Below are 144,179 nucleotides of genomic sequence, written 5' to 3'. Positions count from 1 at the left end.
AAACATAGTTCTTGCATCAAACATATCTTTACATGTATTAATTAATTTCTTTTAACATTCTTGATTTCTATAAAAACCTCCCTTTTATTATTACAATCCATCTTTACTTTATTTTATTTTTAATCACATTATCTTCATTTCCTCTCCTGCAAACATATATTTCCTTCCATTTTCCAAGTTTTTAATTTTGTTCTCCATAAATTAAGTTAATTCTCTTTTCTTATTTTTATTCCGGATATGATGTATCAAATTTTTTCTTTTGAGGCTGCGCTTAATCCTTCTTCTATTCCTGCGCCAGCATTTAAATTATTATTATTTCAACTGTAGGAGTTCCATTGTAGATTTCTTTTTTTTTCACCATAATCAAGCTGTCTGCATACAGGAAAGAAAAATCCTCCTCCACAGAGTTCAGTAATTTTTATCTGTGAAGCTCAAAGTTTCCCATAACAAAGGGAAGTTACAAAGTTCCTCTTTATAACAGATGGTGTCTTTCTATAATCCACATTTGCCATTAGTCATGCAAGACTCCATTTTATTTATTATTACATAACCATCCAATTTATTTCTTCTTCTTTTAATTAAAAAAGTATCAAATCTTTTTTTCTTTTTAAAATCAAATTCAAAATTTTAAAGTGTTTAGTCTTTTAACCATATCTCCAGCTTAATTCTCTTAGTTCTGTTCCAGAATTAGTTGTTTCTTGGGTATTTGTCTCTTTAAAGTTGTAGTTTTAAAATTTTTTCCAAAGCCCCTTTCTTGCATAGCCACTGTTTTAGGTTAGGGGTCTTCTAATTATTAGTAATGCTCCAAACGTTGTTACAAGCCTGGGCTGTTGTCACTCACCTGGCTTCAAAGAGCTCTGTTTTTCTCTGCTTTCCTCCAGCACTTTTCTTGCCTGGTTGTTCCAGCTTCGTGGCAGCCACCATGGCTGCCACCCCCCGCTGCCGACTCACAAGGGTTCCCTCTGACTTCCGAGGAACTTGCCTGTTCCTCTCGGTCATCCGAGGTGCCCCTCTTCTTCCCCCGTTCCTGCAAGATGGGTTCGGTCCGAAGACCTATCGGCGGTGGTTCAGCAGCTGGGGTTTTCGCAGGGCTCATCAGAGCCCGCTATTTCTCCGACTGTCTTGCCGTGTCGCCAAACTGGAAGTCCAAGAGGCTGACTCCGTTTGAAGTCTTACAGATTGCTAAATAAAGGCTCATAGTATTAACTACCAGATTATGAAAATACAGTGGAGAAGCAGAGACCAAGAAGATAAATGCCCTGTTCTCCAAAGTATCATCCAAATTATATACCCAACTATAGTGTAATAATAGAATAACATCAGAGACACCAATACAGAAACTGAACAGTACTGGAAGGACATAAGGGAAAAAGGGAACACACATAACACCAGAAGTGGCTGAAAGAGCTAAGAGCAGACCAGAGGTGAAATCTAAAAAATTTCCCTACCGGTTCTGTGGTCATGGCTTAATTGGTGGGCGTGGCTTGGTAGTCAGGTGACTGGGTGGGCATGGCTTGGTGGTCAGGTGACTGGGTGGGCATGGCCAATAATAATAAATAATAAAACTAATAAAAAAGTACACAAAACAATAACAGGTACCAAAAACCAACTTTCACACTTTATAGACAACACAACACAACTGACTCACACAGAATGTAAAAGCAGCTACACTTCACCCAAAATGGACCCTGCAACAAGCAGGAACCTCACACAGCCATAAAAAGCTCAAAAACCAACACACTTTTTCCACACAAAATGCTACAAATGCTACATGTGAGATTTTGTGTGTTTGTGTAGTTAGAGTGAAACACTACAGAAACACACCAAATCTCAGAAAGCTGCACAAATATTTTATTTTATTTTATTTTATTCATATATTTAGATAAAAGCAGCTAAATTTAAAATTTCCTTAACTTTAAATTGCTATGTCTAAAAAAAAAAAAAAAAATCCCCCCAATTAACTATTTTTTTTAAAGCTCCCAAAAACAACAACAAGCCCCAGTTACTTACCAAATTGAAAGCACAAGGCAGGCAGATTGAGTTGCTCACTGATTGGATTGATTTTATCAGCCGAGGGCCCAGGGGAGGGGTGGGGGAGTAGCGGCAATTATTAGAAAAAGTCTTTGTCCGAGGGAGGCCACTGTTCCTCAAATAGCCGGATGTGAGTCACTTTTTATGAAGTGGGGTTGTGGGGTGCAGATGGGTTTGCTGACTACGTACCTGGTTCCCTGCCACGTGGCGGCGACCATGCCTGAGCTACTCGACGTGATTGCCGGGGTGCGGTTGATACCCCCAGACTTATTGTTATGGGGGATTTCAACCTGCCATCCATCGGTGAGACGTCAGAGGTGGCTCGGGAGTTCATGGCTTCCATGACGGCCATGGACCTGACCCAGTTAGTGCAAGGCCCCACTCACACAGGGGGATACACTCTGGACTTGATTTTTATCTCTGGTCAGTGGCTGAATGATCTTGGTAGAGGGGACCTAGACATTAAATCCTTGTCATGGACAGATCATTTGCTCCTTCGCTTAGACTTTCAAGCTGCTTCCCCCCGCTGCAGGGAGATGGAACCGACTAGAAGGTTCCGTCCCAGGTGCCTGATGGATCCCGAAAGGTTCCAGATGGAGCTTGGGCCATTTCCTGAGACTCTGGCACACGACTCGACTGAAGACCTGGTGGCCGCTTGGGATAGTGTGGCCACAGGGGCTTTGGACCGCGTCGTGCCTTTGCGGCCTCTGACCCGATGCCGATCTCAATTGGGTCCTTGGTTCTCCGAGGAGCTGAGAGAGATGAAGTGTCGGAAAAGACGCCTAGAGAGTGTTTGGAGGGCTAGTCAATCCGAATCTGACCGGACACAGGTGAGGTCTTATATCAAGACCTACCTAGTGGTGATAAAAGCGGCAAAATCTAACTATTTTTCCGCTCTTATCACATCTGAAGAGAACTGCCCAGCCGCTCTGTTTGGGTGACCCACTCCCTCCTTCGGGTGGAAGTGCGGGAAGATCCCTTGCAGGGTCGAGCTGATGATTTTGTGCAATTCCTGCATGTTAGTCGCTCAGATTCGGGAAGGCTTGAACTCCGACTGGGTGAGTCCGGGGAGGGAGACGGGGGTAAGTCTTGAGAATATTATCTGGGAAGAGTTTGACCCTGTGGCTCCTGAGGACGTGGACAGGATTCTGGGTAGGCTTAGTGCTGCCACATGTTTATTGGACCCATGTCCCTACTGGTTGGTACTGGCCTCCCGGGAGGTTACACAAGGCTGGCTCCAGGGGATTATAAATGCTTCTTTGAGTGAGGGTGCCTTTCCCACTGCCTTGAAAGAGGTGGTGGTGAGGCCCCTCCTCAAGAAACCATCCCTGGACCCTGCTGTATTAGCAAATTACCGTCCGGTCTCCAATCTTCATTTTGTGGCAAGGGTGTCGAGAGTGTGGTGGCACGACAGCTACCCCGGTACCTGGAGGAAGCTGTCTATCTGGACCCGTACCAGTCAGGCTTCAGGTGGGGGTACAGCACAGAAACGGCATTGGTCGCGTTGGTTGATGATCTCTGGAGGGCTTGGGACAGGGGTTGCTCCTCTGTCCTGGTCCTATTAGATCTCTCAGCGGCTTTTGATACCATCGACCATGGTATCATGCTACAGCGGTTGAAGGGGTTAGGAATTGGAGACACCGTGTTATGGTGGTTCTCCTCCTACCTCTCCGACCACTCGCAGTTTGTGTTGGCAGGGGGGCAGAGGTCGACCTTGAGGCGCCTCGCTTGGAGGGTGCCACAAGGGTCGGTCCTCTCGCCCCTTCTGTTCAACATTTATGTGAAGCTGCTGGGTGAGATCATCTGTGGTTTTGGGGTGAGAGTCCATCAGTATGCTGATGATACCCAGGTGTACATCTCCACCCCAAACCACCCCAATGATGCCGTTGATGTGATGTCCCGCTGCCTGGAGGCCATGCAGGTCTGGATGGGGAGAAATAGGCTCAAGCTCAACCCTTCCAAGACTGAGTGGCTGTGGCTTCCGGCGTCCTGGTATAGTCAGCTGGTGCCATCGCTGACTATTGGGGGTGAATCTTTGCCCCCCACAGAGAGGGCTCGCAATCTGGACTCACGGCTGTCTTTAGAAGAGCATATGATGGCTGTGGCCAGGGGGGCTTTTTATCAGGTTCTCCTGATCCACCAGTTGCATCCCTTTCTGGACCAGGAAGCTTTGCACATGGTCACTCACATCCTCATCACCTCCCGTCTGGATTATTGTAATGCTCTCTACATGGGGCTCCCCTTGAAGAGCACTCGGAGGCTCCAACTGGTCCAGAATGCGGCCGTGCAGGTGGTTATGAGCGCACCTCATTATGCCCATGTAACGCCTCTCCTGCACGAGCTGCACTGGCTCCCAGTGGTCTTCCAGATGCAATTCAAGGTGTTGTTCACCACCTTTAAAGCGCTCCATGGCATAGGACCAGGATATTTACACGACCTTCTGCCACCAATAGCCTCCCACTGACCAGTCCGCTCCCACAGAGAGGGACTCCTTAGGGTACCGTCGGCCAAGTTATGTCAGCTGGTGATACCCAGGAGGAGAGCCTGCTCTGTCAGAGCTCCTGCCCTTTGGAATGAATTGCCCCTGGATATTTGTAACATCTCTGACCTCCGGGTCTTTCTCTGTGCCCTCAAGACCCTACTGTTCCGACAGGCGGGGCTGTCTAACTGAATGATTTTAAATTGGGTTTTAATATAGGGTTTTTAAAATTTGGCCAAAACTATTTAATGATTTTAATTAATTTTAACCATGATATTGTATATTTATGTTTTTAATCATGGCTGTATACCGCCCCGAGTCCTTCGGGAGAAGGGCGGTATATAAATAAAATTATTATTATTATTATTATTATTATTATTATTATTATTATTATTATTATTATTATTGTTGTTGTTGTTGTTGTTGTTGTTGTTGTTGTTGTTGTTGTTGTTTTTCAATGTTTGTCAATGTTTGTCAATGTCTTTCAATGTTTTCCAATGTTTTTCATGTTTTTACCTGTCACAGGTGTGACATGTATATAATATAGGTATATATAAACACGCCCGTAGTCGAATGCAACGTTGTGTCAAAATTTGAAAGCAATCGATGAAGAACTTTTGGAGATGTGTGGTTATGTACAAACAGACGTTTACATTTTTATTTATATAGATTTCTTAATTTAATTTCTGTTTTCCAACCATATATAAAACCTATTCCACACTTTATAATAGTCTGTGTTCTCTTTCTTTGATCTCCATCGTTAATTTATCCATTTTGGCGCATTCAAGGATTTTCTTTATTATTGTTTCTTCCAATAGTGTATTGGTCGACTTTCACATTTGCGCTAGAGTAATTGTGGCCGCCGTTAGAATATTCAATATAATATAATAGAAACTTTTTTTCATTTTTCTATCAATCATTCCTAGGAGGAACATTTCTGCTTTAAAATCTATCTTTTGGAGTATAATCTCTTCCAACCACCCTTTAATTTTATATCAAAATTTCCTCACCTTAGGGCACATCTACCACATGTGATAGTATGTCCCTACTTTGTGACCACATCTCCAACATTGGAGTGATAAATTGGCATACATTTTTGCCAGTCTCGCTGGTGCTAAATGCCACCTATAAAACATTTTATAGCTGTTTTCTTTGTATGATACTTCCATAGTCAATTTATAATTTTTCTCCCACAATTTTTCCTATTTATCCAATTCTATGGTATGTCCAAAATTCCTAGCCCAACTTATCATCATTTCCTTTACTGTTTCTGTGACTTATTTCTAGGATCTTACCCAATAACTCCAAACACAGGATGCAGTTAACTAATTCACTTTATTGTTCAATGTTTCTATTACAGGTATTTGGCTGGAAGTGACCTCTGGACTCCTGGACCATGTCTTAAGTACCTGGGAGGCAGAGCTGAGGTAAGGAGGGGTCAGGGGAGGATCTAGGTGGATGTGGCGTTAACCCTTATCATACCTGGGATGGTTAATGATGGGCATTTATACATAACAAATCCCCCTCTAAATGCCGAACAGTTGGACCTGCTTGTGTGTTTTGTATCCGTACCCCTAATTTAGACATAAGGTAAGCATGTTATTTGCTGGGTAGAGGTTTGGTCAGGATGTCTGCGGCTTGCTCGGCGGTCTCACAATGTACAGCCTTAATAAAACCAATGTTCGTTAATTCTCTGACATGCTTGTGCTTAATGTCTATGTGTCTGGACCTTTGGCCTACTGCTTCTGCCATGGATATGTCTATGGCTGCCTTATTGTCCTCATGTATTACTATCAGGTAGGCCAGTTCGGTCCATATGCTGGTAAGTAGATCGTCAAACCATGTCAGGTTATTGGCTGCTTTGGAGAGGCAGATGTTTTCTGCCTCAGCTGTGGAGGTGGCTACCAGGTTTTGTTTTCCGGTGTACCAGTGTAGTGGGCAGCCGTTGATGAGGAATACGTAGCCGGATGTGCTCTTTCTACTTTTTGTATCGCCTGCCCAGTCAGCGTCTGCATAGGAGGTTAGTATGGGTTCTTTGGACATCTCTGGTTCTAGGTTCAGGCATGCGTCCATGCTGTGTTTTAGATATCTGAGCACACGTTTTACACCCTCCCAGTGATACATCCTTGGATCGCTGACATGTCTGGATAGCAGGTTGACTGCCAGGAGGATGTCTGGTCTAGTCCAATTAGCTATATACAGTAGTGACCCAACAACAGACCTATAGAGGGTATTGTCCTTGAAGGTCTCACTTTCCTCATTCATGTGTTTCAGGAAGTCAATATGTATTGGCGTGTCACATGGCTTGGCTTCCTTCATGTTGCATTTAATTAACAGGTCCAGTATTTTCTCCTTTTGGGAGATCTTGAATCCCTTCTGAGTTCTATCAATCTGGACACCCAGGTATTTGTTCACCTTTCCCAGAGTCTTTAGTGCAAAATGTTTCCCCAACTGGTTGGCAAACTCGTCACAATTTTGTTTACGCTGGCCACAGTACAAAATGTCATCCACGTAGATGAGTACGTACTCTATGGATGTGCCCTCTCTCTTGGTGAAGAAGCATAGGTCGGCGGAGGTGGCTGTGAACCCCATGTCCTTAAGGATCTTTCCTAGGCACTCGTACCACCTCTTACCGGACTGTTTCAACCCATACAGACTTTTGTTCAGCAGCCATGTGTCCTCCCCTTGTGTGTTTCTCCCTGGGGGTGCCCTGACAAAGATCTCTTTATCTAGCTTTGCGTGGAGGTAGGCTGTCTGCACGTCGAACTGGTAAACTTCTAACCCTAGGATTGTGGCTATTACTAGAGTGCTTTTTACACTCTCTGCCCTGACCGTGGGTGAGTACGTGTCAGTGTAGTCCTCTGGGTACCTCTGTGCAAACCCTTGTGCTACTAGCCTAGCTTTGTACAGTTTCTTATTGTCCTCTAGCTCTTTGATTTTGAAAACCCATTTAGTCCCAATGGCTACTTTGTTCTCTGGTACTCTGGATGGGGTATACACGTTCAACTCTCTCAGACTGTTCATCTCTTTATCTATGGCCTCCTCCCATCTGTCCCTTTCCTCTTGTGGTAACTTAAGGATGTCCTCGTAGGAGTTGGGTGTTGTGGTGCCTGTGTGTATTGAGAGTATCTAATCGGCAAATCTCTTAGGTAATTTGTTTCTGTTGTGTCTTATGGGCCTGCTGGGTATTGTTTCTGAGTCGTGCATGTGTTGGGCTTTCCTCTCAGTGAGTGCATCTACTTTTACCTTTAGGATGGGGTGGTTCTCTTTCCATTCTTTGGTGGTTACCCCTTTGTGTTTAGGTTTTTGTTTCTCGTGTGTCTCGCTTTCGGTTGTGTCTGGTTTGTTATTGGTTCTAAAGTTTTCATCAGTTCCTTGCCCGGGCAGTACCTCATTGAGATGTATTCTTGACCAGTTTGTGTTCTCGTGGAACACAGCTGATCTGGACACGACAAATCTGTTGTCTTTGTCGATGAACCTGTAACCTTTGGTTCCAGACTTATACCCCATGAATCTTAGTCTCCTTGACACTTTGTCCCCTTTTCTCCTTAACTGTTTGGGTATGTGTACATCTGTAGTTACCCCAAATATGTGCAGGTGAGCTATCTGGGGCTTCCTATTGTACATGACCTTGTAGGGAGTTTTGTTCACTACGCTTGACCATATTCTGTTCAGTGTGTAATTTGAATATGTGAGTGCCCAGACATGTTGCCCTAGTCCGGCGTCTTCTAAGACGCACCTTACCATTGTTTGTAAAATGCCGTTTTTGTGTTCTGATACTCCGTTCTGGAATGGCGAAAAAGGCGAAGAGGAGAAGTGTAGTATCCCATGCTTCTTTGTCCAATTGGAGAAGTCCCTTGATAGGAACTCTGAGCCCCTATTTGTCATGATTTGTTTTATTTTTACGTTATGTTGAGTTTCTACCCTCTTGTAGAACTCTTTAAATTTTTGGAACACCTCACTTTTGTGATTGAGGGTGTATACAAATCCGTAACGGCTATAGTCATCGACTATGGTTAGGAAGAACCTCTTCTTGTATTTAATAGAGGGTCTCATGGGTCCATGTGAACTAATTGGAATATTGAGTTGGTGGTGCGGGAGGCCTTCTTGGGCCTTGGTTTGGTTTTGATTTTCGAACATTTACACACAGAACACTCCAAATAATTTTTACAGTTCTTTAATGTTAAGCCATTTGAACATTCATTCATCTTTTGTACCGTTGGAAAACTAGCGTGGCCTAATTTTCTGTGCAGTAAGTGGGCACACCCATCTTGAATGGGTTTGCCAATGTGTGGCTTCTCTTTGTGTGTTGTGTCTGTGGTGGGTTTGCCTCCTGCAATGATGAGCGGTCCCTTCTCAGGCTGTCCTCCGCTATCAGCCTGTTGGATAATGTCTCTAAAGAGAGGTGCTCTATGTTGAGACTATCCAGTTGCATGATAAAGTTCTCCCAACTGGGGTCTAGAGAGTTTATGATGATGCTTTTCATGCTATCATCAGAAATGGTTTCCCCCCTTTGTATGAGTTCTGCCCTGGTGGCGTTTAGCTTGAGACACCCCCCCATGGGTGTCCCTGCCTTATGCCTGGCTGAGTAAAATTCCCTGGATATTTTGGTTGTAGTGGCTGCACTCTTGCTGTAAAACAAATTAAATATTTTTTGTAATATCTCTGCCACGGTTAGGTGGCGGCCAAGACTGGGGTAAATGCTGGGTGACAAGCTAGACATTAATAGATAGTAAGCCCTGTGGTGCAAACAGTCAATCTCAAAAGTCCATGGTTTCTTTGGTGGGTCATCAAATAAGTACAACATATTTTCTTTTAGAAAAACAATTTGTAGTTGATGGTTCCACTCCAAAAGATTGGAACCATCTAATTTCAACTTGTGATTGTCAGCAGTAAAAGTTATATTACTTACAGTCTGGTGCTGTCCATGGTTCTTTATGTGAGTGAACTCGCAATATGCTGGGGGAATGCTTTTTGCCAGTCTGAACTGATTTATCTCTATGTTCCTTGTACTTATCTCTATGTTTCTTTCTCTTCCTGTAGGTGGCGACTGGGTATGCGCGATGCTCATTTCGCGCCGGAGGTCGTCTGGTGAGGTGCTCCCTGTTGCTGCTCTCAGGCCTAGGCCTAGGCTTGCCGGTGGCGGGCTGGGCTCGCTCCTGGCGGGCCCGTAGCCCTCCCTGGGCGTCAGATGCCATGGCTGGGCCCCTGCATCTTGGGCGAAAGCTGGAAGAAGGCGAGGAGGCAAGGCAGTCGTAGGTCGAGGATCCCTGGAGCTCGGCGGCGCAGTAGCGGTCATAAGTCGAGGATCTCCTGGATTCGGCGGCGCGGTGGTGGCAGCGGCGGCGGCGGCGGGTCCTGGACGACGCTGGGGAACCTCCGAATGGGTCAGGAAGCTTGGTGGAGGCCGCGTGGTTGGTGAGTCATTGCTTCTTCTCCTCATTCCGCGGCCTAGGGAAGTTGGTGCAGCGGGTAGTGAGTGCGAATCCTGTGGTATTCAGTCCTGCAGGCGGCCGGGTCTTGGGTGTAGTTTTTGGGGTGCGTTGTCCTGTGTGGTGTCTGCAGGGGTGTTGCCAGGGTTCCGGTGGCTACCCTGCTGCTCTTTTGGGGGTGTTGAGCATCGGTTTGTTTCTTTCTGGCTCCTGGGGGCTTGAGTGTTGAGCCGAGTGCTGCAGCCAGGTTTCCAATTGTTTCATCTGCTTCGGGCTCGATGGGTGAGCCCCTGCAGGCTTGTGATCTTGCTTGGGTGCTGTTTTGGGGATCCTCTCCAGCGAAGTTGGGGTTCTCATTGTTTCCCGCCATTCGATTTGAATCTCGGCTTCCCATTGGCTGTTGGCTATTCCAAGATGGCCACCAAGAGCATGGCGCGGAAATGAAATCCTCCACGTCCGGAGCCTCAGCTTGGGGATATCTTCCTCTTGCCGGGCTGGGGATTTCTTCTCTTTGTTGCTGGATGCTCATCGCTGCTCCATTGCTTTCGAGTAGGCTATGGAGTTTCGCGATGAGCTCCTCTTTGCTGGCGGTCGCTTCCATCATCTCCAGGATGGTAGATCTGAATTCTTCATTGCTTGGTGGCTCTGCCCTTTCGCAGTAGTAGGTTTCCTCTCTTGGCCCTTCGTCCCTGGGTTGTGGACTCGGGTTGTAGTCTCCATCATCTTCAGTTGTGGTGGTCCTTGCTGTGACACCTTCGAGAGCCCGCAGTTCTTTCATCTGTTTGATGTAGGCTCTGGTGGCCATTCTTTTCTCTGCCTCTGTCTGGGTTCTTGATTCTGCCATCTCTGTGAGTTGTGGGTAAACCATCCTCTGCTACCAACCTGTGACTTATTTCTAGGATCTTACCCAATAACTCCAAACACAGGATGCAGTTAACTAATTCACTTTATTGTTCAATGTTTCTATTACAGGTATTTGGCTGGAAGTGACCTCTGGACTCCTGGACCATGTCTTAAGTACCTGGGAGGCGGAGCTGAGGTAAGGAGGGGTCAGGGGAGGATCTAGGTGGATGTGGCGTTAACCCTTATCATACCTGGGATGGTTAATGATGGGCATTTATACATAACAGTTTCTTCTTCCAATTTGTATCCTAATAGGTAATTATAGATATTTGTAATAATTTTTCTTCCCGATCCTAATATTAATTTATCTAATTCCAATTGTTTCCTGTTTATGCCAAATTGTTCCTTATCTTTTTTAAACCTAGTTTTGATTTGTAAATATGGCCACCATTCCAAATTTATTCCTTGTTTTTTCAAATCTTGTATTGATTTTTATTCTCCTTTTGTGTCTAATAAATCTGCGTATCTCACAATTTTTTCTAGGTCTGTGGTATTTGGATGTATCATTGCTTCCATTGTAGACAACCAAATTGGGACTTTCATATCATGATTCTTTTTAATCTTTTCCCATACTCTCAGTAGTGCATCCCTTAATTTATGACGTTGAAAATAAGCGTGTGATTTATTTTTCCCATCCCATAAAAAGCCATGCCAACCGAGTTGAAAGTCACGGCCTTCCATCATTAATATTCACTTATTTTTAAGTTGTATCCAATCTTTGAGCCATGTTAGGGATGCCGCTTGATAGTAAAATTCCCATTCTGGTAAACCAAAACCTCCTTTTTTCCTACTATCTTGCAATAATTTGAATTTTATGCACGGTTTTTCCCCTGACCATATGAATTTCAATGTCAATTTATTCAGTTGTTCAAAAAAAATTTTCCTTAATGTTATTGGTACTGTTTGAAATAATAATAAATATAGTAACTTGGGCAATACGTTCATTTTTATCGTTGAAATTCTGCCAATAAATGATATTGGTAATTGAGTCCAGTTATCCAAATCTTTTTGTATTTGTAATAGGAGTGTATCGAAATTGTCCCTCTTTATGGTAGTACACTTTTCTGATAGCCAAATTGCCAAGTATTTAATTTTATTTCTTCTCAAGATTCCCAATTCCTCCTCCAGTTGTTCACTCTGTCTGTTGCTTAAATTCTTAGTCAATATTTTAGTTTTGTCTTTATTCATTTTAAATCCTGCTATTGCGCCAAATTGGTTTATGTCTTATAGTAAAATAGGTCCAGATTCTAAAGGTTCCCCAATAATAAATGCCAGATCATCTGAGAATGCTTGGACCTTATATTCTTGTGGCTTAATTTTTAATCCCTTTATTTCTGAATTATCTCTAATTTGGGACATTAATGTCTCCACAGACAGAATGAACAACAGAGGAGACAGCGGGCAACCCTGCCTTATTCCTTTAGTTATTTCAAAACTTTCTGTTTGTTCCCCATTAATTATTATCTTTGCCCTCTGTATAGTGTATATGGCTCTAATTGTGTCTATAAATTTTTCTCCAAAATTCATTCTTATTAATTGGTTTATCATAAAGTCCCAAAAGCTTTTTGTGCGTCCAAGAAGACCACAGCTACCTGTTTTTCGGGGTGAGCTTCATAATATTCTAATGCATTGATAATAATTCTTGTATTGTTTTTTATATTATCTGTCAGGTAGGAATCCATTTTGGTCTAAATGTATAATTTTGTTCAATATATTTTTAATTCTATCCGCTACTATGGCCATAAATATTTTATAGTCAGCATTTAGCAACGAGACTGGCCAATAATTCTATATCTTCTGTTGTTCACTATTGTTTTTGGGGATGAGAGCTATTAATGATTCCCTCCAGGATTCTGGTATCCTGGCCTTTTTCAGTACTTCATTAAATGTTTCTAATAGCAGCTGTTCTAGCGACTCTTGAAATGTTTTATAAAATTCAGCGGAAATTCCATCTGGGCCTGGAGCCTTATTATTTTTTTTGGTTTTGAATTGCTCTTTGTATCTCCAGTTTCATTATTTCCTCATTTAATATTTCTTTTGTTATAGCTGGTATTCTGAGAAGATTCCTTTTTTGAAGGTATCTTTGAATATTCTCCTCTTCAATTTTTTCTGAACTGTACAGTTTTTGAAAATAGTTTACTGCTATACTTTTCTTTTTTCTTCCTGTAGATGCACCATTCCATCCTCATCCTCTAGCTGCTTTATTAATTTCTTTTCCTTTCCTTTTTTTAATTTATAAACCAACCATCTTCCGGGATTATTGGCATTTTGAAAGTAATTTTGTTTAGTTGCTCTAATTTTTTGTGCTACTTCTTCTTGGGTTATTAATTGTAATTTCTGTTTAATTAACTCTTTTTCTACTTGTTTTGGGGTTCTTTCTGTAATTTAGATTCTGCTTTTTCTAATTTTCCTTGGAGCTCTGCAAGTTGATTCTTTTTTTTCCTATTTTTCCTTATTGTATATGCTATCAATAAAACTCTTATATAAGCTTTTGTTGTATCCCATAAGTTTTGAGTTGTAGTTTCTTCATTCCAATTTTCTTTTAAAAACAGATCTAAATTTTTTTTTTTTTGAGTATTGAATAAAATTCTTCTCTTTCACTATCCTTTGGTTCATGGTCCATCTCCCTCTCCTCCTGACTTCTCATTTCCAACTAATTTTTAATGGATTATGGTCTGCCCAGGAATTGCTTCAATTTCTATTTCCGCAATGTCTTTCCCTGTTTCCATCCATACCATATCTATCCTTGACCATGATTTTTGGGGGTTAGAGAAGAAAGTATATTGCTTTTTTTGTGGGTTAATTTCTCTCCATGTATCTTTTAAGTTAAATTCCTGGGCCAATTCAAAAAATGTGATGGTAATATTTTCCTTTCATGATTTTTCTTTTTTCCAGTTTTGTAGTCTTTTTTTAGGGTCTGCCACCACATTGAAGTCACCTAATATGCACAAGTTACCTACTTCTAATTCTGTTAGTTTTTTGTGTAATTTATTATAGTATTCTCTCTGATGTATTTTGGGTGCATAAAATGACTACTAGTAATATGCTTTTTTGTTTTATTTAGATTTCAATCATTAGTGTCTTCCCTCATTATCTGCAAACATTTGTTTGGGATTTCACTTTTCCTTTATATAAACTGCTATCCCTCTTTTTTTTGTTTCTGCCAATGCTACAAATAATTTCCCTAGTTTAGGGGCTTCCAAAAAACCATTTTTCCCTTTTGGAATGTGCACTTCTTGTAGGCATACTATTTCCATGTTCAATTTTTGGAGTTTAGTAATTGATTGTCTTCATTTTATTGATGCATTCAATCCATTTATGTTGATTGATATCAATTTCACCTCCTCCTCCATTAAATTACTTATTTGTCCTTCCTACTTCCCTCTTTTGTGTTACTGTCCTCTGCTGTCTTGTTTTTACCCCCTCTCTGTATTGGTTTCCAGTCTCTAACTGCTCTTCCAATCCTCGATTTGACTCGTTTTCTTCTTGACTTTTGGATCCTAATTCCTCTCTACTTTCTAATTCTTCTCCAAAGTTTTGTTCACTAAATTCCTGAGCCTTTTCTACCGTATCTATTCTAATATTTTTGTCTTCCCAGGTTATTAACATGCCTGACTTTCAAATAAGTGGAATAAAGTAATAACAGCACAATTTTTCAAAGCAAAATATATCAAATCCCAGTCTCAATTGTCCAAATCCCCAGGACTTATGAACACAGAAAAAAACATGCTCTGGAACCGTTGGATACAGGTTTATTCAAGCCTGAGGCCTGGCACAAATGAGTACATAGCAGTCCATTGCAAAGTCAGTGCTGGAAGCTACCGTCTCCTAGCGCTCTATATAGGTGGGACCACGCCCCTCAGTCCCACCCATACAACCAACATCTGGCATTGGCACCTAGTTTCGTGTTAGCAGTTCATCCGGTGCTTAGACCCCGCCAACCTCCATCCCATGGGCCATAGACCGCTTCCACCCTGCACGCCGTTGATCCAGCATCAGCCAGCTGGGTTCTGGAAGGCCGCCAGTCAACTGTGTAGGCGAGAATGCCGCCATTGCCTCCCTCACTACCACATCTGCTGCAACTGGAGCTAACACCATCCCAGCCAAGCATCTTGTCGCTGCCCGGGCCACTGCTGGATATACCTCCACACGGCTGTTCCTGCCGCCTCACTCTCCAATTCCCCCCTCCCCCAGGTATGGCAAGCCGGTCGAGACTTGACACCCAGCTAAACACAGTGTCTATGCTTTCAACTGCATTGAAATATATATTTTGATCATTAACATTATTTTATAAATGATATTTATATTAGTCTATGTGGCCCAAATACCAGCCCATGGCAACAAAATAGAAAACTGCTTAGGATATTAATTAAAATAACAACAAGAATAACCAGCATTCTCATTTTCAGTAGGATGTCATTTTCAGATTATTCAAATTTAAATATTCCTATTAAGACTCAAAAGCCAAAAAGTCCATTAAACATCACTGTTTTATTATCTTCTGTCTTTTATTTCCTGAGAGGAATGTTTTAAAGTCTTGGTTTTGGATTGGATAACAAGAAAAAGTAAAACCCCAAATTTAAAAAGGTGTTAAATGTAGCACCCTTGTATTATGTGATGTTACAGTATAATCTGATAAGTATGTTAATTTTTTGAATTTCAGCTCTTTTGTTTCACATTCAAATTCTCCTCAATGAAATGAAAGACACTATTTTTAAGGTGGTGAAATACTTTTTTGGATTTAACTATTAATCAACACTCTTCGTTGTTCTGTTTTGTAATGGCATTTTTGGAAAAGATGTGTGCCAGACCTGGTGTCTCAATCTAAATTTAATGCATAAATAAAAGGAACCACGAGCTTTGGGCTTAGGTCCGTATCACTATCCTCAGTCTTCTGTTGCTGCTGGTCAGGAGTTTAGGTTGGATGGGAACCTTGAGTCCAGCCATTATTCTGCACTGGAATTCAAATTTAACGTATCATGACAAGTGCCTTTCCATCCTTTCCTTGCAAATAATCAAGTTACATTACATGCAAACTTTTGTAACTATTTCTAAAATTGTTTTTACTGATTCTTTTTTGACAAGGCTTGTTTGTTACATATTGAATTGAGTATATATTTGGGAAACTTCTACTTATAGTTGGCTGCCAACAAGATCGCCAAGGGAGATGCTAAAGCAGACCAATTGATTGCCACAATGCAATCATTTGACAAGAAACCGTGCCAAGTAGCCTGTGGGCCACAGTCTTGTATTAGGGAAGGGAAGCATAGGTTTGATCTGTTGCTGCTTTTGCACTACCGTATTTTCCGGCGATAAGACGACTGGGCGTATAAGACAACCCCCGAATTTTCCTGTTAAAATATAGAGTTTGGGCTATACTCACCGTATAAGACTACCCCTCTTCCAACGCACACCAAATAAAAATTAAAAAAACATCAACTGGCTCACCCACAATGTAAAAGCAGCTGTGCTAGACCCAAAATGGCCCCTGAAACAAGCAGGAACCTCACACAGCCTCAAAAAGCCCAAAAAAGCAACTTTCACACACAAAATTCCACATACAGCTTTGTGAGATTTTGTGTGTTTGTGTAGTTAGAGTGAAACACTACAAAAACACACTAAATCTCAGAAAGCTGCACAAATATTATTTTATTTTATTTTTATTTTTATATGAAAGCTAAATTTAAAACTTCCTAAACTTTAAATGGCTAGGTCTAAAAAAGAACAACTAAAAAAACCCCCAATTAACTATTTTTTTTTAAAGATCCCAAAGGGGAAAAAAACTTACCCAATAGAACAGGGGTCTCCAACCTTGGCAACTTTAAGACTTGTAGACTTCAACTCCCAGAATTCCTCAGCCAGCTTTGTTTTGCTGGCTGAGGAATTCTGGGAGTTGAAGTCCACAACTCCCTGCCTGCTTGATTGCAGGCAGGGAGTTGCTTGCTGATGGCATGGATTCAGGCAAGCGAAGCAAGGCAAGCGAAGCAAGGCAAGCAGCTAAGGCAGTGGTTCTCAACCTTCCTAATGCCGCGACCCTTTAATATAGTTCCTCATGTTGTGGTGACTCCCAACGATAAAGTTATTCCTAAAACCATCAAAAATATGTGTTTTCCTATGGTCTTAGGCCAGGGGTCCCCAACCTTTTGGCCAAGGACCACCAACTTCATAATTTTAAATTTCGCGGACCACTAATACGAATCCAGTGCGCCGCTTGCTGAAGCACCTGGACTCCCAATGTGGGATGGGATCCTTCAGGCACTCTCCCTCCTCTCTGTCTCTCTCTCTCTCTGTCTCCCACTCTTTCTCATTCTCTCTTTCTCTCTCCCCCCTCTCTCTCCCCCACTCTTTCTCTCTCATTCTCTTTCTCCACCCTCTTTCTCTCTCTCTCTCTCCCACTCTCTCTTTCTCTCTTTCTCTCATCTCATGGGCCAGCCAGTGTCTTGGGGCTGAGAGGAAGTCAAGCATCTCCCTGAGAGACTGAGGGCCGGAAGAAATGTGCGAGCGAAGCATTACTTGAACTTGTGCGTCATGAGCATTCGCCTTGGTATATTTGTGCCAGCCGATGGCCAAGGCAGCCCTCATCTCTCTGCTGAAAGTGCAGCATCAGGATTCTGCCTTGGTGTATTTGTGGTGCAAGGCAGCCTTCGTTTCCTGCTGCTTGGGACTCAGAGCGGTAAATGGTGACTGGTCCGGGGAGCAGCTGGATTTAGCTCTCCATTGCGGACACCAGATCAGCCCCCTGCAAGATCTCATCTTTTGAGGAGCACTCCCTGAAATGGCACTGGAAACTTTGGTCGGGCTCCTCCAGAGACGAGAGCTTGCAGGGGGCCAATCTGGTGTCTGCAATGGAAAGCAAAATCCAGCTTCTTCTCTCTGCTGTAAGTGCGGCATCAGGATTCTGCCTTGGTATATTTGCGATGCAAGGCAGCCTTCGTTTCCTACTGCTTGGGACTTGGAGCGGTAAACAGCATCAGGTTTGGGGAGCAGCCGGATGGTCCCCACCTGACCCCCAGTGATGGCGAGCCCCACCTGTCTGGGGAAGTTGGAGTGTCGGTAATATCGCCCTGGATGCCTGGGTGAAGCTCCGCGCAGCAACCAGCTGGGTCCAGCATTCAGCGGCATGCAGCCTTGACAAGATCAGTACAGCTTTCCATCAATGTTGTCGGTGCTCCCGTAGCGTCATCAGTCAGCGCCGCAACTCAGATTTGGGAAGATTTAGATTCAACTCAGATCTCGTTGAGGCTGCATGCCGCTCAATGCTGGAACCAGCTGGTTGCTGCGCGGAGCTTCACCCAGTCCCAGCTGGGGCTCGCCATCATTGGGGGTCAGCTGGGGAAGTCGGAGCCTCGGTAATATCCCCCTGGATGCCTGGGTGAAGCTCCGTGCAGCAACCAGCTGGTTCCAGCATTGAGCGGCATGCAGCCTTGACGAGATCGGCACAGCTTCCTGTCAATGTTGTTGGCGCTCCCGTAGCGTCATCAGTCAGCGCCAGCAACTCAGATTCGGGAAGCTGTGCCAATCTCATCAAGGCTGCATGCCACTCAATGCTGGAACCAGCTGGTTGCTGCGTGGAGCTTCACCCAGGCATCCAGGGGGATATTACCGATGCTCCGACTTCCCCAGACAGGTGGGGCTCGCCATCACTGGGGGTCAGCTGGGGAAGTCAGAGCATCAGTAATATCTCCCTGGATGCCTGGGATGGCGGGGGAAGCTCCGTGTAGCAACCAGCTGGGTCCAGCATTCAGCGGCATGCAGCCTTGACGAGATCGGCACAGCTTCCCCTCAATGTTGTCAGCGCTCCTGTAGCGTCATTGGTCAGCGCCAGCAACTCAGATTCAGGTACCCGGCGTATAAGACGACCCCCGACTTTTGAGATGATTTTCCTGTGTTAAAAACTCGTCTTATATGCCGGAAAATACGGTACTTGTTTTGTAAATTTCAGGACACAATTTTACATGAATAACACATAAGGGAAGAAATAACAAGTTAGCAGCTTGCTACTCGGATATTATTTTTTCGAACAGAATTCATTGTGGCTTATTTTCAAGAAAAAAACCAATACCACACTAAAGCAAATACAAAATTCTCACTAAAAGAAAACCGTTTTAGATGTTATTTATCTACAATAGGAATAATCCTAATAGTTATCTGAGGCTGCAAAGAAGGAGCTCATGAAGCAATCCACCCTGATTTTAAACAATACCCTTGCTCTTAATCATCCACAGCACTTTTGTCATTGTGGTGACAAAATATATACCCCAAAAAACCACAGAGAAGCTAATCCTGCATCTCCTGACATTACATATAGTTTGGCTATTACACTTATAATAGGGCTTTTAGATGTGTCAGTTCTGTTTTTGCAATGGGAAAGGGAATAATGTTATGACTGTAGTGATGCCTACTATAATGCTTCTTTCTTACTTAAACTCCATAGTGCATAAAGATCAGGTAAATAAAATATAGTGTAAAAAAGAAAGAAAGAATAATTTAATAGATTTACAAAAGTATTGCTTATCTATGCAAAGCTACTGAAATTAGATCAAACTTAGTAGTGAAGAAATAAGATGGCAAACTGCTAACAGAAACTCTCACAAGCTTATTGTCCCCTTTCTATTTGCTGTTTACATGGCAATATAGTCTATATTATTCTAATAGCTGTGAATTGATGAGTGAGAGAAAGAAGAATGAAAGGAAGTAAGACCAAAAACTAAATGAATTCTAGCATTCCTGAAATTCAGGCAAGATAGGCAAAAAGAAGAAATGCCGTGGAACTTGTCCTGGGTAACAAAACGCACCAAGTAGCCAAGCTGTCAAACAACTGAGGGATTCCTGCAGCTACTTATGACACTTGGGGTGCAATCTCAAAACATCTGGAGCTCTACTTAAATACTACTGGGATTGACAAAATCACAATCAGTCAGTGGTGGGATTCAGCCGGATTGGGCCAGTTCAGGAGAACCAGTAGTAAAAATTCTGGCTGGCCCAGTCCCACCCCCACCCCCCCACTTGCCCTGCCCTACCACATCCAGTCACTCCTCATTTCGCCCGCTCACCTGCCATTGTTGCCTGCCTTTGCCCACCATTGCTGCCTGCCTTTTGCCTTGGCCCTGATCTCCCTGGGTGAGTGAGCCTGCAAGCAAGCCCCTGTCTAGTCGACTCCTGAGCCGGCCTAGGCCACTGCCTCGGTGTGGACATGTTGAGGCTTGGCTGCCTTTTGGACCTGGCTCTTACCATCCTACCACCTGCATGCCACCCATCCACTCTCCCTCCGCCTTGGGTCGGGGACATGCCATTCCCTGGCTCAGGCCTTCCCTGGGGCATCCGCCTGCATGCCAGCCACTCAACCTCTGCCTCAGGTCAGGGGATGCGCCAGTCCCTAGCTCAGGCCTTCCCTGGGCCTCACCTGCATGCCACCCACTCATCCTCCACCTCGATCACCTTCTGAAGGACCACCTTCAGGGGAAAGGTCACGGCAAGGCTCGGTCACCTTTTACAAGCAGCCTCCAGCCACTGGTAGTTTTTGGTGCAAGAAGAAGCCTCCAGTGCTGCTTCCGGCTTGGTTCTGGTTGGCAAAGAGGTGGCGGCTGGAGGCTTCTTGAGCCAAAAACTACTGGTGTCTGGAGGCTTCTCGCACTGAAAAAGAGGCAGCAGCTTCAGGCTTCTTGCACCAAAAACTACTGGTGGCTGGAAGCTCCTCATGCCAAAAGAGAGGCCTGAAGTCCCATCGTCGCCATCGCTGCTCTGTTCTTTGTGCTGGCCACGCATGCTCACCCCATTGCCTGCCGGTGCCACTCGCGGCCATACCTGGCCAGGAGAATGGCCTGCTGACAAGCTTCAGGCTGGCACTGCATGGCATCTCTCTGAGCGCTCGAGGTTCGCTGTGCTGCGCCAGATGCTTTCCCAGCAAGAACAGCATTGGAGAGAAGCAGCCGCTGACCTGGAGAGCACATGGAGCTGTTCCATATGCTCTCCAAGTCAGTGGCTGTTTCTCTCCTTCACTGCTCTTGCTGGGAAAGCATCTGGCGCAGCACAGCAAAATTTAGAAATCAGGAGTTGCTTTGGGTCCTGTAAGTCCCATCCAGAAAACACTGTGGGCGGCAGAAAGAAACAGCATTCAATCTGGCTGCTTCTCTCTGCACAGTGCTTTCCAGATGAGACTTAGAGGAAAGCGGCAGTTCATGGCTGCTAAATTTTGCTGTGCTGCACAAGACGCTTTCCAAGAGCCCCGAGGGCCGCCCTCCTGGAGTGTCACTGCTGCCACTCTGGACCTCTCCTTCCACTGCCGCTGCCACCGCCACCCTAAAACTTGCCTTTGGGATGGATCAGTAAGTTCTTGCTTTGATCCCCAGGAAGGGCTCCGTCACTGAGGGCTGTCTGGGGTGCTTTCTCTTGGGCCTCCAACCTTGCATGGGGTGGCAGGAGGAGGAAGTGTGTGGTGGGGAAGGCTGCCTGCAGTTTTTGCAGCCAAAGACTGGATGTCTGCATATGTATGAGATCTTCTGCCTTGAGCAGAAGGTTGAACTATATGACCTCCAAGGTACCCTCTGATTCTAAAGTCTCCAAAATAAGAGACTTTGCTTAAATTGTGTGTCTGTGTGTGTGTGTGTGTGTGAGAGAGAGAGAGAGAGAGAGAGAGAGAGAGAGGAGGGAGGGAGAGATGTGGCTTCTTGGGGGTGCATTTTGGAGAAGATACTCCAAAGAGCATCAAGATAAATGCTAAAAGGGCAATCATTTTGGGATTAAATTCCAAATGAAATTGGGTCTTCAGGGTAAGGAGAGATGAAGAACTTTCAACTGCAGGTTTCTAAAAATCTTATTAAAATGAATGTTTAGAGGCAGCTCTTTAACTCATTATTCTGAAGCAATAGAGATAGGGCCCTAATGAGGGTCTTAGTTATTTAGCTCAGGAATAATGGAATAACAGAGTTGAAAGGAACTTTGGAGGTCTTGTAGTCCAGCGCCCTGCTCAGGCAGGAAAACTGAGGATGCCAAAATCTGAGTGGAGGGCCTGGGAAAGGTGTCAGAATAACAGAATAACACTTAGAACGGACTTTGGGGGACCCTATACCATTTCAGAGAAATGGCTTTTTCTTAAAAACTTCCAGTGATCAAGCACCCAGAATGTCTGGAGACAAGTAGTTCCACTGGTTAATTTTCTCACTGTCAGGAAGTTTCTCCTTAGTTTTAGGTTGCTTCTCTCTTTGTTCAGTTTCCATCTATTGCTTTTTGTTTTGCCTTCTGCTTCTTTGGAAGGGGGCAGCCACAAAGAAGGCTGCCCCCTTCTTTGTGGCAGCCCCTCAAAAGCCTGTTTTGTGTCCTGCCTATCACACTCTTGGACAAAGCATGTGAGCCATTTCCTCCTTTCAGTGGTCCATGAAAGTACATCTATAGTATGTAGATGCAGCTAATAAAGTCGAAAAAAGGTGAACAACATTTTTATAGAACTATAAATACGTTGAGGCTGGGCGTGAAAAGGAGTGGCTGGGAGGGGAGAGACCCAGTCACATGGCCACCAAGCCACGTCCATCAAGCTGTGCCTACAGAACTGGTATAAAAAAATTTGAATCCCACCACTGCAATCAGTCAATTACAAAAGGTGGCTTTATTTGGAACAGCTTACATCCTGCAACGATACCTTTCATACCATCAAACTTTTGGCTATCACTGATATTGTGAATGACTTGAAAGGTGGGTACAAATATCAAATCTAGCCTTAATATCTGGATGAGTGTGCAGCCAAAGATCATAATAATAATGTTGGAAAAATCTAATGGGGTAATGGATTAGTTTTTGATATCCAAATAAGGAGTGATTATTTTTGGTAATTTATTTATTTCATTTTTATCCCATCTTTATTACTTTATAGGTAACTTAAGGCAGCAAATATACCTAATTTAGGCCCTATTTAGGGAGTCCTGCTCCCTTTTGAATCAGGGAGCGGGAGATGACCCTATGCGGGGGCGGGCCGAGTATAGTCATCATCTGCGGGACAAGATCGCTCGAATTAGGGATGGGCTGGACTTCAGCTGCGCAGGGTCGGTGGGGGAGGTGATGGCGGGATTGGTGATTTGGGACAAGTTTGATCCTGTTACTCCCGAGGAAATGGACAGGATCATGGGGAAGCTGAGTACCTCCACATGTTTGTTGGACCCATGTCCCTCCTGGCTCGTTTATTCGGCCCGGGAGGTTACACGTGGCTGGATCCAGGCAGTTATTACGGCTTCCTTGGGTGAGGGGAGTTTCCTGGCTGCCTTGAAGGAAGCGGTGGTGAGACCCCTCCTCAAGAAACCTGGCTTGGATCCAGCTATTTTGAATAACTTTTGTCCTGTCTCCAACCTTCACTTTATTGTGAAGGTTGTTGAGAGTGTGGTGGCACATCAGCTCCCGTTGGCCCTGGATGAAACATTATATCTGGATCCGTACCAGTTGGGTTTCAGGCCTAGGTACAGCATGGAGACGGCATTGGTTGCACTGGTGGATGATCTCTGGAGGGCTCGGGACAGGGCACATTCCTCTGTCCTGGTCCTATTAGATCTCTCGGCGGCTTTTGATACCATCAACCATGGTATCCTGCTGCGGCACCTTGAGGGGTTGGGAGTGGGAGGCACTGTTTTAAGGTAGTTCTCCTCCTACCTCTCTGGGCGCTCGCAAGTGGTATTGGCGGAGGAACAAAGGTCTGCCCCGAGGCCCCTTACGTATAGGGTTCCTCAGGGGTCGGTCCTCTCTCCCCTTCTGTTCAACATTTATATGAAGCCGCTGGGGCAGATCATCCATGGTTTTGGGGTGAAATATCATCAGTATGCTGATGATACCCAACTTTTTATATTCAGCCGAATCAGCCCAGTGAGGCCCTCGACGCGATGTCCTGATGCCTGGAAGCGGTGCGGCTCTGGATGTGGAGGAACAGGCTTCAGCTCAACCCCACCAAGACAGAGTGGCTGTGGGTACCGGCATCCCGGTTCCAAGGGAATATTCCATCGTTGGTTATAGGGGGTGACGGGTTGCCCCCTGTTGATAGGGCGCGCAACTTAGGCGTCCTCCTGGATTCACTTTTGAAGATCATGTTACTTTTTATTTTTATTTTTTTTATTTTATTTATTTATTTTTTTAATTTTGATTTATATGCCGCCCTTCTCCGAAGACACAGGGTGGCTTACAATGTGCTCAGCAATAGCCTTCATCCTTTTGTATATTTATACAAAGTCAGCTTATTGCCCCCACAAACTGGGTCCTCATTTCACCTACCTTAGAAAGGATGGAAGGCTGAGTCAACCTTGAGCCTTGGCGAGATTCGAACCCTGCAGTAATTGCAGGCAGCTGGTCTTAATAAGCTTAATAACAGGGTGCCTTAAACCCCTGTACTACCAAGGCTCTTTTGACTTTTGAAGATCATGTTACGACCGTGACCAGGGGGGCATTTGCCCAGATTCATCTGTTGTGCCCTTACCTGGACCGTGATGCCTCACGCACAGTCATCCATGTGCTCGTCGCCTCCCGGATTGACTACTGCAATGCTCTCTACATGGGGCTGCCAGTGAACACCACTTGGAGGCTTCAGCTGGTGCAGAATGTGGCCGCGCAGGTAGTAATGGGAGTGTCCTGACACTCTCATGTTACACCTCTCCTGCGGGACCTGCATTGGCTACTGGTTGCCCTCCGGGTGAGATTCATGGTGCTGGTAATTACCTATAAAGCCCTACATGGCTTAGGCCCGGGGTATCTGGTGGACCATCTGTGGCCAGTGACAGCTCCCCATCGCCCGGTGCGTTCCCACAGGGAGGGCTTCCTTGGGGTGCCATCGGCCAGACAATGTCGACTGGCGACCCCTAGGGAGCAGGCCTTCTCTGTGGGCACACCTACCTTGTGAAATCAGCTCCCCCTGGAGCTCCGGGTGGCCCCTAACCTTCGCTCTTTCCGCCGTGACCTTAAAACATGGTTATTCCACCTGGCTGGTTTGGACTGAAGGGGTTTTAAAGGGGATTTTAATGGTCTTTTATAATGCTATTGGGTATTTTTAATATTGTTTTTGCTTGTTTTATTGTTGTGAGCCTCCCTGAATCCTTTCGGAGATAGTGGGGGCATACAAGTTTAATAAATAAATAAATAAATAAATAAACAAACAAACAAACAAACAAATAAAGCTTTTTCCTTTTATTTTCTCCACATCAACAGCTCAGTGAGATGGGTTGGGCTGAGAGACAGCAACTGGCCCAGAGTCACCCAGACAGTAATGTTTCATATTTTTAGCGGCGGGGAGGGATTGTAATGTTTAAATGTTAAGAGAAGGCTGAAGGGAAAATAAACTAAATGGAAATGGAAGATATACATTTATGTTATTAGATATTTTGTTAATTTTTACAGGATCTTTGTTGATTAATAAGCAGAAGATTTGTTTATAGAAAATGGGGTGAAGTATAGAATGAAGAAATATCTGGTTGAGTTTTAAGAAAGCAATATGTTATGTACTATTGTAAATTATATTGATAAATAGTTATATTATTAATGTCAATGTAACGAATACAACAAACATGCAAACTATGAATTTTTAAAGAATTGTACCCAGTTCATGTACTGTTCAATGGAGATGAAAAGTATTATAAATAAAATAAATAAAACAGAAAAAAAAAAAGAACACAATATGTTGCTAATGAAGTTTTGGATTTTGTGAGAAACTAAGTGAAATGTAATTTTGATTTTTGGATTTGATTATTAGAATTATATGGAATTTTAGAATTAATATAGACAATAGTTAATTTTAGAATAAGAGTTGGATGTGCTTTTTGTCTATATCTGTACCAAGGACAGCAAGAAGTCATTTTTTCTTTTCTTTCTTTTCCTTTTTTTCCTTCTTTGATACCTTCTTCTTTTTTGTTTTATTCATTCATTTTTCCCATTCTTCCTTGTTTATTTCATATTCATGTTTTTAAAATTTAATAAAATCATGCCATTATGACTTACTATTATAATTTGAAACCAAAAAAGCAGAGCTACTTAAAGTGAAGGTTTGAATTGTGGGAAGTAATTTATCCAAACTCAAATATCTCTGAACAATGATTAGCAGATAAAAGGAGACTCATTGTCATTAATAAAATATTCAGGGATGTAGAACTGCAAGATATTCAGAAAAATTGTGAAAATGGAATATCCAAAACAATAGTAGAATAGTAGGAGGAACCTGGATAACAAGTAGAAATATAAAACTGACCTCCCCGCCCAAGAAATAAAATTAAAAGAGAAAATTATAGGCTATGCACAATTGTAGTTGAAAGGCAAACATTGATGGCATTGAAAATAATTCCCCCACACTATAATGAAGGATGTGAATAAAGCATTTGCAAGGATTAAAATAACAGCTATTGAATAGACCAATCAGCTTGCCTACAATATAACAGTGGTAGTTTCAAAATAATTGGTTATTAAAATTAGGAAACAAGCAAAATCATATTGAATCACAAAAGGGAATATTAGGCTGGAGGCCATGATAAATAAATTAAGATCAGATATGAGTAATTTAAAGAACATGGATGAGAACAAAATTAAAACTGTAAAGATCAAGACAAGACTAATTTTAAAAAATGGCTTGGCACTAGAAAAATTGCAGAAGCTCTGTAAATCATAAAGCAACAAATAACAGCAATAGCTTGACAAATCATCCAATTTTAGCTATTTGAATCAGACCAGAGGCAATTCCATTGAAGTACATGTGGCCACAGACATTCTTAAAAATGGAAAATCAAACAAAAAGGAAACAATCCAGTTTTGAAAAGATCTATGGGAAATCTATAATAAAAATGTTGAATGAATAAAAGAATTTAAAGATGAATTTAGTAAAAAATCAAATGGAAGCATTAATAATAACAGTAGAAATTGTTAAAAATCAGAAGAAAAGGATTTAAAACTGGACATCACTTAGAAACAATGAATTACACGGCTTTTGGCTTAAATGTCTGATTAGTGTCTGATTAATGTCTGATACAGCAAATTATAGCTAAATATCTTAATAAAACATTGCATAAAGGAGACATCATGGTTAATAACTGGAAAAATTCATCTGATTCAAAAAGATCCAGTCAAAGGGACACCAGAGTTTCCTAGAAAATTAGTCAAAAAATGTGAAACTACAGTTCAAGGTTTCTAAATATAAGGCCATGCATTTAGGAAAAAAGAATTCTCTGGCAGATTACAGTAATGAAGGTACAGAGTCAGAAGAACACCAGAAGAAAAGGATTGAGGTGTGCTTATTGCAGAATGACTACAAAATAAGTAAATTGTGACTAGGAAGCTGTGAAAACGAACAAAATTCTGGGATGCATCCCTAGAAGGGATCACCAGCAGGAAAAAAAGAGGTTTTTAAATCTGCTATATAAAACTTTAGTTAGACTCCATTTGTCCTGTTCTGGAGACCTCACTTTAAAAATGTTATCAATACGATTGAGCAAATCCAGAATGGGCAACAAAGGTGGTGCAAGGTGTGAAGGATAAAACGTAACAGAAGAGATTGGAGGAACTGAATATGTACCCCCTGGAGGACAAAAGAGAAAGGGGAGAAATGATTGAAACCTTTAAATATATTAAATATGAATAAGGTCCTAGAAAAGAGTATTTTCAATATTAAGCAACAATCAATAACACAGAAACACACAGAAGGAAAGTTCAAAAGCTAGAAAGTATTTAGAAAGTATCACTTCACAGAAAGTATAGGGGAAACTTGGAACCAATTTCCAGTGGAAGTAGTGGATAAATAACTGAGTTTAAACATGCTTGGGATAAATGCATGTCTATCATCTAACAAAACTTTAAAAAAAATAAAAAAAAATAAAGTAATAAATAAATTAAAAAACAAAAAACAAACAAAAAACTTAAAGGGCAGACTCATCAGACCACTGGGTCTTTCATCTTTTCGGTTTTCTATGTTTCTATATTTCTAAATTACATGCCTGGGTCAGTAAAACATTAGAATGTTTATAGAAAAAAAATAAGCAGTGGAAATCAGAATTGGTGGCAGGTAATGAAAAATATGGGCTTGTCAACATCAAGAGAAGGATAATTCACTATCGCCCATATTATTTGTCATTGCCCTGACCCTACTTTCAGTGATTCTGAATATAAAAAACTATAAGCACACAAGAATGTTAATATAACTTTTGCTCAAAATGTTCATTTTTGATCTGCCTCTTAGAAAGATCTGCAATGTGTTTTGCATTATGTGGGCATTATCCACATCTTCCTTAGTAGACACAAATCATATTATTTTCATTTTTTTCCCTTCCATTTATTTCAACACAGATACTCTCTATAGCAGTGATGGCAAACCTTTTAGAGACCAAGTGCCCAAACTGCAACCCAAAACCCACTTATTTATCACGAAGTGCCAACACAGCAATTTAACCTGAATAATGAGGTTTTAGTTTAGAAAAACAACGCATACGTGATTAATGTGTTTTCTCTGAAAAAAACCCCACAATAACAGAGGTTTCAATGAATCAAACAATTTTTATTGAAAGGTAAATGTTTGCATTTGACATGCTTTTGATTAATGTGACTTTTGCTGTTCTATGCATGCTGATAATTTTTCTAACATTGGCTCATACGTTGTAGGTTTGAGAGCAACACATGAAGCACTCAGGTCATCTGTTAGTCCAGGGGTGTCAAACTCAATTTCAAGGGCCACATCAGATTGTGGTTGACTTCGGGGGGAGGGGGCGTGGTGGCCGTGGCCATGGAGGGCATGGCCAGCTCCCACTGCTGCTGTGCTCTCTCTCCTTGGCCAGGTTGCTCATGGTGTGTGCGGGAGGGCAAAGTGTGTGGGTCAGAGGGAGGCCCATTCCATCTCCTTATGAGGAGACTTAGCTTTGTTACCAAAGCATCCTCAGTGATAGGATGGAAGACCACCAGGAGAGGTCAGGAGGAGGGGACAAGGAGATAGCAAAAGGCAGCAGGGCTGCTGGTGGTCAAGTGCTAAGGCAGGATTTACCTCAGACCCTCCCTCTCTCATTATAATCTCCTTCCTTCCTTCCCTTCTTTTTCCTTCCCTCTTCATTCTTTCTTCTTCCTTCTCCTCTTTCCTTCCTTTTCCTTCCTCACTTCTTCCCCTCTTTTCTTCTTTTTCTTTGTCTTTTCTGTTCCTTATTGCTCAAATGCAAAAGGGGAAACATTTCTCGATGCCTCCTCGCCTTGTGATCATATTCTACTTTTGCTTGTAGTTTGTGGCCACTTAAAAGACTGAGAACAAACCAGGCTCAGTTGATCCCATGCTTGCATTTCATGGGGGCATCCACAGACTACATTACAGCAAAACTGTCAAAATTATGGCTCTGATAGAGCCCTCTGTTTTTTATGTGCAACAGCTTTAGCATTTAAGAACAGAGGTATGTTAGTTGCTTTTCTGTTAATACATAATCCTTAAAAGTGCTTTCCTGTAGGGATCCTGCCATAGTCTAATTCAGACTGGAAATATAGCAAAGGAAACTATTTTTTCCCACTTGCTTTGTCCTGTTTTCCCCACTGGAAATAGCTGTTGGCAACGCACAAGGAGGGGATATTTTCCTAAGAGCTCACAATCCAAGAATACCAATGTGTACATGAGGTATCTCAGAGTGGGGGAGACCATAGGCGGGGCCCTAGTGATAGAATAGGCCTTCAAGGCCTCCCCAACCCACTAAGATACCACATGCTTCTCCCTCTCTTCTTGCCACAAGGACTCACTTATCTTGTAAACATCTGTCTCCTCTCTTCTTTCTCTGTTTTTTTGCCTTTGAGGAAGGAAGAGAGAGTTGGCTGGGAAATGCTTTTTGTGCCGAGAATGGATGCTCCTGGATGCTATAATATCATGCAGATTCAGGCGCCCATCCTCTTTTGCAGAGAGTGGGGGTCCCAGAAACTTTTATTCTTGGCGGGAAATATGTTTGCCGGTCTCCTGATCCCCTCTCCCCCTGCAACTACTTTCCATTTAACTACTGAATGAGACCTCTTTGTCCCATGGAGCTTGCATACAAATGGGGTGAGACAGAGAGAGAGAGAGAGCAAGAGAGCAAGAGAGCAATCTGATTGTGTATGTGTATGTGTGTACGGGAGAGAGAGCAATCTGTACTTCAGCCAGGGCACCCAAACTGCTGGCAATGCTGCAGGCAATACTTGAGCAGCAAGGCGGGGGGGGGGGTGAGTACAAAGCAAGACGAGTGGCTGTGGATCTGCCCTACAATGCCCTATACCGGCTTATGTGAGTGCTCTGCCAGCCAGGCACTGAAATGCCACAACTGCCATCGCAGTGAGACAGAGAGAGAGGAGTGGGCTCTCCAAACTTTTTGTGTGTGTGTCTGTGTGTGTCTGTGTGTGTGTATGAGAGAGAGAGAGAGAGAGAGAGGGAGGGAGAGAGGGAGTGCACAATCCCTGCTTTAGTCAGAGAACTCAAGCTGCTGGCAATGTGCCTCCATTCATGTCCCACCCAGTCTCCTTGGGCTATCAATTGGCACTCTTAGAAAATAAATTATATGAGGTAGATTGTAGCCTAGTGCTTTGTTTAGGCATGTGCTGTTTTGTCTACAAAAAAATAGTAATTATATAGTAAAGTAAGTAAATAGTAAAAAATTTGAGAGTGGAATACAAGTGTGTAGCTGTCAACAACCTCCCCAATTTGCCTTTAGCTATAGAGGTGGTTTGTGTCAGTATAAATATATCCATGATCTGGAATAGGCATAGCAACAGATCAGCCAATGGGGGACTGTTTGGTAACTGAAACATAGTATTTGTTGTCTAGGGCCATAAGAGACAGTTTGGAGCCTGGGTGTGACTTAACTGTTCTGTATATAAGCTTGAGGGCACTAGTTTCTCCCTCATACATTTTGCCTTCTCCATTTTGCTGCTTCCCTTTGCTTGCCTTCTTTTGCTGGCCTCCATTTTGTGCTGTGTTTGTACTTACTATTTCTCTTCTCTATGAACTGGAAAAACCTACAAGGGTATTGTATATTTGCCTTATGTGTTATTATGTATATAAAGAAGTTTTGAATCCTGCTAAATTGTCTGATTGTGTGTGCTACAACAAACTCTGATAGTTTGTAATTGGCTATGTGTCCAAGAGCAATGAATACATAGTCATCCCTCCAAGATAGGTTTTTTATAAAGTTCAGTTATAATTGAAAGAAATAAGAAAACATTAACAATGCTAATGCCATGGAAATTTGTTTGCCTCTTTCCTATATTTTAAAACAGTTTTTAAAAGCTTAATTTCAGTTTTATGGATGAATTAGAAACTGACTCAGGGTTTTAATATTTTTTCACATCCGTTGCTTCATTTTTGTGGTCAAGATGGTCATAATAATTTTATGATTGTATTATAACCATACTGTAAATATTGTGAGAACTATCTTGCTGTAAAATAAAAGTAAATATATAAAGTAAAATAATAAGGTGAATGTGAACTACTGTATTGCGTTGATATTATATATTCAGCATAAACAATTCTTAAATGGAAATTCAGATTCACAAGATGACTGTGTGCCAATACCAAGGTTTGGTCAGTCATGTATGCTGTAACCATTATGTTCAACAAAAGGCACATTAGTCTCATATAGATCATATTATCATCAGAGAAAGATTCTAGTCCACATTTATATGAAATACTGAATTGTTGAAATTAGGACAACTTCTGCCATTTCTTCAGTATAGATAAGTTAATGGGAAGATTAGTTAATTAATGTATCAGCCTCTCATGCGTTTTATAGCACTATGAAAAGGGAATGGATTAATCCTTTATTAAAAAGTGCATAACTTGAATGGCTAAAATCATTTGACAGTTTTTCACATATTAAAGGATTATGTTATCTTGCTTTTATCCACAAAGCTATAAACTCCAAGATAAATACAATGAAAGTACTACATGACTTAGATCCTTAATAAGCCTACGAAATAATTTTATTTAATATTTAGAAATTAAAAGTACTGCTTTATTGAGTTATTAGACCCTTCATAATTGACTATTAAATATTGATAGATACTAATCTACTATATTTTAATATAAAGTTAAAATTAAAAAGTTCTATACTACCCTCATTTATAGTATAACAGTAAGTTATAAGGATATCTTGCATATCATAGTTTCTTACGACACTGACAAATAAATGACCTTTGAATCAATATTTGTATTTGAATCCAAAAATGTCTAGCTTTTTTACATGTCCATCAAACATGATAAAATGTCCCTTTTTGTTCATTTTCCAACATAAATTTGAAGTCCTTTTATTTACCAATGGTACATCATTTTAGAAAAATTGTCTTAAGTTCTTAATATAGTGTATATTTCAATACATTCAACCACATCTTTTCTCATCGATCCATCTCTATATTATATTCTTTGCATCTTGGCATAGAGTCATGCTGGCCACATGATCACAGAAATGTCTTGGGACAATGCTGGCTCCCTCAGCTAAGAAATGGAGATGAGCACCAATCCCTAGAGTCAGACATGACCAGACAGGGGAAATCTTCATATTAAAACCAAAATGTTTAGCCCACTATCATAATGTGGAATGTAACAAATAAAGTAATAAATAAAGTAAAAGCGGGTCCAACTAGATGATCACTGAAGAGCCCTCTTTGTTCTTAATATTGTAAAAGAGAAAATGCTTGTGATTGTATCCAGCATGTAGGCAGGCACATTCCTTTCAAGTAGGATTTCTACTTCAAGGCCTCTCAGTTGTCACAGATAAGGACAGTCTAGGTGATTTACATTTTAAGGTCGGAGAGAGGAGATGACCATATTATGCTTCAGTAATTTCTTAGAAGAATTATAACTGTTTTGCAAAGATAGTAACAAACTCAGTAATTAGGAAATGTCAATTAAAATGACAAATGTATATGACCATATGAATTGCTGACTTCTTTGTTTGAAGCTTTGAGCTGAAAATCATACTTCATTCAAACCTCTTTGGTAGCGATACTAAGGTTTGATCCTTTATTGCAATAAATAAATAAACTGATTCTGTCTGCCCTAAAAGGGATGTTTCTTGAATTCCCTTTTCCACAACAATTTTGGCACCCCAGATGGGACTTTGAGAAGCAGAGATTTTTTTCTTCCTAGGTGAACTGCCCCAGTGAGAGCGGCCTTTCCCACCAGGGATTCGACAGCCGGCACCAAGACTCCTTTGAAGTCAAAAGAATCCTTTGTTGAGAGATTGCCGTATGCTCGCTGGCGAAGCAGATTCAGCCAAGGACCCACAAGAAGGGCAGACCAGACTCAGAAATTTCCACGGATAAAGATCGCTTGGCAGGCAAGTATAAAAGGGGAAATCTGCCTATTTTGGGGGGGCAGAGAAAGGGGGTTTGATCAACCTCCTAGAAGGCGAGGTGGCATCCTAAAGCCTTCAGTAAGGAGTTCGAGTCTCGTGAGGGGAGTATTAAGGGTTAACATTCCCTGTTAATTAAGTATCAGGCAGAGTTTGCTAGGGTCTGTTTGATGAAATCCAAAGGAGAGAGGAGAAAGAAAATCTTTGTGCCAAAGATTTTTTAACCAGGCTGAAAGAAGAAATTGTTTATTGTTCTTCCCACCCGGGGTTTAGCAGGTAATAAAAACATAAAGCCTGTCTAAATGGGAAGGTTCCGATGATTTGAATTGATCAACTTGATGTGATTTGTTTGACAATATTTTGTTGATGTGCATCTATAATGATAGTGTGTAGAATTGAATGTGATTGAATTAATTATGATATGTTTGGCTAGCCAGCAAATTGACTGGGCTTAAAGCTGTGGAAAACGGGCAATGGTTCAGGCCCAAAATCACCATTGTGATTAAAATTGCTGCCTCAATTTTCCGCTGCTTTGAGAGTAAGCTAGTTCATTGAAATAATTTTAATGACTGGTTTGTATGGAGGACGCATTAAATGAAATTTTTTATGTGAAAGTGGGTTATATGAAAGGTCTGATTGCAGTACAAATGTGAATGCCTGTGTGTTGATAAGGTGAGAAATTAGAAAAATACTGAACGTGTTGCTTTGTTGTAAGTATGCTGAATGGAGGAGGGAAGCGAGGCTTGGTTGCGTGCTGTAAAACATTTTTTTCCCTCTTCCCCCTCCCCTTTTTTTCCTTTGGAGGAGAGAAACAGTTCCTTTTAACTTTTTTTCTCCTTTCTCTCACCCCCCCACCTTTCCTCCTCTTTCTGCGAAACCTCTTTCATTAACATATGAAAGCTATGCAGATACATTCTCCTTTCTGCTCTGAATATATTTTGATTTTATTTTTATTTTTTTCTTTTCTGGAAATTTTTGAGGTTTAAAATGCTTAATTAAACTTATATCTGAGATCCTGTTGTTTCGCCAGGCTGGGTTAGCAACATAATTTTAAATTGGATGTTTTAAATTTCTGGGGTTTTAAATTGAGCTGAATCCATTTAATATTTTTAATTATTTTAAATTGGTGTTTGTCTTGTTTTGTTAAAAAAAAATAGGCTGTACACCGCCCTGAGTCCTTCAGGAGAAGGGTGGTATAGAAATAAAATTATTTTTATTCTTATTTTTATTCTATCTCAAAGAAATTATTTTGAAAGATTTTTTGAATCTGACTTGCATTTTCCTGGAGGCAGAGAATTACATTTTGCAGCAAAAGTTACTGCCCTTTTAGGAATTGTTACAGAAATGAGTTAGAAATTACCATATGTAGTAAGAAAGAGTCACTGGCATTTTTGTCTAAAACGTTAGATTCTGCCTCGGCAGTTCAGTTTACAAAGAGATTTAGAAGGACAATAAGATATTGGTGCGGAGAAGGGGTTAATTTTTTATAGATGGGAAGAGAAAGTGGTAGCGGGTAAGAGAAGACATTTAGGTAAGTTGGTTTGCACAGGCTTGTGACAGCGGTAATGTTTTGTAAGAAGAAGGAGTTAGAGAAAGTAGAAGGTATGTGATGTGTTTTTGGAAAGTTATGGATGTTGGAAAGTGGTAAGAAGTAGAAGAGAAGTGGTGTTTTTCGTTGACAGAGATCAGATTAAGTGAACAAAGCATTTGAATACACTTAATCAGTGAAGGGAGTGTTGGAAGATATGAGAAGCTCTATATTAAAAGCACAGGAAAATTCCCCTAAAAAAAAAATAAACAGAAACTCCGGCAAAGTTTCGGCCCCCACCTTTGTCAATGGGCCATTAAAACGCTGGAGCCATCTTATTTTCCACAACAAAAGAAGACAATTACAAGGGCCCACGGCATCCACACAGATGTGGGACACAGGACAAAAAAAAAAAACATACACCCAAACAGAAAAAAGATATCAAGTCAAAGTAATTTAAACACATGAGGAACAAGAGATATTCACTAAAACACAGACATAGCAAGCTGAATAATTATAGGGAACGATTTAAACACCATAAAACAATCACACTCACAACTCAAAGAATTCACATGACAAATCAAAAGAATTCCAAAAGAACGAACAGGCTTCTTTTTCCTCCAAACAGTAGTAGGCTGTTTTAGTAGAAGCCAGAAACTTGCCTTTAAGTTGGTCTGCACAAACTTGGGCTGACTTGGAAGTCAGGATAGCAGTGAAAAAAAAGGGGGGGAATTGAATGTTTACTGTTATAAGGAGAAGTTATGTGATTTGTTGATTGGAACGTTATGGATGTTGTGGGTAGCATAGAAAAGGAAGAAAGAAAGAAAGTTGCTAAGGAAAGAAAGCAGACGGAGATGTTGGCTTTGGCATTTGAAGGGGTCATTTTGAGACCCAGTCAGTGTGCAGTTTGTAAAGAAGTTGGTCATTGGAAGAGGGAGCGTCCCCGTAGAAATATGGAAACCCGAGATGGATCCTACGGGCACAGATCTCAGATGGTGGGAGGAAGTCAGAGAGGTGTATTTTGAGGACGAAACATGAGAGGAAATATGAGAGGAGTTTTCAGAGGAAGACTACGCAGACTTTGGATTGATGAGTAGGCTGATTTTACCAAACTCCTGTATGTAAAATTAATTGAATCTGGACCTTGGAGTTTGAAATGAGAGGGACATGAAAGAGGAAGCCTTGAAAATTTGAAACAAGCTTTAACCAAGGCTCCTTTATTAAGTTTACCAAATTTGGAAACGCCATTCAATCTCTTTGTAAACACACACACACACACACACAATTGAATTGCACAGGGGGTGTTGGCTCAGAAAGTAGGAAATTGACCTTTGGGGAGCCCTCATTGTAAGCACCCCACATCAAGTCAGAACTATCCTTCAGTGGTGGTTATCTGATTTAAGATTCTAAACAAAAATGAAACAATTTTAATGCAGCAGACAGATTTGATTTTAACTACAGATCACAATTTGAATCAAACACAGTTCTTAACCAACACCAGATCAATGGATCACTTTGGATGAGAACATTATGGTGTTGAAATAATTGGTTTACATACAAAAATAAGACCTGATTTGGAGGGACACCCCCTGGAGACAAATTGCCTCGAAATTACACTGCTCAAACCTTTGAATTGTATTCATTAAATTAAGCTCTATGGACAGGGAGCCTGGATAGCTCAGTGGATAAATGCATTGTAATTTAACACCAGCTGTCTGCAATTACTGTAAATTCGAATCTCACCAGGCTCAAGATTGACTCAGCCTTCCATCCTTTCTAAGGTAGGTGAATTGAGGACCCAGTTTGTGGGGGCAATAAGCTGACTTTATGACGGCTATTGCTTAACACATTGTAACCCTTAGTCTCTGGAGATCATTTGGCTAAATATGGGTGGAGTCATTGGGGAATTCAAGCTATTGTAGATGAACTTTTAAACTAAGCTATGGTTGTATTCGGATATCTCCTTTAGTAACATCAATTATAAACAAATGTTTGGTTTGAAAAAAGGTGAATGAACATGCTGTCAGAAAACAACAGATGGGTAAAAGGTACCACCGGCTTTAAGACCATTTCAATGTATTCATGTGGATTTTACAGAATTACCAAAAGTGGGGAGTGTAAAATATTTATTAGTCATAGTGAACCACCTCACAGGGTGGGTTGCAGCTTTTCTCTGCAATAATGCTACAGCAACAGTGGTGTCAAGAGTTTTACCCAACCTAGACAGATTATCATCATATGAACTGTTGTTTGGAGTAGTTTTCACTACAGGAAGTATATGCATTAATTCCCTGGAAACCAGAGACAAAGTATTGAAACAATATGTGTATAACCTGTCCAGATATTTTGAAGTTTTTAGGAAACAAGGACTATTAGCCCAAACACCACCTTTGAAGTTTCCAGTCCACAAATTCCACCACGATGATTGGATGTTGATCCAAGCTGGACGGAAGTTAGACCCCAAGTGAACGGGCCCAATCTCATCAAAAAGGTCCATTGAAGTTGATGGTCCAAAGGATCCAAGGGACTGGTAGGCAGCCACCAGTGGGAATAGCATTCTTCATCATCTGGACTATTTTTGTATTTTTTTCTTTCTTAGGATTCAGTGGTTGCCTATGCTGTTTCCCAACTGAAAAGGACTACAACTGCTCAGATTCCTTTACGCACTCTCCCAGATGTATTGGTTTTGTAATTGTGCTTTTAAGATCTTAGGAGGACGATCCTGGATCCAATGGATGAGACTAATACCAGGTAACAAACAATTGACAGGCCATTGGCGCGGAAGTTTAAGAAGAATACACCCTGCTGAGTTCTACCGGGAACAAACTCTCTATGCACGGTGGTGATCATCAGCCTTGCTGAATCACTCCGGAAGCTGATTCCCAGCGCATAGCGGAAGATTTGTAAAGAGGACAACTGCCTTCACATTGTACATATACATATTATTAGCTGTAATATAACACTTTCTTACACATACTAATGTTATTGGAAGTTTGGGAGTGGGTTTTGTGGGTACTTGTTTTTCTAATCTTGCTAGTAATTTTGTTTTCCATATATAAGGAACGTTTTTGTGGTAGACCTAGGATTTTTCTTGCTACTGCTATATCCCAAACTACACACACCACTAACCCTCTCCCTGACATTGTGAGCTTCACACCACAGTGATTATGTTTTGCTTATGGCTTTGGACATCATTAGCTCTTGCATTCTCAAGTGACCATATAAAGAACATTGATTCCCTAGATGGCCACACTTTAGGTCAAGTTCGCTCCCGCCAAAAATGCATTGTCTATGCACGGGGTCGTTACCTTAGACCTAAGTCAACTCCACCACCTAAGGTTCCTATCTTGACATTCCCAGCTGAGGGGGGAGTAGATAAGGAAAATGGGCCTCTGCAACAATTACATAAAGGAAACTCTATATCACAGATTTTGGAATAAAGTCAAGATCTTGTTAATCAGTATGACCCTACCCTAGGTCAGAAATATTGGTTATGTTTATCTGCTGGCCCTGCATCGTATCATACTGTTCCTGTCAAGCCACAACTCTGGGTTAGAACAAAGGCTACCAGAAATAAACTTTAAGAAGGGAAAGTGGGGTGGATGGAATCTGTCCAAGACCATTTCAACCTCCAGGATTTCCGCTCTGGTTCAACTTAAAGTCCAAATCAGGTTTGTGTATCCTTTTTCCACCTGGAAATACTACTTCTCGATATGTTTTTGAAGGACCAATTCTCAGAGATTAACAGAAGGACCCCTCACTGGAAGTCCCATTGCAACCACTGGCAGGAATGTTTGTGGCAGGGACTTTGGGGTCTGGATTAATGCAAGGAACTACCAAGTGCATGCCTTTTCCATAAATCTTTTTATATGGAAAGGATGCATATTTGTGTTTACCAACAAACTGGACAGGAACATGTAACAAATCAGGTGGGGTCAGAGAAATTGCCAAGGAATTGCAGAATAGGGCATCCAAAATAAGTCAGAGGTTATAAACAACTGACATGTGGTTTTCTTGGTTGCCTGGATCTGGGTGGATTAATATGGCTGTGGCAGGCCTAGCTTTTATTCCTTGTGCAATCCCTATGCTGAAACATCTATCAATAAAGGCAGTAAAGGAGATACAAATTGAAAAGGAACTAGCTCTGACAGAACATTTTCTTAATCAACTTGGTCCCTACCCTGTGGAAGAACCTACAGATTCTGAGGCAGATCCATATGTGGAAATGGAACCGGTGGAAAAATGGAAAGAATCTTCCTAAGACCTAGGAGAGTGGAAGCAATCATATATAATATTTTATATGCCTTTAATTCTTATATTTTGTTAGGATTTTTATATTATAGGGTTGTTTATTGGAACTTTTTATACTCAGTAGTTACACTTATAAGTAGGTTGTGGGAGTTTATGCATAGACAAACTCCCAGAGGGGGGAGTAATGTGGAATGTAACAAATAAAGTAATAAATAAAGTAAAAGCGGGTCCAACTAGATGATCACTGAAGGGCCCTCTTTGTTCTTAATATTGTAAAAGAGAAAATGCTTGTAATTGTATCCAGCATGTAGGCAGGCACATTCCTTTCAAGTAGGATTTCTACTTCAAGGCCTCTCAGTTGTCACAGATAAGGACAGTCTAGGTGATTTACATTTTAAGGTCGGAGAGAGGAGATGACCATATTATGCTTCAGTAATTTCTTAGAAGAATTATAACTGTTTTGCAAAGATAGTAACAAACTCAGTAATTAGGAAATGTCAATTAAAATGACAAATGTATATGACCATATGAATTGCTGACTTCACAGAATCCTTTGTTTGAAACTGTATAAATGGTTTGAGCTGAAAATCATACCTCTTTGGTACCATTCAAACCTCTTTGGTAGCGATACTAAGGTTTGATCCTTTATTGCAATAAATAAATAAACTGATTCTGTCTGCCCTAAAAGGGATATTTCTTGAATTCCTTTTTCCGCAACCATCATATATTCAATCAATTTTTTCAAGCATCCAACTTGAACAAACATAAACTCTACTGTCTACTTTAAATCTTTTCAATAACTTTAACCTTCTGCTACCAGTTCTTCTTTTAATTTTATTTTACATTCCCCTTGACAATTCTAGTATTTCACATTAAATTAGCCATTTGTGTTTAGCTATTATTTTAGTTATATAAAATACTTCTTATGTTGAGATTCACAAAGGTACAGGCACAATTTTTGGGTGAATCTATGCCATATTGTAAATATGGTATGCCTAACATAGTATTTTTAAAATCCACATTAACCTTGACTTTGTTGTATTGCAAATATTCAGCTACCCAAATCCTAATTCCAAGAATCTTTTATTTCTTAGTAGGACATACTAGCCAAATGGCAAATTGCCATATAAATTTAGATAAATCTTTCTACCACTGCTGCTACTGTTTAAATGTTGCATCAACTGGCAAAATAGCTATTATTTGAAACAAAACCATAATTCTAAGCAAAACATTCATTTTCATCTAAAAATTCTTTACAATGGCAGTTATAGTTTCTCCCATCTTAACATGGCTTTTTGAAATTCATTCCATGTTTTATACATACTTTGAAATTGCATACAGTTCATATTTGTCTTACTTTATTCTCAATCTTTAAACCATGTTTCCATCAATTCTGTTTGATCTTCTATTTGCATATCTTTCATATTTTATTAATCTTGAAACCTGCAAATGCACCATGGCTGGCTCAGGAATTCAGGGAGTTAAAGTCCACAAGTCATAACAAGATCATCATTTCCCACCGCTGGACTATATCAAAATATAGTCAAAATGCAAGCAATATGTCAAGACAAGGCTTATTGGGAAAGTTGGGGGAACAGAATACTTTTTAATTTACAACTTGAAAATTTGGATAAAAAGTTTGATAAAGTTTTAAATCAATTCAAAGATGGTAACCAGATGCAAGCAACATAATAAATCACAACAAGATTTATAATATGACAGGTTGGAATGTAATTTGTTGCTGGCTGAAAGATGAACTGGACTTGGAAAATGCAAGTTGGTTGCTGGTTTAGATTGAAAACTATGGATTTAAAGACTTAAAGTTGATAGAATTGACTAGTGATGAACTTTACTTTTTCAAAAAGATTGAAGGAGATTGGGGAATGATATTATACATAATTGGAAAGCAAATGTTAAGAGATGTTATGTTACAATTTATAGGAGACTTTTTTTGTACAAGTGCTATTGAAATATACACAACAGAGACTTAAGACTTTTCGGAATAAAATCCAAGTATTAGGAAAGATCCCGATTAATATCTTAAGGGAAAGCCTCATTATTAAGAATCAATACTTAATCCTGGATGGACCAGAGCCAATGACTGTGGTGATGTATGGTAGACCAGAAATCATACTTTCTGCATGTAAAATACAATAAATAGACTGTTAACAGAGGGTTAAATTTAGCTGTTGGTTTTACCTGTTAACTTTGTTTCCATATATAGGTAATCTTCGACTAACAACAATTCATTTAATGATCCCTCGAAGTTACAAAGACACTGAAAAAAGGATTTATGACTATTTTTCACACTTATGATCATTGCAGCATCTCCATGGTCATGTGATTAAAATTCTGTTGCTTGGCAAATAGTTGGTATTTATGATAGTTTATAGTCATCCAATGGCTTAGATGCTTTTCTTTGTAAGAAAAGTCTTCTGTCTTCCTATCCCACTCCCAGACATATGAAAAATATGAGAGATTGTTGTCACATGTAGTATACAACCAAGTACTTGGTTGCAACTAGTATGCAACCAAGCTACAGACATTCCTACAGCTTCTTTGATGTTGCTATAGGCCTCTTGGCAGTCTCCGACCAGTTTTTTTTATTGTTTTTTCATCAATTTTGGAAGAACATCAGGTTCTTGGTAATATCACTTTTCTCCACTTGTTGGCGACTTTTTTTACTTTGTTCCTTGGTATATCCAATGCATTGGAAATTGTTTTGTACTCTTCTCCTGATTGATACCTTCCCACAATGAGATCCCTTTGATGCTGTCTAAGCTCTTTGAAGACCATGGCTTTTGCTGTATGAGGCAACTGAGTAAATCTCAGAAAAATCCTATTAGAACAGCTGAATTTTATAAGGATTTGATCAGAATCACTTTAATTGTTGACAAATACTATTATTTAACATCAGTTTGAATGTAATTGGTTAATTCTGAACACAGCCACATTGCTACTTATAAATAAGTGTGCAATTTATGCAACTACATTATTGTACATTTTTTATTGTTATTTTCTCCCTGAAATATTTGTTTTTCAATTGAATTGTATAGCTTATATGTTATACTAAAGATAAATTTTTTTGAAGTCATATACCTTGGTCTGATTTTTTTACATCTCAAAAACTTAGCATTTTACCAGGGATATGTAGACTTTTATTCTCACTGTATATTTAAAAATATATGCATTTTGCAAGCATTTGGCACTACCACTTTAGTTGTTTTACTTCTTAAAATCTCAATAGTGTTTTATTTAAAATCTCAATAGTTTATTTTAAAAGTACAGTGTATTGTATAATAATACTATTAGTAACTATTTTCCAACAATTTGTATCAGTTCCTAATAATTACATTTGTTCCTGATTCTATCAAAAGGTTTCAACTTCTGACCACTGAAACATCAAACACAATGCTTTGATGCTGACTTTTCAGTAAAAAGGGGCTTCTATTTTCTAAAAATTGTAATGTCAACTGTCCAATTAGCAAACCCAAAATAAGGAAACACACTCGGGAGATTTGAATTCCCAAAAGTAAAACTTTATTGGATACACCATGTTGGTACTAAAGAAACAAAACCAGGTCTGGTTTTCCCGTGCAAATGCTTGTTTAGTTAAACAATAGCTTCCCCTTCTCCCTACCCCTGGCTGATCACATTGTCCAATTATGGGACGTCTTTTTGTTATGGGAACAATTCATCTCTTTCTCCAACACCTGCAGTGGTAACCTTGATGGTTTCTATGTCTCTCACACTCTTCACATTCCATCTCCCCTTTCCCCTGTTCATTCACAAGTTAAAAAGCATTAAGGTTTGAAATAAGCAAAGCAGTTCAAGCCTGACATCTAAGGTAACTATTGGATAGCAATTATTTCTAAATAATTGCTATCCAGAAGCATTAAGGTGATTCTTAGCACTATACTCCAAAACCTCTAGACAGTGGACCAGCTGTTATTTGAATCTAGGCTGATCTGAGGAATCATATTAATATACTGTTCTATATGTCTGCCCTATGTTCAACCTATTTGTAAATGAATATTAAAATTTTTGCCATCCTTTCTAACATTTTCTCTGCATCTTTTTCTCCAAGGTACAAGGTACAAAGAGGCTTTCTCCAAAAGTACAAACCCAGCACAAGGATTTGGCTACCCTTTCTTATTTTGTAACAATGCTTATTAACCTAGAAGACAATTCTCGATCTGAAGAAAAATTTATTATCCTTGAATTATACTAATGACAATTTTTGAGAATATTTTGAAATGGAAGAACAAATCATTCAATATTAGATGAAGACTACTAACTGGAAGCAGTAATAATGAGGTTAAATGTTTTGGATGTATAAGGCTCATGTGTTCTTGCTGGTGGTTTTATAACTTTTCTCTAGTCTAGGTTTTACCTGTTCATGTAGCCTTCTAACATTTGAGTTCAAGTTGGTCATTTCAACAAGTAACACTGGGTGGCGTGTATTATAAAATATACAAAATATATTCTCAGGAAATGCTTTACTTAGCACTCAACTGGTTTCTAAATAAGTTGCAGGCTTCCACATTTTGAAGAATATTCCAATGAAAAGAATATATAAATATCCAGAAAAACAAGAGGGGGCTGAAGAAAAAGGTGGTTTGGTTTAGGGCCAATCATAAACATACTTAGTCAATCTCTTTGAAGTCCACTGTGTTTTGCAGATCAGCTGGAATAAGTACAGTAGAGCATTTATTTATTTTATTTTAATTTGTTTGTATTTTACCTTTATTATTCTATAAATAACTCAAGGCCGCGAACATATCTAATACATCTCCCCCCCCTCCATTTTCTCCACAACAACCTTTTTGAGGCAAGGTGTATTGAGAAAGAGTAACCAAAGTCACCCAGCCAGCTTTCATGGCTAAGGCAGGACTAGACCTCTGAACCCCACCCTTCTCCACTGAATTAATTACATTAATTGCAATTTATCTGAACACTAAATAAACCCAATGTAGCTCTAGGTTTATAAGGCTCCAGCTGACCACATAATAATATTACTGCAATATGGATTTCTGTTTTAATGACAATAATATTGTATTTTTTCTGCTCCTTTTTTTTTTTCCTATTTCTTTTCCTCTCCCGAGATGAAGGGGAGCTTTGACTTGTCTTCAATCTTGCACAAGCTCTTTGGACCCAGGCAGGCTCAGGCAACGGTTGCCTTCAGCAGGCCGAAGCCAAGGGGGCAGTCCTTGAGTAGCCATTTCATTCCCCCTTCTCCTTAATCTCCCTAAAAGGAAATAAAGAAAAGAAAAAAATCCATTCTGTCCCTGTTGAATATGTAAATAGACAGTCGCACACTTAACAGTCCCCCCTCCCCCTCCCCCTCCCCCTCGAGCCTGTCGAGGCTCAAAGCTCCGGAAAAGGTAAGTCCTCGCCGCCGCCTGTTGCGTTAATGGGCGCACGTTCCTTCCCCCTTGACAAGGCAAAGGCAGCTACTTCCTAGCCGCTCAGTTACTTGACAGTCGGAAAGGAGGTTTTTCCAGGTTCTGGGCGAGAGAGGACAGGGTTGATAAGAGAGACTTGGCTTTTTTGCAGACGATATTCTCCCCCCATAAGTGAACAGCACTGTCCTCTAGATTTGCTCTCCTCAAGTACATCTTTCGAAGTTGCAGGGTGCAATTCGTAAAAATGGAAAGCACGGATATCGTAGGCAGGAGGAGAGAATTTTAATTTGTGGCCAAAGGGGTCTTTGGCTATTGGTAGGGCGCAATATAAACAATACCATTCGGTGGTACAGCCTGCAGACCTTTTCTCCAAAATGTATTCTCCCGCATTCCCTTCCCAGGTGTTTAAAGCCTGGTTGAAAGAAAATAAATTGCGCATATAGATTTCTAGGTAGATTTAGAAAGACGAAGCTGTATCACTGCAAATCATCAGTAGAAAAAGCTAGAGAATAGTACCAATTCGGAGTTGGGGTTATACAGCAATCTGGAAATGACCACACCGAAACGCTACTAGATATTATCACGGCCGAATAAAACTAGGGTACATTTAGCCACAGTGGGTTTTATGGGGAGCTCTGATTAGCGGAGGAAGAATTAGCTGCAAGAGCAACAGTTTACTTGACAGTCAGAAAGGAGACTGGGATGGGACGCAATCTGCGGTAAAACTGGGAAGATATTAACAAGATTGGGGCAACAGAGTAGGTTAAGGAAAGACGCTTCTATGTTTAGGAAGACTTCTCTCGACTGAGCACATTTAAAATGAATCTCGAGAGGCCGAGTGCTTGTAGAGAGACTAGCAATCCGAAGCCATTCTGGATGTTGGCCGGGAGCAGGTTTTTGCATAGCAGGCAAACGAACCGAGAACCCTGGATTGGTTTGGCAAGCTTGGAGAGCCAGGATACGATAACGCAAGCCCCTTCCCAAACTGGAGGAGGAAAAATCTGGAGTTACCCCTTTAGGGAGATCGTGTGGAATTTAATGCCTCATTTCTTTCCGCAGATGCTCCAGCTGCAGGGCAGGGTGGGGAAGGGAAATTTCAAAGTAGACACCAGGAGCTTGAGATTCCCTTGCAGTACATAAAACAAAACTCTCATAGCCTGACCCGTTAGAAAGCAAGTCATCTCCCGGATCGCAGAGGCTGCGCGCGCGCCTCTCTAGGAAGCAAGGCTTGAGGGTCTCGGAGAATACAAATCTCCCTGGAGGGGAAGAAAAGGGACAGCCTCCCACCCCCGCACCCCCGCCCTTTACGCAGCACCTGTGGAGCACGAAGCAATTGAGCTGGTCGTGTTTCTCCAACATTCCCTACAAATCCCCCTCCCTCGCTTTTGCCACGCCCGGGTTGCAGGACGCCACCGAGCCGTTGCTGTAACGCCCGACGCCACTCATCATTCGGTAAGCGAAAGAAACCAAGTACGAGAGCGATTGGGACGTGCTAGACGGCTGACGGTGCAACATGAGGCGAAGAGCGAGCAGGCAACTGAGTCCCGAGGGGAGAAGCGCCGCGACTTGCCTTGGGATTTTGCTACAGTGAAAGGAACGAACGGAACAGAACGAGCCTCCCTAACATCGTCATGGGGAGGAAAGGCTAATCCTACATGCCTCGTGTGCGGTTTCTCCCAGAAGGCGTGCAACAAATGGCAGCCAAGTCTTTAATCCAGGCTGCAGTGGCGGCGGTAGCAGCTCCCAGGTGAGGCGCAAGACTCCAGTTCGCGAGCTGCGGCTCTCCATACTTGCCTGCTTGCCTGCGCCTCGCCTCCCTTCCTCCTTCTGAGTCATCCCGCTGCATCTGGTAAGGCGCTTGAACTCCCTGCCTTGCATGGCTCGGGTGGGCTAATCAGGGAATCAACTTCATGCCCGGGTGAGAATCTGTTTTCTGGGTTTTCCACATTCCGTTTAAAGCCTTAAAACACGAAGGCCGAGAATGGGAGTTGAATGTCCCGTTGCAAAGGGAGAAAATAATGTATGAATCGATCCAAAACGGAAGAATGTCCCGAGGGACGTTGTGGTCGCGACCCCAAAATACGCAATTTAACGGCTGTGTAAAGGAGGTGCAGAGATTCGCCGCAAGTGGGAAATAGCAGTATGTGTATCTCGATATGCTTTTCTAAAGGGAACATAGAAATTCAATCACCTTGAAAAAGTCTGAAGAAGGAAGGGGACAAAAATTACATTCTAGTAACTGTTGAGAGCCTTAGACAGTAAATAAATCAAATAAATTGCTTTTACTAATCGTGTATTTGCTTAACTAGAAAGGACAGAAAATAACCAGTTGTGGAAAAGAGAAGCATAAAAGCTGTTGATATTCAAATATTCAAATAATAAAAAGTCTAGTTTGGAAAATGGAAGATATTGAATGGAAAACTTGAGTTTACTACTAATTCTATTGTATTAGAATATTCGATAAGCTGTGGTAATTAAAAACAAGAATCTTGAAAGTTTTTTTAAGGTACTGAATACTTAACATACTTTTCCTTATTTCTTTGGCAACTTCTTGACAAAAAATGATACATGCAGGGGAGTGTGTGAATTGGAGATAAAGAAGAAACTATTTATTTATTTGTTTGTTTGTTTGTGCCTTCAAACCATTGTTAAATCCTGGTGTATCTGTGAATAAGTTGATACTATATAGCAACATTTCTGGGTTTGCCCTTGCTTCCTAGGGTTGTGAGAGAAAGACTGCTCCAAAGTCACCCAGCTGGCTTCATGCCTAAATCAAAACTAGAACTAATGACCTTTCTGGTTGGTTTCTAGATTGGTACTTTTAACCACCATCCCAAAGTGGTTAAATGCTAGAATGTAAAATGGGTTTTCTCTTCTAAGGGACTAAGGGACACTATTGAATATTTCTGTACTGGGTGTTCTGAAAGTACTAGTGAGACCCAGAGCAGCTGAGCAATTTCAGGAATGTTTGTGCCAACTGCTTGTTCCAAATAATCCTTGTAGTTAGTAAAAGAAAGTATTCTGAATCATAAATAAACATTACAGGTGTTAAATTTCAGATCTATAGTATTATCTGAGATTTGCAGTTATTTTAAGAGATTTGTTTTATCTTCAGAATTTGGATTTAGTGCTCCTCATCCTGCTTGACTTCCCAACAGGTTAAAAAAAATTATTTAAATTTCTTTTCTTCTAAATTGCTAAAAATCCAACCAATCTAGACACATTTGATATTTTTTATGATGTTGAACTGGGAATGGGGGGGGGGGATACTTTGGGAGTTTTTGACTCCCAAAGGACTTAGTATTGCAGAACTCTTAGCTTTCGAGATTATCTCCATTTTATATCTGAAGAAGAATATAAAAGAAATAAAGACATTGCAAGAAATAAAATTAATATATATATATATGTATAAAGATTCAAAGCGAAGTGGTTCAGAAGAAAATGAGACCAGCATTCCAGCCATTCTAACATTCAGTTTCTTTCTGTGCTTAACAATATATTAATAAGATGTTAATAAGCCCTGTAGTGCCAATGCCACTGAAAAGTAAGACCGTCTGTAACAAAATGCGTATTTATATAGTAAATCCAGTGATCATAATTGATTTATTCACTTCATCTCCTCTATTTTATTTACTTTACTAGGGACGAACTAAGGTAAAATTAAACTTTTAATTATTAAGTCAATGTCACTTGCTCTTTTCACCCAAACTAAATGACCCTTTAAACCCAGCAGGGTTATTTTCTCTGTGACACATTGGGAGGGGGCAGTGATTTGTTTCAGGGAAACACAATGATAATATGTAAATAACATAAAACCATGAACAAGGATATATTTCTAAAATATTGCATTCTAGGATCCTTGAATTAATATAGAGGGGAATCCCTATTAGAATTCAATGATAATGGAAGGTAAATAGCAGTTAAATCACAAATTTAATAATTTCTCAATGGAGGGTAAAGATAATTTTGGAGATAATTAAATGTGATCCTGTAGTCATTGGGTCTAAAAAAATCTTTTAACAATTAAATGTACCTGTGGTGGTTATGTGCTATAGGAATTGTCATTGGCTTTGGTAGATCATAGGAATAGCTTGCCATGGATTGCTCTATTGGTAAACATGAAAATGCAATTACCGTATAAAAATAATTATTAAAAAGTGGGTGAAAATTTTGGTGTGTCTTATACAGTAATTGTATAAGGGGAGGGTTGGTGCGGCGCTGATCAACTATTCTAAAATGGGCTGTGGTAGCAGTGATGAATGGGCCGTGGAGGCGGCAAATGGGCCACAGCGGTAGCGAATAGGCTGCACCAAATGGGCCGCACCGGTGGTGAATGGGCAGTGATGAATGGGCCACTGTAGCGGCGAGCAGGTCGTGGTGAACAGTACGGTGGTGGCAGCAAATGGGTGGTGGCAAACAGGCTGCAACGGTGGTGAGCAGGCTGCTGCAGTGGCAAATGGGTGTGCCAAATGGGGCGCGGCGGCAAACAGGCCACAATGGCAGCAATTGGGTGGCTGTGACTGGGCCAGGGTGGTGGCGAATGGGCTGTGGCTGTGAACGGGTTGCGGCGAACGGGCTGCAGCAAACATACCAGATGATTATCTGATGGATGCTGGGAGGCAGAGACACTTTTTTATTTTCTTTTTTTCTTCAAAAAAAAAAAAAAGTAGGTGTGTCTTATAGTCCGGAGCGACTTATACTCCAAAAAATATGGTAAGTCAACATGAAACTTTCACTGGGAAAAATATAGGCATATACTTAAAATCATATAGCAATTGAACTATTCTTCTATGCATGCCTATCCCGGGAAGAACTCTGGATATTTCAATATAATTGAGGCCCACCAGTCTTAGTCTGATGATCTTTTGTCTTTATTAAATATCAGAACTTACTTTCTGATTATTTATTTGAAGCTATAATATAGGAAAAAAATTGATTTTTTTAAGCATAATTTCTTCAGCTTTCTCTGTTTTTCCCCTAATCATTATGACTATTAGCTGAGACTGATGGTAAATCAACATCCCTAACCCTAACCCTATGGTAAAGTCTGTTTCATGAATTCTAATCATAACATCAGATTTTTAAAAAAAATTTAGACTTTTGTGTAGTTCTGATCAGATCAAATCTGTCCATGAATTTCTTGGGGAGAAATTGTGAATATTTTATTTAAAAAAGAGCAAAGAAGAATATTTGGAGGAAAAGACAATTTCTCAAGTAAGTTGGATCCTTACCATAGATATCTTGAAATTAAAGAGTTTACTCCCCTACATTTCCCTCATTATTCCAATACTTTTACAGACAATTCTAAGCATGATTACCGTATTTTCCGGTGTATAAGATGACTTTTTAACACATGAAAATCTTCTCAAAAATCGGGGGTCGTCTTATACGCTGGGTGTCATTCTCCTGTAACCAGGCAGACCAGCCCGAAAGGCTCTGACGAGCCTTAAATGGCTCTGGCGATCCAAGTTCTGTGCCTAATCAGGCAACTCAGCTGGGATCGCCAGAGCCATGGAGAAGGAAAAAACTGATCAGCATCCGACCTTGGCACGTAATCCAAAACTGCATATAACAATTTTCAAAAATATTGGAATGTTTTGTGCTTGCTTTAGGAAGTAGTATAAACTTCCTATTATAAACAATTATTTGGCCTTTCACTAAAATTAGTATTATTGTTTGACTGATAATATATATATATTAGTGTTCTTAATTAATACGTTTGGCCAGGAAGCACCCACCACTGTAGAACGTTACGTTCGCTATAGAGTGAATGGTAGAAATATATTTTTTCAATCCACATTCTTTAGTTTATCCAAAGTTTATTTAAACACACACACACACACACACACACAGAGAGAGTTCAATAGCAGACATTTTCTAGGTTTCTGATAATTGCTGATAATTGCTGAAAAGTTTGTCTCTAAAAATAAGTGTTTGTTTTCCTACTGTAAACCAAGATTTGACTCATATGATATATTGAACATGTCTCAGTTGCCTCTTTGGATATCATACTAAGTTATAGCTGAGTTCATACTACTACATGAAGCCAAAATGAAACCATAATTTGGGTTAATGTTATGTAAGGATCCAGGAGGATCCTCCTACTCTAGTAAATCCAGACTAAATTCTCACTGGTTTTAGTAGGTCCTGCTTATAACTAACTCTTATGCTAATATTTATAATCTTCCAATATAAGCCCTTTCAATTACTCATTGTTCAAATTTAATTAAAATAGTTTAGAACTTTGGTTCTGGCCTACAGACATTCCACAGCATGCAACATCAACTTTGAACAAAATCACTAATTCCAGGTGATTTGTACAATCAAAGTTGTTGATTGCATCTTGTTAGCAAGATACGGCCTTGCTCACAGCAAAGGCTGTGTGCTCTGTTATAATATATGAGGATCTTCATTTGCTCACTGAAAATATTCCCAAAGAAGAAATTAGTGTTCCATGTTAGTAAATTGTGAGAATATTTACAAAGAAACAGTATTTATATTAAAATATCATTGCCTAACATGCGTAACAATTTATTTTTATTCTCAGGGTTGTTTATCCAGTTCATCCTTTGCCTTTTTAAAATATCCTTTGCCTTTTTTCCTTCTGTTATTTCTAGATGCAAAGGTTTCTTTTCACGAAGCCAAATTTCCTGAGAGTGCTGGATCATAACTCCTGATTTAAGGAATTGTCAAGATTAGAGTTTGTTATCTTGTGATTGAACCATGACTAAGGGAAAAGCTTTTAATGCACTCAAAGACTGGTGCATGCAATGGTTTTTTTCTATTTATGGTCCAGTGTCTAGCAATAATGTTCTGTAGATAGAACTGAACTCCCAACATTTTGGTCATTTTGGGCTTCTGGCTCTCAAAAGAATCAGTTTGTATGTGTATATTTTTATGTGTTGCAAATGTTATAATTAAGATGTATTGTTCACAAAGCATATTTCAGTACTAAATTCTGCTTATAACAGAAGGGGAGGCAGGGTGGAATTTTTTAAAAATTCCCTGGAATAAAGGACCCCTCATCCCATTTGGTTGGAAAGAGACTATAGATATTGTAATGTGATACACTGGACAATACCAAGAGATATTACAAGAAGGGTAAAATAGGCATTTCAAAAAGAGATTTAAAAAGTTGTGCAGATATCAAGAAGACTGTGGATCATGTCCTGATGGTAGCTAAAATTGCAAAGTTGCAATCCCAGGAGGCTAATCCTTATGGCTGGGCAATGCTTCAGAATCAAATTAAAGAAATACTTCGGAGCACATGGCCACAAGAAGTACAGGTAGTCCTTGATTTAAAACAGTTCATTTAGCAACCATTCAAAGCTACAATGGCACTGGAAAAAGGGACATGAACATTTTTCACACTTATGACCGTTGCAGCATCCCCATGGTCACATGATCAAAATTCAGATACTTGGCAAGTTGTGCATATTTATGATGATTGCAGTGTCCTGGGGCCATGTGATCAGCTTTTGCAAACTTCTGCCAAGCCAAGTCAATGGGGAAGCCAGATTCACTTAACAACCATGTTACTAACTTAACCAGTGTAATGATTCACTTAACAACTGTGGCATAAGAAAAGTTGTAAAATAGGGCAAAACTCACTTAACATATGTTTCACTTAGCAACATAAATTTTGGGCTCAATTGCTCAAATTGTGTATCCTAAATCTAGGATAATCCTGAGTCTAGGATTATCTGTATTTGTCTGCAACTCCTTTGAGCAGCTGTGCTTGAAAGCACCTTTTGGCTGAATTCAAAGTCAATGCAGTCCTACTAATTATCATAAATATTACATACATTTTCTTTTGTATTATATGCTTGTGATCAGTTGCTTAATCATTTTGATTGGGTCCCATGTAGAATTCAGGAAGCTAAAATCATTTTTTTTAAAAAAGAACTGTAGTATTTGTCTAGAAAATTTGTATGTTGTTTATGAAAATTAAAGCAATGTTGGAGTTCTGAAGCTACAGAATTCTAGCAATGACAAAAGAGAACTTATACCCCAGAGGAGAAAAAAAAAATCAGCTCCCTTTCAGAGTCAAGAGACTTATTTTCCCAGATCAGGGCCTATTACTAATGGAAAATTCACATTTGTTTTGGTCCTATTCTACTTAGAAAGCCATAAAACATACTTTTTTTCTCTTTGATTGTGGATAGACTTATGAAATATCTGAGTAATGTGAGAGCATTGTAAGTTAGAATGTACTTTATTCTAGTAAAGAAAGAAAGTTGACAGGACTCAGATTGATCATCTCTTTAATGCCCGTCTTTGGAAATGTGAAGCAGCACTTTAATGCCCATAGCAATTAATTTTTTGCACACTGGTAATTAAAGAAAAATATTTTGGGATCAGAAACTGTAATTTATGAGCCTATCTGAGTTCCAGCATGCTTCTTTTCAGATGAAACTGAAAACTGCTGTAAATGCTGGAGGCTTTATTTCGGCTGCCTCTCTACCAGATGGCCAAACCATCAGTCATGCTGTGGTCAAATGATAGAATGTTCTGCTGTTGTGAACTGAGTCATATTGCTTCTTGCTGATGGTCACTGACCCAGCTAGGAGATTTGTGTTTTCAACACTCAGCAGTCATCTTTTAGTTAATTAGTGTGTGACTATGGAGGACAATTACAAAGGCCATGAACTTTTAAAAAAAACAGTGGTAAAGTGCAAGGACCTGTTTCCCTAAGGCAGAAAACATAATGGATAGGAAACTTTGTGTGGGATGCTTGTTGTTTATTCTTTCATTCTCAAGCATGATAAAATGTGCTTTATTGGAAAGTTGCAAAATTATTACCTCAAGAAAAGCTATCTGGTTTGTTTGTGATCTCTGTCTCTGTACATTGTAAGTTATTTTTGGATATTAAAGGAATAGACCCCTCCACAATACCAATTAATATGAAAAGAGGCAGACTCCAAAATAGTCCAGGACAAGAAAATGAGTGGGGCCAGAAAAAAAACTAAAGTATATTAAATGTAAATTTAATCAAATTAGTAAAAGTTAATATCAAACCAAATTATTTATTACATGTCACCAACCCAAATAATGAGAGTAGCATGGAATAGTAGAGTATAGCACAGGGATATCCTATAGCTTACTGTATAATGGACTAATCATTATTTCTCAACCCCAAGGGGATGTTGTAAGAATAAGAATGAAAGGGCCACATATGCTACTTTGAGCAATGCCAGGGTATAAATGTAATATAAAAAACATATTCCTCACATATTTGATCATGTTTCTTTAACATTGCAAATAATTAATCAACATAAAATTTTGGCGAAGCTATATGAAATTATGAACAGTTGTGCTCTGAACTATTTTCCGCTGGAGAAAAATTATTTGTTTATACCAATACCAATGTCCAAAAACCAGAATGTTTTCTACTTGTATCATATGGCACCAGTTGCTCCAAGACTGGAGCCTTTCTAGTAGTAGACTTTGAGTGGAAATGTTTAATAAAACAGTAGTCTTATTATACATTTCCAGTAGTTCATTAGTTAACACCCAGGACAGAAATAGAATTTGATTTCCTGAGTTGTCTGAAGGGCGAATGCTTTGGCTTCTCTCAAAGGAGATGGGAATTATAGTGGTAATGGAAAAGAAAGAAAAGTATAAGTTTCTTTCCAAATGCTCTGTCTGAATGTGGACAAGTTTGGCATCAGGAAAAAGAGGATATGAAATATATCAGACTTTCATTAGCCACAACAAGGCTTTATTGGGCTGAGGTCATGGAAGGTAGCAGGGAAGATAAAGAACTAGACTAGGTCAGTACCCCCAAAATACTTTTTGCCTTTTATTAGGCACATCTCAAATTCGGGGAAGTTGTTAGATGCTGTAGTGTAGACTGGCTGTTACCGCATCATAGAATAGCTGTTTTACAGGGTGCAACCGTTTACGGAACACTAGATTACCTGCCAGTTCTCTCAAAGCTCCAGATTGCTTTTGTTCATTTTTATGAGCAGAAAGGCATGCTTACTATATAAAGAATGCCCTAAGCTGCACCTGCCCATTAAACTGTTTGCTTCCACTAGCAGTCTAGCTTCCTGTTTTATTTTTGTTTTAATCATTTCTTTTTTGAATATAAAATATTAGGTTGGGTAAAAAATCTGGCAAGTGTCAAAGGAGATACTGTAAAGCATCTGGATTAAATTATCACTTGAAAATCCATTTGTAGGATTACTTTGCATTCTGAATAGGGTAAATTTCATGAGTTAATTCCAGAAACTTATTTAAATGAAAAATTATTCTAGAAATTCTTGAGTTTTTTCTAGGAATCATGCTAAAATTTCAAAGGAAAAGAAAATATTGATTTTAGCTTAGATTAAAGAACCATAGAAGGACAGGTGATTGTGGAAAACAGCATCAAGCTATGTTCCCCTCCACTCAAAGATTGTGTGACTCATACTGTACTTAATAGAAAAAGAAATATCTAGACTGTAATTACTTGTTATTGTTCAAATAACATTTGAAATGTCAATGCTTCCAGTAGCAGTCAATAGTTTGTCTTTGATCAATGTAGGGATAAAAGGAAAAATAATATACATATGGCTTAGGTCTTTTTCTCTTTTCCTTCAACAGAAAAAAATGTGTTGAAACATTCAAGCTATTTTTTGCTAGCTTGTTAAGTCTTTATTCAGCTTTCCAATCAAAATGTAGCCTTCTGAGCCTAGGTGTTTGCAAGAAGACTTGCAAAATGATGATAGTGCTATCTAGTTATAGAACTGAAAGCAACTCATCAGGCCCTGTAGGATGACCTGCTGGGTTGACAGCTGTGTCATTTTTGCAGTTACAGATATAACAGGAAGTTTATGGAAGCCCCCCCCCCCCCTTGATTGGGTTCATTTTCCTGGTCATACATTTTGACATCAGAATATAATGAATGTGGTTCATCATGGATACTTTCAGCTAATAGTAATGCTTAAAAAACAACAACCTGTCATCTGATTATTCTTATCAGTGTTCCATTTATATACTTAAAGGTTAGAAAAGAGAATCTTAGTATTCTCAATACAGGGATTGTGTAATAAAATATATATAAAATATTTTGACTTTTTAATTTGCAGAGTGGACTCCCTTTAAAATGTTTAACAAAGAAATATCTTACTTTCAAAAGAAGAATAAGATTAGGCCCTGCTGTTCAGAGAAAAATTGCAGTGCGGGGAGAGCTCTGGAATATATTAAGTATTAATTTAGAAGTGAATAGATTTCGTTATTACTGCATCAAGGATATACATGTCTATTAATTTTAATAAAAAGAATACGAAAGCCATTCATTGGAGCATCATATGACAGATGGTGAGGCAGGAAAGGGAGTGGTCTGAGTGTGATTTGGAACAGAAGTTTGAATGGCGTTAGATCTCCATAAACCACCACCAGATAAACTACTTGTGATTAATAGCTTCTTAATCCTCTTAATGGCATGTAGAGCTTTAACTAAAATGACAATCCAGAAGAGTCACCTTGCATTGAATATCTGATATGGAAACAGTTTGTATGATATGTGTACCGAATATAATTACTATTAAATTACTTTAATGTTTTTTTTTTTTTTTTTAATTTTGATTTATATGCCGCCCTTTTCCGAAGACTCAGGGCGGCTTACAATGTGCTCAGCAATGTTGTAGGGAAAATGCTGGCTTTTGTTACAAATGACTCTTCAGTTCCTAAGTGGAATGTAGAAACATTTTCATGTCCTTTATGTGATAGTTTACAGTGCAAAATTGTGCAATGTATCTGAAAGATGTAGTTTCCAGCATTGTTGACTTCTTTATTATCTTGAGTTGTAAATTGGAGATTATTAAGCAGCAAAAGGTTTGGAATATGAGCTAATACTAAACATGTCATAAGTTTTAAGTATGCTGTTATTTTGGTCTGCTAGAGTGTATATACTCTACAAAAGTGTTGGCTTCTGCTCACCAGTTATCTCAACTGACCCCTTTCAGATTCATTCTATCTTAAGTTTGGGCTTTCTCTTAAACTTCTCTTTTCCCAGGAGTTCTATATATTTCTTTCCACTTCCTTATTATATGCCCATCAAGTGTGCATTGGTTGCTAATTGGTCTCTAGGTGAAATCATATTCAACAAGAGAGTTCCAGGAAGGATTGGAACACTCTCCCTTAGTGTGTGCTCCCCTGAAGACTCCATCACATCAGATCTGTAAATACTGGAATGTCAGTATCTGGTTTTTAAGCCATCCTGGGATATTTAAACAATGATTATGATGAGTGCACTGATCAGGGACATTTTCAGAAAAGATAAAATAGTTAAGACGGTAGTTATGACCACACAATCAAAGGCCCATCTATTTTTCATGCAGTTGTGGTTGCCATCCTCACCTTTTTCCATCTCTGTGGGCACTCCTAGCTCTGACACCAAGCAACAAATAAAAAGAGCATGGACAAAGAAAATAGAAAAAAGATAAAACATTTAAATATTTATAATAATAAAAGCTGTGAGAGACTATTAGAATGGTCACAATTTACCTAGTAACAAGCATTTTAAGTCCTATGAACTTTAGTGGAATAGCTCAACATTTCTATATTTTGTGGGCTGTTGGGCTGGTTTGTTCTCTGAGCTTGTTCTTCAATTTCCAAATATTTTGTCACCAGACTGGGTAACATCAGTTGAACTTAATGGGGCTGATTTAGGTGAATTGTATCCAACATGTTTTAAGTCAGCTGTTAAAAAGAAAGACAGCTGAATTGAATAAATAAAAGTATCCTAAGCTGAAGATATTTTTAGCAGAGAAAAATTAGTATCATTGCATAACATAGCTATAGTTTTGGAAGTAGAGCAGTAGGACTCTGGTGGCTTTCTCCTTTACAAATCTATAAGATATGACCCATTGTAAAATTTCTTCTAGAGACCAATTAGGTTGATGATTTAACTCAGTTACAGGTAGTCCTCCACTTATAACCATAATGGACCTTGTGGCAAAATGGTGGAAAATAAATTAAATTAATAAATAGGAGCCTAAAATTTTCATTGCTGAGAAAAACAGATATTTTATAACCTTTTTTAAACACAGTGTTAAACAGATCATCGCAGCTCTTAAGGGAATTTGGCTTCCTCCATGACTCTGCTTGTTGGAAGTCAGTTGGAAAAGCTACAAATGGTGATCACATGATCCTGGGACAGTGCAAAATGCAACTAAAAATGTAGTTGAGTGCCTGAATTTTTATCACGTGACCATGAGGATGCTGCAATGGTCATAATCACTTGTAAGTCCTTTTTTTTTCAGTTGTTGTAAACTAAAACAATCACTTAATAAATTATTGTAAGTCAAAGACTATCTTTAGTTGATAGCATGCTTTTCAGAACTTTCCTATTTCGGAATCTTGTTTTGAACCAAAGCTTGTTTAATAACAGCCACATCCTAACCGAATGGAAGAAATAACAGCATCTAGATAAAAATTTTAACATGCAGAATTTGCAAGTGCTTGAAAGTTATTCCAGTTGTAGATTTCTATTACATGATATACATAATTCTCAACCATCCTGTTATTGGGTATGATGATGTATGTTTCATTGTGAATCTGTCTAAAATTGGAATTATTTTTGTAAAGCAATTGTATATGCTGAATATTCCTAAAACATCTGTTTTTCTGTAAATATAATTTTAAAAATAAATATGAAAAGTTTAGATAATATCTCCAGCTCAGACTTGGCTATTGATGATTTCATTAATTTGCCTACGTAATTTGTTTTAGCAAAAATGCTGGAATAGTTTTTAATTTCCTCCTCTTGAATTTTCTTTTCTTTTTTTCTTTCCCAACTTGTCTGGAACCCCATTATTTTGGTCAGTCTTTCACCCAAATTTTAAGCAAACCCTACTCCACTTAGTTTTCAGAAATCTATAGAGACCTATTAAGTACCAATCTCATTGTTCTCATTTTTCTCTTCATGCCTCTATGGACATGACCCTTAGACATCAAGATATTTAAGCTTTAACTTCATTATTAATGCTTGCAGTGACTGGTCTGGTTTTACTTCATCTAGTATCAAATGATTTGTTCTTGCAGTTCAATATATTCTCAGAAATTGTCACCAGTACATTTCAAAGGTATTTATTTTTCCTCATTCAACCTCTAGAATTGTCTTTCTTTGTAGGGATACATGACTCTGATTTTTGGTGCATTACGTGTCATCAAATCCATGTTTGACCCTTCATGACAAATGGTACTGGAGTTGCAAGTCAGAGGGAAGGACCTCAGGGTAAGAGAGCAGACAGCCAAAAGGGCAGAGATCTGGGAGATATGTGGGGGTAGTTGAGGCATGCTGTGATTGTAAATACAGGCTGCCAAGCATCTGAATTTTGATCATGTGAGGACTAGACCATAAATACAATTCATTCAGCACTGTTGTAACTTTGAATGGTTGTTAAGTGAGGACAGGGTGGATTTGATTTAAATCACTAGTAAAAAGGCTTGATTTAAATCAACTCGATTTAAATCATAATTTTTAAAGAGCAACTATCATCTCTGTTCCGCAGCAGCTCCTCCTCTGACCTGCTATTGACTTTCCTACAGTCCCAATATTGCAGAATATATAGCCTCATGCTACATAACCAAGCTCCATTTCATGCTGAATAAACTAAATTATTAAATGTATCTTAAATAGAAAACTATCTTTAGATAGATTTGCAAAAAACATTTTATTAAAATAAATTTGATAAAAATTTAAAAAATCAGATTTAAAAAAAAATCATCTATTTTTATCCACCCTGAGTGAGGACCACTTGTACTCATTTTGGTTTGGGAGCGGGTTATTTTGATAATCTTTCATAATTTTCTTTGTTATTTACTTACAGAAGCTACACACAAAAATGTATGCCACATATCACAACTCTTGCAATTCTTTCTTAAAAGTGCAATTATTGATTTGGTGAAGTCATAACAGATGAAATCATAATTACTGCAGAAACAGCATGAACACTTTATTAGGAAGATGCTTAAAGTGTAATCCTTCATCTTCCATCTTGTTTTGCTTTTCAAGGAGATCAGGAAGCGTTTAGAAAGTACTTCTTGATACTAATTGGAAAGAACATCCTTTTAGTTCATTTCATTGAATTTGTTTATTTAAAAATCATTAGTATAAAATAAAATATTTGAATTCAGTGGATGGTCACCTTGTTCTATGTTACCTCTTTCAGTCTGACCAGAAAAAGCTGTTTTTAATTAGCTGTGATAAGATTATCCCAATACAGAGAGTTCCTCTGGAGGCAATATATTATTTGAATTCAAGCAACTGTCTTTGGATTGAAAGTAACATTAACTCACATGCAGCATACATCAGCACCAGTTATGAATATATGTATTAAGTATTGGAATGAGATGGGCATCAAACTAGATTAGTATATATAATGGATACTCCATACATGTTTAAAAATCTAACACTTGTTAGAGGGCTATTTTCATGCCTCTTCTATAATTAAATTAACTGAATGCAGTAATATGTCAGAAACACCCATTTTACTAGAGGCTGCCAGCTTAGTTTACTCCCCACCCCCACCCCATCTTTTGCAGACAGATGGCCCTTTGAAATAAAGCACTGTAGTTTGCAATGAGAGAATAAAATTCAAATTATACTGAGCAGGTAATCTAACAGATCAACCAAGATGTCTTATGGGCTGGCTTGTGTCTGCTATTCTTCACTGAAGACTTCTAGAATAGACAAACAATTTAAATCAAGACTCTTAAAAATATACCCATGTAGTTGATTTTAGTGATACTTTGTATGGGTTTGTAGCACAATACTGTTAATGTTGGCATTTTGAAAACCTTTCATTTATTTGAGTTATTGTGTTAAGAACTAACACACTGGCTATCTGAAATCAACTCTTTGTGGTTGCCACTGCTGTTATCATTACATCATTTTTGGGGGGAGCTTGTTTTAATTTGAGTTTGAAGAGATCAATTTAGATCTGAGTCTAAATTTGTGTTCTTCATTTTCCACCCATTTAACAAAAGTACTTCTGTTAAAACAACACAGCTTTGAATGGAAGGTGATGACGTGAAACAAAGCTTATAATAAGATGCAATATATACAACTGACATTGGCAACATGAATACGTTTTACTCCATTTTTAAAAGACATCCAAAAGTTTGTTTCTTTATGTATTCTTCCTCAGATTCCAGCAGAGTGATTTAATATTACGTTTATTTTATCAGACCCTATTAAAACTCAAAAGCAGGGAAAAGAGGTATAAAAGGTTAATATTAGAAGTTAGAAGTAAATTAATCTCCCGTGCACTGCTAGAGAGACCAAGCGTGGATCAACTTCAGTCTGTTATGATGTCACTGAGTTGGAATTTCTTTGGCCATGTCTTCTTCCTCCGGCCGAGCCTCAGTTTTTTCAACTCAGTCTGAATGAAAGACTTGTTTGAGTTGGTTCCTTAAAATAAATTATTTTAAAAATTAGTTCTATTAGGAAAATTGGCTATTTTTAAATTCTTTTCAAATTACTGTAATTAGAGCCTCTAAATTGATTTGTGAGTGGCGAAAATGGAGCGCAGAGAGTGATTAGCACTGCAGACCCTGAAAACAGCGTTTTGATCACTGTGGCAGCCACCATTATTGCATGGCTCAGATTCATCCCTCACCATCTGGAAGGCATTGTGGCACTAGGGAAGTCTGAGGCTTCGGTTTCCCTGCATTTTGAGAGCTGCTGGTGAGCAGCTGGCCGGGGGGAAGTGCGCTGATCGTGAGGCCAGTAGCCGCCGTTTTGTGGGCGTTGGCCATTTTGTAGCAGCACAAAACACAGCAATTTTCTGGGAAAGTTGATCAGCTGGGCAGCATTTGGAGCAAGGGACCTTCTCAGGAGGCCTGACCATTGCAGAATATCGTGGCCACGCAAGTAAAAACCATTTTGCCAGTTTATAAAGCATTATTTGAGTGATTGATTGCCATGTGGCTGGAAGCAAGCCCTGCTAACACTTGAGGTGTCTGCTCATTGTTGCTGCTACTTGTAATCATAGCCTAACAAACCATTTCGCTGGTGTGGATGTGATTTGAACTCTGATCTGCACAGTGACTAAATCTTTCAGCTTTATTCTCTTGGGGGTTTTTAAGCCTGCTTTCAAGGTTAGATATGACTAATAGCAGTGATTCTGAAGATTCCCAATATCAGACTGATTGTCCTGTTCTTAAAAAGCCCAGATTAAGATCTAGAAAGGCTTCTGTTACCACTCAAGCCAAATCTTCCAAATCCTCAACTGTGGCTGCTGAGAAAGATGCACGGAGGAGACAAAAGGCCTTAGAAAAACATTTTGCAAAGGCTCAGCAACAAGCTGCAGCTTCTAAATCCCCTGAGAGGTCTAAGGATATGGGTGAGACTTCTAATCCTGTATCTTCAACATTGCAGCAAGATGTTCAGGAGGATCAGCCTAACTGGTCTCCCACTGTACCCATGGGATCACATGGCTTTCAGGCAATCCCTTTCCAGGAAGATTTTATACCTGAATCTCCTCAGCCCCCATCTGATTCTTCTCAGGTGCCTGGCAGGCAGCGTTGTGCGCCATCAGCCACGTTTACACCCACAGCAGTGGGCTTGCGCTCCCTAGAGGTGACTCAGCAATCCTTATCCTCAGATTTACGTTTTGCCATTGTTCAGACCATTACCCAAGGTATTGATGAGGCACTTGCACAAAGGGGAATTTTGGCTCCTTTACATCCAGAGCCTTCCAGATCAGATCCTATGCATCCACATTCACATAGGCATAGAGAATATAGGGAGGGGTCCTACCATGCATCTCCATCTCTTCACAGCGAGGCTTCGCTGGAAGGAGAGGAAGAATTAGGTGACTTTGAAATGTCTGGAGATGAAGGGCTTGCACAGGACAAGCCTTCTTATTCTGGTTTATTTCGTCCCCATCTCTTCAAGACATTGCTACTCAAAGCAAAAATGACTGCTAATATGGGTCAGATGGACAGATCCACTTCTTAGGCTGGAGAATCTCAGGATCTTTGTGCCAGTCTCTTTACAGAGCGGGTTACTACACAGGAAGTTATCCCTTTTCCAAAATTCTTTGTAGATGTAATTCAGAGGCAATGGGCTCAATGTCTTTCGATCCCTGCACCTAGTGGCATGGACAAAAATATGTATACTGTGGAGAAGGAACTAGAGGATCTTCTTCAGATTCCCTCAGGTGATCCTGTCTTGGCTAATTTGGCTTCATCTGCAATTCTCCCTTCTGATACTGCTGAAGGTTTGAAGGCGGGTAGGAGGGTAGGAAGGCGGATTTGGCTGTGCGCAAAACTTATCAGTCTACGGCTTGGGCAATTAGGACTGCCACAGCAGCCTCATTTATGTCTAGAACATCTCTTTTATGGCTAAAACAGATACAGGCCAGGATCTCCCCAGAGGATGTATGTCTTCAACAGGACATCAGCAAACTGATAGCTGCAACTGAGTACACAGCTGATCTTCTATTGCTGTGGCAAAGTTTGCCTCTAGAGCCCCAGTGTCTAATGTTGCATCCAGATGTCTATTATGGCTGAGCCAGTGGCAAGCGGACACAAAGTCCAAGTGGCGCTTGGCTGCAGTTCCCTTTAAGGGAAACCAGCTGTTTGGAGAAGTTCTAGATCCCATCCTAGTGGAGGGCAAGGATAAGAGGAAGGTTCTGCCTCAGCAGACTAGGAGAACTGATAGACGGTCTACCCCTTATTACCGTAGGCAGTCCTTTCGGTCTACGGAGGTGGGATTCCCTGCCTCCCAGTAACACAGGCAATACTTCCCTGGGGGGGACAGATAGATCAGGATTTTGAGACAGATTTCGACAATCACAGTCAAGGCGGCCTTACAGGGGTTCAGAGGGATGCCCCTACTGCCGTTCCAAATGACTCATGGGCTCAAATCCTGATTGGCGGCAGACTACAGAGATTTGCCGATCAGTGGCAGGATACCACCACGGACACATGGGTCTTACAGACAATTACCCTAGGTCTGACATTAGAATTTTGCTCCAGGCCCCCTCTTCGATTTCTTCAGTGCCCTATCCCCAGAGAACCCATCAAAAAGGCCATGATGGAGGCCGAGATTCAACACCTGCTGGATATATCAGCCATTGAACCAGTACCAATTGGACAAAGGGGTTTGGGGTTTTACTCCGTACTCTTTCTGGTTCCCAAGAGTTCGGGCAGCCAAAGGGCTATACTGAATCTCAAAGACCTCAATGTTCACATAACTTACAAGAGATTCAAAATGCAATATTTCATTCAATTCTGAGTTGCCTCCGACAGGGAGATTATCTAACATCAATAGATCTCAAGGAGGCATACCTTCATGTCCCCATAAGGGAGTCTCACAGAGGTTTCTCAGATTTGCATTTGCAGGACACCACTGGCAATATCGGGCACTTACCTTTGGCCTCTCCTCAGCCCCACGCACCTTCACCAAATTGCTGGACATGATAGCAGCACATCTCAGAGCACATCCCGTTCGCCTGCAGTACTATCTGGACGATGTGCTGATTCAATCGTCGTCGCTCAGGCAGGCACAATTGGATCTGCAGCTCATGATTCAGGCACTTCAGGATCACGGTTTTTCGTTAAATTCGGGAGAAAAGCCATTTGACACCATCCACCAGACTTACTCATCTGGGGGTGGTGATAGACACGCAGTTATCGCAAGTGTTTCTGTCTCCAGACCGACAGGAAAGCATAAAAGACTTAATTCAACAGGTGCAGGTGTCAGTTTCAGGGCCCTTGCTGACTCTTTCCCAACTGTTAGGGAAAATGATTTCCTGCTTAGCTTTAGTTCCCTGGGCTCGTCTGCACTCCAGGCCCCTGCAGTGGCTACTTCTTCCCAGTCAGAGGTCAGGGCGCAGCAACTCACTGCAGAATCAGAGTTCCTTTACAGGTACGGTGGTCCCTGGATTGGTGGAAGTCGAAGGCCATGGAAGGCGGCTGCCTGTTTCGCGATCCTCCCAGACTGATCCTGACATCGGATGCGAGCCTCTTCGGTTGGGGAGCACACCTGGGGACCCAGGTGACTCAAGGCAAATGATCTCAGCAAGAGCTACGCAACTATATCAATTGGCTGGAGCTGAGAAGGGCACATCTGGTGCTCCATCATTTTCAAACCAAGTTGGCGAATCAGCACGTCCTTTTGTTAACAGACAATGTCACGGCCAAGGCACATATCAACTGCCAAGGAGGCACCCGCTCCAAACTCCTTATGTGCGAGGTGAAGAAATTGGGTCTCTGGGCAGAACGACATCTTCTATCTTACGGGCGGAACACAAATCCACAGCAGACTGGTTGAGTTGAATGATGATAGATCAGTCAGAATGGCGTCTTCATCTGGACTTGTTTCATCGCATCACAGTTCGATTTGGGGTTCCGGACTTGGACTTATTTGCCACACCTCAGAAAACTCAGCTATCTTGGTTCTTCACCCGATTTTGGATTCCAACAGCAGAGGGGGTTGACGCCCTTGGTTGTCCGTGGCCACCCAACCTTCTTTACGTCTTTCCTCCCATTCCTCTTCTCCAGAAGGTGATGCAGAAAATTCTGGAGGAAGAGGCGAAAGTGCTGTTAGTGGGCTGAGACGTCCCTGGTTCGCGGACTTGATGTCACTGTCAATAGTACCTCCATGGATATTGCCATTGCACACGGTCTCCCTCAGCCAAGGGGCCCTTCAACATCCGGACCCCCAGTGGCTCAAGTTGGCCACTTGGCGCTTGAGCAGGAGACCCTCAGGAAAGGTCACTACTCACCAGAGATGATTTCTACCATTCTTGCATCTAGGAAACCGTCTACGACCAGGATTTACAATGCCATCTGGGCTTCCTTCAGTAGATGGTGCGCCACTGTACGTCTAGATCCTACCTCCCCCACAGTCCCACAGGTCCTACAGTTCCTGCAGCAGGGCCTGGCGAAGAAATTGTCAACCAACACGCTCAGGTGCCAAGTTGCAGCATTGGCTACCATCTTGCCTGGCGAAGGACCTATTCCTCTCTCTCACCATCCTAAGGTTCGTAGCTTTCTGAGGGGTGCGGCCAACCTATTACCACCAACTGTACCAGACCTGGGACCTATCTTTGGTTTTACAAGCACTTACCTTGCCTCCTTTTGAACCACTGCGGACTACCACACTTAGACTGTTTATGTTTAAGATTGTGTTCTTAATTGCGATCATGTCTGCACGCCGAATATCTGAGTTAGCTGCACTTTCAGTGCGCCAGGATTTATGCATTTTTCACTCGGACAGAGTTATTCTTAGATTGGACCCTACATTTGTGCCAAAAATAAATTCCTGGTTTCACAGGGCACAGGAGGTTATTCTGCCAGACTTTTGCCCCAATCCACAACATCCAAGGGAAAAGGGCTGGCATATGTTGGATAGGTTCCAGACGGAGCTTGGGCCATTTCCTGAGGATCTAGCACATGACTCGGCCGAGGACCTGGTAGCCGCCTGGGATCGGGCGGCTGGTGGGGCCTTGGACCGAGTTGTGCCTTTGCAGCCTCTGACCCGATGCCGATCCCGTGCGGCTCCTTGGTTTACTGAGGAGCTGAGGGAAATGAAGCGCCGGAAAAGACGCCTGGAGAGCGGTTGGAGGGCCAGTCTCGCTGAATCTGATCGAACACTGGTAAGGTCGCATATTAAGGCCTACCTAGTGGCGATAGAGACGGCAAAGTCTAACTACTTTTCCGCCTCTATTGCGTCATCAGGGAATCGTCCGGCTGCCCTGTTTAGGGTGACCCGCGCCCTGCTCCATCCAGGAGTGCGGGAGGATCCCTTAGAAGGCAGGGCGGAGGATTTCGGACAATACCTGTATGACAAAATCGCCCAGATCCGGGGGGATTTGGACTCTGACTGGGTAGATCAGGGCAGGGTGACGAGGAATAGTCTTGAGAATGTTATCTGGGAGGAGTTTGATGCTGTGACTCCTGATGATGTGGACAGGATTTTGGGGAGACTTAGTGCGGCCACATGTTTACTGGACCCGTGTCCCTCCTGGTTGGTACTGGCTTCCCGGGAGGTTACACGAGGCTGGCTCCAGGGTGTTATCAACGCTTCGTTGAGTGAGGGTTACTTCCCCACCGCCTTGAAAGAGGCGGTGGTGAGGCCTCTCCTCAAGAAGCCGTCCCTGGATCCGGCAATATTGGCCAACTATCGTCCTGTCTCCAACCTTCGCTTTATGGCGAAGGTTGTTGAGAGTGTGGTCGCACGACAGTTTCCGCAATTCCTGGAGGAAACATCTTATCTAGATCCGTTCCAGTCGGGTTTCAGGTCTGGGCACAGCACAGAAACGGCATTGGTCGCGTTGGTTGATGATCTCTGGAGGGCTCGGGACAGGGGTTGTTCCTCTGTTCTGGTCCTGTTAGACCTCTCAGCGGCTTTTGATACCATCGACCATGGTATCATGCTGCACCGGCTGGAAGAGTTGGGGGTGGGAGGCACCGTGTTGCGGTGGCTCTCCTCCTTTCTCTCCGACCGGTCGCAGTTTGTGTTGGCAGGGGGGCAGAGGTCGACCTCGAGGCCTCTCATTTGTGGAGTGCCGCAGGGATCGGTCCTCTCGCCCCTTCTGTTCAACATTTATGTGAAGCCGCTGGGTGAGATCATCCGTGGCTTTGGGGTGAGATACCATCAGTACGCTGATGACACCCAGCTGTACATCTCCACCCCAGGCCACCCCAACGATGCCCTTGAAGTGATGTCCCAGTGCCTGGAGGCTGTACGGGTCTGGATGGGGAGGAACAGGCTCAAGCTCAACCCTTCCAAGACTGAGTGGCTGTGGCTCCCGGCATCCCGATATAGTCAGTTGACTCCATCACTGACTATTGGGGGCGAGTCATTGGCCCCCACAGAGAGGGCTCGCAATCTGGGAGTCCTCCTGGATATGCAGCTGTCCTTGGAGGAACATCTGACGGCTGTAACCAGGGGGACCTTTTGTCAGGTTCGCCTGATTCGCCAGTTGCGGCCCTTTCTTGATCGGGATTCCCTGTGCACAGTCACTCACGCCCTCGTCACCTCTCGCCTTGACTATTGCAACGCTCTCTACATGGGGCTCCCCTTGAGGAGCACCCGGAGGCTCCAGCTGGTCCAGAACGCAGCAGCGCGGGTAGTGACGGGAGCAGCATGGCGCTCCCATGTAACACCGCTCCTGCGCGAGCTGCACTGGCTCCCAGTTGTCTTCCGGGTGCGCTTCAAGGTGTTGGTTATCACCTTTAAAGCGCTCCATGGCATAGGGCCTAGCTATCTTCGAGACCGCCTGCTGCTACCAACGACCTCCCATCGACCCGTGCGCTCCCACAGAGAGGGCCTCCTCGGGGTGCCATCAGCCAGACAATGTAGGCTGGTGACCCCCAGGGGGAGAGCCTTCTCTGTGGGGGCACCTACCCTCTGGAATCAGCTCCCCCCAGAGATAAGGAGAATCCAAGACCTCAGTGCCTTCCGTCGCGCCCTTAAAACCCATTTATTTAAACAAGCCGGGCTGGCTTAAGATGAAATTTTTAACTGTTTTTAAATGTTTTAAACGTTTTTAATTGGTAAATGAGTTTTAATTGGGCCAAATTTATATATCTTTTAATTGTTTTTAATATTTGTTCTGCATGTTTTTTTTAATCTGGCTGTACACCGCCCTGAGTCCTTAGGGAGAAGGGCGGTATAGAAATCCAATATAAAATAAAAAATAAAAATAAAATATACGCCATGCCTTAAAGAGGTACATTAAGCGCACCATGTCATTCCGGAGGATGGAGGCTTTGTTCGTGTCCTTCCAGTCCACTTCGATGGGGAAGAAGATATCTTCATCCACCATTGGACGTTGGCTCAAGGTATGCATTGCGTTAGCATATGAACAACAAGCTCGTCCTGTACCACGATGCATCACGGCACACTCTACTCGCAGTGCGGCCACCACGGCGGCCTGGGCTACACAAGCATCAAATTTTGGAGATTTGCAGAGTGGCCACTTGGGCTACCCCTTCTGCGTTCATGAGGAACTACAAGTTAGATCAGTACGCTTCAGCTGAAGCAGCATTTGGGAGGCATGTTTTACAGAGAGTCCTGCTGGCCGAGAGGACCCTGGACCAACCTGTTTCCCCCCCCCAACATCACTTTAGCTTGGGTATATCCCGTGCTTGGACTCTCCAAGCAGTGCACAGGATATTGAACGTTGGACTTACCTTACCTTACGTTTCATCTATGTGCACTGCTAGACAGTCCAATCCCACCCTGGCTTGTACGGGTCCAGGGTCCAGGAGTGGTCGGTTCTTCGGATGTGTCACGTCTTTCTTGGTTCCAGTTTCATTGAAAAAACAGGCTCGGCCAGAGGAAGAAGGTGTGGCCAAAGAAATTCCAACTCAGTGACATCATAACAGACTGAAGTTGACCCACACTTGGACTCTCTAGCAGTGCACATAGATGGAACATTCAAGGTAAGTCCAACGTTCATTTATACTTAACATAGTTTTTCATTAGGAAATATTTAACTTACAATTTATTTATTTATCCATCCATCCATCCAATGTTTGCTACAGTTGTAAAGCTACCATTGGCTGGCCGTCTCAATAGTAAAACATCCATAGTATTCATAATTTTGCATAACAATAAACAACCACAAATGAAATATTAATAGTCAAAAAGCAATAAAAAATAGATAATGATATAAAACAAAGGTCATCTTAAACAGGTCGACTTTTAATAATTTCTGAAGTCTAACACTAGAGTAGCTGATCCATCATATCTGTACCAGTGTGGGCCTCCATTCATCTATTACAAATAAATAGTAGGAGTGGTGGGTGTTAATAATAGATTTTCCCAGGAGCTCTGCATTAGGTGGGTGAACATGAGTGGAAGAGATCATCTTGGACGTGCTATAATGCCCCCCCCTCAGTCAATAATTGATTCTTGAGACTGCATGGACAAATCCTTGCCGTGTTCTTGCCAAGGTTTTTCAGAAATGGTTTGCCTTTGCCATCTTCCTAAGGCTGAGAGAGTGTGACTGGCCACTATAAATGAGAATAGGACATTCCTCTAACAGTTTCCAAGTACCATATATGTATTTATGTTCAATTAAAGGCATTAAAGTGTGCCTTACTGAATTCTGTGTTGTTCTTTCCCTTGCTTACTGTTGCCAGCTGTGTGGGATATAATACATAACTGGGGTGTCTTGGAAATAGTAAAATGATTTTTTCCCTCATTTATAGTAAGTTAATCAAAGCAAATTGTCTTTGAATGATAGGAAATGCTTTTTCTTGGTCTTTTTTCCACGTGGTTGGACTAAGTTGCCATTTATGAAATAAATTATCAAATGACTTTATTACTCTTTCTTGAGTTCCCCTTCTATTCTCCTATCTAAATCATTTATTTATTTATTTGTTTGTTTGTTTGTTTGTTTGTTTGATTGAATTTCTCTTTTTTTTATTGAAAAAGTTTTCAAATACAAATTTTTCCCCCTTTTTTCCTTCCCCCCTCCTCCCTAACCCCCCCTCGCCACCCATCCCCCCCGTGACTTCTTCACACCAAAAACCTAATTCATAACAGATTACATAATACTTTACCATCGCCTTACTCCCTCCTCTATATACTGACCCTTACTTACTAAAAATATTATTAATATTGTTACTTTTCCCTTTTACCATACATTTCAAAAAAAAAAAGCAGTCTGCTATAACATTGTATGATAACTTCTAGTTTAGCATAATATTATTATAACTCCCAATTTAGCAATAATCTGCCCTTTTTGTCCTCCCCAAAACTTATATCTATATATTATTACAACATTTCAAAGCAACCTTCCACTTTAAGACTGTATAATAGATCCTACTTTAACATTTATTCTTTGTGTATATTAATATAACATTTCAAAGCAACCTTCCCCATAAATCCTAATTTAACATTTATTCAACTCTATCCATTTCCTCCACTACCCTAAATATATCACTTAAACATCCCTTTTCTTAAGCTAATCCATCAGTAGACTAACATATTTCCACCCACTTTCCTACAAAATTACCATGCACAACAATTCTTAATATCTTTAATACACTGCCCACTCTGCTAAAATAAATATATATATATATATATATATGTATATATATATATATATATATATATATATATATATGTATATGTATATGTATATGTATATATATATTCCGTTATTTAAAAAAAAAAAGACAATAACTTTAAATTTATAATCCATATAATATCTTCTTTGATGTCTTTCCACTGGATTGTTGAGTCCCTCATCCATAATTGGGTAACGTAGCATCCTGGTGCAACAGTTTGTTCAAAGTCTTCAGTCATCATCTGCCCCCATCAGTAATGAATATCCTCATATATATATAAAAGTAAAAACAACCACCCGAGTGACATTATGATTATATTCCATATAGTTGTAATTGTGGCTTTCATCAGGATTATTAATTCCCATCATCGTAATGGGTAACAACCCGATCTTCTGCATGCCCCAACGTAGCTCTCTTGCCTTGTAGCTCAGAATAGTTATAATATATTTATCAATACAAGAAAGAAATCCAAAATAGATAATTCAAATCCAACAGTTTAAGGCTCTTTTCACATCCCAAAATTACGGCATTGCAGAGGTCTGTCACTGTCCTCAGGATGATATTAACCAATACTTCGCCTCCACTATCTTTTCACATATTCATTCATTTTTTTAAAATCACTGGCTTCACCGTTGCTTAATTTAGAAATTTCTGTTTTTATGAGACCTATTTCTTTTTTTCTTTTCTTTTTGTGGGTTTAATTTCCATCCTGTTTTCCTTTCTACAAGTTGTATATCAACTGATCGGTTTTCATTCTGCTTTATAAGTTGATCTTGTTGGTTTTGTTTTTGTATCTCATATTTCTTTTTTGCCAATTGTATATCAGCTAATTGATTTCCATACTTGTCTTTAACTTGGTGAATCATCACGTTGAAATCAGATGCCGCTTCTCTCATATTTGTAGATAATCCAGCTGGGGTATCGAGAGAATCCAAAGGCAATTTGTCTACGGCAACCTCTGTAATTCGATGTTTTCCCTTTATTTCCAACTCCTTCTGCTTATCCTGTATTGTGCCTCGGCTTGTCGTTCGTTCAGAACTGCGATAGGAAATAATCACCAGTAACACACAGAGAATCAGGGTTTACTTTGGCAATGATAAGCTTGCAGTCAAAAGTAAAGTACAAGTCGGTGTTTTGGTTCAAAGTCAGCGCTGGGTGTAATCACACCACAGCGCTATTTAACAAAAACTCAGCCCCTTAAACATACATCCGGTGATTATCAATCAAGCACCCCCCACTCCCTTAACAGTAACAGCTGCGAGCAGCGAGGACAGCAGAATCGGAGAGGCCCAGCAACGTCATCAATCATTGCCCTGAATGCTGCTATCCAGGAACTGTTTGTGTGTTCTCTGCGGCTGCTTATCTCCACTCCTTCGTCTCCCACACACCCCATTGATGGCGAGCTCCGGCAGGACTCGACAGGCGGCCCCCCCTACCAGGAGCTCACCTATAAATGGAAAGCATACAGATGTTAGTCACTGTTACGATCCTGCATTAGGTTTGGCTGGGTATTTCCGATGGAACCGTTGTATCAATCGGGCAGCGTGAACATCGGGTGCTGCCACCCACGAGGCCTGTGTTACAGGGTATCCTTTCCACCGCACAAGATATTGTAACATCCCCCTACGAACCCTGGAGTCCAATATTCGGTCTATCTCATATTGGTTGGTATGCACGGGACCCGGTGGAGTAGTTGAGGTACCTGGCCTTTCTATCGTCACCGGTTTCACCAAACTGCTATGGAATACGGGATGTATCCTACTGAACAGAGGGGGAAGTTTAAGAGCTACGGTTACCGGATTGATGACTTGTGTTATGGGAAATGGTCCTATATATTTAGGTCCTAATTTTTTACTGGGCAGTCGGAGTTTAAGGTATTTCGTAGATAAGTATACTTTGTCTCCTGTCCGGAATGGTTTTGGATCAGCTCTTTTCTTGTCTGCATATTTTTTGTACTCGTCTGCTGCCTTTTGTAATGCTGTTTTTACACTTGGCCATACATTACTAATTTTATCGGCCCAACTGCGTGGCGTGTCACCATCTGTCATAGGGGGATCTAACTCTGGAATGGCTGAAAACTCTCGGCCATATATTACTTGGAAAGGGGAGAACCCAGTACTGCGGTGGGGTATGTTGTTATATGCCACTTCGGCGAAAGGCAGGAGTCCTGACCAATTCGTCTGCTGGTATGAAACGTAGCATCTGATATATCTTTCAACCATGGCATTGGCCCGTTCAGCCGCCCCGTTAGTGCTCGGGTGGAATGCTGAACTTAACCCTTGAGAGGACCCAATTAAACGGACAAATCATCTCCAAAACTTAGAGGTGAATTGAACACCGCGGTCGGATATAATCCTCTTAGGTGCTCCATGGAGACGATAGATATGTTGCAAAAAGAGTTCGGTTAATTGTCGCGCGGATGGTATGCTTTTACATGGCACAAAGTGGGCCTGTTTCGAAAACAGATCTACCACCGTCCAAATTACAGTGTGGCCATGGCTAGGGGGGAGATCTACTATGAAATCCATAGCTATCTCTTCCCAAGGCCTGCTAGGATTCGCGACTGTCTGTAATAGTCCTAACGGTCGTCCAGACCAGGGTTTGGCGGTTGCACAGGTTGTACAACCTTTTACGTATGTTTCTATGTCCTTACGCATTCGTGGCCACCAGAATTGCCTCCTCACAAGGTGTAGAGTTTTTAAATACCCAAAATGGCCTGCTGATTTGGCATCATGGCACCTGCATAACACTACGTTCCGTAAACGTTCTGGAACATATATTCTATTCTCCCTCCACGCTATTCCATCATTATAGCTAACCATAGAGGGGTTTTGGATTACCCATCGATCCTGTTGTAAAGCTGTTTTAAACTCGGTACGTAAGTGACCATCTACTTCTGTAAGTCTTAATAGGGTTTGGGAAGGTGCAATTAGAGGTTCTATCACTTCCTCTCGCTTGCTATTATACTGTGGCATCCGGGACAGTGCATCAGCCAGGAAGTTTTTCCCAGCAGGAACATACCGCAACCGGAAAGAGAAACGCTGAAAATATTGTGCCCACCTTATCTGTTTGGGAGATAGTCGCCTGGGCGTTTGTAAGGCTTCTAAGTTTTTATGGTCCGTCCATACCTCAAAAGGATGAGACGCCCCCTCCAAGAGATGTCGCCATGTCATCAACGCCCAACGGACCGCGAATGCCTCTTTTTCCCAGATCGCCCATGCCCGCTCTGTCGTGGTTAACTTTTTAGACGTATAGGCACAAGGTTGTAACCCTCCCTGCTGTGTTCTTTGTAGGAGTACTGCTCCTACAGCCACGTCGCTAGCATCTGCTTGGACTACGAATGCCTGCGTTGGGTCTGGATGCTTGAGTACTGGTTCTTGAGCAAAGAGTGTTTTTAACTGCTCGAAAGCCATTTGACACGCTGACGACCACGTCAACGCTTGTCCCGGCTTTGGTTTAGCTGTGGCCGGTTTGGTCCGTAACAGATCTGTTAGTGGTAGGGCTATTTCAGCAAATCTGGGAATGAACTGCCGATAGAAGTTTGCAAAGCCTAGAAAGCTCTGTAATTGCTTTCTGGTTCTAGGGGCCTGCCATTCAAGCACTGCCTGGACTTTTCTGGGATCCATCTCTACCCCGCTCTCTGATATTCGATAGCCTAGATAATCTATCCTCTTTTTGTGAAACTCACATTTGGATAGTTTCACGTACAGCTTGGCAGCTAATAATTTGTCTAAGACCTGTCGGACCAGAGATATATGTTCCTCTTCAGTTTGCGTGTAAATTAAGATGTCATCCAAATATACAAGGACACCCCTGTACAGATGTTCATGCAGCACTTCATTGATGAACTGCATGAACACCGCAGGGGCGCCCTGTAGTCCGAACGGCATGACCTGGAACTGATAGCTTCCCAAGGGACAATTGAATGTTGTTTTCCACTCATCCCCTGGTTTGATTCGTATCCTATAATACGCTTCGCGTAGGTCGAGTTTCGTAAAGATACGACCGGTGGCTAGGGCAGCTAACAGGTCCTTCATTAAGGGAAGTGGATAGAGGGGCTCCACACACACTGCATTGAGACCTCTGAAGTCAACGCATAAGCGTAAACCCCCGTCTTTCTTCCCACGAAACAGGACAGGGGCAGCCATCTTTGATCGACTAGGTGTGATAAAACCCCGGGCCAAGTTCTTGTCTATATATTTCCGTAATTCTTTTAGTTCGGGTTGTGTCATTGAATACATCCGGGGCTTGGGTAGCTTCGCCCCGGGTATTAACTCAATACTGCAATCCGTAGGCCGGTGAGGGGGCAGGGTCTCACATTCCTCCTCACTAAAGACTCTGGCGAGATCCCTATACACATCAGGATACGTCGTGTCTACTGGTGGGCTCTCTGCTTCTATTCCCCCTGCTGGCTCCTTTTCCTCCTTGGTAGGGGGAGGTCCCAACGGTAATCGAAGTTTGCGAAAAACCCCTTCCCACCATATCGTAGGAGCCCACTTGTCCAACCATGCTAATCCTAAAATCACTGGTTCTAACATTTTCTCCACTATAATAAACCGAATAGTTTCGGTGTGCTCCCCAATATCGAGGTGCACCTTTTCTGTTATATGAGTCACTGGTGCCCCTCCCAGCAATGAACCATCCATTTGTTCAAAGGTAATAGGGGTTCTCAACCGCACAACCCGCAGCCCAAGCTCGTCAACTATCGCCCTACGAATTAAACAACGAGTACACCCTGAGTCAATCAATGCCTCATATCGGCGTCCAGTGGTGGCCCGTGGGTTTCGGAGTACGACTGGTACCACAAAAGGTCGGATGGGGTCGCTCACCATCGGGTCATGTGGGTCCTCATCGTCATCATCACTATCCCCAGCCGCAATCGGGAACTTTTCCGCCACCACTTTCTTAGTATCTGTAGCCAGGGGATCCCTCTCCATACAGAATGTTCGAGTCATTTGGGACCGTTCGGATGTTGGTCGGCCTCTGCCTCTCAACACAGCTCTAGGAGGGGGGTTTTGGTCCAAGTTACGGGGCATGGGATGAGGACAGTCGGCTGCCCGATGACCAAGGCGATTACATCTGAAGCAACGAAACGCAGGCCGCTGGATCCTTTCCCCCAAGCCGGAGCCAGCATTCGGTCTAGTCTCCTTGGGTGTTTGTGTGCGTTCTGCTGGTCGTTTTCCTTGACTTGCAACCCCTTCACCCCGTATACGGAATTCTCGGAGACCGACGTCCAATTCGATGGCTGCCTTGTACCACACACTCAACTTGGGGGGCAAGCCCCGGTACACGCAGGCTTGCCGTAAATCACGGTCTAGTCCTTTATGGAATTGGTGCACCAGAAGACGTTCTGGCCACCCCACCAACCGAGCCGCAATCTTTCGGAACTCCTGTACATATTCCTTTGCTGGTACGCCCCGTTGCTTTAGCGCAAACAAATCCCCCTCTGCAACCTGGGCGCTTGTTTCGTCTTCAAATCTGGCACGAAGAGCCTCCAGAAATCGTCCCAGGTCCACGAGTTCCCTTGCATGTTTAGCATGGAGGCCTGCCACCCACTCAGCTGCTTCTCCCGTCAGGACCCCTGTAACAGCAACCACCATAGCCCACTGGGAGGGATACCACTGTCCATATTGGTCCATATGGCTTATCACCTGGCTTAAGAAAATAGCCACTCGTTCAGGGTTTCCGTCAAAGGAAGTCTGCAGGGCAGGTGGTCCCCAAACGGCCTGCGGGACCCACAGCCCCGGCGGGGCCCCCGGAGGCCAAGGCATGGGGCCTGGGGTCCTCGCTGCTCCAGTCGCTCTCCTGTCCTGCCTAGGTTGGTCCCTCGCCGCCCCACGACCCCCAACAGGTAAGCCCCCTGCCAATTGCGTTGGTTGGGGCTCAGGACCGGCTCCAAGGTCTCCCGATGAGGCACCTTGGTCTTGTTCTGGAGGGGGTTGGTCCATGGATCGTCTAGAGGTCCGCTCCATCCTCAATTTAGGACTTGTGAGCCGGAACTGGGTCTCCGAAGCGGTCACCCCTGTATCCTGCCAAGAAGAACCTGGAGGCTCCAGCCCTGCAACCCAGGGCTGCCAGGATGGGGCGTCACGAAATCCAGATTCCCCAAAACGCTCACGTAGCGTATCCATGGTGCTGGGACCGGATGAAGCAGGATACCCCCAATCCCCTTCATCCTCCTCAGTCCATCGTCTTTCCCTCCAGCCCTGGAAAGATGCTCCCAAGCGAGGGGGTGTTGGCATCCGTGGCCCGAGGAGAACAGAGCTGTGCCACCAATCCCCCGTCCGAGCCCGTTGTCCTGGAAAACTCTCCTCCTCCGGCCGGGGCGGGGCGCTCTTGGGTTGCTTGACTTTTGGTTTCACTGCCAACTGTTCCACACTCTCCTTCACCTCCTCTATCAGTGGTTCCTCCCCCTCCACATCTCCACCACACTCCTGCTCTTCCAAGGCCGTCCCTTCTGCCATATCCCCCTTTGCTGCAAAGCCACAGGGAATCCTCACCTCTTGCGAAAAGGAACCAAGCGCTGACTTTCTCTCGGCTTGTCGTTCGTTCAGAACTGCGATAGGAAATAATCACCAGTAACACACAGAGAATCAGGGTTTACTTTGGCAATGATAAGCTTGCAGTCAAAAGTAAAGTACAAGTCGGTGTTTTGGTTCAAAGTCAGCGCTGGGTGTAATCACACCACAGCGCTATTTAACAAAAACTCAGCCCCTTAAACATACATCCGGTGATTATCAATCAAGCACCCCCCACTCCCTTAACAGTAACAGCTGCGAGCAGCGAGGACAGCAGAATCGGAGAGGCCCAGCAACGTCATCAATCATTGCCCTGAATGCTGCTATCCAGGAACTGTTTGTGTGTTCTCTGCGGCTGCTTATCTCCACTCCTTCGTCTCCCACACACCCCATTGATGGCGAGCTCCGGCAGGACTCGACAGTTTTCCTTTCTACAAGTTGTATATCAACTGATCGGTTTTCATTCTGCTTTATAAGTTGATCTTGTTGGTTTTGTTTTTGTATCTCATATTTCTTTTTTGCCAATTGTATATCAGCTAATTGATTTCCATACTTGTCTTTAACTTGGTGAATCATCACGTTGAAATCAGATGCCGCTTCTCTCATATTTGTAGATAATCCAGCTGGGGTATCGAGAGAATCCAAAGGCAATTTGTCTACGGCAACCTCTGTAATTCGATGTTTTCCCTTTATTTCCAACTCCTTCTGCTTATCCTGTATTGTGCCTATAGATGTTAAGTTCATTTTCAAAAATTTTTGATAAAATTCTTCCGCTTTTTCAACAGTATCTAATTGGTATCTTTCTCCTTGATATCTCAATATTATGCCAACTGGGGCATCCCACCTAAATGGAATATTTCTGTATTTTAACTCAGTCACCAGAAAACCAAATTTCTTCCTTTCCGTTAACATCTTGGGGGGGAGCTCTTTGTAGATCCATATCTTTCTTCCATACAATTGCAAAGTAGAATTGAAGGAATTTTGCACAATATTATTCCTAATTTCTTTATCTGTAAAATAAATCACCACATCTCTAGGCAATTGCCTTTGCTTTGCAATCCAGGAGTTTATTCTGTACACTCTGTCAATCCTGCAAAACACTTCCTCAGGTTGAACCTTTAAAATCCCAGCCAGAATTTCAGAAGATATTTTCCTTAAATCATCTCTGTTATTTTCCTGCAAACCTCTGAGTCTGATCGCATATTCTGTAAAATTGTAATGCACCATTAGGACCTCTCTTTCAATCCGTTGTTGTAAATTTTCTGCATTACAAGACTTTTGTTCAACCTCCATTTTAGGTTTTTCTTCTGAGCTATTGTCTTGAATGTTTGTCAAATCATTTTCAATTTTTTGTATTTTATTATCCAAATTGTCCTCAATTTCTTCCACTTTAGACTCTAATAAGTTAGTATTTTCATCCAACTTAATCATAAATTCTACAAAGCCATTAGCCATTTTTATAATCTTTCGATCCAGAATATCAAACTTTAATTGCACTAATTCTTTAATTTCCTGCTTAAATTTTTCAAAGTTCTGATTCACAATCTCATCCCTTCTTACAATCTCCTCCAAAAGAAATTCAATTATATTAAAATCAGTTTTCTGAGACTGGAGCTTTAAAACTTGGTCACGTAATTTGTTAATGGGGGAATCCCCCCCCCATTGCTTGTTTGTCCGGCTTTAATGCCATATTTCAACACAGACAAACTATTTTTAAAAAAAAAAAGAAAAGAGAGGCAGCAGAGAAAAAAAAAACCTTCTTTCCAACCAAGATCAATATCAAATCTCCAGGAAGAGAAAAAACACAAAAGTAGAGCTTTATTTTCAAGTGTAGCCAAAAATATTTATTCAGCTACTTTGTATCTCAATAGGAAACGGAAGGACTCTCCCTTTCAGCCCCTTCTCAAGCCTCGGCAATCGCCCTTTTTAAAGATTCTTTTTTCCTTTTCCTTTTCCTTCTTCAATAATTGTTATAAAATAAGTGAGATACTTGCAATTCAGGGTCACAGGTCCAGCTCATATCCCTTCAAATGTAACCAGGAGCATTTATTCTGCTACTTTGTAACTTAATAAGAAACGGAAGGACTTTCTCTTTTCAGCTTCCCTGCTCCAGTTTCGGCAATCGCCATTTTAAAAGGTCTTTTTTACTTTGTTGAATATCCTTTGCGAAATAAGTATTAATACTTGCAATTTAGGGTCACAGGTCCAGATCCAAATCTCATCATCTTTAGTTAATCTGTTAAATATCTTAAAAAGCTTGTCTTCGTAGCCTTGTTCTGCAAAAAGGCAGAAGTCTCCCAACGCCCGGAGCGGGCAGCGAGTGCTATAGGGAGCTTCCTCCGCCAGCCCCCAAGAGTAAAAAAAAAACCCTGGGGGCTACGGAGAGCTCTACCTACACTCACCTGCTCTATCCCACATTTCCTCCTGGAAATGGGGTTTTTCGAGCCGCCTTTGCGCTGTACAGGCGGCTCTTTACAGGCGAAGGGGCTGGCGGTCCCGAAAGACCATCTGGTGGCTACGAAGAGCAAACCGGAAGCCACGATTGATTGAATTTCTATACCGCCCTTCTCCCAAAGGCTCAGGGCGGTGAACAGATTAAGATTTCATATACATATAATACTTTTTTTTAAATAAACAGTAAATAATAAATTGAGTCAACTTGGTGTATCTGCTAAGACCTTGGCATAGAATTTAGATGTTTATGCTAGCCCTGCTTGTTGAAACAGAAAGGTCTTGAGGGCACGTTGGAAAGTGCGAAGATCTGGGATTATTCGTATTCCAGGGGGTATTTTGTTCCAAAGAGTAGGTGCCCCCACAGAGAAGGCTCTCTCCCTTGGAACTACTAGATGACATTGTTTTAATGATAGTACTATGAGTAGGCCTATTCTGTGAGAGCGTATTGGTTGGTGGGAGGTTATCGGTTGCAGCAGGTGGTCTCGTAAGTACTCAGGTCCTAAGCCATGGAGCACTTTAAAAGTAAGAAACAACATCTTGAAGCGCACTCGGAAGGCCACCGGAAGCCAGTGCAGCTCACATAGGAGAAGTGTTACATGTGAGTGCCATGTTGCTCCCATAATTACTCGCGCGGCTGCATTCTGGACCAGTTGGAGCTTCCGGGTGCACTTCAAGAGGAGCCCCATGTAGAGAGCATTGCAGTAGTCAAGTCGGGAAATGAGGGCTTGAGTGACTGTGCATAATGAGTCCCGGTCTAGAAAGGGACGCAATTGGCGAATCAGGTGAACCTGATAGAAAGCTCCTCTGGCCACGGCTGTTATATGATCTTCTAAAGACAGTCGTGCATCCAGGAGGATGCCTAAATTGCGAGCTTTCTTTGTGGGGGTCAATGACTCGTCCCCAATAGTTAGTGATGGGACTAATTGGCTGTACTGGGACACCGGCAGCCACAGCCACTCAGTCTTGGAAGGATTGAGTCGAAGCCTGTTTCTCCCCATCCAAATCCGTACGGCCTCAAGGCACCAGGACATCACTTCAAGGGCATCATTGGGGTGGTTTGTGGTGGAGATGTACAGCTGAGTGTCATCAGCGTACAGATGATATCGCACCCCAAAACCATGGATGAACTCCCCCAACGACTTCACATAAATGTTGAACAGAGGTGAGAGGACCGACCCCTGTGGCACCCTGAAAGTAAGGGGCCTCGAGGTCGATCTCTGTCCACCTGTCAACACTGATTGCGACCTGTCAGAGAGGTAGGACGAGAACCACCATAATACGGTGCCTCCCACTCCCAGCCCCTCCAACCGGTGCAGCATGATACCATGGTCAATTGCCTCAAAAGCCGCTGAGAGATCTAATAGGACCAGGTTAGAGGAACATCCCCTATCCCGAGCCCTCCAGAGATCATCAACCAACGCGACCAATGCTGTTTCTGTGCTGTATCCAGGCCTGAAGCCGGACTGGAAGGAATCTAGATAGACAGCTTCATCCAGGTACTGTGGGAGCTGTCGTGCCATCACACTTTCGACAACCTTCGCTAAAAAGCGAAGATTGGAGACTAAATGGTAGTTTGCTAAAACAGCCGGATCCAGAGAAGGCTTCTTAAGGAGGGGTCTCACCACCACCTCTTTCAAGGCGGGAGGTAAGAATCCCTCGCTCAAAGAAGCGTTAATAATTGTCTGGAGCCAGCTACGTATAACCTCCCGGGTAGCCAGCACTAGTCAGGAAGGGCACGGGTCAATAAACATGTGGTCGCATTCAGCTTCCCCAGTAACCTGTCCATGTCCTCAGGAGTCACAGTATCAAACTCATCCCAGATAATGTCCTCAAGATTTGCCCTCGTCATTTCATCCGAATTAACCCAGTTAGAGTCTAAGCCTTCCCGAATCTGAGCGATTTTATCGTGCAGATATTGTGCAAAATCCTCAGCTCGTCCTTGCAGAGGGTCTTCCTGGGCTCTCAGCTGGAGTAGAGAGCGGGTAACCCTAAACAAGGCGGCTGGGCGATTATCTGCTGATGAAATAAGAGCGGAAAAATAGTTACATTTTGCCGCTTTTATTGCCACTAAGTAGGTCTTAATATAAGATCTCACTAGTGTTCGGTCGGATTCGGAATGGCTGGCCCTCCAACTGCTCTCTGGGCGTCTTTTCCGGCGTTTCATACCCCTCAGCTCATCAGAGAACCAAGGAGCTGGGTAGGTTCGACGCCGGGTCAGAGACTGCAAAGGCACGACCCGGTCTAAAGCACCAGCGGCCATCCTATCCCAGGACGCCACTAGGTCTTCAGCCGAGTCATGAGCCAAGGTCTCAGGAAATGGCCCAAGCTCCATCCGGAACCTATCAGGATCCATCAGGCGCCTGGGGCAGAACCATTTAATTGATTCCGCCTCCCTGCAGTGGGTTATAGTGGTCAGAAGGTCAAGCTTGAGGGAATGGTCTGACCATGACAAGGGTTCGACGACTATATCCCCTATATCTAGACCATTCAGCCACTGGTCAGAGATAAAGATCAAATCCAAAGTGTGTCCCCCCGTGTGAGTAGGGCCATGAACTAATTGGGTCAGGTCCATGGCCGTCATGGAAGCCATAAACTCCCAAGCCCCTTCAGACGTTTCACCAATGGATGGCAGGTTGAAATCTCCCATAACCAGTAGCTTAGGAGTCTCAACTGCCACCACGGCTGTTAGGTTGAGGAGCTCAGGCAGGGCTGCTGATACGTGGCAGGGAGCCAGGTACGCAATCAACAGGCCCATCTATAACCCACAACCCCACTTCACAAGGAGGGACTCATATCCGTTTGTCTGAGGGACAGTGACTTCCCTAGGGTCAAGACCTTCCTTTATAATGACCGCCACACCTCCACCCCTTCCCCGAGTCCTTGGCTGATGGAATGCGCGGAAACCTGGTGGGCACATTTTCTACGAGGGGGACCACCCATTCATTGCCCAACCAGGTCTCTGTAATACCTGTCAGGTCCGCTTTCCCCTCCTGAATTAGGTCACAAATGAGGGGGGCTTTGTTAGCCGCGAACCTGGCATTGCACAACATCAGCCTAAGACTCGGGCTCTGAGACCTTGAGCACACCACCGCTTGAAGATAGTGGGTGCGTACCCCCCTGACATGGTGTGGCCTCCTGCTCCCACCATATCTGCCCCTCCCAACCATAACCTGGATGGAACAGTCCATTTCCATGCCAGTATTAAGTCTGCCTATTCCCAGTTCCGAGTTTCCTATGATGTAATTTTGTGTTGACTTTGGCTTCACTTTTGGAAAATTATTTACTAATCCCTCCCTCTGTGGATTGCCCCCCAAATCCACATGATCCACCCTGTTTATATCCACCCCCCTTTCAGAAGCCATTAAGATTTTGGTTAGAAAATTAGATAAGAAAGCCCTTAATCCCCTCTTAGCACCGTGCCACCTCTCGGGATTCCAAAATCCGTCAACAAGGTAGGCCCTCGATAATGTGGAGGGCCAAATTTGCGAAAGGGGGGAGCCTTGCAATGCCAAGAGTTCGGTCGCCAAATACATCTAGTAAGTCAGATGGGTATAGCATTTGGATCTGGTCCAACAGTCTGATGTAAGAGTCTTGAGGCAGGCGAGTAATAAATTCAGTGTGGGTAAGAAACTGGTCTCCCTTGCTCTCTCACAGCAGGGGGAAGGAGTTGAGTGCTATCTCAGGATGGACAGAGGATAAAAATCTAGTCATCCTCTCACGGCGGCTCGTTCTGAATGAGATGGTCATAATAAATTTGTTGTTCCGTCTGCTCAAATGATGTCAGTAATTCGAAACTCCCTTAGCATCCACATTAGCTGCCCAGACAACGTATGACAAGAGGGTGGCTCAGTTGGAAATAAAGCCAAACAGTGAAGGTAGAATGATAATAGCTCCATGGGGGGGGTAGATGTATATAAAGAGGGAAGGTAGTCTAGGTGGTGAAAGTAGAGTCTGGAGGCAGCTAGATCAGTGTCAAAATCAAGGTGATAATGTATAAACTGGAGGCGGCTGGGTTAGGGACTAGCCGAGGCAGAGAATTGAGAAGGGGGGGGGAGGCCTCCAAGGTGACCAGGTAGATAGTCTTTTGTCAACCTCTGGCCTCTTCTACTCTCAGCATATTGAATATTCCTCTGCATATATTGCCAGGCTCCAGACTTTAGATTATAATGATGTCTTCCAATTCCAGCAAGGGTCTAAACACCTTGCGTGATTCAGGGCACTCAAGGCAATCCAGAGGTTAATAGTTTTTAGATTCCGTCTGATGACGTTGCAAGCTGTCACTGGCCTTAGCTCAGGCCTCTCGAAGAGGTAGTCATAACCTCCCCAGCAGCTATCGTCGGTGAGGGCAACTTCAGGTTTCCCGGCAAATCCCCAAACCAATTCGGAGCCCCAGGGTGTCTAGGGCTCGACAGGGACTGCCATGGTGCCATTCGTCACCGCTGCCCACCACCATTGTTGTTCCAACCGCCGTTGCTTTAAGAATGGAGGAACTGATGTAACTGCCATTAATGGAACTGCTAGAGTTAGCCTCCCATGGTGCCTTCACATGCCAATATCTGCTCAGCTCCGATGATCCAGAGGGTGAGAGAAACCTCGTTGAGCTGGGAAAAGGCTCCCCTAGTTGGTGCTGGTGCTGAAGGGAGTTAAATCAGCCCTGGTGGACCTCCAAACGACCCAAAGCCGCCCCATCATCACACGGAGATTAGGCGAGAGCTGCCATCTTGGTGCATGCACAGAAGTCTTATAAAGATATTGAGGTGTACTGGGCCTAAAACAAAACCTTGGGCTACCCCACTTCTTCCTTCCTTCTAAGTAGATATAGTTCCATTGAAGACAACATGATATTTGCGTCATCTCTTCCAGAGGGAAGGTACATGGAGTCCCTTCTCAGGCAACAAAATAAGTCCTGCTGGCATTTGGACCACATGTCCAATCATTTTCATCTTCACTGAAACCAGTGCTTTTGCTTTTGTGGCAAAGAAAGCTCCTCTTATTATATGCTCAATTTTCCTCAAAAAGAAATCACCCTGTGCACTTTCTCCTCTGTAGTACAGCACCAGAACAGTATGGTTTTATGTTCCCCATGTTTGCATTATTTCAGCTAACTACAAATTTTCCAACAAATCTGTATTTATCTAAAAGCTATAGCCAATCATAGCTTATTGTAGGATTTGTCTGTATATTCTTGCTTGTAGGAGATAGACACTGTATTATGATAGCAATGAGGTTTAATGTCCATTCTCATTGTGAATTAAGTACATACAGTTATATAAGTAAATGTATGTTTGCTTGAAGAACAGAATACAAACATTTTAAGTTAGACAAACAGAATTAGGCAACTACATTACACTATTTCTTAGATAGATGTCTTTCTAAAGACTATTTGGCCACAGTTTTGCATCAGAGTGCTTTATCTATAACACTTTTTGAATACATTATTAATTTATTGTCAGCTTTGTGAAATGAGCTCAGTTTTTCCATCTCAAACTTTCTTTTTAAAGGGCGGGCTAAATAGAAGTTATTATTTTGATTTTTAAAATAAATATTTGTTTACAGCTGCAAATGAATTACTGAACAATCATAAAAAGTATTATTTACAAGCATTTTTAAAGTTACAAAGAACAGAACACCAAATAAAAGAAACATGAAAACATAAAAAACAAGTAAGAATCCATAGATTTCTAATTCCTGCATTTAGATTTTTCTCAAGTTCTCTTCTTGAATTCCACTTATAATTTTATTCATAATGAAATGTATAAAAAGCAGCTTTAGAAAGATGCATGCTATAAGACATGCATGCTATAATCCATTATATTTTCTGGGCTTTAAGGCAAGCTTTAAAAGGATATAAGTATTGACTTGTATTTATAGTAATTATTTCAGACTACTTGCTGATTGCAAGAGACCAACATAAATATAATCTGCTGCTCAGATTCTGACTAAAAGATCTTGAATATATGAACAAAAATTATTGAGGAATGTTTGTATGCAAGGCATCATACTTTTCATTTAATTCTTATGATATGGATAGAATTCAGAAAAGAAAAAACAGGTGAATATTTTCATTTTTCGCAATACAATAAGTTTTAGGTAAACTTATTTTTCAAAGTTGGTTTTTGCTTTCAATTCACAAGAATTATTTTGCAATGTCACAATACAATAATACAATTTGGAGATATATTATTATTTATAACTTTAAATTTAACTGGTAGAAGAAAAATCTAAGATACCTCCACATTTTTCTTTTTCTTTTTTCTTCTTTGTAAATATTTTTTATTTATTTTTTTCAAACATAAACATAAAATATAACTTTCAAGAACAGAGTCTCGATCCGGTCATAGATGGTTACCACACTTACATTCCTTTAACAAGCTCCATTCAATTTCCCATTACATCTTTTACGGATAGAAATTCAAAACATAAAAAAACAGATTTTAACATAAAAAAACAGATTTTAACATAAAATCTAGCATCTTCATCTAAACAAATCCATTATATCAATACAATTTTAATTTCAAACTAACTTTCTCTCATTTTTATATCTATATATCAATCTTGATTTTATCTTGTTCTTCTTCACCTTGTATCTTTTACCATCTGTCAAAATAATTTTTAACAATATTCTAACCTCTTATTCTAATTATTTACCTTACAATTTTATCACCACAAATCTTAATTTCAAATTCAATACAACTCCATTTTTATTACACTTTATAGAACAAAATTCTATCTAATTCTTAATCTCTTGTCCCTTTTCCTCGAATCTTAGTATCTTAAACACACTTAAAAACACTTATCATCTATTACAATTTTCATGTTACACAGGTTTATCACAAAAACATGTTTTATTTAAACTAATTTCCAGCATATTTTCTTCCATACCTCCCTCTATTGTTTGGCTGTTTTCCAGCATATTATGTTTGGCTGATTCCCAGCATAATCTCCTCCAGCGCACCATCTGTTTTTGGCTAATTTCCAGTATAGTCTCCTCCAAGCCTACCACCATTATTGGCTAATTTCCAGCATAATCTCTAACTCTCCTCCTATTTGTTTGGCTGATTTCCAGCATTTTATTGGCTGATTTCCAGCATTTTAACTAGTTTCCAACGTATTTCCTCCGAGTCTCAAACTCTTATCTAGTTGGTATCCATCCCTCTTATTTTAATTTTCTCTTACAATATAGTTATCTATTTTGTGTCAGTTTCCTAACATACTCTTTCAAATTAATTCTCAATATATAATCATAATAATAATCATTTCCAGCATATATTAAATTAAATCACAGTTTGTTGCTAAAATCTGTGTATCTTATAGATTGTTCAATAAAATCTTAATCAAGCATAATCACCAATCTAGCATTGTTTGCATATTAAAATTAAAATATATTACATCAAACAGTAAGCTGAGTACCAAAGAATTGAGGCCTTTGAACTATGGTGCTGGAGAAGACTCCTGCGAGTCCCTTGGACTGTAAGGCAATCAAACTGGTCAGTCCTAGAGGAAATCAACCCTGACTGCTCTTCAGAAGACCAGATCCTGAAGATGAAACTCAAATACTTGGCCCACCTAATGAGAAGGAAGGAGTCACTGGAGAAGAACCTAATGCTGGGAATGATTGAGGGCAAAAGAAGAAGGGGACAACAGTGAATGAGGTGGCTGGATGGAGTCACTGAAGCAGCCGGCGTGAGCTTACATGGTCTCCGGGGATAGTAGAGGACAGGAAGGCCTGAAGGAACATTATCTATGGGGTCGCGATGGATTGGACAAGAGTTTCCGACTAACAACAACAACAATCTGTATGCTAAAGTATTTACTATTGGTGACAATTTGCATCTGTTGTAATTTTGTACTTTGGGAACCATGTCTGTCTTCTTTAGGGACAAAAATGTCTCAAATGAGTAAGAGTTGTTCTTATAACCTTTGTTGTGTAAACTTCTCAAGTTCTGAGGCATCTTTCCTTTCATTTTTAATGAGTCAAGCTGTGTTTCAGTTTATTAAAATTGAATCTTTAAGGATCATGTAGCTAGAGCTTGCCATGATCCAGTTTATCAAACTTACAAACTGACACGGTAGCCAGTACCTGTGATCAAAGTGAGGCTTAATACTAAGAAACACAAACTAATATTAAGAACAACAAAGTGCTCAAGTGGAAGATTTGTAAGTTGTGATAGCTTCAAGAAGAAAAAGTGGAAGAAACTACAGAACATGTTCCTACTGACTGCTTTTATTTGGAGAGTAGCAGCTGTGTAGTCCAAACTATAATATTACTGCCAAGCATTTTCTTGTACCCGGATTTACCATCAAAATGGTATTTGTAATAGAATTTTTTAAAGCCAAAGATACGGTAGTCAGAAAAGAATACTTTTGAGCAGGAGTTCCAGTAAAGCCTCATAAACCCAGGATAAACATACTTTTGTAAATATAGGACTAATATAGCTGTCATCTTATTCCAAAAGAGCAGGGACAGTATTTATATTACTAGAATATTCTGGGGCTGCTTACTGTCCTACAAAATGGGGCAGGAGAGACCAAAGGGAAATAGGTGGGTGGGGGGAATAAAAATCCCTGCAATAATAAGAGCGGAGGTCTTCCAAGTGCCTGAATTTTGAACTGCAAGGTGTTGCAACAGCTATACTTTGGACACAGGTCATCAGTCAATTTTTAAGAACCATCGTAATTTTGAATGGTCACTGAATAAATGGTTATAAGGCCAGGACAACTTGTACAGTTGTAAGAATAACACTTCATACTTGTACCATTGTTTCTAAACATTTGTCTCTGCCAAGCTTTCACAGTGAGAAGTCCATCATACATCACAGCAGTATGGAAGTTAACTTGTGTGAAAACATTGGTCACACTAGATGCCTGTTGATCTGGAAATCCCTTCATGTGCTGTTGTTTGTGCAAAGAGATCTTTCAGTACCGCTAAGAATGTGGTGCCTGAAATAGATATTATGTATGTGTACTAGTTTTGAACAATATGCTGGAAGCTACAATCCAAAAAGGAGGACTTCTACATTTAATTTCATCTTCTTGACATATTTTAAATTAAAAAGAGTTGATACAAACGTATACTATAAAGAATATTTTTCTCTTCTTTTATATTGGAAACTATAATTTGATAATTTCTGGAGGCTTGACTTCTTTTGAGGATGTCATAGTCTAGAGGAGGGGTAAGGTTTATCTTAAATCCATTGGCCTAATTTTTGTAACTTATTATATAGTCATTGTTTATGTCCAGGATCATGGATATATACTTCAACCTTTTCTCTGCTTACTCAGCAGCAAGATCTATAGGATATAGTTGGGCCTCAACCAAAATCAGTCACATCAAGTTGTCAGCTTTTAAATATATTTTATTTATAGCAGGATCCAATCTGGGTCACCAGGACCAGAAGTTTTTGTCTTCCGGGCTGTCGGATCCCTGCTGAAGCCCATCCAGCACAAGTCTGAAAGCTCGGGAGACAAAACTTCTGGTCCCGGTGATTGACCCAGATTGGATCCTGCAACATTATCCTAGGACATATATATTCGCCTTCATTTATGATAGTCGGTATACTTCATAAGTAAACATGTTTAGGGCTGCGCTGAGTCTTTTATATTGTCTCATCAAAAAATGCAGTCAAATCAATCTTTATTACACAGAAGCCTGCATTAATCCCCACAAAGGGTACAGTATTTATAATTGTACAGTATGAAAAACTGTTGAGAACTATAAAGTGGTTTATTTTTCCTAAGTTAATGAAGTTTGCTCAACTCCTTTTTGCTGAAAAGGATATTTTTATATATTAAGAGCTGCGGTGGCACAGTGGCTAGAGTGCAGTACTGCAGGCTACTTCTCCTGACTGCTGGCTGCCTGCAATTTGACAGATTGAATCTCACCAGGCTCAAGGTTGACTCAGCCTTCCATCTTTCTGAGGACCCGGATTGTTGGGGCAATATGCTGACTCTGTAAACCGCTTAGAGAGGCCTGTAAAAGCACTGTGAAGCGGTATATAAGTCTAAGCGCTATTGCTATTGCTTAAATTAAAAACATCCATCCCTGGTATTTTTTAGAAAAATGTATAGTTTTGCATAGAGGAACTGTAAAGGAGCAATTTGCTAATGTTCAGTTTCTACTTTTTCAATAAATAAATCTATAGACAAAAAAAAAGTGACAGTAAAATTCTGGGAAAATCCTTAATTGAAGGACCAGAATAATGCCAAGTACTTGCTTGAGTAAAATTTAATTTTGTGTCATGTTCCGGCACTGCTCTTTCGATTTTGTTACCCAATATTACCAATGTTCAAGCTGAATTTTCTTGGGGCTAGGGAGAAGGTTAGCAGTGGCAGTGATGTCTATGTGATCTTATTCTCTTAGTAATTTATTAGCAGTAAATGTGACCATAATATATATCTTCTAGTTAGTTAATTTCTTTTGATCCTTGGAGTGGGGTTGAAAACATACAATAAGGTGATCTGATTACAGAAATCTTCCTAGAAAGAAACTTTAGGGAAGAAGAAATGGATCACTGTGATTTGAAGGCTTGGAGATGGGTCTTTTCCAAGCCTGTTAATTTAAGCATTACTAAAGAAGTACATCCATTTTTTTCCCACCAACAACAGGAATGTATCTCCATTCCTCTATACTACTAAAACTTTCCTGTCTCAACCTTCCCATTAGTCCAAACAATGCCTTATATCAGAACAATTTTTGAATCAAGGACCTCAAATTGCTAACTTAAAAATGCATTTAAAAAACAGGACTTACTACTCTTGTGGATGAATTTCCACGATTTCACCCCACTTTTATTCACAAAGATCCTTGCAATCATATTACTGTGATTTCTCACACTCCCTGCCAGATGAGAAATTTCAGATGGAATATCCCAATATTTTAAAGGATCTTCTGAATGTGCATTTCAGATTTGATACAGACTATAATATTAGGTAAGAGGTACAGGTAGTCTTCAACTTACAACCACAATTGGCCGACAAATCTAGTTGTAAGTCGTTATGGTTATAAGTCATGTGACCAGACCCTATTTTTTGTATAATGTTCATGCTGTAATTAAGCAAATCGGGTGATTATTAACTGAATGGCATAGTTGTTATTTGAATCCTTTTTTCCAAATGGGCAATTTTTTTTGCCAGAAACTGGCAAATAAGAACTGTAAATTGACAAAAAAAAGTCACAAATTGCAGTCATGTGACCGTGAGCCGCTACAATGGCTAGAACTAGCTTTATGGGCTATAAAGCATCTATTTTATGCTTTACACTCTGAATTGTCATAAGTCCAAAGCACATAAAATGATTGGTTTTGTATAAGACTACCTGCATTTCAACATTTCACTCATATTTCTCTTAGCTATTTGTGTTTCTTCTATGGGGCAATGGGAGATTTAGTGGTCTGGAGAGTATGTTTATAAAGTAAAATGGGATTTAAAGAAAACAACTGACAGGCCTAATTGATGCCACAAGCATTGTTCTCAAATTGAATAAATTAATGACACTGTAAATAAATATCTAAGATAAATATCTATATTTATTTTACAGTGCCATTAATTTATTCAAGTTAAGTGTTTGGTGCCATTTATTGGTTATCTGGAGTTTTGCACCATAGATAACAACAGCTCTACTACCAGTGCTAATGTAAATGCAATTTATGATAATCACATCTCCCAAAATGGACAGTGCCAGAACCTAACAACAAATTAATAATAGAATTAATAACATTAAAGTTAACAATTAAGTAAAAGGTGTTTATGATTTGAGTCCATCTATAAATAATTGTACAGTTAATCCTGGGCTTACAATTACAATTGAGACTAGACTTTCTATTGCTAGCTAAGCAAGGTAGCCGTTAAGTGAATCATGCCTGGTTTTACAACCTTTTTGTCACAATTGTTAAGTGAATCATGCCATCATTTAAGTGAATCTGGCTTCCCCATTTACTTTGCATGTCAGAAACAAGCTCAGAAGGTTGCAAATGGCAATTACATAACCCCAAGGCACTGCAACCATCATACACAAATGCCAGTTGCCAAGCACTCATGTTGATTACGTGATTATGGAAATGCTGCAATGGTCATAAGTGTGAGGACTGGTAATAAGTCCCTTTTTTCAGCACCATTGTAACTTCAATCATTAAATGAATGGTTGTAAGTCGAGGAGTACTTGTATAAGATATATTCATCTACAGAAACACACGTGGGTGCACACAGATGCACCCATCCATGCTCCCCCTTTTTTTCTGACAGAAAGAAGAAGGAAATCCAAGAATGGCATTGAGATAAGAAGAAGTGGTATCCTTTATTGGAAAGAGAAGAGAATGGGGGCTGCAGAATTGCAGAGATGAAGCAAGAGCAATAGAGATTAGAGACCTGCTTAAGCCTTAGGAAAAAAAAGGGTTACTTTCCCCAGGGAAAGGTTCCCTTTGAAACATCAGCTAATCTTCAAGTTTGTCAAATATATTTGTAGTTTTTCTATCTTCTCTTCCTTGAAATAGAGTCAGTGTCTTAAAATTTGCCTTCCTTTCAGACAACTGTAGTATTGTTACGGCAGCTAAATCACATGTTTGGTCATAAACCACTATACAAATCTTAGCTGAAATATATAATCTTAATAGGTGGTGTGGGATAGGACTAGGCTTTCAAAAAACTTCCATTGTGTGAGAACTTCCTTTGGTAGAACTCCCAGGTTGAAATTGAAAAATTGCTATGTAGAAAGGCCCTTAATTAAGCTTTGCAGATTGTAGAGCAACTTTATTTTCAGCAGGCAGTAAATGTAAATGATACCAAGACTTCTATTGTCTCTTGTTTGCAGCAGAGATTTAAAAATAGATTTGTAGTAGCTAGTTTAGTAAAATAAGCATGCCTCATCAGCTTGAAGACATTTGGCACAGTAACTTGTAACCTTTACACTGAAGACATCACCGACATAATTTTTTATTAATATTATACATGGGGGGTTGAAAGACAGTTCTTTGGATCTGCAAATGGTTTTTGCAGTTATATTGATCATTATTAAACATGCTGATTGTGCAACCCTGTTCATGAAATTTTTGAATTTTATTTTAAATTGAATTAGTTAATATCTAAGCTTTTTCTTTTTACTTACAATCTATTCAGGTTTAGATTTAAAAAGGCATTCTTTTTCATATACTTGCTTCTTTACTATTTTTGTAGAATAAATGTCAGGAAAGCTTGAAGGATACAAATATTTGAGGATGGGAGGAAGGACAATGATGCAAAAATGGGACTGGTGGTGACTGCAGAGGAGGTGTCAGATATGTGAAGATTGCACCCATATGGAGGCATTTATTGGGTATAGGTAATGGAAATGCACATTTCCATTACGTATACCCAATAAATGCCTCTGCCTGGGATCTTCCTTTCCTCCACTCTGTTTAGAAGAGCTGGGATTGTTTTTGTTATTGCTGCTGCTGCTGTTCCTTGTTTCCAATTTCTAAAGCTGTCTTATGTCTGATTTAGGAGTTTCCATTAAATGTTTTATGTTTCCTTTCTGAAAATGTTAGGAAACCACTACTGGTTTTCAGCAATTGCACTGCAAAACTTGAATGTGTAGGGAGGGAGGGAAGGAAGGAAGGAAGAAAATTTATAATCCTTGGCCATAGGTTGTCTACTTCAGGGTAGAAAACCAGTATGGCTCATTCTTTTGTGCTCCATTGTATTTTTCTAATCAACTGGATATATTTTAATTTTATATCAGTGCAGTATCATAGAATATTCTGCATGCCTCTGTTCCATGTGGAAATTAACATTTTTTTCATCTTGTCAGTTTAAATATTTGCTTGCCAACTTTCCAGCACCATGAAATTATTCATCTGAAGAAGTGATAAAAGCTTGCATCAAAATTATTCTGTTCATCTCTTACCTGCCCATATCTACCTATTGCCCATCCAAAATAGCTTTTAATTGGATAACACCAGACAATAAATCAACTGTAAACTTTGGATTTTCTCAGCAGATGATTTATTCATTGCTATAAAATATTTTATTTCTTTTTAGCACTACTAATTATGTTTTTAAGTAGAAAAAGCAGCTTTTCTGATGCTGTGGGCATCAGATTTGGATTTGTAAATGATACTCTATTCTTAAAATAAGCCATTGAGTTAAATTAATCCTGTTAGCAAGTTCATTTACAGCATATTAGAATAGAAGGAGAGGGAAGGGAAAGGAGAAAAGAGAACAGAAGAGAAATCATAGGGCCGGACTATGGAGGTTTCCCTAATCCAACAAGTTGCTCAAGCAGGAGACCTTTGTATGATCCCAGATAAATGATTGTACAATATTTTCTTCAAAATCTCCAGCAATGGACATCCACAACTCTAGGAGGCAAGCTGTTCTATTGATTAATTCCTTACTATGAAGAAATTTCGCCTTAGTATCAGATTAGATCTGTCTTTGAAGAATTTAGCCTGACTAGGTGGTTCAGTGGCTAAGACAATGAGCTTGTCAATCAAGAAAGGTCAGCAGTTCAGCGGTTCGAGTTGCTAGTAAAGGTTTCCTGCGTGAGCAGTGGGTTGGACTAGATGACCTCCAAGGTTCTTTCCAACTCTGTTATTGTAACTTCCATCCATTGCTTCTTGACTTACCCCCAAGTACTTTGGACAATAAGACAACCTCCTCGTCTCAGTGACAGCGCCTCAAGTACTGGAAGACAGCATCATGTCACCCCCAATCCTTCTTTTGGTAGGCTAGACATACTCTGTACCTGTACATTCGGTTGTTGATTTGCATTTGGTATGATGAACACTGAACAATATGGATATAGTTCCGTTATGAAAATGCACTTGGTATGTGTATATTTCTATGAAATGCAACAGAACCTGTACACAATGAGTTCATGTTTAGGCCTTATCTGAGATTTGAACTGTAAAAGTATAAAAACCCATAAAAGTATAAGAATTCAGTGTATTTTTGTATAAACCATCAACTTTTACTGTTTATACAGAAATGCAAGATTAAATTTAGGATACCTAGATCCAGTCATTTGTGCACTTACCTAGAAATAAATATTGAAGGTATGAGGCCTGATTTCTGAGTATAGTTGCATAAAACTAACTTCATTTATTTTCCAAGAACTAGTTTCATTCACGCAGAAATTGATCGTGAAAAATTTAGATTGTGATATTCTGCAAAAATATTATGTTTACATATGAATGCAATCTCATCTGAAGGGTCATTATTTCCTTCATCCACTTATATCTATGTCTCATTTAAGCAAATTTGCTTGGGTTACCAGTTATAGGAAAGTACTAGAGCTTACAAACTGTAGTACAATGATTTGAGTTGTCACAACATGCTATGTCAAGCCATTTTATAATTTAATTTGATGGGAAAAATCAATTTTACAATGTTGATTTATTTTTTCCTTATGGAAAGCTGGTCGGCATATATGATGGTTCCTACTTATGTTACCAACTGTTCCAAAAAGTAGTTTTCAGTTAAAAAATAACATTTAAACAAAAAAAATTTAGTGAGTTATTTCAAATGCACACACACACCGCATTGTAGATTTGCGGTTTGAAATGCTGTGATAAATCATCTTTTTCTTTGCTTGTTTTGATAATTTATAGGATTTGGGGCAAAAGCAAAGAATTAAAGAATATTGAAATCAGTTTCATATTGAGCATGGTCTGACTTAGGACTTATTTTATTAAGTCCAAATCTGTTTCTTAATCCCTCTTGGCATGTGGCACATACATTTGCAGTCGCATTGTGTGGTGCTCAAAACTCAGGAAATGATTGGATCTCAGTTCATGTTCTATCCATTTCACAAAGAGTTTTTTGACACATCTGTCTGACAATTTCTACTAACAATTGTCCTAATGGCTTTATTCCATATCCTCTGACTTTCAAGAGATTATATCACATGGATGGTAGCCTCATATACACCCTGGAATTTAAAGCCCTATCATGAAAATCTTGATAGCTTTGAGACCTGTGAGGTGAGTCTGTGCCCTTTTCCTGATCTTTCTAAATCCTTTCAGACTCACAAGTCACCGTCAATTGCTGTGTCATGAAACTATAGAGCGTGTATTTCAGTGAATCCAGTCATTCCAATCAACCTGAGAATAACCATGGTCCTTTATTCTCTGATATTTTTAAAGTAAAGTATATACAGAAGTCTATATGTTTTATTCCACACTTCTTTGTAAAATGGGTTAATGATTCTCTTATTGTAATTTAAAGAAGATATTTCAGGGCAAAAGAGAAGAAGGATAAGCAGGGAAAAGAATGAGTCTGTCGGGTTTCTAAAAACAATTGGGCACTATCTCATGTTATATTTTAAGTGTCATAGCTTCACATCATTCTTAATGGTCCTATCATGGGTGTTGGTAATCATACTGATGCTGTTTCAAGACTTCTAAGGACAGACATGGCAAAAAAAATAGTGTAGAAGATTTCAGGTTCAAAACAATGTTATTTTTTTCCACTTTCTGCCTCAGACTTCTGCTTTCCTGTTACAGTCACAGTTCTAAATATCAATATTCTTATTAATTAGGCATTGTTTTCCTTTTATTCTTTCTCATTAAAAAGAAACAGCTCAATTTTTATTTTCTGTAGTTTAAAAGGTAATTTTCTTTTATTTTTCTCAAGCCCTTTTCATAATACAATATTTCACATTATCCTCTTGTTAATCTTTTGAACCCGTGGTTAGAAAATGACCATTATTTATTAACCTTTTGAACGTTTGGCTTCACTAACACAGATACTTACACAAGAATTCAGTGATCTTCATTTTATGAGACTGAAATAAATAATTTGAAAGAAAACAAAGGAAAAGAGTAAAAGAATGCCTATTTCCAATATGGTATAGATCAGGGGTGTCGAACTCTATTTCATTGAGGGCTGCATCGGAGTTGTGTTTGACTTGGCGGGCTGTGGGGTCGTGGTCAGGGTGGGGTGGGCACGGCCAGCTTGATGTCACTCATGTCGGGGACACCTGTGGTGGCCTGGGCAGAGCTGGGAGTATCCATTGTCTCCAGTGGGTGAAGGTGAGACCAGATTGAGCGTTAAACCCTTGTCTTCCAGAGGAGTCTTGCCGTCCCTCCCAGGCCATGTGGAGGACCCCTGGATAGCGGCACTGGCTGCCCAGAGCACTAGGCAGCACAAGGCAAGTGTGCCCTCAAGGTCACAGGGTACTGGGACCCCACAGTCCAGCCCAGCCCAGCCCAGCCCAGCCCTGCTTCCCTGAGGGGATGCCCGGCTGTGCTTACCTCCTCGATGCTGCTGCTGCTGTGTTTGCTCTCCTTGGCTCATGGTGTGTGTGGGAGGGCAAAGTGTGTGGGTCAGAGGAAGGCCAACTCCCCAGCCACACAAGGAGACCCCAGTTTTGTAATCAAAGCATCCTCAGGGATAGGATGGGAGACCATCAGGAGAGGTCAAGAGGAGGAGACAAGGGGATGGCAAAAGGGCAGCAGAGCTGCTGGTAGCCAAGTGCTAAGGCATGACTTCCCTCAGATCCTCCCTCCCTCTAATTATAACCTACCTATCTTCCTTCCTTCCTTCCTTCCTTTTCTTATTTTTCCTTTCTTCTTCCTTCCCCTCTTTCTTTCTTTTTCTTTCCTTGTTCTCTTCCCATCTTCCCTTCCTTTTCTTTGTCTTTCCTCTTTCCCTTTCTCCTTTCCTGCCCCTTCTTGGATCCTCAAATGCAAAAGGGGAAGCATTTCTCAATGCCTCCTTGCCTTATGATCAAATGCCATTTTTGCTAGTAATTTTGCCAGTGAAAACAGAGCTTGGTGTGTGTGTGTGTGCGTGCAGCCCACCCGGGCTCTGTTTTCAACCACGATGGCCTCCTGCAGCCCTCTGCCAGGGAAAATGAAGTGCGTACTTCCTGAGCTCCATTTTTGCTGGCAGAGGCACTGCAGGCTGGTCCTTCACTGTTTCCAGGGCAGCCCCACGGGTCAGATCTGAGCACACTGTGGGCCAGATCCAGCCTGCGGGCCTTGAGTTTTACACCCCTGATATAGATGTTCCAATAAGAATAGCAATAGCAACAACACTGAGACTTATATATCGCTTCATAGTGCTTTACAGCCCTCTCTAAGCAGTTTACAGAGTCAGCATATTGCCCCCAACAGTCTGGATTCTCATTTTACCGACCTTGGAAGGATGGAAGGCTGAGTCAGTCTTGGGCTAATGAGGATCAAACCCTGGCAGTCAACAGAAGTAGCCTGCAATACTCCATTCTAACCACTGCGCTACCACGGCTCTTGCATGCAAGATAGAATACAAAACATTTTTTCTGTAATTTTTCTCAATATTAGGGCTTTCTTCACACACGTTTGTATTTTAGCAGTACTTCCTGGAATGTCTATGTGTTATATTAAGTTGCCATTATATTATAGTCGTGGCAATATGGCTCTCCAGTAAAAGTTTATACATTTTAGCAATTGAATTTCATCGTTTGAATATTGTAAAACTGAGTTTGGAATAGTATGAAATGCTAAATGTATAAACGTTGACTTGGTATAATATAGAGATAGAACAATGGAAAAATATATGGTTGAAAGGATTATAATTTATACTTTATCATAATCATAAAGGGAGTTTTTAATAAATTGATGTGACATAACTTTGGTATATATATCACAGAGAAATTGTCTAGAATGCATGAAAGGACTTCATATTTATGTTGGAAATGTGAACAAGAAGGAATATTTTTTCATATTTGGTATATATATAACAAAACTAAAATTTTGATTCAAATACATACTGATTTAGAGGATTTAACGGTTGTTTTTCTTTTGGCATTGATGGACAAATAGTTGTAAAATGTCATGGCACTTTGTTTTTAATTTAATAATTACAGTGAGAGTATTGTAAGAGGGAAGGATTTGGCATAATGGAAGAATGATTAGTGAAGATGATGGGATGTGCTGATATGGCTAAATTGATTCCTTTGATGAGAGAAGAGACAAATATCTGTATTTATTGCTGACTGGAAACTCCTTGTGGACTTTTTATATGAAACAGAAAAATGAACTTCTGATTTACAGTTTTGAAAATTAGACAGGATAGATTATAGAAAGAAGATAGTTATGTTGTAACCATAGAGTAACAGATAAATTTATAATTGTACTATATAACTGCTATAGAAAAGATCGAAGGTTACTTCTTCGTATCTTTTTTCCTTCTATTTTTCTTTTACTTTCTTCTATCCTGTACTTTTAACTTTCTTTTTGATTTCTTTTTCTTTATATTAGCTTGTATTAGTTTTCATCCTCCTTTTTAAAAATCATATGGGATATGATTTTTCAGGATATGTTGCCAGAATGGGAATGTAAGTGAAAAGAACAAACTACTGCTACGATCAAGCATGGAATCTTTTAAAAATTAATAAAATAAATCCTCAGATATGTAAATATTTAGTGTAGATACATTGTTCCATCATAAACTCCGTAAAAAAATCAGAAAATAATATGTCTGTTATACAGAGAAGAAAATACTATCTGAATTAGAGAATAGAAATTACAACTTCTGACATTTTTGATTGAAAGAACTGCTGGGATTATATGAATTGTTTAGTGGAATTAAGTCCTCTACTTTCCTTCCAAATGAGCAAGATAGGCAGGTTCCGAAACCTGCTTGAATGTGTGACAATTATGCAGATTCAAGCAAGCCCAACAGAAATAATATAATAATCATCCTCATGATATTTTGATGAAGTAGTACCTTTACATTTTTAACTACTTTTTCTATAGCACCTCTATTTCATCTGCTGGCTAGTGAGACCATGTTTCTTAAACAATTTGTGCCACCAGAATAAACTAGGTTTCTTAGGCAGTGGGTATTAATGTGCTTCTTGCTGGATATATGTCACTCTGGAATTACACCTTTTCCACTATGCTGACTTATTATCAACAGACTTCCTCAGCCTAATTACAATGACGATTTTTCTTGTATTTTCTATTTAGCACCTCTGATATTTGCTTCTCATTCATTGTTCTTTACAAATAATCTTACTGTATAAAACATGTGCTAATTAGGATAGGTTAGCAGTGCTATTAAGTGTATAGCTTTGCCCTTAGTCTCCTTTATTTGTAGATTCATCTGTGTTGCACAAGAATAGAAGAGAGAAAAAAAGAAGGCTGTTTAAGTGATTCACTGCTTAGTTAGGGACAGGGTGGATAAAAATCAACGATTTTTTTTAAAAAATCAAAAAAATCAGATTTTTTTGATTTAAATCAGATTTTTTTGATTTAAATCAGATTTTTTTGATTTAAATCCGATTTTTATCGAATTTATTTTAATAAAAAACTTTTGGGGTAAAAATCTATCGTAAGATAGTTTTCTATTTAAGATACATAAATAATTTAGTTTATTCAGCATGAAATGGAGCTTAGTTATGTAGCATGAGGTTGTATATTCTGCAACACTGGGACTATCGGTGAGTCAACAGTGGGTCAAAGGAGTAGCAGAGATGACAGTTGCTCTTTAAAAATTATGATTTAAATCAAGTTGATTTAAATCAAGCCTTTTTACTAGTGATTTAAATCATGATTTAAATTGTGATTTAAATCAACTCGATTTAAATCAAATGCACCCTGGTTAGGGATGATTTGTCTCCGACTCTTTGTTATCAGTTCTTTTTAATTCAAGTGATAAAGTCTACTCCATCTAAGTTTTATCTCCAGAATCTCAAATTTTCACTGGGCTCTCTATTCATTATTTAATGTCACTAAGCAATATGTAGTGAATATGAGGTTTATATGAAGATAAACAGAAAAGGACAAGAACTGGTATGTCTAAAATAGAAGGGATGAACTTTAATTTTTTTTTACTTTCCTCTTGCATGCTGTGGTCTATAAGTGATCACATTCTTGACAGTGAAAGGCCCAAACTGGAGCTCAGTGTAGCCAAAATTATACTTGGGATGGCCACATGCTTTCTTTTTAAAATCCCCTTTTATATCTGTTCTTCTCTTCTACTTTTTCTCTTCATGCAAAGGGAGGGGGCTAATATGTATTTACAGAAGAATGGTTTTCCACGATGGATATCGCCAGTAGGACACCACCAGTTTAGCAACAGGTAAATTGGGGAATGAAGGCTGGCATTCAGTTCCAAGTTAATTCATATAACTTTGTCCAACAAATTCTGAACAAATTCTTCCTACAGGAGGTTCTCTCTAGAGCTGGCTCAAGAACATCCAGGAATGGGTAATAGCTCTATATCTTCTGCATGTAGACTGAGCACGGGATCTTTATTTGCATATCTGGTCACTCCTTCCTCTTCTGGTGATTCCCCAGTTCTGCTCAGTCTTCACGCAGAAGAGATGTATTGGAGATAGCTGAGCTTTGGCCTGGATTCTCCAAATCATGAGTTTAACAAAAAACAAAAAAGGATCGTTTACTCCTACATCAGCGGGAATCCACCCAGTGGAAGAAGCTGGTTTAGAATTGCCTGAACAGTTAAAGCAGATTATTTCCCAAGCCATTATGCAGGGAATAGCTGCAGGCTTGCAGCAGAGGAATCTACCTTCTCAAGGGGTTTCCTCTTACCAACATCAACAGGCACAGCCTATGATTCAGGAAGATTGCTGGATCCTCGAGATCTTAGTTCTCTAGCTCCTTCCATGATGAGTGGGGATTCCTCGGCTGAGGAGGAGGAATTCCAGGCCTTGTCTGAAGATGAAGGGCTGAATCCAGATCCATCACCTTTCACAGGCCTTTTAAAGCCAGATTTATTTAAGTCATTACTGCATAAGGCCAAGGAAATAACAAATTTGGATCCTGAGCAAGTTTCTGAATCAACCCAGAGCCTGGGGGATTCTGGTCATTTGCTCTTTTCTGAGTCTATGGTGGAAACTGAGGTAATTCCATCGCCCAAATTATTTTTGGATGTGGTTAAAGGACAGTGGACCAATCCTGGAGCTGGCATGCCTCCATCTCGATCTGAAAAGAGGCTTTACAATGTAGCATCAGATCTTTCTGAAGCATTAGAGGTTCCCACAGTGGACAAACCAGTGGCTGCCATGACTTCAGTGGCACTCTTGCCTACAGAGGCAATGGATTGTCTGAAAGCAGAGGACAAAAAGGCTGAATTGTCATTGCAGAAGGCTCACCAGCTGCCTGGGCAATTAAGGCGGCCACATCAGCCTCATTCTTCAATAGGGCTTATTTGCTCTGGCTTCGCCAGATGCAGGAAAGGATCCCCCCCAGAGGAGGGAGAATTCATCAGGATATAAATAAGCTGGTGGCTGCAGCTGAGTTTTCAGCAAGTGCCACCTTGAATGTGGCTACGTTCACATCCAGATTGCTGGCCTCTTCAGTAACAACCCATCACCTACTGTGACTGAAGCATTGGCAGGCTGATAATAAAAAGTGGAGTTGGCTTCAGCCCCTTTCACAGGCAATAACTTGTTTGGGGAAGCCCTCAAACCCGTGTTGGTGGAGACCAAGGGCAGGGGCAAAACTATGTCCTCCCTTTGAGACATAAGATACCTTATTTTAGAAGGCAATCCTTTCATACTTCAGAGTCGGGAGGCGAATACCAACAATTCCAGAGGCCATATTTGGGCAGACAGGAGAGACAGACAGAGAGGTCTGAGTTCTGGGGTCACCAGCAGTTTCAGAGCAAGCAGCCCTTTCACGGGGCAGGAAGTCATCCATATCGCTGTTCAAAATGACTGCAGGGCTGTTCCGCATCTGGGCAGTTGGCTCAGCCTCCATTTCCATCATTGGGAGGCCACTACATCAGACAGATGGGTATTCAGAACAGTGGGATCAGGTTTGACTCTGGAATTTCTCTTTACCCTGCACCCCCAAAGTTTCTTATCAGCTGCCTGTCTCCAGGGACACAGCCAAAAGAAGCCTGATGGACTCAGTGATTCAACACCTACTGGAGATCCAAGCAATTCAACCTGTCCCTCAGGAGGAACAGGTACTGGGCTTTTACTTAATATTGTTCTTGGTTCAAAAGAGCTCCGGGGGTGCAGAGCTATTCTAGACCTCAAACATCTGAACAAGTGGACTACAAACACTTCAAAATGCATTCACTCCAATCAATTCTGGGAGGTATACGACAGGGCAACTTCCTCACCTCCATAGACCTCACAGAGGCATATCTCCATATACCCATCAGACTGCTCACAGACAGTTCCTCTGTTTCTCATATCCCGAAAGGCACTATCAATGCAAGGCCATGCCATTCAACTTGTCTTCAGCACCAAGAGCCTTTACAAAGATCTTGGCAGCTCTGGCAGCCCACCTTCGATCCATACCAATCAGGGTCCAATGTTACCTGGACGACATCCTGATTCAGTCCTTGACAGCAGTTCAGGCAGAGGCAGACCTCAAGATCACAATCCAAGTCTTACAAAAACATGGCTTTTCAATAAACAACAGGAAAAGTCATTTTTCCCCGACTACCAGATTGCTCCATCTGTGAGCCATAATGGATACATCCGTATGCATGGTCTCTCTTTCTCCAGAGAAATGAAACAGCTTGCAACAGTTAGCACGGCACATCACGGACATGGGCACAGTACCACTCGTTCTCCTGTCTCAGCTCCTGGGGAAGATGATGTCGTGCATCTCCATCGTACTATGAGCACGACTACATGCCAGGATGCTGCTGTGGTTTCTCCTGCCATACCAACAATCCGGCAGGAGCAACTCACAGGACAGGATAAGAGTTCCCCTACAGGTACTACAGTTCTTTTGATGGTGGAAGTCACAGGTCCTCACCAAAGGGTGCCTGTTCAAGGAGCCAGACCGTCTGACCATCATGACGGATGCCAGTCTTTATGGTTGGGGGGCCCATTGCCAATCACAGATCGCACAGGGCTGGTGGACCGAAGCAGATCTGTCTCACAAGATAAATTGGCTAGAGCTCAGTGTGGTCTACCTGGTTCTCGAGCTTCAAGTCAGCCATAGTGGGACAACACATTTTGGTCTTAACAGACAACATGACAGCCAAAGCTCACATCAATCACCAGGGAGAGACTCATTCCAAGTCCCTCATGGCAGTGGCAGATTGTCTGGGATGCTGGGCAAAAAGTTATCTTCAGTCCATAAGGGCTGAAGCACATCTCTGAGGTCCTGAATGTGCAGGCAGATTGCCTCAGCAGGGTTTGTGTGAACCATTCAGAGTGGCATCTGCACCCCTCACTGTTCCAGAAGCTGACAGTTCATTATGGGAGGCCAGTTCTAGATCTGTTTTCCTCTCCAGAAAACACTCACCTGCCGAGATTTTTCGGCAGGTTCAGATCATGGGGGGCGGAGGAACCACAACCGTCACGGTGATACTGGCTTGAAAACAGCGAGCTCCGATGAGCTTTGCGAAAATCCAGCCAGACAAACCGCTGACCGGGGAGTCTTCGGACTGGAACCATCTTGGAGGGACGGGGAAGAAAGAGACACACCTCGGAAGACCAAGAGGAACAGGCAAGTTCCTTGAAGGGTCAGAGGCAGCTCTTTGATCCGGCGGTAGGGGTGGCGGCCATTAAAATGACTGCTCTAAGCTGGGACAACCAGACTAAGATTTGTGCAGAAGCGATGATTGAATGGAGTATTGTTACCGGGTGAGTGATTTGCCAACTCACATGAAAGAAGAAAAATTTTAAAAGCTTAAAAGATGTCCCAGTATGAAATAAGTGGCTAATTGGCATTTGGGAATTCAAAGTGAAGAGAAAAATAAAAAGGAACCTAAAAGACTAAAGCCCAAAAAGGAAAACTTTCTACCTGGATTTAAAATTGAATTTGAGGAAATAAAAAACAATATGAGAAAAAGAAAACTGAGTGAAAGCATTCTTTAACAATAAAATGAAGTTATTGAAGTGAAAGTACTTTCTATTTGGATTTAAAAGTGATACATTGCTGTCTGGGGATTTGTGGATCGAAGAGAGACATCTGCTGGCAGAAAGGAAGCACTACAACAATCGTTTTAAAATTTGAAGAAATAAAGGATTTAGATAACCATGGGAAATTTTTAAGGAATATTTGTTTAAATAGCTGGAACACGACTTTGAAAAGAAGTGGAAAAAATAAAGCCTCAAACTGGAATGGTCTAAATAAATATTTGAATTGGATAGTATTTGGAAATAAAAAAGAAAAATGAGACTACATGGACTTGAATTTGAATTATATATAAACTAAAAAAAATTATTTTATTTGAACTGACAATATGGAAAATTGGGAGTATGAGTATGTGGAACTAATGGAGATCTTTAAGAAGATGTGTGAAGCATTTAAGGGAAATAAAGAAGCGGAGAACTGGTTAGAATACAAAAAAAGGAAAATGAGAATAAAAATGAGAAGCAAGAACATAATGTTGAAGGGAAAACAATTGAAGATTAAAAAATAGACAATTATACTGGGATTGACAGTGATAAAATAAAAATGGAAAGGGGGGAATATTCTTCAGAAAAGGGGAAGAGAAGGAAATGGGAAAATATTGAGGGGGAGAATGAAGAGGGTAAAAATTTTAAAAACTAGAGAAAGGATTCAGGGAGAAAGATACAATAAATATAAAATAATAAAATTATTTTATTATAAAATAATAAAATTATTTTATTATAAAATAATAAAAAAGAAGAAAATAAGAATGGGAGAAAGGGAGGAAAATATTAAGAAATGGAATTTTGGAGAGAGCAAAAAAAATGGTTAAAAGGGGAAGAATAATTGGATAGCAGAAAGGGAATTAAAGCATTGATTGGTTGATTTAAGGGAATGGTAGTAGTAGTAGAAATTGTATGTAAGAAGTAAATTAGAAGAAGTATATAGATTACGGTAGAATGGAATAATTAACTGAAATTAAGATAACAAAAGTGAAATGTTAGTAAATGATGTATGTAAGAAACCAAAAATAAGTATATTGTTTATTGTAAAATGGATTAGCAGATGCAATGTGAAAGATAGATTGGTTTAAATGTGAAAATAACTGAAATTGTGATATAAAATTGAAATGCTAGTAAACAAAAATAATTGATGTGGAAATAAGAAATTAGGAATTAAAGAAAATAAGAGGTGGAAGGTTAATTTAGTTAAAAGCTTTCATGGTAAAAATGGAATAAGTTGAAATACGTTGTTAATAATTAAAAAATGGGATGGGGATTTTGAGAAATATATATAATAATTGAAAAAAAATCAGGGTGGCCTGGACACCATAAGAGGGAAATATTGAATTGAAAATGAGTACAGCAATGGAGAAAGAATGGTAAGAAGGAGTAGAGGGATGGAAGGAGGGGAGAAGAGAGGAAGAAGAGAGAGGAATAGAAGAAAGAGAAAAGGAGAGGAAGAAAGGGAGGGGAAATAAGAGTAGGAGAGAAGGTTAGAAAGGGAGGAAGAAAGGAAGGGGAAGTAGAAAGGAAGGAAGGAGAGAAGGAGGAAGAAAGTATAAAAGAAGGGAGGGAAGGGAAAGACAGAAGGAAAAGAAGGATTGTTGTAAAATAAAAAAGATAAAATGGTAGAAAGGCTACCCCGAACATGTTTAAATTTTTTAGGATAAAGAATGAATTAATATGAAAAAATATATATGATTAATAATGGAGAAATTAGAATTTAAGGGCGGAAGAAGATGTTTATACAATAAGCATAGAAGTATTACGATAAGATGAAGTATGAAAAAATATTTTGGCAGAAATTGCAACTATGTAAAATGTATTTGGAGATGACAAGTTGTATAAGATACGATATACTCTGTTAATAAGTTATGTGGGTGTGTGTGAAAGAAAAAAATAAAACTTGATTTAAAAAAAAAAGATCACGGGGTGGGGCGCAGAAGGGACAGATCCCTACACAGTCCATGGTCTCTCCACCTTTTATATTCATTGCCCCCTCCCCCCGTTGCCTTGATTCTGGCAGTCATCAGGAAGGTACTCATGGTGGAGGCGGAGGTGATCCTGTTAGCTCCCTATTGGCCCAGAAGACCATGGTTTGCCTGGTCCACCTGTTCATGAGGCCACCCTGGAAAATACCTCGGGACAAAATATATCTCAGCCAGGGGGACTTGGTCCATTTGGAACCTCAGTGGCTCCAACTGACTACCTGGTGATTGAGTGGAAGTCCCTGAGGTGGGAGAATTTCTCCCCCAGAGTCATTCAAACTATCCAAGCCTCTAGACGACAGTCCACGGACAGGATCTATAATTCAACCTGAAAGGCATTTTGTTTCTGATGCTCTAGATCAGGGGCCAATCCCTCAGAGGTTTCAGTGGTGCATATCCTGGATTTCCTCCAGGAGAGATTAGACACGGGATTAACACCCAACACTATCCGGAGTCAGATTGCAGCACTGTCTTCTGTTTTCTTATGCGTCAGTTTAGAGTCACTTACTAAGTATTCCACAGTGCGCAGATTCCTCAGGGGTCTTCCAACTTGTACCCACCTTGTCCACAGGTATACCACCTGGGATCTAATGGGTTTTACAGGCCCTCACGGAGCCTTTGAGCCCTTAAGATCAGCCACTCTATGTTTCCTCTCACTTAAAGTGGCCTTCCTAGTTGCTATTACATTGGCCAGAAGGATTTCGGAGCTGGCAGCTCTTTCTGTGAGACAGGACCTCTGCATATTCCACCCAGACAGAGTTGTCCTACGTTTGGACCCTTTTTGCATTCCTAAAGTCAGTTCATGGTTTCATAAGGCCCAGGAATTGATCTTGCCCAACTTCTGCCTGGGGCCGAGACATACCCTAGAGCAGAGACATCATAAGTTGGATGTTAGAAGGGCCCTACATATCTACATCAAATGCACGTCTTCCTTCAGGAAGACAGAATCCTTGTTTATCTCATTTCAGCCATTTACACTAGGACACAGAATCACTCCTTCTACGGTGGGTCATTGGATTAGAACTTGCATTGCCAAAGCATACGGGGTTCAGAACCTACCAACACCTAGGCACATAACAGCGCATTCCACCAGGAGCATGGCCACGACAGCAGCATGGACGACACAGGCCTTTATTGAGGAAGTGTGTCGAGCAGCTACCTGGTCCTCTCATCTCCATTTATTAGGCACTATAAGTTGGACTCCTTTGCCTTGGTGGAGGCGGCATTTGGGAGGCAAGTCCTCCAGTGAGGTCATAGCATTGGGGGGGGAACTTAGGACCAGACTGCTCCCACCCATAGGGGACAGGCTGGCTTTGGTATGTCCCATTCCTGGATGCTCTCGAGCCAGCTCTAGGGAGAATGGTTGTTGGTCCTACTTGAATGTCATTTCTAGTAGAGCTGGTAGAGAGCATCCAACCCCACCCTTGCTAACGTCTGGTCCACAGTCTGGGAGGGACTACTATTTTACAGGTCACAAGTCTATTCATCGCTATGCCTTTGCCAAACTGGGGAATCACCAGACGAGGAAGGAATTACCAGATATGCAAATAAAGATCACATGCTCAGTCTATATGCAGAAGATATAGAGCTACTATCCATTGCTGGATGCTCTTTACCAGCTCTACTAGAAATGGTGTTCAGGTAGGACCAATGCCCATTCTCCAAGTCCCCTCTACCCAAGAAGGCATGTTTCTCCTGTGCACTGCTTGGAGAGTCCAAGCATGGGTTAATTTATTCTGATTTGTCAGAGACTGAGTTGGAATATCTTTGGCCACGCCTTTTTCTTCTGGCCGAGCCTCAGTTTTTTCAACTCAGTCAGATAGAGAGACTTGGCTCTTCAGATTATTTGAATTAAATTAGGAAAATAATTGGTTATTTGCAAAAAATAAATAAATAAAATAAAATAATAAAATAAAATAAAATAAAATAAAATAAAATAAAATAAAATAAAATAAAATAAAATAAAATAAAATAAAATAAAGAGAGCCTCTTTAAATTTGGCTTGGAGTGGCTGGGCAGAGCGCAGAGAGTGAGTCAGCACTGCGAGCTCTGCTGGGATAGTGATACGATCGCTACCGAGGCGGCCATTGCCACGTGGACCCAATTTCAGCGGAGAACATGGCAGAGGCACAGGCGACCATCGTGGGCATTGGGGAGAGTCCAGGCTTCAGTTTCTCCTCATTTTGTGCTGCCTGGGAGCCGTGGAGTATGCTGATCGAACGGCCAATAACCGCTATTTTATGGGCGGCGGCCATTTTGTTTGCAGCCTAAAAGCAGCTATACCTTCTAATTTCAAACAGCTTGGAGGAAGTTGGAGCATCACCATGAGGCTTGGACATCACAAGGAGCTGTTTTACACACAAGTAAACTGTGTTGTGGTTTCTGCAGCATTTTTATTTATTTATTTTTTATTTATTTATTTTATTTTATTTATTTTCTGTGGCATTTGTGACCATGTTGCCGGTCAAGCCCTTTCTAGCACCTGAATTACCCTGATTGTGCTGCTGCCGCTTATAGTTACACGCAAACAAACCATGTTGCCGGTTTGGTGTGAATGCAAGTCTGGACTGCACAGTGAGTAATTTAGCTAGGCTTGTCTAGCAGATTTGGCTCCAGAGCTAATTTTTTCTATAATTCCTTATTTGTACTCTGTTATAGTTATGGCAAATACTAGTGATTCTGAAGGGTCTTCCCCAAGTCAGCATCAGGCTGAGTGTTCTGTACTTAACAAGCCCAGATTGCGTTCTAGTAAGCTCTCTGCTACCACCCAAGCCAAACATTCTAAATAATCATCTGCAACTGCTGAGAAAGATGCCCAGAGAAGGTATTTTGCAAAGGCTCAGGAACAGGCTGGGCTCCTAAATCCCCAGAAGTTTCTAGGGATCAGAGTGGGCCTACTAATACCTTAACTTCATCCTTACAACCACAGGATGTGCAGGAGGATCAGCCTAACTGGTCTCCCACTGTGCCTCAGGAGTCACAAGGGTTTCATGCTGTTCCCTTTCAGGAAGGATTTGTTCTGGCCCCAGTTCAGTCTCCTTCAGATTCCTTGCAGGGGCTTGGCAAACAGCGTTCAGCGCCATCTGCCACCTTTATGCCAACAGCAGCTGGGCTCCGCCCTCTAGAGGCAGCAAATCAAGGGTTATCTTCAGAATTGTGTTATGCTATTGTGCAAACTATTACTCAAGGCATTCATGAGGCACTGGCACAAAGACGGTTGTTGGCTCCTGGACATCCAGGTCCTTCAAGGCCTGATCCTATGCATCACTCTTCACATAGACATAGAAATTATATGGAGGAATCACATCATGCTTCTCCATCAGTTCACAGCGAGGCCTCACTGGAAGGAGAGGAGGAGTTAGGTGATTTTGAAATGTCAGGTGATGAGGGGATGGCCCAAGATAAACCCACTTATACAGGTTTATTTCATCCCCATCTCTTTAAAACCTTATTACTTAAGGCTAAAATGATTGCTAATATGGGGCAGATGGACAGATCTATTGCAGATTCTGAGGACTCTCAGGATCTTTGTGCCAGTCTTTTTACAGAGCAGGTTATGACTCAGGAAGTTATCCCTTCCCCAAAATTTTTTGCTGATGTGATTCAAAGGCAATGGGAACAACCTACTTCAGTTCCAGCAATTAGTGGCATGGACAAAAAGATATACACAGTGGAGAAGGAGCTGGAAGAGTTCCTACAGATTCTGACAGTAGATTCCCCCTTAGCCAATTTGGCTTCTGCAGCCATTCTTCTGATAATGCAGAAGGATTGAAAATTGAGGATAGGAAGACGGATTTAGCTGCACGCAAAACTCACCAGGCAGCACCTTGGACAGTTAGGTCTGCTGCAGCAGCTTCCTTTCTTTCTAGAACATTGCTCTTATGGCTGAAACAGATGCAGGACAGGGCATCTCCAGAAGATGTCCTCCTCCAACAAGACATCAGTAAACTGATAGCTGCAACAGAGTATACAGCGGATGCGACTCTTAATGCAGCTAAATTTGCCTTCAGAGCTCTGGCATCCAGTGTCGCTTCCAGGCGTTTGTTATGGTTACGCCAGTGGAAAGCAGACATGAGGTCTAAGTGGTGTCTGGCAGCAGCCCCCTTTAAAGGAGGTCAGCTGTTTGGAGAAGTGCTAGATCCCATCCTGGTAGAGGGGAAGGATAAAAGGAAAGTCCTACCTCAGTTGTCTAGGAAATCAGACAGAAAGGTCTACTCCTTATTACCGTAGGCAGCCCTTTCGGAATACTGAGGCTGGGTTTTCTGCCTCACAATTCCACAGACAGTATTCCCACAGTTTAGACAGGTCACATAAATTCCAACGTAACACAAGGTTGATGGTCTCAGCAGGATCTGCTCAACGACATCAATTGGCTGGAACTGCGAGCAGCCCATCTGGTGCTGCGCCACTTTCAGGCCGAGTTGTCCAATCAACACGTCCTTCTGTTGATGGACAATGTCACCGCCAAGGCGCATGTCAGGAGACGGGAGCACTCAGTCCAAATGTCTCATGCGCGAAGCACGGATGCTAGGCCTTTGGGCGGAACGCCATCTGCTGTCGCTGTGGGTGGAGCACATTGCCGGGACTTCCAACTCCAAGGCGGACTGGTTGAGCAGAACAACAATCGACCAGTCCGAATGGAGGCTCCACCCAGATCTTTTCCATTTCATAACAGTCCACTTTGGGACTCCGGTTCTGGACTTATTTGCCAATCCGCAAAACACTCACCTACCCCGGTTTTTCTCCAGGTACTGGATGCCAGCAGCCGAGGGAACCAATGCCCTTCGTTGTCCGTGGCCGGTAGATCTGTTGTATGCCTTCCCTCCCATTCCTCTGCTCCGGAAGGTAATCAAAAAGGTCTTGGAGGAGGAAGTGGAGGTTCTCTTGGTGGCACCTCTTTGGCCGAGACATCCATGGTTTGTGGATCTGATGTCACTATCCATCTCACGTCCATGGATAATACCATGGATAATACCATTATCCATACGTTGGCCATTTGGCACTTGAACGGGAAGCCCTCAGGAAGGGGCACTTTTCGCCCGAGGTAATCTCCACCATTCTGGCTTCTAAGAAGGCGTCGATGATTAGGATTTATAATGCCACCTGGGCATCGTTTTGTCGCGGAAGGAGGGAACTTAGTCCCTCCTTCCACGACAGTTCCACAGGTCCTGGATTTCCTTCAACGGGGTCTGAAGAAGGGCTTGTCTACCAATACTCTCCAGCGCCAAGTTGCTGCCCTGACAACCACCTTGCCAGGTGAGGGACTTCTTCCTCTTTCTCAACACCCTAAGGTGCACAGGTATTGGAGGGGGGCTGCCAATCTGTTACCCCCAACAGTTCATAGATATCCGACCTGGGACTTGTCGATGGTATTGCAGGTTCTTACCTTGCCGCTGCGAGCTACCACTCTTAGACTGTTCACGTTCAAGGTAGCCTTCTTGGTGGCGATTACATCTGCATGCCAAATATCTGAGCTAGAGGCTCTTTCAGTGCGCCAGGATTTGTGCATTTTTCACCCAGACAGAGTCATTCTTCGCTTGGACCCAATGTTTGTGCCAAAAGTAAATACCTGGTTCCATAGAGCACAGGAGGTTATTCTGCCAGACTTCTGTCCGAATCCGAAGCATCCACATGAAAAACGCTGGCATACTTTGGACATGCGTAGGGCTCTTAAGAGATACATCAAACATACACCTTCCTTCCGTCGCACAGAATCCTTATTTGTGTCGTTCCAGCCCATGTATATGGGGAAGAAAGTGTCACCATCCACCATTGGATGTTGGCTCAAGGCTTGTATTGCCTTAGCGTATGAGCAACAGGCCGTCCTGTGCTACGTCGCATTATGGCATACTCTACTCGAAGTGTGGCAACCACAGTGGCCTGGGCGACATAAGCTTCAATTTTGGAAATCTGCAAGGCAGCCACTTGGGCTTCCCCTTCTCCGTTTGTGAGACATTACAAGTTGGACCAGTATGCTTCAACAGAGGCAGCATTCGGGAGATGTGTATTAAAAGGACTCCTACCGACCGAGGGGACCCTGGACCAATCTGTTTCCCGTCCAGCAACAATTTAGCTTGGGTATATCCCATGCTTGGACACTCCAAGCAGCGCACAGTAGAATGAACATTGGACTTACCTTGAACATTCTTTCTATGTGCGCTGCAGGAGAGTCCAATCCCACCCTGGCTTGTGCTGGTCCAGGGTCCAGGAGTGGTCAATTCTTCGGATGGGCTGCGTCTTCTCTGGTTCCGGTTTCGTTGAAAAAACTGAGGCTCGGCCGGAGGAAGAAGGTGTGGCCAAAGAAATTCCAACTCAGTCTCTGACAAATCAGACTAAATTAACCCATGCTTGGACTCTCCTGCAGCGCACATAGAAAGAACGTTCAAGGTAAATCAACGTTCAATCACCCAAAACAGGGCTGCCGGATGGCTATTTGTAGACACAATAGGGGCAGAGAAGTAATAGTATTTCACAAGACAGGCCTTAATCTAATCTGGATTCAATCAAGTTCATCCTTTGTTGAGTGCCAGCAATAGCCTAGATGTCTCTTCTCTCATTTCATCTCCCTCAATTACTTCATGAACCACAGGGAGTGACAGGATCAACAAAAGGGGAAAAGTCACATGGGTGCAATCTGATCCAGAGCCTCAGCCAACTCCCTATTCCAAATTATAATAGTAATGAAGACCATGAAACAGAGCAGAGATTAGCCCCAAGCTTCCTCTGAAACTCACTAGCGTCCATTAGTCACCAGGGATGAAGCAATTGTTTCAATCATTTTCTTTCCGTAGTCTTTGTAGAAGCTGAAACCCAGTTTGAAATTTAAAAATAAAATAAAGATTTTTTTAAAAAAATATATAATCTGGATTCTAAGACCTTCACTTTAAATTTGATCTCAAATAAAATGCCAAAGTTATTGGCATTATTGTATTAGATAATGACTGTGTTTTCTCATTTGGAAGTAAGACTTAGTGATTAATTGTGACATCTCTATTATTCATTTAATTAGGGATCACTTGAACTTCTTGCTACCTGCCTAATTTACTGTTCATTTTTCAAAAACATGTTCTCCATTGATTAGTGTTTGTCCTTCATGGTGTTATGGTCAGTTACTAGGAGCTGATGAGCTTGGGATTTTGAAAAAAATCTATTCAGACGCTACAATTTATTCACCTCTAACTCAGAATACCTGCCCACCCGGCAGTTCAAAAGTATGCAAAAGCATGTAGGTGAATAGGTACCATTTCAATGGGAAGATAACAGTGTTCCATGCACTTTGGCATATAGTCATGCAGGCCACATGACCACAGTGTCTTTGGACAATGCTGGTTTCCTCAACCAAAAAACGGAGATGAGCTCTGCCCCCTAGAATCAGATACAACTGGACAGAGGAACCCTTACACTTACCTTTAACCCAGAATATTACAAATGACATTACATTGATGTAATGAGCCATTTTATATATTCAAGAACAGTATTCTAAATTCAAGACAATCTGACAGCACAAGTTTTTCTGGACTGTAGCATTTTGGGCTTCAGGTGGTGGGTCACAGTTTTATTGTTCTCTGTAAGTCGGTGAGGCCCATCAAAGCCTTTCTTAACAGAACTCAGAGAGTAGTGTGGTCAGTACTGGCCACCAAGACTGCTTTTGTGATTAGTTTTGAGCAGCATGCCTAAGTGCACCAACGTGCCTACCGTCCCTGTCCTAATATTCCTTTTTACTTACTCTTTTCATGTATTCAAATTATGTTTATACTTTTACCTGTTATCTTATATATGCTTGACAAATAAACTTATGATTATGATTATATCAGTTCTTATGCTTAATTATGTATATAAAGAAAAATGCATCCACATCATATTCAAGATACTGTACATGAAATATCGGGGATGTGTGAGCGGGAAACATATCTTCCTGTAAGATTTACAATCCATCTTTCCTTTAGGAATTTAAGGCAGTGTACACAATATTCCATCCACCCACTTTTCTCCTGGCGAACATTTCCAAGCTAGGTTGACTGAGAGAAAATGACTGGTTCATGGCCCCAATGAGCTTCTGTGGTTGAAGGTAGACTGGGAACATAGGGCTTCTTAATCTTAGTCCAGCATCTTAACCACTATATCATATAGACTAAGAAGAAGCATCTATTTGTGGAAGCTGCATTTCCATCATTGGACAAGTACCACTTCAGGGTCTTGATTCTATTGATGTTCATCACTGAAAAGTTTACAAGTTAAGTTATGCAAACTACTGTTCTCTTAAGAAAAGTTTAAAACATAGAAAATGAAATATTGACAGTATTCCAAAGAGTAAATTTATATCAGACCCTGTTTCCTGCTTAGCTCTCAAAATTATTATAAGAACAAAACAAACCATTGGTGACAAATAGCATTGAATACAAATGTGCTGAATGAAGTTATATATCATGAAGAAAGGAGTACATTTATTTTCAGATATGGACATTTTTAGCCTGAAAATCTCTTCAGTTAACTTTCTAACCTCCTGTCTGTATCTGCATTTCAGTTTACAGAATAGAAGAGAACTGATTGAGAGGCGTTGGTTTGAACTATCTCATGGTTAAAGTACTTTCTGTATCTTGACATACTCTTTGACATGGACAGGCAACACTGGATTAATAAAATCACTATTAAAATGTTTTTATCACCAACTAAATATTTGCATTAGCTAATTTCAATTAGCTTATTATTACAGTCAAAAACCAGTATAATGAAGAAGAATAGCTAATTTACAACTCGTATTAAATTTCAGCATGTTGTAAAACAGCATGTCCTTTAAGCCTTTATATATTAGAATGAATTCCAGAAAAGTGTTGGAAGTCAGACAGTAAGACCATTAAATTTATTGACATATAGTGATTTTCTTTTTAAAATTGGTATGTAGGCAAAGAAATAAGTAGTTTGGTTTCTCTTTAATATTTAAAATATACACAAATCCGTATACTCTAGTCAGATTTTGTGTTATCATTCATTGCTGAAATTTTGTATGAGGTAAAATGGTTGTCATTTGTAAAGTTCCTGAATTATACACTAATTATAATCTATAATTATAGATCTTAGCTTAGCTAATCTTAGCTATAATCTAAACATATTACAAAAACAATCTGCATTAATTAGGAATATAACAGCTATTTTGCAAGTTAAAAATTGTAGGCAAAGGTTTAGCTTATTACCTATTTTCACATGTACAGCAAAGTGTTAATAACCATTCCATTCTGTTTTCAATCTCTGACAATCTTACAAAACTTATTCCATTTTAAACATTGTTTTAAACATTTTAATTTGAGTGTTTTGGATATTCAATGACTATCCAGTACACCTAATACAAGCATATTTTTGAAATTTAGCCATGAAGAATGATCTATCATAACATTTAAAAAAACCTTTACACTTGTTAAGTAGTATTATTTTTTAACTTTGATCTGGCCTACAGTACTTGCTTCCCTGGATTCATTTTTTATCCTGCTGCAGTCAGAATTGACTCTAGTGATTGCATGGTATCAGCAGAATTAAAACATCTGCTGTAGAGATTAATGAAAATGCAAAACAAAATCAATCTCAAATCCAAATAATAAGTCAAATTATGGTCATTCTTCACTAGGGAGCAGCTTAGGCTTCAGCATCTTTCTGAAAATAATCAGGGAAGGTATCAATCTAAGTTCCACCAGTAGACTTCCAAAGAGCTAACTCTTTTCCTGAAAAGGAGCTCTTTCTTGGCTCAGCTCTTTTATTTCTGAAAAGTAGGAGACTAAGAGTAATTTATCCTGAAATGACCCAATAGCCTAGACCAATTTTGGCTAGAATACACAACTGCGATTCTAGTTAGCATTTTGCTCTGCAGCTTTTCTATCTATGAAAAAGGATCAGGAAGTGAAGATTTATTAGCATTATGGATTACAACTATCTATATGGGTGTTTCATTGTAAAATGCTAGTTATTAATACTGGAATTCTCATTGAATATCTAGTTCTTTGTCATGGAAAATGGATTTTTACAAAGTTAAAAACTGGAATTATCACTGTAACAACAACTAGGAAATTACTTATATTGCACTCTAGTCTAATAGAAGATAATACAGTATTTGTAGCTTCTGGTTGGAGTCCTTGGTGGTCTCTGCTTGTAGACATTTCATTATCCAACTATGTAATATCATCTCTACAAGTAACTGTTTATGTTCTGTGTCCTGTTATGTACTGTAAGTTGTCCTGCCAGTATTGGGAGGCATAATTGATGATTCTTGGTAATTCCTTGATTAAGGTTTTTTTTTCCTGCTTGATTGTTTCTCTGGTGTTAATCCTTGCTTATCTGGTTTTTGATTGCTGGAGAGATCTGTTCTGATTTTTTTGTTTCTTTCTTAGTTTTTTATTGCCTTCTGAGTGTGTGTAAATATGGTTTGTCTCTACATGTCTATTGACATGGTTCATATATCTGAACAACAAACATTAGTTGGAAAAACCAAGAAGAAAACCACAACCTTACTAGGGCAAGCTCCTGTATATAAACAAGAGGCAGACCCTACACTTTTTGGTGATGTTACCTAGTCAGGTAATAAAACATCTCAAAGTTAACAAACAAGCTCAGAGTGCACAAAGGACTCAATTGTAGTCCAAAAAATCCTCATGAAGGGAAGAGATAAAGCCTTATCAATATATAGAATAATTTGACTGGAAGAATCACCCTGTTACTGTATCTTTATGAATTTGCTCAAGGGCCTTCTATAGCTCTAATTATTTTTCTCTCATAAACATATTCCAGCAGTGAAAACTGTTGTTTATTGTGGAATACTTAATAGTTCACTGTTGGTTTTATATGCAATTAAATGCACTTGAAACAAAAGTTCATTCAGTTGTGCACAAAAAGTGACTTCAATTTTGTTTCTTCCAAAATAGTCTGCTATATATTTTGAAACAAGCACATTAATAACAGATTATCTTAATTACAGAGAGCAATCAGAGAACAATATGTCTTGCTTTTATAATGTGTAGTTAATATGCAGAGCTATATGAATCAATAAGGTGATGATCCCATGTTTTTTGTGTCACCTCTTACAATAATGTTTCACAGTCTTGGCAGCTTTAAAATTGGACTTCCACAACCACACATCTTAAAGTTTCTGAGATTGAGAAATACTCTCTTACAATATCACTTTACAATTGTTCATGCATAATCCAGCTGCCTCTCTGGGTCATTTATCCTTTCCAGTTCACATTTTGTAAGCAATCCAGTCACTAAGAATGAGTGGACGGCCATGAAAATTGTTTAAATAAATAAAAAACAAATTCCTCAGTTTGGAGAGACAGAAAATCAAGCACTGATTGTGCCTCATTCTCATACCTAAGTGTGGTAGAGAAAATAAATGTACAAATAAAATGGAAGCTGCACCCTTCTGCTTCCTGCTTTTTAGTCAAACCTTTCTGATCCAAAGACAGATAAAGCCCCCTGCAATCCCATTTAAACAAAAAATAGAAGCCTAGACCACCTAGAGAAAAGTTCCATCTCAATCAGCCTTATTATTTTCAACATTCCAACTCTTTAGTAAAGGACTTCCCAGCTCTAGCACATACCTGAAAGGCCCACTTTGCAAAATTGTACAAATAATAACCGGCAAATCAGATTCCTAAGATTTCTCACCTTATAGGCCTCAACATCAGTAAAAACTTTGCTTTTCCGTTTTTAGGCATCCCTATTCTTATAAAGCAAGTATCTAGTGACTGTTACAATAAGCATGGTTTCTTTGCCTCAGTATGGTAGATTGGGGAAGTTCCAGCCAAAGCATGGAAAAACAAATCTTCCTCTTAACTACAAGAATCATGTTTTGTGAAAACAGGGAACTCTGACAGTCTTGAAACCAAACCCTCTTTTGCAACTCTGATTTTTCCAAAGACTATAATTTCTTAATTTGAATGTATAGTAAACTAAAGACATCTTGAAGCGTATATTTCTTTCCCAATGGGTTGTACACAAATGAAAAACATTTACTTTGATATTTCAGCCTGATATCTCATTTTTTTTCAGTAATTGAACCAGTAAATTAAAAAAGCCACAATCCTGCCCAATATATAGAACTGCTGCTATGAAGTCATAATGCAACTTTCTTTTCCCCGTTATCAGTTTCATTATGTAGTTGAGTCACTACTTTTCTGAATATACTGGGAAATTGCATATGTTAACTATGATTATAATATGTCAATTTTTAGCATTTTATTCATCATCATTATCATCATTTTAGCTATTGTCTATCCATTGCAGGATGAAGGTCTCTTCCGCACGTTTGGTCCTGAGCTTTCTTTTGTCAACTGGGACCACAATACTTGCTGATGCCATCGATCCATCTCTTTCGTGGATGCTTTTTATCAAGTGGGATCCATTGTATGTCTGTTTTGGTCCACCTGACATCAGCTCTTCTTGCTATGTGACCAGCCTATTTCCATTTCAGTTCTTTTACTCTCTTCATGATATTGTATATTTTCATTTGCTCTCTAATCCATATGAGGTTTTTCTATCTTGTCTGGTAATGCAGAACATGTGTCTTCCATGGCTCTTAGTGCCACTCGTAGCTTTTGTATTGATTGTGAGGTTAATGTCCATGTTTCACCAACATATAATAGAACAGGTAGCTCATACTGATCGAAAACTTTTCTCTTCAGGCACAGGAGATAGTTCTTGAAAATTATGCTCAGTGTGCAAAATGCCTGCCAAGTGCCAACCTATTATAGCTATTTATTTTCGTGATTTTATTTGTATTATATCTTATAGTTTCCAGCCAGAAGTTTTTCACACATGTTGGATCTGATAACCAGCCAGCACAATTGGCGCTAGCTGAGGGAATTACAGATAAGATGTAAAATAGCCAAACAGAGCCATATTGAGGAGGCTGCATGGCAGCATGTATTTTCCAGTCAGTTCCATAGTTCCTTATATAATAAACCAAGTTGCAAAACAGATCTCTTAATTCTCTACACTGTGTAATTTACTTTTATTGTTGAAATGATGAATGGAACTTTGCAGTAATTATGTGCTTCTTAAATTACATCTTGAAATAAATAGCTGTGCTCGATGCAGTAGCCATGATTTCATATATGGAAAACTAAATGTGTTATTAATGCTGAAAAGAGACAAAAGAGTCATTTCTGTTTGTCCAAGGTATCAGCAGTTTATTTTGCCTTTATTGTACTATACAGCATGGGTGCCCCAAACACAAGTCTGCAGATTCTCCTACAGGGCGCCCACGGCAGTCATGCCTGGTACTGACATGGCTGATATCCAATAGGACCGAGTCCACTGGAACTTTCAGCACCGCCCCTTCCTGCTGTATTCCAGTTTTTCGACTCGGTCTGTTCTTGGACAGTCGTGTCTGTAATTTCCTCCATAGCTTTTCAGTGAATTCTCCTCTGTAAAAAAAGAAAAAAAGAAAAAGAAAAGACCTGCCTTCGATTGCTCTGACTCCTGAGCGGCTAGGACTGCCGGCTGGCAGCTTCCTTATCCTTCACACGCGCACGAGCTCGTATATCTTGCTCCACCGCGTTGCAGTCCTTCTCGCCTCTTAAAGTGGCGGATCGCAGCGCCCCCGATGCTCCGCCTCACAGCTGACCGGCGCAAGGCTATTTCGGTGCCGTTTTCGCATCCTCCTTGGAGCCAGCAAATTTCTGAGGGACGTGGTGAGCGGTTGCTTCGTTTTGGCGCTTGTCCAATTCGTGCCATTTTCCTTGCCCCTTCGCGCCAGTTCTGACGCTAAGTGACTGGGCAGCTGCATTGCCGCTTTGGATATCGGCGGCATTTACAAAGCCCGGCTCTCCGCTTCCCAGCTGATCGGCGCTTACAGAGATTCCGCGCCGAATTTAAACCCTCGCACCGAAGCCGTAAGGCTAGCGAGGAACGGGGCAAGCGAATTCTAGGCCCTGAGGCATTTGGGCGCCATTTTAAGGCCTCTATCTATCTCAAGATGGCTGAAGCTTCGGTCCGCTCCAAGGCCAAGGGGAAACATCATCATGATGACCCTGGTGAAGGCCCTTCAACTGGCCATAAGTCTAGGGTCAGGGCTACGTCCTCAGATCGCTCCGCTCGCCCCAAAAGCTCTGCTCTTTCTAGAGATGAAGACAGGCGTCACAAGGCCATGGAGAAGGCCTTTGAAAGAGCCAGCTCTCAAGCAGCAAGGAGCCCGTTCATCCTTCCTCTGCTCCAGCCTGCTCTCCTCGCGCCTTGTCCCCGGACAGATCTGTCCAAGGAGACTCCTCCTATGCTGCAGAAGTGGCATCGGTGTTCCCATCCCCTCTAGAGGAGCCTCAGGTTCAGGACCAGAGGGGCCCCTCCTCCACTCAGGCTACTCAGGGGCCTCCTCCTTCTTCTTCAGTTTCCGACGCCAGCCACCCTCTTCAGGCGGCTCAGTTGCCCCTGGATATGCAGGGATCCCTGGCTGACCTCATCTCAGAGGCTATCGACCAGGGAATTGCCCAAGGCATTCAACAATTTCAGCCAGTTGTTGCTTCTTCTGATAACAGGCAAGTGGCCACATACTCCCGTCATCGTTCCCCTCACGAGGAATCCGCTGTTGATGCCTTTGACCGTGACTCCGCGACTCAAGACTCGCTTTCAGAGGAGGGGGAGTTACCTGAGCAAGACCTTTCTGAGGACGAGGGCCTTGAGCCTGATCAGCCAGCATTTGTGGGTCTCTTCAAACCACATATGTTTCGCTCTTTAGTTTACAAGGCTAAGACGACTATCCGCCTAGGGCTCGAGAGTTCTTCCTCGACCAATCTCCCTGAACAGGCTGACCCTTCTTCTGCTCTGTTCCAGGAGCCCAAGGTGCACTCACATATTATCCCGGCTCCAAAGTTATTTTCGGAGGTCTTAAAATGCCAATGGTCTTCTCCCAGCACAGGCCCTATCCCCAACAACTTGGATAGGAAGTTTTACAATTTGGCTCCGGAATTTTCCAACCTTTTGCAGGTACCAACCGTGGACTCACCCATCATAGCCTTGTCCACCTCTGCTCCCCCAACGGGGCCTCCTGAGGATTATTTGCGACCTGAAGAAAAGAAGGCCGAACGGACCCTTATCAAGGGCCACCAAGCCTCCGCTTGGTCTATCCAGGCTTCCTCGGTGGCATCTTTCTTCAATCGCGCATCCATTTTGTGGTTGCGCCAGCTACAAGATCGCATTCCTGCTTCAGACCATCGTTCTCATCAGGACATTAATAAGATCCTTGCAGCAACAGAATTCTCCACTGATGCCACCCTCACTGCCTCTCGATTTTCCGCCAAGGCCATTGGTACCTCTATAACGTCGCGACGGCTCCTTTGGCTCCGGAATTGGCAAGCTGACGCTAGAAACAAGTGGCATCTGGCCTCTTCTCCTTATTCGGCTGACAGGTTATTCGGAGCTCCGCTGGATCCACTGTTGATCGAGACTAAGGACCACCGGAAGATCCTTCCTTCCATAGCCCGGCGTTCTGAATTCCATTCTCAAGGCTCCTTTCATGCTTCATCCTTTCGGGGCTCCGATTCCAACTTCTCTCAGCACCGCTCTCCCCGATCCTTTCCTTCCAGAGCTTCCCAGCAATTTGGAAACCAGGTCAGACAGGGACCCCGTTTTCCACCAAAATCCTCATTTCGTGGGGGGAGGGGTCACCCCTTTAGACGGTCCCGCTAAGGATCTGTCTGATTCCTTGATTGGGGGCCACTTGTCCCATTTTTGTAACCAGTGGGACTTATCTGTCTCTGATTTTTGGGTAAGAGATACAATACGATTTGGCCTTAGACTTGAATTTCAATCCTGCCCTCCTAACCATTATCTCCGTTGCTCAGTCTCTCTTGACCCTATAAAAAGGGCTAGAGTCAACCAGGCTATTCAGCATCTCCTGGCCATTAGGGCTATTCAGCCTGTCCCCTCTCTGGAGCGCAGCAGGGGGTTCTATTCTCGGTTATTCCTGGTCCCCAAAACCTCGATTGGTTGGAGGGCTATCCTTGACTTGAAGTCTCTAAATCGGCATATCAAATATCGCCGTTTTAAAATGCAGTCGCTCCAAACCATTCTGCTCTGCATTAGGAAGGGGGACTTTATGTCTTCCATTGACTTAACGGAGGCCTATCTCCACATTCCCATTTTCCCTCCCCACTGCAAATTTCAAAGGTTTTCCTACAACGGCCAACATTTCCAATATGCGGCTCTGCCCTTTGGTCTTTCTTCTGCCCCTAGGGTATTCACTAAAGTCATGGCGGCCCTTATCGCCCACATTAGTTCTATCCCTATTCGGACACTTTTTTATTTAGATGATATTCTCATCCTGTCTCGATCCCTGGACCAGGCCCATGGGGATCTAGACTTGGTGGTGTCCATTTTGCGACGGCATGGCTTCTCTATTAACTGGGACAAAAGCCATCTGTCTCCTACAACGTGCCTCCAGCACCTGGGGGCCGTCATTAATTCTTCTGCCCTCCAAGTTTCCCTGTCACAGGAGCATCAGACGAGTCTCTCTGACCTGGCCTCCAAAATTCGTAGGCGGGGCTCTGCCTCTCTATTAGATCTCTCTAGCCTTCTAGGAAAATGGTTTCTGCTTATGGCATCGTGCCATGGTCTCGCCTCCACAGCAGGGAGCTGCAGTGGCTGTTACTCCCTTACCAACGGCGTTGGACCAGCACCTCGGCATCCAAAATTGTTCTTCCTCCAGCAGTTTGAGACTCTCTGAGCTGGTGGACATCGTCAGCCATTTCCCAGGGCTCTTCGTTCGGGGACCAGTGCTGGATTGTTCTCACCACAGATGCCAGCCTCTCGGGCTGGGGAGCACACCTGGAATCGCATGTAGCACAAGGTCTCTGGTCCCAGGCGGAACGAACCCTGAACATCAACATCCTGGAATTGAGAGCCATTTACCTGGCCCTTCTCAGTTTCAAGCCTCATGTTCTTGGTCGGGACGTCCTCGTCCTCACGGACAATGTCTCGGCCAAGGCTCATGTCAACCGCCAGGGGGGGGACTCGCTCCCGGTCCCTGATGCGAGAGGCTCTCCAGTTGGGTCTCTGGGCAGAAGTCCATCTGTCTTCTCTCCATGCCGAGCACATCTCGGGATCGGCGAATTCCCAAGCGAACCCCCTCAGCTGCTCCCTCATCGATCCGGCCGAATGGAGTCTCCAACCCCTCCTGTTCGAGGAACTATGCTCTCAGTACGGCCGTCCGACTGTGGACCTGTTCGCAACACCCGGCAATCGGCAACTACCCCGCTTCTTCTCTCGATTCCCTTCTCCGGGAGCGGAAGCGGTGGATGCTCTTCGGAGTCCCTGGCCTCACGAACCGCTCCTCTACGCCTTTCCCCCTCTGCCCCCCTCTGTCTCCAGGGTCGTAAGGAAATTGGTGGCGGAGTGGGCGGAGATTCTTCTCCTGGCACCACACTGGCCTCGCCATCCGTGGTTTGCCGACCTCATGGCCCTGTCGGTTGCTCCCCACTGGAGGATCCCCGACGACAGGATCTCCCTCCATCAGGGTCCGCTCCTCCACCCAGATCCTCAGTCCTACCAACTGACCGCATGGCGGCTGAGCGGCTCCTCTTAACCAGAGCTCAAGTTCCTCCGGACGCGATCCCCATCATCCAGGATGCTCGCCGTCCATCTATGCTCTGGATCTATGGCTCCACTTGGCGTGTGTTTTCCTCTTGGTGTCATGGAAAAGGCGTTTCACCTACCGACATTTCGGTGCCTCATCTTCTAGGTTTCCTTCAACAGGGGTTTGCTGCGGGCCTTGCCCCTAATACGCTCAGGCGACAGGTAGCCGCTTTATTGTCAATTCTTTCCTGTTCATCAGCCACGCCCATCACCAATGATCCACTCATCAGATCCTTTTTGAGGGGCGCCACCAATCTCCGTCCTCCCACGGTTCACCGTTTCCCGTCGTGGGACCTAAACAAGGTCTTATCTGCCTTGATGGGTCCCCCATTCGAACCCTTATGAGAAGTTGGTCTCAAGTTTTTATCGTTTAAGGTTTCGTTCCTCATTGCTGTGACCTCTGCTCGGCGCATTTCTGAGCTGGCTGCCCTGTCCGTGCGGTCCGACCTCTGCATCTTTCACACGGACAGGGTGGTTCTTCGTCTAGACCCGGCGTTCGTCCCAAAGATTAACACCATCTTCCACAGATCACAGGAGCTCACGCTTCCGAACTTTTGCCCTTCTCCCTGCCGTTGCCAGTTCATTTGGCACAAGCTGGACGTTCGCCGGGCCCTCAAGATTTATGTCGCCCGTACTGCTTCTTTCCGAAGGTTAGAAGCTCTTTTTCTATCCTTCCAGCCTTTGACTATGTTATTCGAAGCCTTCCAGTCTCCTCAGTTACTATCGGACGGTGGCTCAGAGCTACCATTGCACTGGCCTATGTAGCGCAGTCCCTGCAGGTGCCTGCCAATATCACGGTGCACTCAACCAGAAGCACCTCCACCTCCGTTGCCTGGTCCACTCAAGCGCCTCTGGATGAGATCTGCTGGGCTGCTACGTGGTCTTCGGTTACTCCTTTCATCTGGCACTACCGTCTGGATGTCTACGCGTCGGCGGACGCGGCCTTTGGCAGGAGAGTTCTGCAGCAGGTCCGGCCTCTCCCTCCCTAGGAGACATCATGCTTTGGTATGTCCCAGGCATGACTGCCGTGGGCGCCGTGTAGGAGAATGGACGTTGGTCTTACCTGATATGCCTCTTCTCTGACTGGCACCCACGGCAGTCAGCCCCATCCATTCCGGCCGTCCCTGGGTTCGGTGGGTGGGAAGTCTTTTATTCTCTGCTTTGTTTTACAGACACTCCAGTCTGCTGGACAGCCTCGCCTCAAAACTGGAATACAGCAGGAAGGGGCGGTGCTGAAAGTTCCAGTGGACTCGGTCCTATTGGATATCAGCCGTGTCAGTACCAGGCATGACTGCCGTGGGCGCCAGTCAGAGAAGAGGCGTATCAGGTAAGACCAACGCCCATTTTCTCTGAAATCTCTTCTTTTACACCTCTTTGATCCTGAGTTCTGGAATACCTGATTCTTTCTGGGTAGATAGTTTTGAACAGAGTACACTCCTTATATGAATTGGCATGAGGGAGAAGATCTCCACTCTTTTCTAACAAATAAGCTTTTAAATGAATGGCATTGGTTTCCTATTTTTACACTGGCTTACCAAGTCAAGGTGGATTTGGAGTGTGTGACAGTAATAATGTGCTGAACATTTGAGTGATAATTGAAAATGAGATTTAATAAGGGAATAAATGAAAAATGAGAGAGGTGGGCTGGTTACATTAAATTACAAGAGACTGAAAGTCAGTCTTGAAGCTCCAAATGAACAGTTAGAGAGACAAAAGTTGAATGAGTTAAAATAGTGCTTTTCACCTCAACGAAAACAGCACTGAAAAGAAACTAAAAATTAGTGACAAGACTGCCAAATTCTTTCCCTGTGTAGTTTACCATTTATTTGTTTGTTTGTTTGTTTGTTTGTTTGTCAAGCATATATAAGATAACAGGTAAAAGTATAAACATAATTTGAATACATGAAAAGAGTAAGAGTAAAAAAGGAACTTTAGGACAGGGACGGTAGGCACGCTAATGCACTTATGCATGCCCCTTACAGACCTTACTTTATCTTACTATTCCCAGGCATTACTTTTCAGACACATACCTGCGTCCTAGGCCTAATAAAGAAATTTCTCATTATTGAGTTTGTTTCTATGAGGATTATCAACCAAGGTGCAAACAAATTTCTGCTTTGCCTCCCTGAATCCTAATCCTACCTCCTATTGGAAGATGATAACAATTATGTTTGTAGAATACTTACTAGAGATTCTCAGTTGGCTCATATAAACAGAGAGAGGAGGGGGGAGAAGGAAGTTAGATACAGATATATAAACTCTGTGTGTGTGTGTGTGTGTGTGTGTGTGTGTGTGTGTGTTATGCTTACCTTTAAATTGATACTAAACTGACTTCCTTTTAACTGATCAGTTTTTCAGAAGTTTAGGGATCTTGTTGTAAAACAATAAGTTAGTACTTATAACAGCAAACATGTAGGAAAAATTGCACAGCATGTATGTCCTGTTTATATTCATAAACTGCAATAATGTTTAATATAGCTTCCGGCATAGACCATCTGCCACAATGATAATTTGGCTCTAGGTGTGCACAACAGTAATGTGATGTCATCTTCTTGCAAAGCCAAGTTTCAGTGCACTTCTTTTTGTCACAAAGCTTATTTTTCTCATGTTGTAGCCATTGGAAGGATCTCTAGGGAATCTCTAGGGTTGCCAGGTGTCCACTATTTGAGCGGACAGTCCACTTTTTTCACATTATGTTCACTATTTTTTTTCACAAAATAGTGGACATTTTTTTTATTCAAAAGCTTTATGATGAAATGATAGTGCTGAAGGTTTTTGCCGAATTTTCGAATTCTGCGAAGAAATGAGAAGAGTTGAAATCATTTTTTGAGTTTTGCGAGTCAGAATTCAATGAAGTTTTGCGCCATGTTCCAACATGTTGGTTAAGTTTGTTTAAAGCGGTCGAAAGACTTCTTTTAAACTGGATACCTCTAAAATCGTATTTTATTTCTCTTGGATCTGATGAGTGCCATAAGGTTATCTGGAACCTTATTTCGGATCAGGAAAATGAACTCGCAAAAGATGATGAACCAACAATTTCAGAATTGTATTTATATTTCACGCACTTCATGTCAATAATGCAAGACACCCTACTGAAGCTGGAAAGCAAGAAAATTCTTCCATGTGATCTTCACATTATCATGTGTAAGCTGCATGATTCTTTGCAAAAAAAAACATGATGAGCAGTTTTTTGGAATGAAAGTTTTTATTTGCCTTACATAAAAAACATTTGCCTGAGAATGCTGTGCAAAAGTTCAAGAAAGAAGCCATCAACGTGTATCAAAGAGCCATTGCGTACCTTGAAAAGTGGTATAATTTCACCAATTCAGTATATGAGACGTTAAATTGTTTCAATCTAATTGATCGCAATAATCCTCCAACTTTAGAAGAAATGACGAACATCTGGTGGTTATCACCATGGCGAGAAGAACTTCCACCCAACACTCTCTTCGATGAAATTTCTGCCTTAGAAGAAGTTTATGTTCATCTGCAGGGCGATTCATCCCTTGATAAGTGGACGTACTTTTTCAAGAAAGAGCCAGCTCCAAGTTTACTGAAACTGTTCCAGTATTGTGCATCAATTCCGATATCAAATGCAAACGTTGAACGAATTTTCAGCGTCGTGGGAAATTTGTGGACTGATGAACGTAAGTGAACTTGAAGTGAACTTTGTATATTTTTTAATATTTCTCAACGTCGTACTGAAATTAAAGAATTATTCCTTAAACACAAAGAATTGATCAAAGCTGTGCAGTCAAATAAATACACATGACAGCAAAGTAAAATGTAATTTAATATTTTACATATTATTATAATATATTTGATGTTTTGAATTTTAAGTAAAGTTTTGAAGTGATTATTTTAATACGTGTTAAAATGTTTGTAGGAAAATATATAATTTAATTGTAAAAAATTTTTTTTATTTTTTTACTACTTAACACCCTCCCCCCCCCCCCCCCGCTTGTCTGCTATTTTTTGGAAGCAGACCTGGCAACCCTAACAATCTCTCCTAAACTCAAATTAGCAACTCATCAGGTGAAGTTGTATAATACTTCCGAAAGTTAGATAATAGAATAACATCCTTTTTCGGAATTGGTGGCTAGGATGGTGTATTCAGTTCATGTCAGTTGCACTGTTGCCAGACTTCTGTCATTATGGCTGGTTTGGGGGTTGTGGGATCTCAGCTGTTCTATTCTCATGCCAATTTCCGAGCAGAAATCAGAACATTCATTTCTTCCATTAGATCTCCTGTTATATTAAACTCGGCAGTTTCTCATCCATAGTAAGGCTTGAAAGTTCATGTAGTTCAACAGAGATTTACATCAGATTTCTGGAAATTTCATCACACAATTCACAGAGGCCCTACTCTCTTCTTGATCTAGATCTGGTATGGCCCCTCTATCAATTTGGAAGTTGATCCTATTATCTATCATCTATCATCTCTCTCCCTCCCTCCCTCCCCCCCTCTCTTTCTCTCATATATCAACATTCTTTTCAAAATGTGAAGAATATCCCTGAGATGGAATGTATATTTAAAAATTAAATGACTAGATTGTGAGCCTTCATTCTACTGAAATCACTATTTTAACATTTTTACCTCAGCAAAGCCCACCTTGAGTATTTGCTTCTATTAGTGTAATTGAGATCTGCAAACTAGTTTTTATGGTTCTCTTTTCTGAAAATTTATTTTACTTCTGAAATTTTACAGTTTGCTTTCTGTAGGGGATTCAGATTTGTCCACACAGGAGGGATAAAAGCTCAAAATGACTGTTACAATTTCCCCATCTCATGCCAAAAATGCCCTTAACTGGATGTAAGCCACCAGGGTAATTATAACTAACTTACATTTTTTAGAGATTCATTTATTAAGTAGAAGTATTCCTGTTTTGTATTCTTGAATTATTTGCTATTTTATATTACTGCAACTTTCCTCGCCTGAACTCTTCCACATGTCTTGATCCCCATGCTTCCAGCTAGCAGATTAATTTAATTTAATTTAATTTAATTAGCAATTTTATGATGTTTGTGTGTCTATATTTTTCTTGACTGTACACCGCCTTGAGTCCTACGGGAGAAAGGTGGTATAGAAATATAATAAATAAATAAATAAAATTACTAGTTTGGTACCTTGAAAATTAAAATTCAGCTCATCACAAGAGCAGTCAGATTATAGAAATTGTATATAGGTAGTCCTTGATTTACAACTACAATTGAGCCCAAAATTTATGTTGCTAAGTGAGGCATTTGTTAATTTAATTCTGCCTCATTTTACAACCTTTATTGCTGTATCTGTTAAGTGAATCATGGCAGTTATTAAGTTAGGAACATGGTTGTTAAGTGAATTTGGCTTCAACATTGACTTTGCTTCTCAGAAGGTCGCAAAAGGTGATCACATGACCTGGGGACACTGCAATTGTCATAAATATGAACCAGTTGCCAACCATCCACATTTTATTCACGCGACCATGGGCATGCTGCAATGGTCTTAAGTGTGAAAAATGGTGATAAGTTAATTTTTCAGTGACATTGTAACTTTAAACAGTCACTAAGTGAACTGTTGTAAGCAAGGACTATCTGTTATAGAATATAAACAAATTTTTCACAATTACTTTTTTCCCATTAATGTAAATGGAGTGTGTGAAGTCCTCTGCCTAATTATATTTTCTGTATTTATTTATTTATTTATTTATTTTTCTCCTCCAAATAGACTTGCTGCTATTTGAGCTCCTCTGGTTTATTTATTTATTTATGCATACATACATACATTACATAATGTACATACCTACATTTTGAAAGCATTTAATATTGTGCTTGAAATATAACCACCTATACTTTTTTCAATTATTTAATTATGGAAAATATATCTGGTAAGTGTTCCTTGTTTTTATTTCATTTTATATCATTTTATCTTCCTGGATTCTATTTCTTTTAAAAGCATAATCTGCTCTGTTGGTTATGTATTATTTAGATTCTTGATGCCTCATAAAAAGAATGAAATATTTAAATCTGCTTCAAATATTCTTATTATTTCATAATTCCAAATATACATTCAACAAGGACGTAATAGGTGTACAAAAATAATTATTACTGTACTTGATTAATTTGGGGGGTATGGGAGAAGTAATGCTGGATGTTTATCATGCACACACACGGAGAGAGATCTACAGGCCAAGCTGCCAAAAAGCAAGTCAGTATAACTCATATAACTTGTGTATTATACAATTATAATATGTATATATATGCATTATAGAAATACATAAATACATAAAACCTTGATTTAATTGATTACTGCAGCCATTATGTAACAGGGAAGAAAGGATTAAGTCGAATGAACATGGAGACTGAATGAGATTTTATGCACCCATATTTTATTCACTTTGCGCAGGCATAAAACAGAAAGCAGAATGTTACATCTATGCAGAACATATAGTAAGGGAATAGTTATGATCTATTTGTTTCAAAGCCAGTTAAAGCAAAGTTATAATAAATTGAGGGTCTGCATATTCATAAATTAAATATAAATTTATCCATTGAGACTCTTTCTCATGTCTCTAGTGAAATACCAGGCAAAATCCACAGAGATTGGGTTTCTGTATCTTAATAAGCTATGATATGATTTGTCTGGTTTTGGTTTAATGATATATATGAATCTGGCTGTAATAATTTACAAATTCAATGTCACTGACATTTCATTTATTTGATTTATACCATATCACTCCTAGCAGCTCAGGGCAACATGTTGTTGTTTCCTCCTCCCAATTTTCCTAAACAACAGCCCTATGAGGTAGGTTGTGCTGAAAGATAGATTGGCCTAGTCACCCAGGGAATTTCCATGTCTGAGCATGGACTAGATCCATATTTGCTTATCAGTACTTTAATCACTATGGCAACCATTTTCATAAATCATGATTAAAACAAAAATACCTTAATTATCTAAATTGCAATCACCCCCTCCCAACAATAAGAAAAACAAAACAATAAAAGGGAATAATTAAACAGTTTTCAGATTGTACACTTTTCTTAAATTGCAACTTCTTGTTTGTATGTCAAAATAAATTTACAAAATTGGAATTCAGAAATGTAAAACTAAACTCTGCAGGAATTCTGTAGAGGAAAACATCTAATTCTTTCTTTTGTATTTGGACTTTGTGCCTTATCCCACTGATTTCTTTCTATATTGTATAACTGAGTTATTAATACAGTGTTTCCCTGAAAATAAGAGGGTCTTATTTTCTTTTGACCCCCTGTATGCAAGCAAGCTCCGTGCAATTGGCTTTGTGTGTAAAAGGAGGTGAGGGAATAGGACAAGCGTGGCGGAGCAGTCCGGGGGTCTTCTTGGACCTTCTCTCCCCCCACCCCACTTTCCTGACTGCCAACCAAGGAGGCTGGCTGTACTGGGCTGGGTTGGGCTTGCACAGCCCCTCTCAAAGCAGCCAAGGGGTCCGGGGTGGGGGTCTCCACCCAAGAGTTGCCCAGCCAGCCTTGCCAAAGTTCTCCCGAGGCCTCCCTGGCGTGGGATGGGTTGGTTGCAGCTCCTGGAGCCAAAGCGGAGAACAAAAGGACGACCGGGAAGAGTTGAAAATAGAGAATCCAAGTTCTCAAGTTACACACTGCTTGTGCGGGGGGGAGAGAAAGGGAGCAGGAGAAGAAGTGCTGGCTTGGATTGCAAAAGCCACAGACTGGTTCGATCGCCTTCCTCTTGAAGAGCCTGCAGGGCAAACAGGAGATCTGGGGTTTGGGTGAGTGGCAGAATTTTTGCTTCTCTGCCACCCCACCCCTCCCCTCCCCACCTGCCACTCCCCCTCACCGGTCAAGATCAGCAAGCCAGATTCGGGGAGATGAACGTGAGAAATGGGTGCTCTCGCAGCGCCTCCTCTATCTCTTCTTCTCCCAAGTGGCAGCAGTGCGTCCGGCTCACCAAATCTGACCTGCTGATCTCGGACAGCAGCAGCAGCTCTGATGTTCCCCCTCCCTTTCCCCCTTGCGCATGCATCTAAGTATTTTGGGAGGGCTTATTTTTTGGGAGGCTTATTTTAGTGCATGCGCTCAAAAGCCCAATTGGGCTTATTATCCAGACATATCTTAGTTTTGGAGAAATACAGCAAAGATATTTCCATTGAATTTTATCAAGATTTAATTTTGTACATAATCCCTAAATGCTAATGCTGATTGTTTGATGTAAGTTTTATAGTCGCCATCTCACGCTAGTGACTACATAAATCCATGAAGCACATCACCTACAGAGCTCCTAAAACTCTGGTATAAAAGTCTAAAGAAACAGACCAGTTTTCAGAGTCTTACAGAAAGCTAACAGGCTCACAGCCTTTACAAATAGAAAATCTGAAAACTTCTTAGTGAGGTTAAGTTTAATATTTTTAAAATAATTTTATGTTTCTTTAAATGTATATCATATGGCAGAAGTGGGGTATAAGAATGAGAAATAAGAAATAATTTTAATGCAAGGGCAGGGAGAAATTATGGTTTTGTTTTTGTAAAATTTCATTGATAGGTGTGATTCACAAGAATTTCCTTTAGAGATGTGTCTGTAAATAGGACTGGGTGTTTCGTTAATATGATTTATTGGGTTAGGGATTTTCTGTCTTCACTGTGAGTTGTATTGTGTTGGGGCAGTGCACTGAGGAAGCTCATTGTACATGTGTTGTGCACTGACAATAAAGATTTGAAATTGAAATTTAAAAATAAAGTAATTTGACTGAGAAAATATAATTCACCCTGAAAAGACAGAAAAGAGATACAGAAAATGCTAATTCTTTGGTGTACTCTAATTGTCATCTGGATTTATGCAGCCCAAATCCCCATATGCTTACCAGCTCTCTGTTCCTTTCCATCCCCTTACCTATATCAAAATTATATAAAACTCATCTTTAGCTCTTTAAGCATGTACTCTACCTTTTAATTTCTTGTTCTCAACAGTAATTACAGCATCAAACTTTATATTTCTCTTAGAAATATAACTGGCAGTTCCCTTTTCTTCAATACTGCTATCGAAACAACCCTGGAACTGTATGTTCCAGTCATCAAAATACATGTGTTTACTTATTTCCTGTGGATCATAAGATTTTTCCAATTTAAACACCTAGAACTATTCTACTGTTCAATTTTGCACAACCTTATAAAACGATCATTTTGTTTCTCTTTTCTTTAAGATCTCCTGACCATAAGATATGAGATGGCACCATGTGATTCACTCAGCAAGATTTCTTTCTACCTCTTTGACAGAAAAAAGGAGCAATTTAAGAAGCTTCCTTCCACTCCCCAAGGCACTTCATCAAAGTAACTGAACTACAATAAGTTGACAGGTTCTTCGATCTTATTTTACTCTATATTGTGTTTTTTTTAATGATATAGATAGGTTAATTGCACTTTTTTCAATGCTCAGATCCTAGGTCAGAAATAGCATTCTCTTGATATGATAATAATTAACTCAAATTCTAAGATTATATTGCTGTATATTTTATTTATTTATCACATTTGTGAGTATTAAAGCTATGCTAAAACATATTTGGAGAGCAGTTTTCATATTAAAAGGCGTTCAGAATTATTTTTCTCTTAGCATCTCTGCTGGCTCCATTTACAAATAAAATTTGTTGGGAAACACTTCTCACTGTTCTTGGGTAACATAAGAGATGAATACTTCCTGCCTTAATTTATTTATAAAATTTATTTGCTGCCCATCTTGCATCCAACAACTCTCGTATCCAAGTGATCTTTCCTCATTTGTCTTCAAAAATAGTAAGATAACCATGTATCAATAATGGAAAACCTATTCATTATCAATAGTAAATGTTTACGTCATCTACCCATTTGCCCAACTGCTAAGATGGTTTTCTCCAGATTACATCTGAAAATAAAAGAGTGGATATTTTACTCACTACTAGTCCTAGTATTATTTTCCTTACATGTTAAAATGAACTTCATTTATATTTAAAAACAGTTTGAAAAAATGCAAACTTCTCAGCTTGTTAGTAAAAGTATGTGTGTTTGTGATATATATGATTGAAAAGATGGAGGTACTTCATAACAAAGAAATTAAAGATTCTGTATTGCATCATTTCACAATCTGTCTTTAAGTTCTGTTCAAGTTATTGCAACCCTCTCCCCTTTCAATAGATTGAGTTCCTTGAAAAAAACAGGGTTTTTTTTATGTCATTAGATTTTATTTTATAAAGCACTGATAATTTTTAAGAGCTTTTATAGCAAAATTCTTTACCATACAAGCAGATGAAAACATTCAGTCTTCCCTAGATTGGCAACTCCAGTAGACCTCACATAATTTCCTAACCAGTATGGCTGTGAACTTGATGCAAAAACATATTCATGACTTCAGATCTATCAGTATTTGGTTTGTCTGAAAAATAAGTACATTCTTGTAAAAAAAAAAAAAAAAGGACTTCCTCTCTTAAATAGTTTAATTTGGATTTAAAGCAATATGGAACATTGTAGTGCAAGGTTATTAACCACAAAAATGCTTGCTTAATTTGTCACTGCTGCATGAGTCTCACTGTAAATCTCGTTAATGTGTCTGCTACTGTAAATGGAAGAAAGTAATTAAGTTTTATTACCGCTGTTCTAGAAAACCTGTGTTTAAAAAAGGAAAAAAAAATAGTCTGCTTTGGAAATGGTGATATTAGAGTGAAAGAACATCTTAAGGTCATTTATAACAGCGAACCCATTGGACATTTAATAAATTAGACTTTGCCATCAAGATTTCTCATTTGACTGCAATCCTCTACATGTTTATCTGGGGACAAGACCCACTGAACTTAATGGGAGATTATTTCTGAATAGTTTTGCCTTGGTTTGTACCTTAAACTATATTGACATCATTTAAAATATACCCCTCACAGTCTTCTAAAAGGTTTTTTTTGTTTTCCTTTTCCAGGAATGTCCTTTTAAAAAGCAAACCAACCATGAAGATGTCTATATACTAACCTGTTCTTGACTTCCATTGTTGGTGAGAATGAGGTTGCAGTTTTGTTCCTGAGACACTTTGCCACACTGTTGGGTAAATGAGAAGCGGTTGGGTGATTATGCTGACATTCCAGCATGCATTTGGTAGACCTGTGGTTAACTCGCTCCCTCTCCATGTGTCTGCTTCTACAAAGCTTTGTCCTCATGATACTATGCTTTCATTCTGCCAGTATGTGCCCCAAAGGTTGCCTTTGCTCTCATTCTGGGGGTTTGAATGTCAGCTGCAGCAATGCGAACCTGAAAGAAATACCCAGAGATCTTCCTCCTGAAACTGTCCTTCTCTATTTAGACTCCAATCAGATTACATCCATCCCAAATGAGATTTTCAAGGACTTGCACCAATTGAAAGTCCTCAACTTATCCAAAAACATCATTGAATTCATAGATGAGCACTCCTTCAAAGGGGTGGCAGAAACCTTGCAAATGCTAGACTTGTCAGACAACCGGATTAAAAGCGTGCACAAAAATGCTTTTAACAACTTGAAGGCTAGGGCTCGAATTGCAAACAACCCTTGGCACTGTGATTGCACCCTTCAGCAAGTCTTGAGAAGCATGGCTTCCAACCATGAAACAGCCAACAGTGTCATCTGTAAGACCTCCGATTTAGATGAACATGCTGGGAGGCCATTTCTCAATGCAGCTGATGCTGACCTATGTAATATTCCTAAAAAGACAACAGATTATGCCATGCTAGTCACCATGTTTGGCTGGTTCACCATGGTGATATCCTATGTAGTTTACTATGTGCGGCAAAATCAAGAGGATGCACGCCGGCACCTGGAGTACTTGAAATCTCTGCCAAGCAGGCAGAAAAAACCAGATGAAGCAGACGACATTAGCACTGTTGTATAATGTGCCCAAACCCTGTGACAGACTGAGGTAGCCATTAGGTATGGAGAGCACGGATACCAGCTGTTTCCTTCTAACATTCGTGGTCAATGTGTTAAAGACTTTTTCCAATTAAACTGAATTCTGCCACTGTCAACCTTTCTTAAAAAAAGATGTCTGTTTTGGGATAATAACAGTACTCTTTTATTGTTTCTCTGGTGGTATTCTAAATGAAGTGAACTAAAATGTAAACATTAGTTTAGACTCATTCCACTCTTTAATAATGAAATTTATTTTTTTAATTTAAAACCAAATAAAAGCTAAACTTTGAACCATGTAAATGCAGAGTAATTTATTGACCCAAAGACTGCCTTATAAGCCTTGTTTGGCAATTGCTATGTGGACAGATCACAGATTTACACTGATCAAAAAGTGATTTTGAATCAGGCCAATTCAAAATTCCCAAAATTGGCTCTCTGAAGATATATCTAAACCTTGATATGTATTGATATATTTATGAGAGGGCTTATGTTATTATATGACATAGTACCATTGTATGCTCCAAGAATATACGTAGTATACAACTGTCATTTAGATATTATCAAGTTAATGTTTGGTTAGTTCCAATCTGCTGAATTCAAATGATCCACTTACTATTGATTTTGGCACTCATATATTTTTATTCTGGCTGCCATGCAACACCGCAGTTTTCCGTAATCTGGTACTGAGATTTTGAGTTTCAAGTCTTTTTTATCTGCTGCAGATTTGGGGAGTTGATTTCTAAAACATCTGGTGAATATTGGGAAGAAGTTTATTGTAATGAACATAAAGTGTTGCATTTGAATAGATGTATACTAAGTGTTAGAATAGTTTTTGTTTTATCTTAAAAGAGAGCATTGGAAAATTTATCTGCAAATCTATTTTGAATTGAGATTGAAGTATAATTTTTCTTCCCTCTCCTTTCATTCTAAATTTTAGAAAATCCACATCCATTATTATGTAAATTATTTTTCATATATATGAAAGAGCATATGCAAATAGTTCGCAGTTCTTTGGCTCAATCTTCAATTTTTACTGTGTATCTGTAAGTGAGATAGATATAGAAAATCTTGTCAAGATTTGATGAAATGGGCTGGATCCTAACCAAATAATAAAATGGGCTTCTTAAAATCCATAGGTACTTGTTGTATAATTAGAACCTGTGTAACAGATCAAGATCCCTGTTATTGAAAGCCCATCTGTTCCAGCTATTGTCAGTATTAGGTTAGGGGAATCCCAGAGCTACTGACTATACTAGGAAGTTAAAAAAAAAAAAAAAGTAGTGGCAAACCATTTCTGCAACCTGCTAAGTGAACCATATAGAAGTTTTCTATTAGAACCCCTTTTATATAGAACCGTTGAGCTAATGGGGACCATCAGACTATTATCTAACTTCCTGTTCAGTGCAGAAATCCAGATTAAAGCATTTCTGGGTCTTAATAGACAGCTGTGTATCCTCCAGCTTCACTGAATGACAAGGAGAAAACTAGCTCTGAAAGTAAATTTTCCCCTAACAAAATATTGTTAATTTCTTTTTCTAATGTTCAGTCAGAATTGTTTTTTCTATCATTTTAACCTATCAAGCAACTTGATTAAAATATGACAAACTTAATCTAGCAAGATTTATTATTAACAAATATATGCTGAAAATAGTATCTTCATTGTTTTCAAGGTGCTTACAGATTGCTGTCTTTATTTCCATCTTTAGGTCTTCCCAGCCACACATCAATTTTAGATTGGTCTGTAATTTCTTGAGTCCATCTATTGAACAAATATATGAACTTCGACTTTCTCCAGTCATCTAGCATATCACAAGGTCTCAAGGATTTTTTTAGAGATAATTCATAAATGTTTGGTCAGACCATTAGCAATTTACCATGTAGTTCATAAAGCCCTAGATATTTAAACCATTCGTGAAAAATTGCAATTTCCTAACCTTGCTTACGTCAGTCTTGAGCTTCATTCCTTCCTGTTCAATATGCTCATGAGTGGTAAAATATATGTCTTCTTGTTAGAGATGATATGGTCAAAACAGGACTTGGATATTTCTGTTCGCATTTTGCTTCTGTTCCTTTAAATATACTTTTAAGAAAACCTGTTCATTTTTCTAATACTCTGCTAGAGTATTCAGATCATTCTGAATTTTAGATTTTGTGCCACCATTTCTACAATTTTCGGTGTCTCACTGTACTCTTATCTTGGTAATCTCTCTTTACAAGTTTTTGTTTATTTGTTTTTCAGAACTCAAGTATTTCTGGAACTGGGCCTTATTGATTCAATATTTTAATACCTTTATTTAGTTAGACTGTTTCGAATCTCTTGTTCTTCATTATATACGAAGAAATATACCCAAAGTGAACTGGCATCTGAAGGTAATGGAATACAGGCCTGCCATTGGGCCTCAGCCCATTAAGTACAGTCATACAATGCAATACAATTAATTCTTCACACAAACTTGAAATGCGTAGAATAACCTTATTTGATGTTGTGCTATGTCTCACATACTCCTAAAATAGCTGTGAATTTGGAGAACTAAAATCCTAACACTAACTTAATCAGGTTAGTGATTATCTGAATTTGATTCTGATTTCGAAGGTATCTGCTTTCACTTCAGATACCTTCGAAATCAGTACCAAATTCATATAATCACTGACCTAATTTGGTTAGTGTTGAGATTTTAGTTAATTAGTTAATTAATTAATTATGGAATGTTTTATTACTATAATATTGATTTTTGACAATTGGGTATCAACATTTTCTAAGCTTTTTAAGAGAAGAAAAGATACTGGATGACTTCTTGAATCAATACAGAAGCACTTAAATTTCTTCATATGCTCCTCATATATTCTGTAGCATATTTCAGTTGAGAAATTTTAAATACTGAAATTGGAGAACCAATCACTAATTTTTCCTTCCAGACAACCTTTATTTAGAATATATAATCCAACCAATGTTTCAGTGTTTTGATTTACTATTGAATTGAATATTGAATTAAACTATTGAATTGAATTCCAGAATAAGTAGATTGATGAATATTACAAAATATGTATCTCTAAAGGAAATACCTTCCTTGGAAATAATTCGTGTAAGTTTTAATAAATTGGATACTTTTCTTTTTTTAATTGTATTTACAGACCTTTTACTCTGGTATCAACGCAACCTGAGAGTGTCTGTAAATCAGTACAGTTTCAATTTTATTGAACAGGGATGATGTTATGTATTGATTATATGCTGTCTCCCCTACTGTCAGGAACAAGTAGTAATCTTCATTACAAAGCAGCTAAACTGGGCTGTTGCTTTATTACGTACCAGTTTTGGAAAGGTTATGAAATCAGCATAAACTTATTCATTAGTAAAAGAAACACAGGTAGCCCTCAGCTTACAAACATTTGTTTAGTGGTTGTTTAGAGTCATTGAAAAAAGTGACTTATAACAATTTTCACACTTAATGACCATTGAACATCCCTATGGTCACATGATCGAAATTTGGATGCTTGGCAACTGGCATGTATTTATGACAGTTGCAGTATCCCGGGGTCATCTTTTGCAACCTTCTGACAAGCAAAGTCAATGGGTTTGCCAGATTCACTTAACAACCATATTACTAACTCAACTACAGTGATTCACTGAACAACTGAGGCAAGAAAGATTGTAAAATGGGGCAAAATTCACTTAAAAACTGTCTTGAATACCAGTGGAAATTTGAGGCTCAATTGTGTTTGTAAGTCGAGAACCACCTGTAAGTCAAAAGAAGCCAGGGGCATTATCCATTTATTAATGTACAGCACTAATACATCACAAACAATACCCATCCAATTTAAAAAATTACTGTCCATTTTTCAGTTACCATATCCTCTATTTGAACTGTGAAGCTATATTCAGAACTTTATCTCTCCTTGCCAGGCTTGAAATTAATTAAACTATTCCATAATGGAAACAGAAATAAGCCTTTTTATTTTATGAATGTAACAGAAGCCTACTTTTTAATCCTAAGAAATATCTAGGGTTTGTTTTTTTTTTCTTCAAACTTTCTTTCTCTTTTCTTTTTCTGACTCAGTTCAGTGATCAGGCAAGATAATGCTTGTTGATATTTTGTTGAAATATCAACAAAACAAAAGAGAAAGGAAGAAAATCCAATTGCTGTTGATAAAACATGTTCTTCATTAGATGAATTAGCTTTTTTCAACAGTAATACAATCTAAATAGCAACAAGGCAAAAGCTTGAAAGAAAAAACGTTGTCACTTGAAGCATACAATAAAGTAATTTAATTATTCAGATATGTCTATAAAGTCATCTATATAATTAGAAAATAATACATTTTGGTATTATAAAAAACAAAAATCAGGAATTCCAAATTAAAAATAAGGGATAAGAATTCACACATGCACTTACTCCCACAAGCTCCCACAAATAGAATGGTTAAAATAAATTTATAATAACTGAAAAAGAAATAGAGGGGGAAAGGAACATCTCTGAAAGCCTTAGCTTTTAAGAGGTGGGGATCACTTACAAACATTTTCTGGAAAATAGAGGAGCATTTAAATGCTCATCTATATTAAAAAAACAACTCGTAGTAATTTTAAAAGTCTCATAGAAGTGAGCAACATGACAAAGTATTATATAAATGCGTAAGATCTCCGATCTCCGTGTATTTCGCTGTGCCCTCAAAACCTTGTTGTTCCGCCAGGCCGGGATATCAATGTAAAGATTTTAATTGGTTTTAAATATGGGATTTTAAATTTGGGGGTTTTATAATTGAGTCAATTATTTAATAATTTTAATTATTTTTAAATTTTGTCTGTCTTTGTGCTTTTAATCAGGCTGTACACTGTCCTGAGTCCTTCGGGAGAAGGGCAGTATAGAAATTAATTAATTAATTAATTAATTAATTAATTAATTAATTAATTAATATTTAAACATTTCAGACATTTATATGCATATGAACTATAATCAAACTCACTACTAAATTCTGTAGATCTAATGGAGTTCCCACTTCTGTATCACTTTCTTATTCTATGAATTATCTTCTTGGTATCTTCAAAAATTCAACTGCATATATTGCAGCTAATCCTCAAGTACGACAGTTCACTTAGCAACTGTTCAAAGTTACAACATAAACCCCTCCCCAAGTACTTACGACACAGTGCCGAAGTTATGAATCTTGCACCGCTACAGAAGTCACTCACCCTTACAAATGACTGTAGAGGCACTGCAATATTTGCCCTGTCTATTTCCCACCCCTCACCCCCCAGGCTGGGTCTCCACAGGCACCTGGCGTGTGAAGACTCACCTTGCAAAGATCTAGAGAGTCTTTGGTTTCTTTGCCTGCTTCATTGCTTCAGGCCTTTGGTGCATTCACAGAGAACAGAGGCCTAAAGTAGTGCAAGATCACATGAGATCAGGAGCAAGAGATCTTACACTAGTGATCTTGTACTACTTTAAGCCTCTGTTTTCTGCAAATTGAGGCCTGGACAAGATCTGTGGCCAAAGGCTTTCCAAACTACCAACAGCCTTGGTAGTACAGTGGTCTAAAGCACCCTGTTATTAAGACCAGCTGCCTGCAATTACTGCAGGTTCGAATCTCGCCAGGCTCAAGGTTAGCCTTCCATCCTTTCTAAGGTAGGTAAATTGAGGACCCAGTTGTGGGGGCAATAAGCTGACTTTGTATAAATATACAAAAAAAAAAAAAGGATGAAAGCTATTGCTTAGCACATTGTAAGCCGCCCTGAGTCTCCGGAGAAGGGCAGCATATAAACCAAATAAAAAAAAAACAAAAAAACAGGAAAGGCTTCGGTTCTTCAGGCCTTTCCTCAGTTTGCCATTTTCTTGCCAAAGCCTGCAGGGGCAAGAAGTTGTGTCCCTCTAGGCTCCGATCATCTTTGCAAAAAACCTTTGCTGGCAAGAAAGGAGCCCAAGAGAGGCTGGTGCATCCCTTCTGGGCTCCATTCTTCCCTGCAAAGGATTTTTGCAAAGACAATCAGAGCCTAGAGGGACACAATGTCCCTCTAGGCTCTGACAAGCCTTTGCTCAAGGCGAAACCACGGCAGAGAGGCTGGAGAGGAGATAACTCATTGAGATCTTCAAAAGGTAAGTGGACTCGGTCGGGCAGAATTAGGGGGGAGGGAAGCATGAGATGTCTCTGTGTTGGAGGAGGTCTTGAATGGTCGGAAGCCCTCCATGCTCTTCCCCATCCTGAGATATCTTATGAACTTAAGAACCCACACATTTGAGTAGCAAATGCATGGGTGAAGGCAGAGAGTTTTCACGATCATTCAGCGTAATTGGAAGCTTCACTACATTCGTAACTCGACAATTACCTGTATTTTTCCAGTTCTACCAACGCAGCTTCCAATTTGGCATTTTATATTCCCTTAAGCCCTTTTAGTCTTTAAAAGCATCTAGATGCAGTCCGGGTGCCAATCTCAACTATTGTCCTAGGAAAATATAATAAATCCTTTATGCATGTTAATTTTCTGTAAAAAAAAAAATCTAGCTTGTTATTAAAAAAAAATAAAGCAAAGATAATAATAAAAGTATCCCATTGTTCTTTGACTGTTTCAGTTACCAAGACTAACAAGAAAATATGTATAAACATAAACATATTTAATATTTCTGAATAAACATATTACTGGAGTTTTATTTTGCAGCAGCTTCTTGTCCTGCCCATTAATAAATTCTATAGAAGTGTTGAGTAATTTATAACAGAGTGCAGTGACTTGGAAAAATTTCTCTCATTTCTGCTAAATCTGCATTTACCAGAAATTTAAGATGCTAGTCTCAGATCTATGAAATATATCTTTAAAAAATGCAACCAACTTTTATGGATTGGATGAAAATCTGATCCTAGTGCTGAAGTTCATAGGTAGGATTAATAGTTTGGTGTAAATAGATGATAATTATGGTCAGAGTATATCTAAATCAATTAAAATAGTAGTAATAACAATAAATCCATAAAATCAGAAGGACCTAAAATTCAAAGGAGAAGAAAACTTTTGAAATAATTAAATATATTTCAGCTTCCACTAGTGATTAAAATGTTGTCTTATTCTAAAATAGACTAAGATATCTAATCTAGGTTTCCCAAGATTTTAGATAGCTAGTTTCCCCTCACCCCAATACCCAAATCTTTTTTTTTTTTAGAATCCATAATCATCATTCTAATACACTTTGCATTCTGGGAATAATTGGGGAAATGTGAAAGCTTTGGTTCCCATCCATCCTTATAATACCTCCTTTTTATTCTTACTTGTAAAAGTGTAAGAATGAGTTAAGGTAATTCTCCACTTACAACCATTTGTTTAATTATTTGTTCAAATTTGCACTGAAAAAAGTGACTTATGACTGTTTTCCACACTTACAACTTTGCAGCATCCCCGTGGTCATGTGATCAAAATTTGGATGCTTGGCAACTGGTATATATGCAGGATTGAATGGAAACTACTTATGTGAAGTATAATTTCTCTTACGTTAGAGCTACCAACTATCTCGCCTCATTTAATCTCTAATCCTTGTTTGCACCAACCTGGAATCTTTTATGTAGGTGTTTGTTTCTTGATATAGATAGATAGATATTGTTTGGCAAGTGTTTCCCCTTTATCCCCAAGAAAAAAGAATATTATTATTATTATTGAAACATAGAATCGGGAAGGGCATCTAAAGTATCCAAGCCACCCTTCTGTTCCATAAAGGAATTCAAATTAAAGCATTCGTAACAGGTGTCCAGTTTTTGTCTGAATATGTTCGGTAAAAGATAATTCACTATTTAGAACCAGATCCCCACCCTGGTCCATGGACCGGCACCGGTACGCAACATGCCAACAACCAGTCCACGCAAACAAGGAGAGCCCCATCCATGGGATGAAGGCAGCACGCAAAACCACCAGTCCACAGGAAAACCCTTTCTCAATGAAATGGGTCCCTGGTGCCCAAAAGATTGGAGGCCGCTGATTTAGAAGATGAGATAACAGAAGATAAGATAGAAAAGGATCAAGAAGGAGAAATGATGATGAATTCTTCCAAGCCAGAATGAAATGCTTTACTTACATGCATTCACATCCAGATTAAGCAAATACAATTGAACGCTCTAGCTATTTTTGCCTGAATTACTCCTGGTCCTATGGGTGATGGATGACCCTAGAGTGTGCTACCTATTATATCTTGTCCTGAAAGACTGCAATAGAAGCTGGTTCATCTTACAGAAGAGAGGAGCATAGCAAATTCTACTTAGTTCATAGCTGATGTCAAGAGATATGTAATGTGCCTGGAACAAAACTTGGAATATGTTTGTTGGCTTTGTCTTCAATGGAATTGTTATTTCTGCTCTGTTTGCATATATAGCATTAAAATAGTTTCTATAGCTAGTGTATATAGATTGGCTTGTACATTCTAGAAAATCCTCTCTATATATCAGAAGAGAGTGAACATTTCTAGGCCTCCTATTGTTCAAAGATTACAAGGCAGGAGAGTTAAGGAGGTGTAGCCATCAAGTGCGACACAAAGCAGGGCCATAATTATAAGGCAACTGTCAGAACAGTGAAAGACAAAGCAACTGTTAGGATTCAATGTTCCTTTTGAGATCCTTCAAGGTAGAATTCATTATCTCTCTGAAATCTCCCTAGACTGAAC

The 144,179-nt window shown here is 40.6% G+C and overlaps 1 protein-coding gene and 1 long non-coding RNA gene across 13 annotated transcripts; one reads left to right on the top strand and one right to left on the bottom strand.

The window, feature by feature from the left end:
- Window positions 1-43,914: 43,914 nt before the first annotated feature.
- On the bottom strand, window positions 43,915-46,238 carry LOC148114295 (uncharacterized). Its single transcript, XR_015733956.1, has 2 exons — window positions 46,100-46,238; window positions 43,915-44,148 (listed from the first exon to the last, which is right to left on the bottom strand). It is a non-coding gene; the product is annotated as an uncharacterized LOC148114295 (long non-coding RNA).
- On the top strand, window positions 45,466-135,855 carry LRRC3B (leucine rich repeat containing 3B). 12 transcript variants are annotated; one of them, XM_034404043.3, is made up of 4 exons: window positions 45,747-46,158; window positions 118,352-118,471; window positions 132,862-133,014; window positions 134,598-135,855. In XM_034404043.3, the coding sequence occupies exon 4, from the start codon at window positions 134,762-134,764 to the stop codon at window positions 135,536-135,538; it is 777 nt and encodes a 258-aa protein (XP_034259934.1). In that variant the 5' UTR covers window positions 45,747-46,158; window positions 118,352-118,471; window positions 132,862-133,014; window positions 134,598-134,761; the 3' UTR covers window positions 135,539-135,855. The 12 variants fall into 12 exon arrangements, 11 of the variants coding, with proteins under 11 accessions (XP_034259931.1, XP_034259934.1, XP_034259929.1 ...); XM_087892534.1 differs by lacking the exons at window positions 45,747-46,158; window positions 118,352-118,471 and adding exons at window positions 125,040-127,341; window positions 128,417-128,520; XM_087892533.1 differs by lacking the exons at window positions 45,747-46,158; window positions 118,352-118,471 and adding exons at window positions 125,040-127,341; window positions 128,403-128,520.
- The last annotated feature ends 8,324 nt before the right edge of the window (window positions 135,856-144,179 follow it).

The sequence above is a fragment of the Pantherophis guttatus genome, chromosome 4 (assembly GCF_059756535.1).
Source record: "Pantherophis guttatus breed Tessera chromosome 4, ASM5975653v1, whole genome shotgun sequence".
Classification (NCBI taxonomy): Eukaryota; Metazoa; Chordata; class Lepidosauria; order Squamata; family Colubridae; genus Pantherophis; species Pantherophis guttatus.
The sequence above is the reverse complement of the archived record's forward strand: the minus strand, read 5'-3'. Positions and strand labels throughout refer to the sequence as shown.

Bases quoted from the DNA above. Each gene is read 5' to 3' on its own strand.
- LRRC3B (XM_087892532.1), top strand. From the start codon at position 120,500: ATGCAGGGATCCCTGGCTGACCTCATCTCAGAGGCTATCGACCAGGGA.